At 42.3% G+C, this 144,179-nt stretch overlaps 2 protein-coding genes across 3 annotated transcripts in view; both read left to right on the plus strand.

Annotated features, from left to right (window-relative positions):
* Nucleotides 1-12,639: 12,639 nt before the first annotated feature.
* sp4 (sp4 transcription factor) lies at nt 12,640-73,881 on the plus strand. Of its 2 annotated transcripts, none has more exons than XM_048550522.2 (6): nt 12,640-12,771; nt 13,087-13,169; nt 13,537-15,187; nt 42,563-42,800; nt 48,344-48,543; nt 71,402-73,881. In XM_048550522.2, exons 1-6 carry the CDS (start codon nt 12,765-12,767, stop codon nt 71,650-71,652), a joined length of 2,430 nt encoding a protein of 809 aa, XP_048406479.1. In that variant the 5' UTR covers nt 12,640-12,764; the 3' UTR covers nt 71,653-73,881. The 2 variants fall into 2 exon arrangements, with proteins under 2 accessions (XP_048406479.1, XP_048406488.1); XM_048550531.2 differs by lacking the exon at nt 12,640-12,771 and adding an exon at nt 12,821-12,887.
* A 45,337-nt stretch (nt 73,882-119,218) lies between these two features.
* Nucleotides 119,219-144,179, plus strand: part of LOC125461085 (dynein axonemal heavy chain 11-like) — a 466,228-nt gene continuing 441,267 nt past the window's right edge. Inside the window, exons 1-2 of the mRNA XM_059654665.1 lie at nt 119,219-119,842; nt 133,063-133,206. Coding sequence (XP_059510648.1) covers nt 119,618-119,842; nt 133,063-133,206 — 369 coding nt within the window. The 5' untranslated portion in view covers nt 119,219-119,617. The remainder of the gene's footprint in view (nt 119,843-133,062; nt 133,207-144,179) is intronic.

The raw sequence follows: 144,179 nt of genomic DNA on the forward strand, positions 1-144,179 counted from the left end.
TGTCCTCAAGATACAAGGTTTTAACCTGATTATGGTTATTCAATGTCAATAACTAATAATCATTAGCATCAATGAATATAACAGTTGTCTTTTGGGTTTGCAATGTTGTGATAATTCTTTCTAATTGCCATTCATACTTTCCATTCTTAAGAAACCAAGAAAGCAATTTCTCCAGCCAATTCTAGTTGCAGTCAAATTCCATCTTCTCCTCTCTGTTACTTGTAATTCTTTGAAAAATAAACTGTATTACATCTCCATGTCCGTGTACAAAGTCTTGAAGTGGGTGTTGCATAATTGCAGGTGCTGGTTTTCAGCTCCAATATGTGAAATTTCTCATAAAAGTGGAAACCAAAATAGAAGATCAGGGCTTTTTCATGCCTGGATGGGTTGGTTAGTTTCAATGCCTATTGGTAAAATGTTCATTTCAGTTCAGACTGTTTTGTTTTTTCTCTGATAACACAGTGTAGAGCTGAATGAACACAGCAGGCCAAGCAGCATCAGAGGAGCAGGAAGGCTGGCATTTCAGGTCGAGACCTTTCTTCAGAAGAACAGCTATCTCAGTGTAAATGTACAGCAGAATAGTGGGAGGTGTTCAAAAAGACGATGTGAGTACAGGCCCAACATGTTCCCTTCAGCGTGAAATGTCAGAGCAACACACCCAGACAACCATTGATGTCTAGAAAAATTCAGGACTGGATAAAATGAAAAAGAGGAATGTATAACAGATACAAAGGCAGCAACGCCCAAGAGGAGTACAGAAAATGCAAGGTGTCTCTCAAGGACACAATAAGGGAAACAAAGAGGATTTATGCAAAAATGCTGGTAGACACGATTAGAGAGAACTCCAAGATATTGTGCAAGTATATCAAGGGGGAAGAGAATAGCCAGGGAAAGAGTAGGGCCAATTACATACTAATAGAGCAATTCATACATGAAGGCAGAAGACATTGGTCGAGTTTTAAATGAATACTTCACATCTATCTTTATTGCAGAAAAGCAGAATGCTGGTACAGAGTGTGAGAAAATGGACTGGGCAGATTGAAATCAGAGACTAGGAGGCTCTGGAGGATTTGGCGGATTCAAAAGTGGAAAAAATCCCCAGGACGTTGTGGGAGACAAGGGACAAAATTACCAAGTGACCTGAATCTTCAAATCGGCTCTAGCCACAGGTGAAGTGCCAGAGGACTGGAGGACAGCTTTTGTTGCTATAGAATAGGAAAGCATAAGCCAATGAGTCTAACATCAGAAATAGAGAAACTATTGGAGAAAATAATGAAGGAGTCAGTGAATTGCCATTTAGAAAGGCAAGATTTGATCAGAGATTGTCAGCATGGCTTTGTTAGGAGGTCACGCCTAACAAATTTGGAGAAATTTTTCAAGACGGTGACCAAATACTTGGATGGGGGTGGGGCAGTTGATGTAGTTTATATGGATTTCAGCAGGAGTTCGACAAGGTCCCACATGGGAAACTGATAAAGAAATTAAAAGCTCAAGGGATCCTTAGCAAGCTTGGCTCAGGAAACAGGGGTGGTGGTAGAAGGCTGTTGTTGTGACTGGAGTCTGGTATGCAATGGCATCCCTCATTGTTTGTGATATTCCATAAGACCATAAGACATAGGAGTGGAAGTAAGGCCATTCGGCCCATGAAGTCCACTTCGCCATTTAAATCATGGCTGATGGGCATTTCAACTCCACTTCCCCGCAGTCTCCCCGTAGCCCTTGATTCCTTCTGAGATCAAGAATTTGTCGATCTCTGCCTTGAAGGCATCCAACGTCCCGGCCTCCACTGCACTCCGTGGCAATGAATTCCACAAGCCCACCACTCTCCAGCTGAAGAAATGATGTCTCATTTCAGTTTTAAATTTACCCCCTCTAATTTTAAGGCTGTGCCCATGGGTCCTAGGCTCCCCAGCTAACGGAAACAACTTCCAACACCCCTTCTAAGCCATTCATAAATGATGTAACTAAGAATATGGCAGGGGGGGCATTGATATGTATGTTTGTGGGTGTCACAAAGATCGGATAGATGGTTAATAGTGAGGAGAAAGGTATTAGGTTACAGAAGGAATTAAACAGATCGGTCAGATGTCCAGATGGGGCATTTCTGAAGAAGGGTCGCGACCCAAAACATCAGCTTTCCTGTTCCTCTGATGCTGACCAGCTGTGTTCCTCCAGCTCCACACTGTTATCTCTAACTCAAGCATCGGCAGTTCTTACAATCTCTAGATAATCTCTGTTGTTTTCTTTGGAACAGAGGAGGTTGAGGCATGATCTAACAGAGGTGAGAACTGTCCTCTGTACCAAACTAAGTTGATAAGCAGAGGGGGGAAAGTCAAATGCATTCTTTTGCTCCTTCTGGTCCATGAGGAAGTTACTTTATTGAAAAAAAACTCATCTTTCTGGAACTTATCTAATGATGGCTTGTGCCTTCTGGCAGGTTTTGCCTGGCTGGGTGACACTTTTACTTCTTGATCAATGCTGAGGTTAAAAACCTAGAGTTCAACATCATAATTGGATGTATGTTTAAAAGGGATCCTGTCACATAAGAGTAGATATCCTCATCATTGCAATCCTTTAAAGTAAAGGCAGCCAGTTGGGTCAGAGGTTAGGAATATTTAAGCACCCATTGTATTTTAACCAGCCATCTGCTTTTTTATATCATTTGGGGGCATAGAGCTGGAGGTGAATGCAGGAGTGACAGTGAAATTAAGATAGTATTGAAACAGTAGTCATACCTGAGAATAGTTTCAGATAAATAGTTGAAGTAAATAAGAATAAAAGTAGAGGGAAGCAATCACATGATATTAGGGTTACAACAATTATAAAGACCAGCTGGAACACACAAAAAGCCTTTTTCTACTGTAATTTATATGTAATTCCATGTAAATGTATTTCTGTTCTGTACTTTTAGTTGTGAATTTTGTTTTATATTGGTAGGCACGTTCCTACAAGAATGATATAGACCACATAGATGTACATTGAATGCAGTAAATAAATTCATATATAGGAATTGTTAACCCCCCACCTCGGAACACATTGGTAAGGGCTAAATACTGAAAAGATCCAGTTCACAGATAGATGTGGAAACCTGTATAATGAAATGTGAGGCTGGATGAACACAGCAGGCCCGGCAGCATCTCAGGAGCACAAAAGCTGACGTTCTGGGCCTAGGCCCTTCATCAGAGAGGGGGATGGGGTGAGGGTTCTGGAATAAATAGGGAGAGAGGGGGAGGTGGACCGAAGATGGAGAGAAAAGAAGATAGGTGGAGAGGAGAGTATAGGTGGGGAGGTAGGGAGGGGATAGGTCAGTCCAGGGAAGACGGACAGGTCAAGGAGGTGGGATGAGGTTAGTAGGTAGGAGATGGAGGTGCAGCTTGGGTGGGAGGAAGGGATGGGTGAGAGGAAGAACAGGTTAGGGAAGCAGAGACAGGTTGGACTGGTTTTGGGATGCAGTGGGTGGGGGGTAAGAGCTGGGCTGGTTGTGAGGTGCAGTGGGGGCCACACAACCAGCCCAGCCCAGCTCTTCCCGCCCCACCCACTGCATCCCAAAACCAGTCCAACCTGTCTCTGCCTCCCTAACCTGTTCTTCCTCTCACCCATCCCTTCCTCCCACTCCAAGCCGCACCTCCATCTCCTACCTACTAACCTCATCCCACCTCCTTGGCCTGTCCGTCTTCCCTGGACTGACCTATCCCCTCCCCACCTATACTCTCCTCTCCACCTATCTTCTTTTCTCTCCATCTTCGGTCCGCCTCCCCCTCTCTCCCTATTTATTCCAGTTCCCTCTCCCCATCCCCCTCTCTGATGAAGGGTCTAGGCCCGAAACATCAGCTTTTGTGCTCCTGAGATGCTGCTTGGCCTGCTATGTTCATCCAGCCTCACATTTTGTTACCTTGGATTCTCCAGCATCTGCAGTTCCCATTACCACTGTGGAAACCTGTATGTTTGTTTGAACTGATGTTAACCTTTAATGAGTTGAAACACAGAGATACAAGTGACCAGAATGTGAAATTAAACAAAAACAAAAGTTGCTGGAAAAGCTCAGTGCTCACATTGTCAGGATTTTATTATTGGCGTCCCAAATAGTCAGTGGTAGGAACTGAGATCCTATGCCCCAGAATGTTAAATTGCTAGCCTTGTCCCTCCCTCAACCATCTCTCAGAACTGAGTTCTGAGGAAGGGTCAGCAGACCCTAAATATTAACAGTTTTCTCCTCCACAGATGCTGCCAGACCTGCTGAATATTTCCAGCAACTTTGTTTTTATTCTTCATTTACAGAATCCACAGTTCTGTTGGTTTTTACGTGAAATTAGACATTTTTTTAAAAAAAACTTTTGATATTGGAAACATCAGTTACAGTCAAATGCAGTGTAAAATAAAACTTCAATTCTAACCTTAGAAACCTTAGGGTGGCATGGTGGCTCAACGGTTAGCACTACTGCCTCACAGCCCCAGTGACCAGGTTTCAATTCCACCCTCGGGAGACTATGTACAACTTGCACATTCTCCCTGTGTCTGCGTGGGTTTCCTCTGGGTGCTCCGGTTTCTTCCCACAATCCAAAGATGTGCAGGTCAGGTGATAACAAAGTGTGAAGCTGGATGAACACAGCAGGCCAAGCAGCATCTCAGGAGCACAAAAGCTGACATTTTGGGCCTCTGATGAAGGGTCTAGGCCCGAAACGTCAGTTTTTATGCTCCTGAGATGCTGCTTGGCCTGCTGTGTTCATCCAGCTTCACACTTTGTTATCTTGGATTCTCCAGCATCAGCAGTTCCCATTATTTCTGATGCAGGTTAGGTGAATTGGCCATGCTAAATTGTTCCATACTGCTCAGAGATGTGTGGATTAGGTGACTTATAGGGAGATGGGACTGGGTGGGATGCTCTGAAAGTCAGTCTGGACACGTTGGGCCAAAGGGCCTGTTTCCACACTGTAGGGATTCTATGAAAACGACTCTAGTTTGCTAGAGGAACATTACAATTTTTCACACAACCCTAATTGTGTGATCAGAGAGACCGTGCTAACATAAAGCCATTCTTTGCTGCACATACCATAAAAGGGGTTGACGCAGCCAACACTAATGGACTTACATCCGTCAGGAGAGAATTGTTTAAATGCATCCTTCACTAAGAGATTTTGAATTAAAGCTGCATGTCTGAGGCATTGCCTTACAACATAAATATTAACTACAATGCAATGCCACAAGAACGTACATTTTAAAAATATGAACAGTGCCCAACATACCACCATTCTTACTTTAGTAACAGAAATATACTGACCTATTTTCAATTATGAAAAATGGCAGTTAATGGAAGATCATGAGCAGTGCTGCTTTCATGCGTGAGTGGCTGTCTGTTCTCCCTAATCTTGATCCAATTTGCATATCTGAAAAGAAGCTAATTTAACTCTATTCTATTCAGCTCCTCTCCCAAAGGTAATTGTAGCTCATCTAGCATTAATTTATCTCAAATAGCTACTTCAGCAATGTCCTAGAATCAAACATACAGCTCCTTCAAAAAAAAGTTTCATTTATTTACTGAATAAACTTGTCGAATATTGAGGAGGTAGACAAGGACTAACAAGACAAGGAAACATCACCATCGGCATGTTCTCATTGGGAAGCTTCAGCTCTATAACACTATACCGAAGAGTCAAAAATACTAAACTTTCCAAGGTTTCATGAGTATCAATATAAACATGTTTCCACAGCGACATTTAGTTTTTATTTCATTTTTATTTAGTGAAATTTATCCACCTGTTATTAAATTGAGCAGTGAATTCCCTTGTACATGATTCAGGATTTTTCTTTCAAATACTTATAAGTTGTAGAATCATGGGTCTTATAATTGACACAATGGCATAGAATACATTTAGTAAAGAATCGAAATTATTTTAAAATTTTAGTATAGCTTTACGAAGAACCATGGAATCCCTGCAGTGTAGATAGAAACCATTTGGCCCATTGAGTGTGTGTGAGATAATGGGAACTGCAGATGCTGGAGAATCCGAGATAATGAAATGTGAGGCTGGATGAACACAGCAGGCCCAGCAGCATCTCAGGAGCACAAAAGCTGACGTTTCAGGCCTAGACCCTTCATCAGAGAGGGGGATGGGGTGAGGGTTCTGGAATAAATAGGGAGAGGCAGGGAGGCGGACCGAAGATGGAGAGAAAAGTAGATAGATGGAGAGGAGAGTATAGATGGGGAGGTAGGGAGGGGATAGGTCAGTCCGGGGAAGACGGACAGGTCAAGGAGGTGGGATGAGGTTAGTAGGTAGGAGATGGACGTGCGGCTTGGAGTGGGAGGAAGGGATGGGTGAGAGGAAGAACAGGTTAGGGAGGCAGAGACAGGTTGGACTGGTTTTGGAATGCACTGGGTGGAGGGGAAGAGCTGGGCTGGTTGTGTGGTGCAGTGGATGGAGGGGACGAACTGGGCTGGTTTTGGGATGTGGTGGGGGAAGGGGAGATTTTGAAGCTGGTGAAGTCCACATTGATACCATTGGGCTGCAGGGTTCCCAAGCGGAATATGGGTTGCTGTTCCTGCAACCTTCGGGTGGCATCATTGTGGCACTGCAGGAGGCCCATGATGGACATGTCATCTAAAGAATGGGAGGGGGAGTGGAAATGGTTTGCAACTGGGAGGTGCAGTTGTTTATTGCGAACCAAGCGGAGGTCGCAATAAACAACTGCACCTCCCAGTCGCAAACCATTTCCACTCCCCCTCCCATTCTTTAGATGACATGTCCATCATGGGCCTCCTGCAGTGCCACAATGATGCCACCCGAAGGTTGCAGGAACAGCAACTCATATTCCGCTTGGGAACCCTGCAGCCCAATGGTATCAATGTGGACTTCACCAGCTTCAAAATCTCCCCTTCCCCCACCGCATCCCAAAACCAGCCCAGTTCGTCCCCTCCCCCCACTGCACCACACAACCAGCCCAGCTCTTACTCCCCACCCACTGCATCCCAAAACCAGTCCAATCTGTCTCTGCCTCCCTAACCTGTTCTTCCTCTCACCCATCCCTTCCTCCCACTCCAAGCTGCACCTCCATCTCCTACCTACTAACCTCATCCCACCTCCTTGACCTGTCCGTCTTCCCTGGACTGACCTATCCCCTCCCTACCTCCCCACCTATACTCTCCTCTCCACCTATCTTCTTTTCTCTCCATCTTCGGTCCGCCTCCCCCTCTCTCCCTATTTATTCCAGAATCCTCACTCCATCCCCCTCTCTGATGAAGGGTCTAGGCCCGAAACATCAGCTTTTGTGCTCCTGAGATGCTGCTGGGCCTGCTGTGTTCATCCAGCCTCACATTTCATTATCTTGGCCCATTGAGTGTGCACTGATCCAATGAAGAGCATCCCACTCAAACCCACATTATCTCTATAACCAGTTTCCATGGTTAATCCACCTAGCCTGCACATGCCAGGACACTAAGGGACAACTTAGCATGGCCCATTCACCTAAACTGCATATCTTTGGACTGTGGGAGGAAAGGGAAACACGTGGCAGAAGTGTATACACACGTGGGGAAAACATGCAAACTCTATACAGACAGTCATCTCAGTCTGGAATTGAACCCAAGTCCCTGACACTGTAATACAGCAGTGCTAACCTCTTGTGCCACCCCGATGTACTTATACATTCGCGTGTAGAGGAACTGTGATAGAAACAGAAAATTTTGATTGTTTAGGAAACAGTAATCTGATGTACAATCACTGCAAGTCAAAATTTTATTTATAAATTCACTTTATTAGACAAGATTGTTTATTGTTCCTTAAATATTCAGCAAAATTCTGGTTGGCAACATCTAATAGTGATGCACTACAGCGATCAATGATGGGGCAATTTATACAAATGACTCAAGTGAAGGACTGATTATTATGATTGCTAAATTTGTCAATGACAAAGTTAGATAGGAAAGGAAGCTGTGAAGAGGAATAATGGAGACTACCACGGGAAAGTAGACAGGATAGGTGAGTGATTTGACACAGATCTGGAAAATAGAGAATAATGTGGGAAAATGTGAAATTGCCCATTTTGGGGAGAATTAAAAACAAGCATACCACCAAAATGGAGAAAGATTGCAGAGTTGAGATGCAGAGAGAACCAGAGTCGTAGGGCATACTTTGTCAAAGGTTAGCATGCAAGTGCAGCAAATGATTAAGAAAGCTAATAGGATTCTTTTGTTTATTCAGAACAGATTGAATACAAAAGATCACAGTCATCCTTCAGGTCATGTGATACTACATCTGGAGTACTGTGTATGATATTGGTCTCCTTATTTAAGACATGATGCAAATGCATTGGAAACAATTATTGATACTTGGGAGTGGGTGGGTTATCTTATAACAAATGGTGTGACAAGCTAGGTTTATGTCAGCTGTTTAGACGGGTGAGAGGTGACTTGATGGAAATATACATGATCCCAGGGGGTCTTGACAGGATGCATGCAGGATGTTTCTTTGTGGTAGAATCTAGAACTGGGGTCATTGTATCAACATAAAAGCGTTGTCCATTTAAAACTGCATTAAGGAGAACTTCTTTATTCAAACTGTGATTGAGAGACTTTAAAATTCTTTTCCCAATAAGGTGGTGGCAGCAGAGTCCTTGAATATTTTTAAAGGCAGAGATGGTTTCTTGTTAAGTGAGGGAGTGAAAGGTTAATGGGGGAAAACGCAGGAATGTGAAATTGAGGCCACCCCAGATCAACCATGATTTTTTAAAATGGTAGAGCAGGCTTGAAGGGCAAAGTTTGTTTGAATCATGCAACATTAGCCACATGCTTAACATCCTGCCATATAAATTCTATTACAGAGCTAAACATTTAGCAAATTGCATCATTCCATTTTTGTCAATTATCTTTTCCAAACAACCTGTTCCGAGATAACACCCACACAGATAACTCTTCCAGCATACATACACATATCTGTGGCAAAAAAAAAGGTCTCAGAGGTCCAAATAATCAGGGGCAACTCAGCTGTTGATTTGCACATTCAAGTTTGTGTGCACATGCTTTTTGAGATAAAGAAACAGCCAAGGACAGTGGTTCAGGAGTCACATAGAAGGGAATCCTGGATGCAGGATCAAAGCATCGGTGTCTTTACTGCTAGATCACCTGGCTGCCAAACAATAGGATTTTTTTTGACGATGTTGGTACAGATCAATTCAAAAATTGTGCTTAGTGCCATTCAAAGAAATGATAAGTGAGTTGGCAATGCACACAAACACAACTATGCAGTGGGGCACATATTCCCTCAATAATCTGCTAGTTTTTGAAAATACTCTTTACTGGTCCAATTCCTACATTTGTCACATATTCTACCCTGATCTATTCATGGGCAGTTACTTAGAGTCATACAGCAATCCGTGTCAAACATAATCCCAAACTAGTCCTACCTGCTTCCTCCTAGCCCATATCCCTCCAAACCTTGCCTATTCATGTACTTATCCAAATGTCTTTTAAAATTGTAACTGTACCTACATCCACCACTTCCTCAGGAAATTCATTCCACATGAACTACCCATCGCCATACCCATGACTTGGCACAGATTACTGGTATAGTATTGGAATACTATTCTGAAATAAATCCATTTCCAATTCCATTCTGAAAGATGCAAATTGTAATAACTGACAGTTTGAAGAATGTTAACAACTCTGGCCCAAAGTTTCATCCCAACTGCAAATCAAGTCCAGCCCAACTCTTGCGATTCCAGAAGTTATTTTCAATAAGAACTTTAGTAATGTGACAACTAATGACGTAATATTAGAAATAATTGAATTCATCGTGTTGCCTATCAGTTTCAGCGTGCAATTTTTTTTTTTTACAGCAAATATTCTAAAACCCAACTGTAGAATTCTAAAAGTAAATGCTGCAGTTATTATCAGTAGTCGACATGCCCTACTGGGGAGGTGCTGTAAAATTACGTATGAATAAACATAATATTCATTGCCGATAGAGGTTGAGTTAAATGTGGAACCTACCTAATTAAAGAAAGCACATTATCATCCAGATAGCCAAAAATACATCTAGATGATTTTTGATACTTATTGCAGTATACAATTTTCTATGCTTTAATCCCTTATAACATGAATTAAAATCAGGACTGTGCAGAAATAAGTATAATAAAACAACATGGTCTAAAACTTAGGCAAAGTACAAGATCATCACAGCCACTGGCAATGAAAAGTGTTTGTATTTTCACACAAATTTATTTGCAAAAGCTCCAACCTTCAAAATGCCCTCCACATCATTGGCTGGCTGTTCAGTATTCAATTAAATGGTATTTTCAAATGTATCCGGGTTTTAGACTTGCAATCATTAAAGATTGGATCAAAACAGCATCCCAGCGGCCCAAACTGATTTCCAGGAGTGTAAACATTTATATTTCCTTCAACCTCAGTCAAAACTGCACCTTCACCTTTCGACCTGAGCATAGTACAAAGTTGCATTCCCCTGACATGTATTAATGCCGTTGTCCCATAGACAGACAGACAGACAGACACACACACACACACACACACACACACACACACACACACACAGAATAGGAAAACACGAGGAAAACATCATTCTCACACATTGTATTGTAAAACCATATTCAGCCAATTTCCCCACACATTATTTAGAAACTTCATTCGTTCATCCTTCTCCTTGCATCATAAAATTGGCTCCAGCACCCCACATATGGATTACAAAAATGACTCCGCATCACAAAGGCATCAAATGAATGCCTGTGCTGGCTCTTTGGCAGAGTTCTCCAACTAATTCTTCCATCTCAGCCTTACCCCATTGTCTGGCATAATTTCATACATTTCACCCTTCAAATATTCATATAACACTTTATGAATGTCACTTTTGAATCTATTCCAAAAACCCTTTCAGTGAATGGATTTCAAATCACAGTAGCTTGCAGTGTAATAAATTATTTCCTCATGTTGCCTTTGGTTCATGTGCCTCAATATTAAATCACCTTAAATCTGTGCCCTCTTGATACCAGGCATTTTGCTACTGGAAACTTTTGTTGCTCTACTTGAACTGTTCATTGTTTTGAATACCTCTACTAAATCATACTGTAAAATTTCAATGTGAAGGAAATCAACTTTAGTTTCTCAAAAGAATGGATTCTTCAATCCCAGTACAATTCTAGAAAATCTGACCCACCTGGTCAGCAAGATCTCAATATCCTTCCCAAAATATGGTGACTAAAATTAAATAAAACACCTTATTTGAAAGGTAAACACTGTCTACAAAGATTTACTTAGTTTAACTTCCTTACTTTAGTACCTATCTCTATTAGCAACACCATGGATTCAAAATGCTTTTCTGAAAAAAAAATTTCAACTATCACTTACAAAGGTACGTGCACCACCAAAGACTTTCTGGTCTTAGCTTTGCTAGTAATGATCACATCCAATGAAGGAGTTAATCAAACTTTAAAACTGTATCTTTAAATACCCCTCTTCCTACCAAAATGTCTAATTTCAAATTACTCTGCAGTGCATTCAATCTGCCTTGTGTTTGAAATAAAGTATTTTCATAGTCTATTACTACCACCTTCTTATCTATTTATTATATCCAGAGCTTCCATCTTCAAACCTAAAAATTATGCCCCATAGATCCAGGTACATCTGATCAACATTGTTCCTAACATCAACACCTGGAGAACAACACATTGATCTACAGTAAAGATCTACATCACCACCAGAGATTTCTGTTCTTTAGCCAATTTAGTACTCACACTACTAATATACCTGTAATCATACAAATTTATATTTTAGAAAGAGGGTTATTGTAATGTTTTTGGAAGTGCGCGCGCGCGCGCACACACACACACACTCATTTAAATAACTCAACCAAGTTAACCAAAGACTATTATCCTTTAGCAAATGAATGTTGACTTTTACTTAGTAGCACATACTTTTCCAATCACTCAATGTTATCCAAAAATATTTTCATGGCTGAACTGTAATTAATGGGTTTATCACACAGATATATTTGCAGCCCTTAGGTATCACCAACACAAAATATAACATCCAGAGCCTCTGCAATTTCATTTGCCTACTTTACAAAACTGCAACCACTCTGCACCTGCAATACAAAATTTGCATCCACTTAGTATCTGCAACACAAAACCTCCTGTACCTGCATTACAAAACAACATGTGGCTTCCAATGATCTAAACCAGGATTTAAATGACTCCTAAAAACTTGAGATTGCCATCACAAGCCTGAATCGGAACAAATACAACCCTGACGCTTTAAGTACAGCGCACGAAAAACGCCCACCCACCAAAAGCACACAAAGTGCCGCCTTTGTTCGCTTCCGCCCAGCCTACCCTGATGTAGGGGGAGAGGGAAGGGCAGAACTAGGGCGGGGAACGCGTCAATACATATTGCACCCATCGCACATGCGTGACAGCCTAACCATAGGCGCTAAGCCCTCGGTCCCAGCCACCCAGCGAGTTTATCAGGAGAGAAACTACAACCCCCGGCATGCTCTGCGCACCGCCCCCGCCATTCCAGTCCCACGGCCACAGATCCAATCAGCTTGTGGATCGAGCTCGGAACGTTAAGTCTCCGGGTTCGTTGGTGCTGTCGCCGGGTTCGAGGTTCCGCCTCCAAGCTCCATTTCCGTCAATCAAGAGGAACCTGATTATTCCGTCCTACGCAAACAGCCATTCGTGGAAAGAAAGGGCCAGCCCTGCCTTGTTCTGCCTACATTTTGTATTGGCCTTATTTTTTTTCCCTTCTTAAGCAATGCAGAATGAGTGGTACGTAACCCTCCCTCTATCCCTCCCTCCTTAAAAAAACAAGAGGGAAAAGGTCAATTTACCTTGGTGACAAGCTTTCTCCTAATTGATCAGCCTGACACCAAGAATCTACAGTAGTGAGTTGTCTTGAGACAACCCTCTTTTGGGTGTTACTTTGTATCCACTGGGTCGGGTTTCAAACCACGTTTCTGTTTTTTCCTCCCCTCCCTTCCTGGGGAATTGATGGGTTGATTGAGACAACTATGTTAAAGTAACGTGCAGTTCACAAAAAATGAACTTATTTTATTACGATTATTTGTATTTTTTTGTTCACAGATCAAAAGGAGGAAAGTATGGCCACCCTAACTGAAGGAGGGAAACCTGGTGAATATTTGCAAATCAAAACATCAGGCTCACAGGTAATGGAAACTCCATTTTCAAATGCAGACTTCTAATATATGCTTGTAATAATTTATTTTTACGTGTTCAGATGAAAATGCTTTCTGTGTTACAACTACTGCTGCTCCTGAACTAATGTTGCTAACCACTTGTCTCTGTTGCATTTGTACGTGAAGCCATTTTTCTCCCGCAGATCTCAGCAGCTACTTCCTGATGAAGCAAACTAGAAATGTACGCTTTTTAAATTTGTTATAACGATCGAAATGCAACTGTTTTGTCGTTAATTGCTCTGTACTTCCTGAGTGAAGCCCCTTTTTTGTGCTAATGTAAATTCACACCCACTCTTTCCTTTCTAAACCCGCCCACTGTGTGTGTCTATGTGGGTAGGACACCCAGCCCTCTCCTCTCGCCCTCCTCGCAGCCACTTGCAGCAAGATCGGATCCCCGGGGCCGGCGGAAGGGGCGGCCGTCGCCGCCTCCACCGCGCTCCAGGGCGGTCAGCTCGTTATCGACCAGGGCTCGGGAGCGGTCCAGCAGCAGCAGCAGCAACAACAACTCGAATTGGTCACCGCTCAGCTGTCGGGAAACGGCTGGCAGATCATCGCCGCCGGGCCCTCAACGACGAAAGAAGGCGCGATTCAGCAGCAAGGGGCGTCGGCGGCCACGACCGGCGGCGAAGGAGAAGGTGGCGACGGCGGCGGAGCCGGCAACAGCAGCAGCAACAACAACGACGGAGGCGGCAATAACGGTACCAGCGGACAGGATGTCCCGGCCGGATCGCCCAACCGCATCCGGCCTATCGTGTCGGCGGCCGGTCAGTACAACGTGGTGCCGGTGCAGAGCCTCCCGAACACGGCCATGGTGGTGAGCGCGGGCTCCGGGGCGGTGGTGGCGGCCTCCTCCTCCTCGTCGTCGTCGTCTACCTCGTCTTCCGGCCTCCAGTACCAGGTGATCCCGGCGGCGGGGGCCGAGGGGCAGCAGCAGCAGTCGATCCAGATCGTGTCGGCGGGGAGCCTGCTGGCCCCGCCGAGCCGGAGTTCCCCTCAGACCGGGCCCCTGGCTAACACCGTGCCCATCCAGATCCGAGCGGCCGGTACCGGCAGCGGCGGCGGTGGCCTGTCCATCCCTTTGCAGTTACAGGGTGTTCACATTTCCGGAGCTCAGGCTCAGATGGTCGCCACGCTGCCCATTAATCTGGGAGGCGGCGTGACTTTGGCCGTGCCCATCAACAACATGGCGGCGGCCGGAGGAGGATCCATTCAGTTCGTCCAACCTTCCGGGGATGGCGGCCTCTCCAACGGCGGAGCTCAGGCCTTGTCCACGCCCATCTCCGGCGGAGCCTCGGCGGTGAACAACACGCCCGAATCTCCACCTCCCCAGGCTCCACCGGCCTCTTCTACAGCCAGCACCGCCTCCCCGCTGCCCGGAGGCGCCGCCGCCTCCTTGCTCCAGTCCTCGGACGCCGTCTTCAGCGAGCCGGTGGGACCCGAAGAGGAGCCGCAGGCTGCCGCCGAAGGGGAGGGGGACGCCGCTCAGCCTAACGGCCTGCAGAACCTTCCAGAAGCGGGTCAGCAGCTCCAACTGCCGTCCCCCCTCCAACAGCAGCAGATCGTCCAGGCGCAGATCCCGCAGCAACAGGCCGTCGCCACCATCCAAGGCCAGGCCCTGCAGGCTGTGCAGCCCCAGACCCTTCAGCTGTCCACGCTGCAGAATCCCACTCAGGTCATCATTAGGGCACCGAGCATCACACCGTCTGGGCAGATAAACTGGCAAACCATACAGCTGCAGAACATCCAGAACCTTTCAAATGTACAGATCCAGAACGCTCAACAACTGACTGTGACCCCGGTGTCTTCAAGTAACTCTGGTGAAACAGCGATTGCCCAAATTACCCCTGTAACTGTTACTGGTGGTACCATTAACCTAAGTGCTGCGCAGCTTGCTTCTGTTCCTAACCTTCAAACAGTCAACATTGGCAGCTTGAGTTCAGGAGGACTTCAGGTGCAAGGAATACCAGTGGCCATCGCCAATCTAACAGGTATGACCATACTTGTCAAATATTTTACATTTAAGATTACAGATATGTTTAAATTACTTAAGGTTGGCATGGTTTATATCAAGTATTTTTTAAAAACCAAAATATCTACAAATTAATTGTCAGATATGTTTGCACGTTGTATAAACCAAACTTGGAAGCTTTTGGCTTACAGAAAGAGGAGTGTGGTGGCTGTTGGTAGTTTTGTATGGTGTAGGGGAATTGTGATTTCAAAAAGTGACCTAGTTTGGACAGCTACAATTGTATGTGCAGTTCACATTGAAATATAGGATTAGTTTATTCCTGAAATACTAAAGTTGAATTTCTGTGAAGTCTTTGCTCAGAATTTACATTTTGCAGAAAATCTTTTCTATAATAGATGTTTGCAGAGAGTGTGTGTCAACCTTCGGGGAAGTAAGTTCCAAATAACCTGATCTCTCTTGTTTCTTGCGTAGTGTTATTTTGTTCATTTCAGATTTATACTTTTTAGGCATTTAATTTCACTCTACCTGGTTAAAAAGGAATTGCCTTATCAAAATATGCAGCAAAACCTTTTTTATGGGAACTGGGCTTGCTATACATTTCCTTCTGTTTATATTAAGCCACTGATATGATGCTCTACAATACAACCTATACAAAATTATTTTCCTGACACTTGCACCTTTTTAGAGTTGAATCTTTCTACATCAGTAATATTTTTATTCCTGTGAGCATGGCTGTTTGGATTGTACTTCAGAGATAGCTAGAACTGCAGATGCTGGAGCTGGAGGAAAACAGCAGACCAGGCAGCATCAGAGGAGCAGGAAAGTTGACAGTTTGGGTCAGGACTGAAGAAACGTCCTGACCCGAAATGTCAACTTTTCTGCTGCCTGGCCTGCTGTGTTGCTGCGGCTCTACACTGCATTGTACTTGTTTCTTGGGTAATGGTTTACCAAAATATTGTCAGTGCTAAGCCACAATATTTAGGATCAAGCTATGAATCTAGTGGTGGTTTAAGATTCAGCATCCTGATAATTTGTACCTTTTTGTATAATCTTTTGATAGTAAGAGATATATTACCAAAAATGGCATTTTTAAAGTCTTCTGAGGATCAAAATCTCCAACTAAAAATAATTTTTAAAGGAAGCTTTATAATGGCTTAAGAAAATACTATTTTTAAACTCAAAAACAAAAACGATGCTGGAAAAGCTCAGCAGATCTGGTAGCATCTGTGAAGGAGAGAACAGTTAATGATTTGGGTCAGGTGACCCTTCCATTATTATTTTAATGTTCATCCTTTTTGGTTTTTAAAAGACAAAACTTTTTCAACTTTATCAAAAGGTTTTTGCTTTTAGACAGTAACTGGTTTGATTACTTGAACAGTATCAACTTAAAGGATGTTTGAACAAAAACTCTCATTTTCTGATAGCTTTGTATTTTATGTGTAAGAGGGATTGAACTTTCAACAAACGTTGGATCATGGGTTTGAGAAATCCTGACTTGACTATCACTTTTTTCTTGTCCTTGATCTTGTAGATATTTTTAATGAACCTGTTCAGACATACGATGACACACCTCTGGTGCAGATGGAACTTGAACCCAGGCTTTTTGGCCCAGTGGTAGACACAGCAGCACTGCTCCACAAGAGCCCCCAACCTGCAGCTTGTCTTATGTTTTGAGTTAGCCTAAAATCTTAAGTGGTGTTGTTTTGCTGACATAAATCAAACTTTAATACTATTTCTTCCTGACTCTTCTGCAAATCATTAAGGAGCAAGTCTGTAAGGCAGTTTTCAACTCAATGATTTTTGATAAACAATTCACGACAATTAAATTAATTATTATCCACTTGCTGGATGGGCTACACTGTAAGATTAAATGTTCTAAATCCACATTCTTTAATAGTTAGATTTATTATTCAGTTTTCAAATAGTATATAAATCAGGCTAGAGATTATGTATTAAGTTTGAGTTGATGCTTAGAAGTGTGAGGCAGGTTGGTTCAAATTTAATGTGTGAAAAATGTTTCATATTTCATTAATATGCAGATGTCTTAGAAGATGAATTAAGCTTTTTAAAACTTAAATCACTCAAACAAAATTGTCATACTATTTAACCTTTTGGATGAATGTAGGTTGTAGTATTTCTTCGTTCACTCTGGATTCCACTGAAAGCATTAGGGCTTGGAATAAAGTGAATGGCTTTGTTTCAATGAGCCTTGAACTGACAAAGTTAGTTGACTCTCAAGCCATATGTTTTTAAACAGTTTTATTTATAGCTGTATTCTTTTTGGAGATATTTTCAGCTTTGCAAATATTTGTAGTCAGGTTCCTCAGTTTTATTAAACCTGATTTATGTTCTGTGTACTCAAAGTGGCAATTTCCTCTAAAAGTGCAAGGGAGTGCAAGCATTGCCGACTGTGGCACCAGATCTTACAAGCTGGAAAGACCTCAAGTTTAATTAAAATGTTAATACATTGCATATAATGTGACCACCCTAGTGCTAAATATAATACAAAATTACAGCTGTCAATTATGAATATACTGGTTTCAGGTTCTGTAGAATGCCACATACAAATCAGATATCACTTTACATTCTTCTGTGTCTCTTTCTGGCCCGAATTCTTAATTAAAACATGAGGTTTTGTGCTTAAGAATAACTACCGTTACAGTGATAGTAATGCATTGGAGATAATAGTGTGTGCATTGGAAATGTAGGCTTTTGGAACCTTTTCCATGAATAGCTATGTTGGTTTAGTATCACCTTCAGATACCCTAGCCTTGCTTTAACAAGTCACGGTGTGGCACCAAGTTCTGCTGAGAGAATTGCATAATTGGAATTGAACTACTGTTATAACACAGGCCTATGTATGGAGCATTGGTATAGCAAATCCATATCAGATGTCCTTTACAGATCAGACAGTAACCACCCTTTTGACATTCTCTGGTGTTACCATCACTGAATTCCCCCACTGTCCACAACCCAGACTATTATTGACCAAAAACTCAACTAAACTAGCCAGGTATTTACAGTGGCTGCAAGAGCAGGAATATGGCAGTTAATACCCCCCCACCCCCAGTGGCCTGTCAACTACCATCGACAAGGTGCAAGTCAAGAGAGTGATGAAATATTCCACACTTGCCTGGATGTATGCAGCTCCAACAACACTGTAGAAGCTTGACCCCATCCTGGACAAATCAGCCTGTTTGCAGCATCCACTCCCTCCACCACCAAACTCAGTAGTAGCGGTGCCTACTGTCTTCAAGATGCACTGCAGAAATTCACCAAGGCTGCTAAGGCAGCAGCTTTCAAATGCATGACTTTCACCGAGGGTTCGGGCAACAGTTACATGGAAACACAACCAACTGAAAATTCCCCTCTAATTTGCTCATCGCCTGGACTTGGAAATAGCACTGTTCCTTCACTGCTGGTCAAAAACCTAGAATTCCCTTCTTCATGACATTGTGTGTCTACCTACAACATAAGGCCTGCAGCAGCTCATGAAGGTAGTTCACCACCACCTTCTCAAGGTCAGCAAGGGAAATGCAATAAATGGTAGCCAGCCAGCAATGTGCAATAGAATGAGTGATTTTAAAAATTATAAATCTTAAATTCTGTCTTTTTAGATGTCTCAATACAGTTGTTATGAATGAGCTAAAAAGTTCTGACTTTGGTCCATGATGAGCACTGAGTTTTTTTTTCAGCAAGCAAGCAGTTAGCATATGACTCCTGCTTTGACACTTGGATCAGGAATGGTAAAATTGTCCACACTTGTTTGCTGATTCCTGCTAGAAAGTACATTGCATTGAGCATGGGATTTAGCTAAATGATCTCTTTTTTTGTACAGCTGGAAAAGTGATATTTAAGCATTGTCAGATATCTGTGCATCAAGCACTATACCTCAACAAAAGTAAGCACCTTCAGATGTCAGTGGGTTAAACTTGGAGCATGGAAGTTAGCATTGCAGATGAGAGATAAAACAAGCTGGTTTTCTCCTTGCACAGTATGATTCATACTTTTAGTGCATAATCCATAACTCCCCTTATTAATTCGTAAGCCATTGTTTTTGATTACAAACTTTGAGTATCAAGAAAAGTATGGATTTTCTTGCACTTCGAAATTCCTAGATATCAAGCCCATGATGCCGCAGTCCCCGCGACGTTTTTGTGGCTGCTATTTGAGTCAGTCACCTTTTTGTTTTGATGACTCTGTCCTCAGTAAAAGAATATCTTTCACAACAGTGTCTCATTTCCAATCCCTCAAATTCAGAGCTGCTGACCAGGTGGACAGCTAGTTTTGCATTCATTGTCTGATGTGGCTTGCCTCAACTAAGATCATTTTGGAATGTAAAGAGCTCCCAGTTCTTTTCCACTATAGGCCCTTTTTTCACCAGAAACCTCTTTGACCTGATCATTTCAACCTTTATGCTAATAAATGACTCGGACTTCTTTGGACTCAGTCTGAATCTCAGTCCATGAGATAGACCAATTCAACTTTCTCTGCATCCCTTTCCCAGCCTACAACTTGCATCTTTCTCAAGTTTCTTCCCTTATGTCCTTGCTTTGCTCTTTGGTGTGTGTAAAATGTACATTGCTCTTGTTGAGCTTGCAATTGCACAAGCCGTGTCTAAATTTGCTGTGGTGTAGTTCTCTCAAAGCCTGGATTATTTTATAAAGTTTGTCGATTTAGGTGCCATTCTGCCTATGTTCTACAAAGTGATCTGAGGCTTGTATCATCGGCTGGTTGAGTGCAATTGGCATGTTGCTCACTGAGAAGGGTCGATTTCGACATGTTGTTTTATACGGTGCACCAGTCATTGAACTGTACAGCCTACATACCTGGCATTATACTAGTTCTGAAACATGATCACATTATTTTTGTGTGGAGGCAAATCTTCTTTTTGACTTTACAAAAATACTGTGTAAATATTGGATAAAATTGTGGGCTTACTGCAAGCAGTAGTGAGAGTCTGGAACAAAAACAGAAGTTGCTGTAAAAGTTCAGGTCTGGTAGCATGTGTGAAGGAAAAATCAGTTAGCATTTCGAGTCTGGGTCAACCCTTCCTCAGTTTTGAGAGATTATTGGTTTAATGTGTTCTTGAAATTTTGGAGGTCCCTAGCAGGATGATCTTGACTAGACTGGGCACATGGTCATTGTAGGTTCTTTTAATGAGCTTGACATAGTATATGGCAAGTGATGGTTTGATCAGGTGTAACTTCTAACTCTCATCGTTTTGTCATACCATATCTCAGCATCAGTTCTACAAGATGAAGTGGCTAGCTCTGTATTTGTGAGATTCCAATTTTTTTTTGTATCTTCGGGAACATTCGAAATCTTGTAAGTATACTGACCAGTAAAATAATGCTTTTATTAGATAATATGCAGAACCCATTCAGCAAACTTGTTAACTATTACATCAAGGGGAGGGAGATCTTTGCTCCATTTTATTGGTAAAATTGGGTGCAGGATAGTTTTTGGTTTTTGTTCATTCATGGAGAATGGGTGTTTCATAGCAATAATAATTGCCCATCCCTAGTCCCTTGATGATGTGGGGGAGCATTACTGCCTTGAACTGCAGCAGTTCATTTGGTGTAGGTGGAGCCCCAATGCAGTTAGGGAAGGTGTTCCATGATTTTGTCTTGGTGACATTTAGGGGACAGTGTATTTCTAAGGCAGGATAACGAGTGGGAACTTGCAGGTGGTGGTGTTCCCATGAAATTGCTTCCGTTGCCCTGGATGGTAGTAATAGTTGGGTTTAAAAGGTGATATCTTGGGATCTTTGAATTTCTGTAGCGCTGCTATTTTGATGGAGGGAGTGTTTGTTTATGGATATGGTACCAGTCCAGTGAACTGCTTGAACGTGATGGCACTGATCATGGCAGGTTAGGGATATTCTATAACACTTGATTTATGCTTTGCATCTTCATGTAGTACGTGTTCTTAGTGATGGAAATTAATATTTGTGGACAATCAAGCATACTGCTTTGATTTGGATGGTGTCAAGTTCAACATCACTCACCAGACAAGTGAGGAATATTCGATCATGCTGCTGACTCAAGCCTTGTATTTGGTAAATACTCTTTGGGGAAATCGGGTCGTAAGTTACTTGCTGCAAGATTCTTACCCTGTGATTGGCTCCTGTAGCCACAATATCATATGATTAGTTCAGTTTCCGATCCTTACTAGCCTCCAAGATATTAATTGTGGGGGATTGAATGGAAGGAAGGGATTGACTGAAGGAAGGAACGTCGGTTAGATTTGTTCTTGCTGGAAGTGATCATGATCTGGCACTCTCTCGTGGTGCAAATGATACTTGACACTTGTCAATTCAAGTCATTGCATTTGAAAATTCACTGCTTCAGTACCAGAGGCGTATCTGAACATTTTGCAAGGATCCCCACTACAGCTGCTTCAATGGCCGCCTTCCATTGTAATGTCAGAAGATGTTTAGGCCTAGGACATGACCTTGAACTCCTGCAGAGATGATATGGATTTGAAATGACTGACCTCCAACTGCCATCATCTTTGTGCTAGGCATGACTCCAACCAGAAGAGTTTCCCCTTTGTTTTGGTTGGTCTACTTGATTCAGTGCTCGGTAAAAATATGGCCTTGATGCCAGGGGCAGTCATTCTTCCCTGAGCTCTGCAGTTCAGTCTTTTCTCTATGTGGCAGTGTACTAGAAACCACTATCCTCTAAGTTATCTTTAAGTTTATTTTAACAAATACACAATACTGTTTATTACTAGTAATTAGACTCTAGCAATGGGTATGGAGCTCATAGGACACTAATTTACTTAAACTCCTGTTTAAACATGGATTGTGCAAAGTGGGAAAACCAGGAAAGCAATTAAGTGGGCATTGCTCATAGGATCTGTTGAGATGGTTCTTACACTGATTAGAATGTTGCTTCTCAATTTCCTTTTTTTCTGGATGTTTCCACTGGTTTGCAAGAGGTGTGGAGCGGGTGGTTCACTTTTGGACAGACAGACTTATTAATTAGAAGTCGCTCTATACAGAATCTGCTGAAGGCAAGAGAAACTGGTTCTTTTCCATCTCAAAGATAGTAGGAACCGCAGCTGCTGGAGAATCTGAGATAACAGGTGTAGAGCTGGATGAACACAGCAGGCCAAGCAGCACCAGAGGAGCCGGAAGGCTGACGTTTCGGGCCTAGACCCTTCTGGAGAAATTTTCTTTTTGCAGAAGGGTCTAGGCCCAAAATGTCAGCCTTCCGGCTCTTCTGGTGCTGCTTGGCCTGCTGTGTTCATCCAGCTCTACACCTTGTTATCTCTTTTCCATCTCCAAAGTATCTTTTACTACAGAGGGAGCTGCTAGCCTAGCGGTGGTCCAAAGCCGCCTCTGCATCTTTGGCTCTCACATAGTTGAGAAAATCACATCATTAGCAGGGAGAAGACGGTTTGTTGTTAATAACTTAGTCACTAGTTCGCAAGCCATCTGCCTCCTTTTGCCAACCAAAGTTCTATTTCTACACAACCCTTTGACTCCAATTCATCTGCATCCTCTGTTACAAGCCATAGCTATGCAAACTGTTTGCAATGCATATCAGTTACTAGCTTTTACTCCTGCAACAAACCTTGTAACCCCTGGTTTTAAAACTGTTCCTCCCTGATTTCAGCCCACAAATAAAATGACAATAAAGAGACCATCTTGGCACAAGTGGTGTGTTCAACATGGAATATTGATTTATCAGCCAAGGAACAGTGCGTTTGCGTTCGTGTTCGCTTTCTGCAATGCTTGCAGATACCGACACTTAACAACAGGTGGCGATAGACCCGACCCCACAACTAGAGAACCGAATCACAGCCTTACTCAAAAAACTTCTAAAATCTGGAGAATTAAACAAGAGAGACTTCCAAAAAATGAAACCAGATGGATCCAACACGCCACGCTTTTACGGACTACCAAAAATTCACAAACCAGAAGCCCCCCTCAGGCCCATAGTGTCGCTACCTGGAACACCAACCTACAGATCAGCCAAGGAACTACACCAAAGACTAAAACACCGAGTAGAAGACTCCCACCACTCCATTCGCTCCACCCAAGAATTCCTGAACACCGTCAAAGACACCAAGATAGAAGAGGATGAAATAATGGTCTCCTTTGACGTAACAGCCCTGTTCACATCCATCAACATCAACCTGGCCAAAGAAACACTGACGACACTATTAGAAGAACAGAAGACACATACACCAGACACCACCAACCTCATCAGCAAGGACAACATCATCAAGCTAGTGGACCTATGCCTCACCACCCACTTCACTTTCAATAACAAAACCTACAGACAAACCAATGGTACACCCTTGGGATCTCCGATATCAGGGTTCTTAGCAGAGGCAGTAATGCAGAGACTGGAACAAACAGCTCTGCCAATCGTCCAATGCAAACTTCGGGTCCGCTATGTGGATGACACCTTTGTCATCACTGAACAAAACAAATTAGAGGAAACATTCAAGACCATCAGTAATACCCCTACTGGCATAACATTCACAAAAGAGGAGGAAAACAACAATAAACTGCCATTCCTAGATGTCACAGTAGAGCGAACAGCCAATAGGGAACTTCAAACCAGCGTCTACAGGAAAACAACACATACGGACCAAATACTGAACTACAGGAGCAACCATCCCAACACCCACAAACGAAGCTGCATTAGAACATTATTGCTATGAGCCACCACACACTGCAGCACAAAGGAACTATGCAGAGCAGAGGAAAATCACCTATACAGCGTATTCAAAAAGAATGGGTACCCTATGAACACAGTCCGCCGATTTCCTCAGCAATAAACCCAAACAAACAGACAAAACGGGCTCAGAAACCATAACCACTCTCCCCTACATCAAAGACATTTCCGAAATGACTGCCAGACTACTCGGACCTCTTGGCATCAGGGTAGCCCACAAACCCACCAACACACTAAAACAGCAGCTAATGAACTTAAAAGACCCTATACAGACAACAAATAAAACGAATGTCATCTACAAAATACCTTGCAAGAACTGTGACAAACACTACATTGGACAAACTGGCAGGAAACTAGCCACCAGGATACATGAACATCAACTAGCCACAAAACAACATGACCCACTATCACTCGTATCCTTACGTACAGATAAGGAAGGACACCACTTTGATTGGGACAACACATCCATCCTAGGACAAGCCAAACAGAGACGTGCACGAGAATTCCTAGAAGCATGGCATTCCAACCGGAATTCCATCAACAAACACATTGACTTGGAGCCAATCTACCATCCCCTGAGAAAAAGAACAGGAAATGACTCACCAACCCAAGGAAACCTAACCAGATAAATAGAAAGCGGGACATAACACCAGCGCTTCGTCGGCTCACTGATGATGTTACCTAGAATGGTGATGAAACGTCTGAAAACTAACCTTCCAGCTCAGCGAGCAAACTCATCCAGCTGGTAGTATTCTACTTGTACGGCTGCTGACCAAATTCAAAGTAACGAAATCTGGTATTTGTATATGAAGTTGGCTAGAGGCAACAGATAATGAAGTGGGAGAGGGAAGGATAGTGCTGAGTGGTGGACCCAAGGAAATGCTAGATTCACAAGTTTTAATGTTAGTGACACAACTGGAAAAATTTTGATAGTGATTTGGAGGTAGTTAGCGAGGGGGGAAAATATGAGCCTTGAATCTCCCGCTCTTGTGTGAAAAGTCACATTCTGGGAAATGGCTTTTGACTTTAGGATGACAATAATACCTGCATTGAGAACAACCCTAAAACCCCTCAGCAATGCCTTAAACCGTTTTACACATAAGGAATTGTTTTGAAAATGTCTCACTGAATATATTGATTGTTTGGGTATATTACACAGGCTAACACGAAGCTTGTTATTTATAACTGCATACTTACTTTGAAATTGCTTTTTTGTTTAAAGTGCCACTGGTTTGAAGTTATCTTGGATAGGTGAAATTTTACTTTTTTTGCGCACTGCAGTTATATTCGGGTATTAATAGGCGTTAGCATCTCTGTTTACAATTAATTTCAGCATGACTTTAGAGAGGCATGAAATCAAATTGGATTTTTGCAAGCCAGCATATTTTTATCTCAAGTACATTGTGCGTGATTCTTCTACATGATGCCTACCACAGGTAAATTGTCGAACATTCACAAGCTGCACCAAGGAATGAAAAATGGTCACAAAAATGGAAATTACTGGAAAAGCCATGCAGGTCTGGCAGCATCTATGGAGGGGAAAAAAAAAATCAGTCAACGTTTTGGTCCGATGAGCCTCAGAACAAGAGTTGACCAAAACCCCTCTTTCTCTCGTCAGCCAGCATTTCCCCTCCCCTATTAGCATTGCCTTTTGCCCTAACAGGAACTTACTCTCTCCGGACTCACATTTTAAAGGCTTCCCATTTTCCAGCCTTCCCCTTTAGCTGTGAATATCCACCCCGGTCAATTTTTGAAAGCTCTTGCCTAATACTGGCAAAATTGGCCTTCCTCCAATTTAGAACCTTAAGATTTAGATCCAATCTATCTTAATCTGTCACTATTGTAAAATTAATAGATTTATGGTCACTGGCCAGGAGTTGCTCCTCCACTGACACCTCAGTCACCTGCCCTGCCCTGCCATATCTCCCAAAAGTAGGTCAAGTTTTGCACCTTCTCTAGTAGGTCCATCCACACTTAACTAATTCCTCTTCAACTAAGGACTAAACAATATGGCAGTTCCAGTCTATGTTTGGAAAGTTAGAATCTCTTACCCTAACTACCTGATTATTCTTAAAATCAACTGTGATCTCCTTACAAATTTGCTTCTTGGTTTCTTACTGAAAGTTGTGGGGCCTCATAGTATAATCTCAATAAGGTGACCACCCCTTTCTTATTTCTCAGTTCCACCCAAATAACTTAACTGAACGTATTCCCAGGAATATCCTCCCGAAGTACAGCCGTAATGCTATCCTTAACCAAAAACACACTCCCGTCCACTCTTGGCCCCCTACCCCCTTTTTATTCTTCCTATAGGATCAATACCATGCAGCAATAGGCTGCCAGCCTTGTACATCCCTGAGCCACATCTCTGTAATTACTGAAATCCCATGCCCTGAGTTTATCCGCCTTACCTGTTAGGCATCTTTGCATCAAAATAAATGCAGTTTAACTTTTCAGTCCTACCTCATTTCTTGCTTTGTTCATGCCTACTCTGTTTGACTTGCTCCTTTTTCCCAACTATACCAGTCTCAGGCTGAACTCTGTCATTGCTAACCCCCTGGGTGCCACAAATACCACATGCACACGCACCCGTTCACGTCCTCCCCAGCAGCTCTAGTGAACCTCCCAGCCAGTACCTTCGCCCCCTTCCAATTTAATCTGCCCTGTTTGTACCGGTTACCTCCACTTTTGGAAGAGATTCCAATGATCCAACAAATGTGAATCCTCACCTGCACCAGCTCCTCAGTCATGCATTCATCTGCTCTGTCCTCCCATTCCTACCCTCACTAGCTTGTGCCAGGAATGATCCAGATATTACTATCCCAGAGGACCTACTTTTTAAATTCTTGCCTAGCTTCCTGTATTCTCTCCTTAGAATCTCATCCGTATCGCTTCCTGTGTCGTCAGTTCCAATGTGTACAAACAACCTCCTGCTGGTCCCTCTCCCCTTTTGAGAATATTCTACACCCTCTCCGTTACATCCTTGATCTTGGCACCAGGGCGGCAACACCATTCTGATGTCTCGTTGTCACCTGCAGATATGACTGTCTGTGCCTCTGAATACAGAGTCCTCTATCTCATTTGTTCGCTTGGAACCTGACGTATCCTTTGTTTCATTAGAGCCTGTCTCAGTACCAGAAACCCAGCTGTTGGTGCTACATTCCACTGAGATTGCATTGCCCCCTACATTTCAAACCACAGACCTGTTTGAGATGGCGATAGCCACAGGAGACTCCTGCATTACTGCCTTCCTCTCCTGTCATTCCTGGAGGTAATCCATCTACCTGACTATCTTCGGTTTATCTCCCTTCCAGCAACTGCCATCCACTATGCCCCGTAGCTCCTGTAATTTCTTTATCGCCTCTAACTGGCACACTGACCTGTCCATGCGATCCGAAAGGATTCGTAACCAACCAAACTCACTGCAGACCATAATCATCGGTAACGTGGAAAAAAAATTCCTAATCTCCTACATCCGACAGGAAGAGCACATCACTCTCCTAAGGTCATCTTTGTACCTTTTAACAATCCAGATTCAGAAAATGCAGCTCTGTAGACTCCAGGCTAACTTAGTGGCTATGTTTTTTATATTTTTAAAGTCATTGCGATTTCCTCCTATCTTGCCACGCTCAGTAATCTGAACATAGATACACCCAGGTCTCCGTGCTCCTACATCCCTTTAGAATTGTGCACCCTATCTTCTATTTTCTTTTGAGTTCTTTCTACCAAAGTGCATCACCTCTCACTTCTGACTTGAATGTCATCTGTGTTCTATCCGTACAGTCCACAAATTTGTCGGTGTCCTTTTGGCGTTCCGTTCCACCTTTGTCTCAGTTTGCAACTGTTCTAACTTTAGTGTCATCTGCCAACTTGGGGCTTTTCCCATGTACAGCAAGATCAAGATTAATATATAGCATGAAAACTAAATATCCCAATACAGACCTTGAGGAATTCCACTACAAACCTTCCTCCTGCCCAAAAAAAATCTCTTGACCATAGACCAAAGATGTGAAGGTTAGGTAGATTGGCCAATGGGAATGTAGGGCTACCAGGATAGGGTGGGTTTTGTTCTGGGTGGGACGCTGTTTGGAGTGTCGTTGTGGACTTGATGGACTGAATTGTCTGTTGGTTGAAGCTGCACTTGAATTTGGTGGATGAAGTCATGCTGAATTGTGCATCAACATACAGGTGCAACCAGGTTACACCCTGCCTTCTGTGGCTGGTAGGGCCCTTTGATACACAAAGTTAACACATCACAATTGGAGGGCTTAATGCTATATATTTTTTGTGCTGAAGGAAAATGAGGGAGGAAGACCAAGAATGTTTCCTCTTGCATCATTCATTTGCGTACATTGGTCTCTGCTGTTGCAGCTCCTTGGCCTCCCTTGGTCATTTGGGGGAGCCCATACAATCTGGGAAATTAAATGAGTGGAGACCTAGAATGCCTTTATTCCCAAAGAACTGGTAGTCCCCAAGAACAAGATAATGAGAGAGGCTCCTATTTACATGAATGCTACCAATACAAAATTTTTATTAACAGTTCCATGTTTATTTCAGAAATTAAGGTTTTCACGTGTAGAGCACTCAGTTGTGCTTGGCAGTTTTGGAACCTGCACTGTAGTTTGCTTAGTGATTTTTGGGAAATTGGCCTAACTACTGCATATTTGCAATTCCACTTGTAACTAAAAGGTCTAATTTCTCTCCGTCAGCTTCAGTGAATCAGTATTTTACTAGGTCCTAAATAATCTCTTACTTGAAAATGTTGAGATCTTTTATGGAGAATTGCACTGAGTTTTACCCCTACTTTTTTTTTTGAGCTGCAGAGCTTATTTTTAGCTACAGAGTACTGCTTTCCTAATCTTTCCAATTGGCTAGTGTGTTATTCATGTGTTGATTTGTCGAAGCTTCACTCAGGCTTCAAAGACATGGGTACGTCTAATTTAAATTTGACACTTTACTCACCTATTTGCATTTTCCTATTTGAAACTTAACTAATTAAAATAGTTTGTTAGTAGAGGCACAACCTGGTATATCTATTATGTTTATTAACCCCATTAAATTTTGAGAAGAAAAATTGATAATCTAGGCGAGGCTGCAAGAGTACCTTCGGTTGCTCTTGTGGAGAGATGGTCTGTACACCAGGCCAATAGCCTCCTGTGATGCAACTATTCTGGTAAATCTTCATTAGTCTGTGGTTCTATCAGTGTATAGACCCTACTATTCTCTTCTCTTTTTGCCTTATCTTGTCTAACCAGACTTACTTCCTCCAACATCTCTCTACCATTGCCAAGCTGGGTGGCAGTGAGTTTCCATTCTTTTCATTCAGCCTTGGCCAGGGAATCCCTTGCAGTGGCTTCTTTCTTTTCCTGCACAGTTACCTTGGTTATCCTCCCAAGGATCTATGTTTAGCCTCTCTCTTGTTTCTCATCCACATGCTACCTGTTGCTTACATAACCTGAAAACATCTGTCACCTAGATAATAAAATGTGAGGCTGGATGAACACAGCAGGCCAAGCAGCATCTCAGGAGCACAAAAGCTGACGTTTCGGGCCTAGACCCTTCATCAGAGAGCTCATCCAGCCTCACATTTTATTATCTTGGTCATCCAGCCTCACATTTTATTATCTTGGATCATCCAGCCTCACATTTTATTATCTTGGAATCTCCAGCATCTGCAGTTCCCATTATCTCTGATACTATTTTAACATCTGTCACCTTTCAGGATGTACATTGAATTTTATCTCGCTACTATTTTTAACTACTGCACAATTCCTGACTTGTCACAGCGATCATCTAATGTTGGATGATTGGAAAGTTCCTCCGACTCTGAAGCTATTCTCAGCGATCCACCTGTAAATGCTCACTGATTTCATCTGACGTTTTCCCAAGGCTGATTCAGTTTTTTTTTTGAAAATTTTAATGTTTCTGATGTCATGCTCATGCCATCAGAACAGCATCTGTACATCAGTCTATAACAGCTCACAATTCTAACCTACTTTGCCTAGTCTGCCACAGAAACAAACTCCATTGCCTTTGTTACCTATAGACTAGACTAACTGCTGCAACATGATGTTGGCTTGTAATCTTCAATCCTTTGTAATAGTGAAGTCAATCAAAATTCTGTTGCTCAAGTCCCAATTCTCATCAACCCATCAGTGTTTGCTGACTTAGATTGAATGCCAGTTGTTGAATGCCTCAATTAGTCTTTTGAAAAATCTTAGCCATGTTTATAAACAATTCCATGGCCCAACCTTCATCTAATCTCTAAACTTTTCCAGCTCTACAGCCAGTATTCCTTCTAAGTTTTGTAAGTGTGCTTCCATTAGCAAGCAGAACGTGATGTGCAGGGAACAAACAGGCTGCACGATTGTATATATCTCATAAAGGGACCATACTCCTCTTTAAGCCAGTTTTTTTTAAGATAGTTAATAAGCTGAGGATGTATATTTATTGAATTCTGGCCTTTTGGTGGCCATGCCTTCAACTGTCTGGACTCCAAGCTCAGGAATTTCCCACCTAACCATCATTGCTTCTGTATATGCCTCCTCCTAAAATACTCCTTTTAAAACCTACTCTTGACTATGGTTGTCTGCTGTAATTTTATTTTGTGGTTTGTTAGTAAAACATCACAAGCATTACAAAACAAAAACTGTTAAAGGTACTATATAAATATTGTTCTTGTTCTTATAAGGTCGTGTCTCACAAACCTCATTGATTTTTTTGAGAAGGTGACCAAGCATGTGGATGAGGGTAGGGCAATTGAAGTGGTGTACATGGACTTCAGCAAAGCCTTTGATAAGGTTCCACATGGTAGGCTATTGGAGAAAATACAGAGGCACGGGATTGAGGGAGATTTAGCAGTTTGGATTAGAAACTGGCTTTCTGTAAGAAGACAACGAGTGGTGGTTGATGGAAAATATTCAGCCTGGAGTCTGGTTACTAGTGACGTGCCTCAAGGATCTGTTTTGGGACCACTGCTGCTTGTCATTTTTATAAATGACTTGGACGCAGGCATTGGTGGATAGGTTAGTAAGTTTGCAGATGACACTAAAGTCGGTGGAGTGGTGGACAGTGTGGAAGAATGTTGCAGGGAGACTTGGATAAACTGCAGAATTGGGCTCAAAGGTGGCAAATGGAGTTTAATACGGATAAATTTGAGGTGATTCACTTTGGGAGGAATAATAGGAAGGCAGAATACCAAGTCAATGGAAAGATTCTTGGTAGTGTAGATGGATCTTGGTGTCCATGTACATAGATCCCTGAAAGTTGCCACCCAGGTTGATACTGCTGTTAAGAAGGCCTTACGGGTTTTAGGTCTTGTTGGCAGAGAGATTGAGTTCAGGAGCCATGATGTCATGCTGCAACTGTACAACATGCTAATGCGGCCTCATTTGGAATATTGCGTGCAGTTCGGGTCGCCCCGTTACAGGAAGGATATGAAAACATTGGAAAAGGTGCAGATGAGATTTACCAGGATGTTGCCTGGTCTGGAGCGCAGGCCCTATGAAGAAAGGCTGAGGGACTTGCGTAAGTTCTCATTGGAGAGACAGATGCTAAGAAGGGATTTAATAGAGACATACAAGATGATCAGAGGATTAGATAGGGTGGACAGTGAGAGTCCTTTTCCCAGGATGATGACTTCAGCTTGTACAAGGGGGCATAGCTTCAAATTGAGGGGTGATAGATTTAAGACAGATGTCAGAGGCAGGTTCTTTACTCAGTGTTAAGGGTGTGGAGCAGCCTGCCTGCCAAGGTGGTTAACTCAGCCACGTTTGGGGCATTTTAAACAGTCCTTGGATAAACATATGGATAATGATGGGACAGTGTAGAGGGATGGGCTTAGATTAGTTCACAGGTCGACGCAACATCGAGGGCCAAAGGGACTGTTCTGCGCTGTATTGTTCTATGTTCTATGAATCTATCTTATTTCTTTGTGCTTTAATAACTACTTGGTATGCTGCATACACAGTATCAGCAATGTTTTGAGTTCATTGAATTGTGATGCACTCAATAGTTAAAAATTTGACTTAGTAACATGACACTTGCACCAAAACTTCAAAGAACATGGCCCAGATCTTGCATTAGCAGCACAGGCAGGATTTGCATGACCCAATCATGTGGAATTCTAATGCAGCTGACATTGCAGGAATTGCCTGGGAATTGGAAATTTTTCATGAAAATAGTCTGTGTCTGGTACCCTTAAGAAAACATCCTAGCTCTGAATTAGACTCTGAGACTCTGGATGCTTCTGGCTGGCTTACGTGAATAGGTAACTCGCAAATGTTAAAGAAGTTAAGTCTGCTCTTAACTCCTGGATAACTATATAAATCTGACTCCTGACACGAACTAAACCCAAACGGCAAATAGCCACCTGCTGGAGCCAGTCTTCTTCTCCAGGCCCAGCTGAACAGTCCTCTTGGCACCGACTTCTCCAAACTTCTCTTGTTCAATGTCTCTTGGTTTTGTTCCTGCCTCCCCTATGCCCGTGCACCACCTAGTCTGTCTTGGCCAAGGCTGATGATGGCAAAAGGGAGATTTTGAGGCTCTTAAGGGTTTTTGCAGTACTGCTCCCTCTCACTTCTACATCCTATTATGTGTTCCATTTTAATTATTGCTTATTCCTTTTAAGTTTGGCTTTTTTTAAGTTTTGTTCAAAGTTATACTGGTGAAATGTTCACAAAATTGGCTTTAGACTCAAAACAGAAGTAACTAGTTTATATAATGCCAGTAGTCAATCTGCCAGTAATAACAGTAAAAGAGGGAGATCATAAATTGACGTTGGGCACCAGAATCACAAGTTGAGGTCTCTGATGCATTTGCCTACCAAATAACAAATCAAATTTTCTCATTCTTTCTAGGGTCAGATATTTGAAAATCACCAGTACATAGAGTTAATATGCTAACTGTATCCCTGCATGAAAGTAAGATTTAATACTACAGAGTTACAAAGTTGGGTTATAACTTAAATTTAGCTGCTTAATAAGATAGATGAGCTCAGGGCTTAGATTGATGCATGGAGCATTGGCATCATAGATATGTCATTGAAGGACAGACTGGACTGGCGACTGGACATTCCAGAATATAGGACCTTCAGGCAATGTTGGTGGGGCGTGGGGGCAGTGGTATTAAATAAGGTAGTCTTATATTGTGTTGTGTTATTTAGTTAAGGAAATAACTACTGCAGTGCGATGGCGCAGTAACGTGGAATGAGACTTTGTGTGGAGTTTAGGAAGAAAAATGTGGCAGTCACATTGCTGGGTGTAGACAGACAATAGGAAAGCAGATAGACAATTTGACAATTCACTGAGGGGTGGTGGTAGTGATAGATCATGGACCATAACATTTCTAACATTAATTGGGATAGCCACAATCAAAGGGTCTAAAGGAAGCCAATTTCTTGAAATGGATTCCAGAGAGTGTTTTAACATCAATGCCTAGAAGGTCCAACAGGAACAACAGTGCTTGACCTAATTCTGGGGAATGAACCAAGTGGATGCAAAAAGTGATAGTGGGGATCTGTTTTAGTGATAACGACCCAACATTGTGAAGTTTGTTTATTATGGAAAATGAAGAAAGTGATTCGGGAAAGCTCAGTTTTGGATTGGGGGAAGCCAGATTTTATTAAAATAAAGCAGGATTGGGCCAAAGTGGACTGGGAACAGCTACTTGTGGGAAAATCTATAATGGAATATTAGGATCAGGTGGAGGCATTAAAAAGGAAATGAAGGTTGTAGAAATCTGGAATGCACTACTATGTACTAGAAGCAATGAGTAACCTCAACCTTCTGGAAGGTACTAAGATGAGCATGTGCAGTGTCGTAACATTCAAGGCCATGGGCCAAGTGGCAGAAAGTGGGACCTGTGGTAGATAGGTCTGTGTGGACTGAATAAGAGGAAAGATGGTTTCTGAACTATTTGACTTTAATAATAGAGCAGTGTATTTCACCACCATGAAACTGGATAACACTGGCATTTACCACATTTCTAATCTTTACAAAGGTTAGAACTATATAGAGTTTAAGCATTGCTTAATATTCAATTAAACTAGACTACAACAATCCCTTTTATTATTGGGTGCAATCACTTTTTTTGTGTCAAAAATGGTATAGTGACATTTCAATGGTGTAAGGATAAAGCAAAATGTCGTCTTATTTTCAGTAATAGCAGATCATGCTTGGCAAAGCTGCTGGTTGTTTATATATAAATGTTTTGTGACCAAACTAAAATGTTAATTATTTACTTTTGTGGTATTGGTGCTGCTGGCCAGATTATGTTTCTTTGTTAAAAGAGTCAACCATATCCTGTGGCAATGGAGTCATAGTGCACGGAGATGCTAGTGACAAATACTACTTTGCCTACTCCTTACTTTCAGATGAGGAATGATTGTACTTCATTTTACCTTTCTTTCTGTGCATAATTTGCTTTTAAGAAAAGACTTAAACGTTGAGAAAGACCACAAGAATAGCAGGGCTTGATTTATAGCGTACTGCCAAGCTGGATGATAACAAAGTTTGGCAGGTCTTGGTCCAGGATTCAAAGTGGATTGGATTTGGATTGGAACTAGAAGCAGCAAGGATTTGCAAGTGGTGGAGGGAAGACACCAGGCGTTGTACTGCGTTAAGGCATGGTGTTGGAAACAGCAAAGGATTTCCTGCAGGTGGTAGATTTATTGCTGACAGTCTTAAAGGAAGCTTCAAAATCAAAGATGATTAGTTTGACAGGTAATCTGGAGATAGCATTACCTGACAGAGTTTAAAGTGTGAGCTAATTGACGTTCTAGTACGGCACTTCTGTTTTGAGGACAACAGTGTGTCAAGTACGTCAGGCATTGAAATGGCCGGAATTCGGTGACGTGCTGTTATCGTTGAAATAGCTAAAGGGTGAGGAGTGGGTGGCAGAAAAAGATCAAGAAAGGGAGATGCACTTAAGAAAGCATGAAATGGAAATGAAAATACCATTATTAGAAATATGAAGGAAGGGAGAAGAGAGAACATGAATATTAAGCTTAAAAAAAAAGGTGCAGTTGAATCTTGAGATGCAAGATCCTAATGCAGGCACTAGTGGTGAGCATGAGTCACAATTTGAGATCCAGTAAGGAAATGTTTAAGTTTGCCCAGTATTATGGAAACTTAAAGAAAAGGATATGGAAGCAGTCTTCTAGACAGTTGAGAAAATGACTGGGCAAAGAGGGTTGGACACTGTTTATACATTGTCGATTGTGCAATTTTCCTCCCAAAGTGGTCTGTTTTCTTGCGATTATGATGCATTTAAGACGATGTTGGCTGCATACAAGTTAGTGCCTGAGGCATACAAGCAAAGGTTTAAGGAAGCAGGTTGGGCATACCTACATTTAAAACTGCTTGCTTAACTTTTTCAAATTTCAGAGGTTAATACGAACATTGGAAGGTGAAATCATATATGAAACTGACTTTTTAAATCTCCAAGAGAATAACCTGCCTTCTGTATAAAATTCATTTGAGATTAGAATTGTACCCGAGATCGGCTGCAATACTGGCTGACGTTTGTATGTTAACCCATAAAATCCTTTTTCTATCATCCTTGTGATTCCAAAAGGGGCAAAACATGGGACAGTAGAAGGAAGACAAGTTGCTAAATAGGCATTTGATAGCTCGGCATGTCCCCAGATTACCATCTCTGATCCGAAAGTGAAGTCTGAGGTTGGGGGTAAAAACTGGAAACCGAGATGTTTCCATTCTAACAAGGTGTGATACGTTTGTTCACATGCTGAAAGTTGAAATGGAAATCTTTGAACTTACTGAAGTTCTTAAGGATGAGTGAAAAGGCCATGGATCTGATGTGTAGCTTTTAAGTACAGTTCAGAGACTGAAGGTAGACAATTCTGAGTGTAAAAATAATACATAGATGAGAAACTTTTGAAGGCTTTTTGTCTAAAGGGAAGATAATCAATTTTTCAAAATAAGAATCCAAACTCATAACTCTTCTAATGGGTGCAGGTGTTACCCAAACACACTTGCTGGAAAAAGGTTTTTTCCCCTTCCATAGGGTTTGTCTGAAACGCAAAATGTTGATAAATGGGATCGGTGAAGAATATTCCCAGTTCCATTGTACAAAGTATAATTGGACTGTAAATTGCCTGTATGATTTCTCAGGAGTGAGTGCTGTAGTTTCACCTATTATCACAGAAACTTTAGTTGAGGATAAACAAATGAAACAGTTGGAAGAACAGGACTTGGCACTTGTTCCGTGGTGTGTCCTGACCAAAGCAGTGGCAAAACAAAGTCCACCGTTGAAGTTGACAGTAATGCTGCAAGCAGATATTAGGGTTGCTGGAACTTTATTTAAGAATGAGAGTAGTTAAAAGGAGGTATTTGTCATGTCTTAGTTGAGGCTCAGGAATCAGAGTTAAGTAAATTAGCAAAGACAGCTTACACTGAAGCCAAGACAGCAAGAAATCCAGAGTGCAGTTTATTAAAACTTAAGTTTTGATGAAGGGGAGACATCTCTTAGACCTGCAAACAAAAAATGCACAGTTGTTCGTTGTTAGTGGTACTGCTCTGATGCCACAAGAGATTTCGAGTAGCGTACAAAGTTTCTGTGGCAGGGCACACAGGAATACGGAAAATGCAGACATCGAGAAACAGATATTTTACATGGCAGGCAAATGTAATACATTGAATGAGGTAAGATGAATTGAACAGTGTTTGTTTTAATGCAAGAAGCCTGACATTGTAATGCAAATTAACTTGGGAAAGAAAAAGCAAATTACAACACAGGAAGAGGCCCTTCGGCCCTCCAAGCCTGTGCCGATCCAGATCCTCTACCTAAATCTGTCACCTATTTTCCAAGGATATGTATCTCTCTGCTCCCTGCCCATTTGTGTATTTGTCTAGATACATCTTAAATGATGCGATCGTGCCTGCCTCTACCACCCCTGCTGGCAGTGTTCCAGGCACCCATGTAAAGGACTTTCCACGCATATCTCCCTTAAACTTTTCTCTCAATTGTGACCCCTGGTAATTGAGTCCTCCAGTCTGGAGAGCAAGAAGCTTTTTTCCCCCACACTGTCTATGCCTCATGATTTTGTAGACTTCAATCAGGCCCCCATCATCCTCCGGCCTTCTAATCAAAATAATCCTAATCTACTCAACCTCTCTTCATAGCTAGTGCCTTCTGTACCAGGCAACATCCTGGTTAACCTCCTCTGCACCCTCTCCAAAGTATCCACGTATTTTGGTGATGTGGTAACCAGAACTGTACACAGTATTCCAAATCTGGTCGGTCCAAAGTCCTATACAACTACAACATGACCTGAGATAAGTGTTAAGCTGGATGAGCACAGCAGGCCGAGCAGGAAAGTTTGATGTTCCACGTTGAGACCCTTCTTCAGAAATGGGAGAGGGGAAGGGGATTCTGCAATAAATAGGGAGACAGGGGAAGGCAGACAGAAGATGGATAAAGGAGAAGTTAGGGTGAGAGGAGACACAGGTCAAAGAGGTGGTGTTAGAGTCAGTGAAGGTGAATGTAGGTGGGGAGTTGGGTGGGGATAGATCGGTCCAGGGAGGACGGACAGGTCAAGGAGGCAGGATGAGGTAAATGGATAGGAGATGGGGGTGAGGTTAAGGTGGGAGGAATTGTTAGGGAAGTGGGGACTAGCTGGGCTGGTTTTGGGATGTGGTCAGGGGAGGGGAGATTTTGAAGCTTGTGAAGAACTCATTGATACCCTTGGACTGCAGGGTTCCCACGCAAAATATGAGATGCTGTGCCTGCATTTTTCGGGTGGCATCATCGTGGCAATGCAGGAGGCCCAGGACGGACATGTCATCCGAGGAGTGGGGGGAGGAGTTGAAATGGTTTGCGACTGGGAGGTGTAGTTGTTTGTTGTGAACTGAGTGTAGGCATTCTGCAAAGCAGCCCCCAAGCATCTCCTCATATTTCGCTTGGGAACCTCATCCCGCCTCTTTGACCTGTCTGCCTCCTCTTTATCCATCGTCTGCCTCCTCTTTATCCATCGTCTGCCTCCTCTTTATCCATCGTCTGCCTCCTCTTTATCCATCGTCTGCCTCCTCTTTATCCATCGTCTGCCTCCTCTTTATCCATCGTCTGCCTCCTCTTTATCCATCGTCTGCCTCCTCTTTATCCATCGTCTGCCTCCTCTTTATCCATCGTCTGCCTCCTCTTTATCCATCGTCTGCCTCCTCTTTATCCATCGTCTCCCAATTTATTTCAGAATCCCCTTTTTCTCATTCATTTCTGAAGAAGGGTCTCGACCCGGAACGTCAAACTTTCCTGTTCCTCTGCTGCTTGGCCTGCTGTGTTCATCCAGCTTCGGCAGTTCCTACTGTCTATACAACATGACCTGCCAACTGTTGTACTCGATAACCCATATGAGTGAACAAAAGCATGCCATATGCCTCCTTGACCACTCTATTGACCTGCCTTGTCGCCCTCCAGGTGCAATGGACCTAAACACCCAGATCTTCCTGTGCATCAGTTTTCCCCAGGGCTTTGGCTTTTCCTTTTGCCGTATAGTTTGCTTTTGAATCGGATCATCCAAAATGCATCACCTCGCATTTGCCTGGATTGAACTCCATTTGCCATTTCTCTGTCCAACTCACCAGTCTGTGTTCTGCTGCACTCTCCAACAGTCCCCTTCACCATCTGCTACTCCACTGATCTTAGTGTCATCTGCAAATTTGCTAATTAGACTATCTATACCTTCCTGCAGATCATTTATGTATATCACAAACAACAGTGGTCCCAACACTGATCCTTGTGGAACACTACTGGCCACAGTTCTCTGTTCTGAGAAACTCACTCCCACTACAACTCTGTGCCTCCTGTTGCCCAGCCAGTTCTCTATCCATCTAGCTAGTACATCCTGGACCCCATGTGATGTCACTTTCTCCATCAGCCTACCATGTGGAACCTCATCAAACACCTGGTCCATGTCGTCCATGTATATGGCATCAACAGCCCTTCCCTCACCTATCAACTTTGCCACTTCCTCAAAGAATTCTATCAAGTTGGTAAGACGTGACCTTCCCTGCACAAAACTATGCTGCCTATCACCTAATAAGCCCATTTTCTTCCAGGTGTAAACAGATTCTATCCCTCAGTATCTTCTCCAGCATCTTCCCACCATTGACATCAGGCTCACTGGTCCATAATTACCTGGATTATCCTTGCTACCCTTCTTAAACAAGGGGACAATATTAGCAATTCTCCAGTGCTCCGGGACATCACCCGTGCTCAAGGATGCTGCAAAGATATAATCTGTTAAGGCCCCAGCTATTTCCTCTCTCTGGAACCTGAGATAGATCCCATCTGGACCTGGGGACTTGTCCACTCTCATGCTTTTTAGAATTGCCAACATGCTTTCCTTCCCCCATCGCGCCCCCCCCCCCCCATGCTGACTTAACCTCAAGTAATCAAACATCTATCCCTAACCACAACGTGAATACCAATGCAAAGTACTCATTAAGAATCTTGCTTATTTTCTCTGACTCCTCGCATAACTTCCCTCCTTTGTCCTTGAGTGGGCCAACCCTTTCTCTAGTTACCCTCTTGCTACTTATGTACGAATAAAAGGCTTTGGGATTTTCCTTAACCCTGCTTGATTAAAGATGTTTCATTACCCTTTTTAGCCCTCTTAATTCCTCGTTTCAGATTGGCCCTACTTTCCTGATATTCTCCCAAAGCTTAGTCTGTTTTCAGTCGCCTAGACCTTATGTATACTTCCTTTTTCCTCTTTACTAGTCTCTCAATTTCACCTGTCATCCATGGTTTCTTAATCTTGCCCATTTTATCCCTCATTTTCACAGGAACCTGTCTGTCAAATCTAATCAAGCTCTTTTAAAAACCTCCCACACATCAAATGTGAATTTACACTCAAAATAGCTGCTCCCAATCCACATGCCCCAGCTCCTGCCAAATTTTGCTTTAGTTGGCCTGCTCCCAATTTAGCACTCTTCCTTTAGGACCACTTTCGACTTTAACCATGAGTAATGTAAAACTTACGAAATTGTGATCACTATTCCCAAAGCAATCCCGTACTGAAACTTCAACCACCTGGCCTGTTTTTGCGCGTCTCCTCCCCCCCCCCCCCCCCCCCCCAATGCCAGGTCCAGTATGGCTCCTTCCCGAGTTGGACTATTTATGTACTGCTCTATAAAACCCTCCTGGATGCTGCTTACAAATTCTGCTCCATCTAAACCCTAACACAAAGTGAATCCCAGCCCGTGTTGGGAAAATTTTGAAATCTCCCATCACCACCGCCGTGTTGCTCCTACATCTTTCCATAATCTGTCTACATTCTTGTACCTCTATCTCTCATTTGCTATTTGAGGCCTGTAGTACAGCCCAACATTGTTACCGCACCCTTCCTATTTGAGTTCTGCCCATATTGCCTCAGTGCTTGACTCCTCCACAGTGCCCTCCTTCAGCACAGCTGTGATATTCTCTTTGACCAGTAATGCAAGTCCATCCCTTTCCATCCCTTTCACCTCCCTCTCTATCCTGCCTGGAGCATCTATATCCTGGGATATTTAGTTGCCAATTTTGCCCTTCCCTCAACCAAGTCTCAGTAACAGCAATAACCTCATACTCCCAGGTACTAACCCAAGCCCTAAGTTCATCTGCCTTACCTACTACACTTCTCACATTAAAACAAATACACCTCAGACCACCTGCCCCTTTTGCGTTCATCATCTGCTCTCTGCCCACTCTTCCCCTTGGTCTCAGTGACTTCATGATCTCATTCCTTAGGGATGTGGTTATGGACACCTGACTGGGATATCACAGCAATTGCAGAAAAGTGATTCCTGGATGGGCCAGACTGGTGGCTTAGTGTTCCTTGATATAGATGTTACAGGAATGGTAGGGGGGGCAGCAGGGTTCAGTAGAGGAGGGGGAATGGCATTTTCAGTTAACAATAACATTACAGCTGCTCTTAAGTAGAACGTTCTTGGAAGAACGTCCAGTGAAGTTATTTGGGGGAACTAAGGAATAAGATAGGATAATCACCTTTATTGAGATTGTACTATTACACAGACACACACACAGACATTCACCCCAGGAGTCAGTGGGAAATTAAGAAACAAATTTCTAAGGAGATCTTGTATTTGTCAGAATGATAAGGCATTTTAACATTCCAAACATAGACTGGGACTGCCATAGTGTTAGGGCTTGGCCGGCAAGCAATTTGTGTGTACGAGAAAATTTTCTTATTCAGTATATGGATGAGCCCACTAGAAAAAGGGTAAAACTTTTCCTTCTCTTGGGAAATGAAGCATTGCACGTGACTGAGGTGTCGGTGGAGGAGCATTTTGGGGTCAGTGACCATAATTCTATTAGTTTTAAAATAGTCATGGAAAAGGATAGACTGGATGTGAAAGTTAAAGTTCAGAATCAGAGATTATTCAGCAAGAACTTTGAAAAGTTGATTTGGAGCAGCTTTTCGCACGTAAAGGGGTAGTTGGAAAGAGGGAAGCTTTGAAAATTGAGATAACGAGAGTCCAGCGGCAGTATGTTCCTATTAATGTGAATGGCAAGGCTGGTAGAGATAGGGAATGCTGGATGGCTGGAGAAATTGAGGATCTGCTTAAGAAACAGGAGGACTAAATGGCATGTATAGACAGCTGGGATTGAGTGAATCCCTTTGATTATAAGGGCATTAGGAGAATGATTTATTTGTGAATTATAGGAGGAATGATTAAGTTTGCAGATGACACCAAATTTGGTTATGTGGTGGACAGTGCAGAAAGTTGATTGCAGTGGGACCTTGATCAGATGGGCAGAGGTATGGCAGATGGAGTTTAATTAGATGAATGTGTGGTGTTACGTTTTAGTAAGGCAAATTTGGGTAGGACTTAACTGTAATGTTAGGCTCCTGGGAAGTGTTCCTGAGCAGAGTCCTTGGGTGCTGTTTTGCAGCTCCTAAAAAGTGGAGTCTCAGGTAGACGGGTCAATGAAGAAGGCATTTGGTACACTCTCTCCTTTTATTGGTCAGTACTTTGCATAAAGGAGGTAGGATGTCATGTGGATATTGTTTAGATCACTTTTGGAATACTGCGCTCAGTCGTGGTCTCGCTGCTGTAGGAAAGCTGTTGTTAAGCACGAAAGGGTGCAGAAAAAGTTTACACGCGTTTTGCAGGGATCAGAGACTTTGAACTTTAAGGAGAGGCTAGGGCTGAGGAGTAACCTTTATAAATCATGAATGGCATGGATAAGGTGAATAGCCAAGGTCTTTATCCCAATGTAGGGAAAGTCCAAAACTAGAGGGTATAGGTTTAAGGTGATGGGGAAAATCTGGGCCTGTTACCCTTTTTTAAAAAAAACTATTGGCAAATTGTAATTTGTTGATGCTAAGATTATTTGCTCCTTGTGTCATTGTAGTATTTGGAGATGTGAGATAAATGAAACTGAGGTACATTTCATTGTGGATCTTTTTTTAAAGAAAAAGATTGAGGTGCTGAATGACCACCTCTCTCTCCCAGGTGTTTATTTCTACAAATTTGTAGAAATATTCATTGTCATAAGTCCATTTTTGAGAACTGAATAGTATCAAAGACTGTGTGTTAATTTGCTCAACTTAATGAGGAGGAATAAGTCGGCAAGACCGGAGCTGTTTTAGGTTAACTTGGATGCTTTAACCACTTTTTAAATGTACAGATCAAATATGAAGAATACGTAACTTTACATGTAATACTCTTCCATAGGTCAACAGCAGACCCAGGATGGTGGTGATACAAAATGGCATATGAAATTGCAGCCTGCAACTGTAACTCCTGTTACAGTAGCTGTTGGCAACATTGCCAATGCTACACTGGGCACTGTTAGCCCTAACAGCATCACGCAAGTACAGCTCCAACCAGCTAGTGACCAGGATGTTCAGCCTGGGAAAAGGCTAAGGAGAGTTGCATGTTCATGCCCTAACTGCAGAGATGGAGAAGGGAGGTGAGTGAAGAAATGAAAATTCTACCTTTTTAACTTTCCTTTATTTTTTAACGTTGAATTTCTAAAGGATATATTAATGAAGTTATTTGTACATGGTGAATGTTCTGTAAAATATGATACCAAAGCTCATTTTTGGCATAGAGTGCGAAAGAATGTTTTTAAATGCTGTGTTTTCAGTACTCATTAAAACGCAGTTCCAAAACCACCATTACAGTTTACTTCCCATTTTGTGCAGTCCTTATCACAACACTAAAACCACTGTATCTCCCTTAAAAATAATTCCGAAGTATGCATGCTCTGTAACCTCATGTCTGTACAATCAGATGAGATATGATCTTAAATTGGGAACCTCCTTTTATTGTATTTGTAAATGGCTGCAAATATAAATCTGTATTAAATGTAACACAGGTGGGAATCATCCCTTTTTTTTCCAGGAGGTATAAGGAAGAATGGGTAAAGTTGGAAAACTATTTCAATCTTCCAGATCCAAAGATCCTAATATTGAAGACTCATTGCTCAGAATCTGAACCATTTCAGAGTGGTGAATGAATCTAAATAATTTGGCTTCTACCAAAATGTTGAGGTTTACAGAGATGAGGACTGGCAAGACCATAGAAAAATATAAACAAAGCTTATCATTTTTCATTGTGTGGGGTTGGGAGAGAATGTAAAGCAGTGAGAGTGAAGTTCAGGGCTAGATTTTCAAGTTTAAGATGAGCTGCCAGTGCCATAGGAGTTTTAGAAAATGTAAGATGAGCATGTTGCATCATTGCTGAGCAGCAGTCAACACACTGAACAAAAAACTAAACACCACAACCAAGCATCAGGTACAAGTCAGAAGGTATTCTGCACGAACTGGCCAGAGTGCGCAGTCATACAGTACAGAAACAGACTCTTTGGTCCAACTCGTCTGCGCTGACTAGACAAGACAATCTGACCAAGTACCATTTTCCACCACCTGGCTCATATTCCTCTTACCTTTCCTATTTATGTACTCATCCAGATGTCTTTTACATGTTGTAATTCTATTCACCTCCACCATTTTCCTCTGGCATCTCATCCCATACACACGCACACCACCCTCTGCATGAAAAGGTGATCACTGATCCATGGAAAGCTTTCAAATCCTGGAGGCAGTGAAAAATAGATCCATAAGTCAAGAAAGCCAGTTTTGTGTCAGACTGGAGAAGTGTGGATATTTTGGCCCAAACAAACTGAGGTGATCTCAAAAGATATATTGGAGAATGTAAAAATTAAAGTTTAGACTTTTGAGAGTCAGTCACTGAAATAGCATTGTGTCGTATAATAGAAGCTAAAAACCCTGGATTTGTTGAAATTTATGATTGGAGCCCATAGTCTCTTCAATCGATTTTATATTGAGCAAAGAAAGGACTTAATTGTACTTGTATTATAGTGTACGTAGGTAGAAGCCCAATCACTAACTCCTACCGCTCTGAAATGTTTCCGATGCTGAGCAATGAGCTTTTAAATTTGTACATATGTAATAGTTGTACCAGAATTGGATGAGATTAGATTAAACGAGTTGAAAGTAAAAGTGTGGACTTCATGTGACAAGTGTGGCTGTAGGAAATAATACTGATGTATTTAAGGGGAAATTAAGTGTGAGCCTAGGAAAATAGGTTTTGTTGCTTGTTAGATGGGCACTGACGGGAGGATGCTTGAGTGGAACGTGAATGTCAACATGGATTGTTTGGGACAAATGACCTGATTTTCTGTACTGTATACTCTATTTAATTGAATATAAATTCAGTTCAGAAGAGTTAATCTAAAACAAGCAAATAAGCTTCTAACAATTGCATGCCCTGTTTATATATAGGGGCATTTAAACAGTCCTTGGACAAGCATATAGATGATTATGGGATAGTGTAGGGGGATGGGCTTAGATTAGCTCACAGGTCGGCGCAACATCAAGGGCCGAAGGGCCTATTCTGCATCGTATTGTTCTATGCTCTATGCAAGCTCATGTACTGTGGGCCCTCCTTCCTTCTGGCTCCTTCAGTCTAAATGCTATTAGTACATGTTTACAGGTCTTCCATGCTAGAAATTATTTTCCCTGCAACCGCAGGAAGTGCTACACCTGCCCCCACAACTCCTCCCCCACCCCCATCCCAGGCCCCAAGAAGACTTTCTACATCAAGCAAATGTTCACCTGAACATCTGCTAATGTGGTATACTGTATCCATTGTACCCATTGTGGCCTTCCCTACATCACGGAAACCAAGCGGAGGCTTGGGGACGGCTTTGCAGAACACGTACGCTTGGTTCGCAATAAACAACTGCACCTCCCAGTCGAGAACCACTTCAAACCAATCCCCCCCCCGCTCCATTCCTCAGACAACATGTCCATCCTGGGCCTCCTGCAGTGCCACATCGATGCCACCCAAAGGCTGCAGGAACAGCAACTCATATTCCACTTGGGAACCCTGCAGCCCAATGGTATCAATGTGGACTTCACAAGCTTCAAAATCTTCCCTCCCCCAACCGCATCCCAAAACCCACCCCAGCTCAACCCCACCTCCCTAACCTTTTTCTTCCTCTCACCTAACACCGCCTCCCATCTCAAGCCGTACCCCCATTTCCTACCTACTAACTTCATCCCACCCCCTTGACCTGTCTGTGCTGCCTGGACTGACCTACCTCCCTCCCTCCCCACCTACACTCACACTCACACTCACCTTTTACTGGCTCCATCCCCGCCTCTTTTGACTTTGACTTTGTCTCCCCTCCACCTATCATCTTCTCTATCCATCTTCAATCTGCCACCCCTTCCCCCCTCCCCCGCCCATCTCCTATTTATTTCACAACTGCCTTCCCTTCCCCCATTTCTGAAGAAGGGTCTAGGCCCGAAACGTCAGCCTTCCTGCTCCCCTGATGCTGCTTGGTCTGCTGTGTTCATCCAGCTCTACACCTTGTTTTCTCTATCTATAGTGAAAAGCTTGATGCTGGAAGCCATAGTCTGTAGACTGATTATTGGGATCTAGCTTTTTTGAAGTGGGTTATGCTATTTAATCAAGTGATTGATGTCTGGCTTATTTTCTTGGCAACTATTTTCAGCATAATCCAGAAGTTTCTTTCATTTGTCATCAATTATTTAAAATATTTTCTTGAACCTGTTGGCACTACCTCAGATTGTCCACAATAAACTTTTGGAATGAAAAATAGCCTATTCAGCTGTATTGAGCCTGCTTGGCCGATGTTAGATTATCCATCCCATGCATCTCAATTCCATTTATCTCCCTTTACTTCAAATCCCTAGACAACTGTGCCTAACAAAAATCCACCTCTATAAGGAAAATGCCAATTATCTTAACATTCACTGCCTTTGGGAGAGATTTTCAAGGATATCAAAAATCTGGGATATGCAATTTGTTCCTTTTTTATATTAAATATAAAAATGAATACGTTTGTCAACTGACATGAAACCAGATTTGAATCTGTCATGCCAGCACATAACTTTGTTTTTGTTACTTGGTATCTTTTAAGAAACGTTATAAATGTATGTGGACTGAATGGGAATTGTATATTGCATTAAAGCATGAGGCTTTGCTAAATGTCACAAATACTGCTTTCTGGCACTCTGATATGTAGCTGTTTATCTGCGGTGCTTTGAACTATAACTGAGGATAATTATTTAAAAAATGATAATGCAGTCTAGTAGCAACATACTAAATGCTGAGGAGATGACTTGCATTTTTGCTGGGGAGACCAGAGCTCAAACAAAGTCTGAAATAACACAGTGTGAGGCTGGATGAACACAGCAGGCCAAGCAGCGTCAGAGGAGCAGGAAAGCTTGATGTTTTGCTGTGTTCATCCAGCCTCTCACTGTGTTATCTCAGATTCTCCAGCATCGGCAGTCCCTACTATCTCTATTTCAAATAAAGTCTGGACTGGTTCCTATAGGGGGCAGATTTTGTCATTGATTGAATAAATATGCCGTCTGGTGTCTTTTCTGGATACATGGTTGAAGTATATCTTTGAATAGGTTCTTGGCGGTGTTCCTGATTTAAAGCCAAAAATGCCACCTGTACATAGACGTGTATTTGAAACAAAGTTGAGAGAATATTTCAGGTGGAATTGTTTCGCAACATATGTGTGCAATGAACTTTACGGCTTTAATACCTCAGAATTAACTAGATGTGAAGAGGATTCACTTTCAGGAAATGATTTTTAAAAAACCCAAAATATAAACTGAACATGGAAGTCAGAGATAATGGGAACTGCAGATGCTGGAGAATTCCAAGATAATAAAATGTGAGGCTGGATGAACACAGCAGGCCAAGCAGCATCTCAGGAGCACAAAAGCTGACGTTCCGGGCCTAGACCCTTCATCAGAGAGGAAGTGGTTTTGTTATGAAAGGATTGTAATTGCAGTCATAAATAGATTAGATTCCCTACAGTGTGGAAACAGGCCCCCTGGCCCAACAAGCCCACACTGCCTGTTGCAGCATCCCATCCCCCTATAACCCACACACCCCTGAACGCGACGGGCAATTTAGCATGGCCAATCCACCTAGCCCGCACATCTTTGGACTGTGGGAGGAAATCGGAGCACCCGGAGGAAACCCACGCAGAGACGGGGAGAACGTGCAAACTCTGCACAGACAGTTACCCGAGGCTGGAATCGAACCCGGGTCCCTGGCGCTGTGAGCCACCGTGCCGCATGATTCTTCTGATGTTTATCTGTTCTTTGAATTTAGATTTTCATCAACTGCTGCTAGAAATCCCCTTGTCCTGCAAATATTCTGTTTTGAATATATTCAGTAGTTATTAGGAAGCAGTTGATTTATTAAACGGCTGGTCCATTAAAAATCCACACTGAGCAGCTTGATTATCACGTGATGTTTTTATAGAATCCCAACAGTGTGCAGACAGCCCATTTGGTCAATCAAGTCCACACCAACCCTCCAAAGAGCATCCGACCCAGATACGGCGCCCCCTTAGCACATCCCTGTAACCCTGCATTTTTGCATGGTTAATTCACCAGTATTTCCCACAGCCATCTCCCCTAGGCTGCGTATCACTAGCCACTATGTGGGGAATTTAGCACGGTCAGTCCACCTAACCTGCACATCACGGGACTGTGGGAGGAAACCCATGGACACTGGCAGAAGGTGAGGCTAGAATCAAACCTGGTGCTGTGTTGTGTACCACTTTTTTATAACGGTTTGTTACCACCAACCTGAAATGAGTGGAAATTTTGCCCTTTTCGAGGCAGAGCAAGCACGAGACTCATTAATCAGTGTTTCCAGGTCCCAACTAAAACTAGCAGTGGTTCCTGGGGTTCCCCACTGAATATGAGACAAATTTTCTGGAGAACTGAACAGCTTTGAGTGCTGTAAAAATCTTAATTTCACCTTTTTGGAATCACATTTTCTTCTAATGCTTCAGCAATCTATTGAGAAATAAACTTTATTTATACTTGGGTACTGCATTATTTTCTCAAAGGGTGACTAACTTACAGCAAATGTTGGTACGCTTTAATTTTTCTTCTGGAATCTCCCAATTGTGATTTGTTTAAATAGGAGTTCATCTGAACCGGGGAAGAAGAAACAGCACATTTGCCACATGGAGGGTTGTGGAAAAGTCTATGGGAAAACCTCCCACTTACGGGCACATCTTCGCTGGCACACTGGTGAGAGGCCATTTGTGTGCAACTGGCTGTTCTGTGGCAAACGTTTCACCCGAAGTGATGAATTACAGAGGCATAGAAGAACTCATACAGGTTAGTATCACAGGCGTGGAACAGTGAAGAACATTATTTTGGTCCAGGCTCTTTAAATGAGCACTATTACACGCTGTTGATCTTCTCCTTTTCGCCCCAAACCCTTAAACGTCCGTATTATCGTCCAGTGCCCTCGTGAATGCTTCAGTTGAACAACCACACACTGTAGGCAGTGCGTTCCATAACTTGACACTTTGCTCTGTGAAAAGGATTTCTTCCCTCTTATTTGCTGCTTCTGCACAAACTTCAAGTCTGTGCTGTCTGGCTCTCAATCCATTTAAGAGCAGCAACAATTTCTCTGTCCAGTCCACTGGTAATGATGCTGGAAATGACTATCAGATCACGTCTTAGCTTTTTCCTTTGCCTAACCTTTTTAAATCTGTTCTCATAACTGAAATTTTTCATCCTGACACTATTCTTGGACTATTGCTTCTGTAGTTTCTCCAATTTGTTGACAACCCTTTTGATTAAGTGGACCCAGAATTGGACATAATATTCCAGCTGAAGTCTGACAAATAACTTGTCCAAATTCAATACCACCTCCTTGAAAACAAAGAATAGGAAGAATCTTTTAGTTGCCATTCAAGACCTGGATGTTTTCATCAGTGAATATCACTACAGATAACAGAAACAAAATTGCTGGAGAGGCTCAGCAAATCTGGCAACATCTGAGAAAGAAAAAACAGAGTTAACGTTTCGAGTCTGGTGATCCTTCCTCAGAATTCCAGTTAACGAAATGTTAACTCTGTTTTTTCCTTCACAGATGCTGCCTGATCTGCTGAGCCTCTCCAGCAATTTTGTTTTTGTTCCTGATTTACAGCATTCTCGGTTCTTTCAGGTTTTATTTATTACCACAGATAATCTAGCATTCAGCTCTATACTCCCTTTCTCTTTGGCTAATTCATTCTTCATCCTGTCTGGGGAAAAGGTACCTTGAAGTTGTTATTAAGCTGGCTTTCACTAACATTACCTGACAATATCCCACTAGGAGGTGTGATTAAAGTGCCAGGGACTTTGTTACAGCACGTCTTGTCATCAAAATAAAATAATACGTTCCCAGGGCGCTGCTGGGAGCTCATGAGCATTCCAGCACAAACTTTAACAATGAAATTCTGGGGTTAATTTATTTTTTTAAAAGACTTAATTGTCTTCACTGCTTTAGTCCAGGTTAAAGCTAAATCAGATACAGCATTCTAATGCATACTATGCAGCAATCTCTTTCGTCTTAACTTTTTAATCCGATTGCATTATATGAGTTCCTTCTGTGGATTTCATTCAGAAGCATCAGTAAGTGTCTTTGGAGTCTAATTTTTCAGTAAATTGGGGTGTTTTCTGTTTTGATTAAACTTTTGATTGACTACGCAGCAATAGCAAAATAACTACCTGTATTTGAAGTTACTTGCAATGTTCCTGAAATGTGTTTGCATGGTAGTTGAATGTCCAGATTAGACCAGTGTCTGAAAATGTGTGCAGATTTGTCTAGACCAGAGGAGCATTACCATCAAACAAAGCCACTTCACCATTGTCATTGGATAACAACTGAAGAATGTTTAGTTTTGAGAAATGTTGGAAACTAATGGCACTTATACTGTCAAGTTTTATAATGTTGAATGTCAGCATGAAGGCCCTTGATGCTCTGTTTTCCCTAATAAAATAAACAATCTGTTTGATACTCATGGGTTGAACTGAAAGGTGTATGTTTTGTTGTATAAATGTATTTTACAGTAATAATATTGAATTTTTAATCCATGTATCTGTCATCTTGAAGATGTACAACTAGTGAGTGTCAATTTTCCGAATGTATGCTGTCGGCATTCCAGTAGATTCTCCAAACATGGATCAGTGAGCATTTAAACAGGCAGGTTCATGAACAGAATTTTAACTGCTATTTTTATTCACTTTAGTTTAAGTTATTACATCAAGCCATATAAGGATATAAGTGACCAAGTGCAAATTGGGTCACAGGCAGCAAGTTTCCAAGGTTTAGAATGAGAGACATGAGCCAGGAGTACATTGGAATACTCTAAAAGAAATGAGTTATCAGTGAGGATTTCAGCATGCATATGTACTGTAGTCTTACACAGTAGGAAGTTCAGTTTTAGGTATGCCAAGTGCCCCTAGTAGCTTTGAAATATTCCTCATTGAACCAATGTTGGTTCACTGGCTTGATTTGTAATGAAAAATGTTGATGAAGTGCTTAGATAGGTGTAGTTGGGTCATGTCACGAGGATGGAAATAAGATATTTCCACCTTGGCATAAACATGAAGTTGGGAGCTTATGGAGTCCTGGAGTGTGGTAATAGACCCTTTTTGGTCCAGCAAGTCCATGCTGAATAATATCCCAAACTAAACTAGTCCTACTGCCCATATCTTGCCCCCCCCCCCAAATCTTTCCTAATCATGTAGCTACCCAAATATCTTTTAAACGTTTTAATTGTACTCCCATCCACCACTGCCTCAGGAAGTTCATCTCACATGCAGACCACCTTCTTTTTAAAATCACTCATGTTTGGGTTCCATGTGACATCAAGGTTGTGAACTGATTTGAAACCTAATATTTTAGGTTCACGTTGTATAATTAAATAGGTAATTTAGATTTTGGAACATTTGCACTGCAATTTTATCAGTTTTGTCAAAGAATGGTTAAAGTATTTAACTATAAAAATGAACAATTGCTCGAATAGTGCCACTATCAGCTCCTAATCTGAAAAGGCTCTGAAGACATAACAATCAAATTTGTTTAGTTTAGTGAAAACCTGTGGGATCAAACGTGTCCTTGACTATTGCCTTTGAGACAATATGTCACTCTTTCATGTCTTAAACTGCTTGTAAATGTCTACTTACTGAAGGCTAGCTTTGAAGGAATTATTCGATTATGAATTATGTTATGCAAAACAGGTTTTGGTTCCAAATTATTTTATAAGGGCATCAGAAATTTAAAAAGTGATGGTTTCTGCTTTATTATATGACAATACTGCAAAATTTTCACAGCCTATTTTGATCAGCATTCTAGTGCTGGTATTGAAATGTTGATTTAAAAACCTTTTAAATTGACTTTGAGATATTTGCTTTTAAGTGTAATCTGAAGCATCCCTTCTCTGTTATAGATAAACACCTTGTGCTTTGAAAGGAGTAGCTGGCATCAGTTAACACTGATCCTGTCACTAAAAGATAGAGATTGACTATTCTGCATTATAACATGGACAAAAGCATACTCTTACACTCAATGATTTCCTTGTGTAGTCTTACACTTGTTCAAATTGTAGGAAACCACCTTCACAAGATGATTCCAAATTATCACTAATCCTGACTCTTGTTTTCACAGTTTGTATGGATCTACAATTCTGCTAACAATATGATTCTATTGTTGTCCACATCTCTAAAATGATTTTTTTTTTCAAAAATGGCAGTGATAGTGTGCACAGGTAACTCGAACGGCCATTACCAGAAGTGAGCACCACATGGATTTAGCAAAGACAAAATACCCTTTTTCCATAATGAATTTTTGTGGAACTATCACTGTAGGTGAATAGATTGAAAGCAAATTCACCAACTCGAAATGGGGCATTTGTAAGGGGCTTAGGATTGGAAGCAGAATTGTATTTCACTACAAACTGTAGCATCAAACCCTAAAATTTCTCATTACAGTCGAGCCATTGAACCAACTTTGGCTCAATGAGGAATATTCCAAAGCTATTAGGAGCACTTGGCATACCTAAAACTGAACTTCCTACTGTGTAAGACTACAGTACATATGCATGCTAAGTAGTGAAAGGAGCCCAGAACTAAGTGATCCCACAGCACCAGATCAGATGAAAGCTGTGCAGTTTCACCACATCATTCACGAATGGTGGGTGGGCAATTAACAAACCAGAAAAGAAGGCTGACTTGTGGCAGAGTATGTGAATACAGAAGTAAGAAGCTGAAGCATTTGCAATCATAGTCAGCCAGAAGTGCTCAGAATTACCCATTACTGCCTCGCATATGCAGTGTTGCTGTACAAAATGTGAGATGAGATTGATTGATTGCCTCTAACATCAAAGTGGTATTTGTGACTAAATGTGAAAGTAAAGGGCCCTATCAGATTTGAAGTCGATTGGAATCTGGGTAGGGTAGGGTTTGATGATACTGACCGCTGTTTGGAGACACATCTGCACAAAGGATCGGTGTGGTTGTAGCAGGCCTGATCATCTCAACCTAAGCTGCTTATTGCAGGCATGAGCCACCTTCGTTCCGTCATGTTAGAAGGAAGGCTGTTCACTGACGAATGCTGAGTGTTCAGTTCCATATGCAACTCATCATAATAAAACAGTGTGTCTGCATGCAGCAGAATCGGAACGACTTCTGTGATTAGGCTGATAAATGGCAAGAAATATTTGGACCATACAAATGCTAGGCAGCAAGCAACTCCACCAGCAGAGAATTCTGATCATCTCCCCTCTGACCTTCAATTGCATTACCATCACTGAATTCTCCAACTGTCAAAGGCATGCATACTGTCACTGAAAGGACAGGTCAGAGTCAGGGAATTGTGACGGGTACCTCTCTATCTGACTTTTCCCCAAAGCCTTCCAACATCTGAAAGTTAGAAGTCAGGTATGTGATGCGGTGCTTTGTTTTTGTTTTGTTCCGACGAGGGCAGCTCTGACAACACTTGACTTCCTGAGCAGGAAAAACCAGCTCACTTGATTGGCACTGCATCCAGCACCTTCATTGTTCATACCCTCCACCATTGTGTATAATCTACAAAATGCATTACTGGTAACTTACAAGACGTCTTCAACATTTCCCAATCCTGTAATTTGTACTGCCTGGAGTGCACAGGGGCAGCAGGCATATGAGAACAAGACCACTCCAGGTTTTCTGAAATTCACACACCAGTCTGGCATGGAAAGGTGTCACAATATCTTCATGTCACTTGGTCAGAATCCGGAAACAACCTTAACAAGTCTTTGTATTTATCTCTACCCTGTAGAAGAATTGTTCAAGAAGGTTACTCAGAAGATGGATAATAAAAGCTTCACTAGCCATGTTAACTCTCATTCCCATAAACAAATTTAAAATAAAACCAGTGACTTCAGGAGAATATGCAGGTTATTTGATAAATGTTCAGTGAAAATCAGTAAGAATTTAGGAAGCATCCCGTTTGCAGAAGCATTCTTGTGATGCAAGTGGAAAAAAAAATTTAAATGAGACACAAATGAAGGGAGCATTATTTATAAATTTTGACTGGAATTTTTCCCTAATGATGATGCCACTGAAATTGTTGCAATAGTTTTAGCTGAAATTATTTTGTTGTTTAAACGTAGAAATAGAGAAGTAATTCATTCAACAGATGTACTACTGAAGTGTCTACAAGTGGGAATTTGAAATTATTGAAGTGATGTGAGATTCCTGTTTTGCAGTAACAATCTTAAAGACTCTGAAAAGGCTGTGCATTCTTCCTGTGGAAGTAGGAGAGTACTTGCCTGGGTGTTTAGCAGTGTACTACATCATAACTTCTGAAAAACATTTTTGACTTTGTAAAATTAATTTTTTAATTATGCAGTGTCAAATTATTCCATAATGGCACTTAGATTTTAATATCTTCGTTTCAATTTCTACCTGAAACGCTCAAACTTTATTTCACTCTTAAAGTTTGTAAAAAGTGAAGGATATTTAGTGTGCACTACTTTTTATGTTTGCAAGAATTCCTCAGCTTAGTGCTTCCCTGCTTGTTGACATCAATAACACTAGATAGCTGGAGATTTCCTTAATTTTGTGCCAGATTCAAATTGATGCTGAGGAAAACTGAAATTTATGCCACAGAAATTGGGTCACTCTTTCTCAAACAAGATTTAATTCCATAAATTTAAAAAAAAAACCCAACCTGCCCCTCAGACTGGATTTTAAAAACTGCATGGATCCCAGTTGGAGGTGGGCATGCAGCTTGGCATTCCCAGCCTCTGCCAGTCTGCTGCTGTGGTCTCTGCTGTGCTTGAATGAGAATGCCTTGGGATTGAATCATCTGCCTACCAGGAATCATTGGGCCACCAATCAAGGTTTATTACTGTTGAAGCCCTGATCCTCCTCAAGCTGAAATCTCTGCCTGGGCGGCCCTGGAACTTTGCACGTCACTAACAAAGCCTGGGAAATAGTTGCACCTGCTATGTTGCCTCTCGAAGATTCTGGCAATGCAGTTGTAGCATTTTGAGGATCTGCCCATACTCATCCCTTGTAGTCTATATCTGAATTGCCAGCTTCCACTTCTGCCAGAGTAGTGTTACGAAAGTGACACAATATTTTTCAACTGCCATCATTTGCCTTTTGTTACTTTTGACTTTTCATGAAGAAACCTCTTTGTAAAACAAGCATTGACTTAAGATAACCGTACAGTCACCTTGTCACATTGAGCCAAGCATATGAAGTTGATGCAGTGAAATGTGAAGAAGCCTTTGTCTCCTATTTTTAATTTGCATATTTCTCACATTGGAAGGAACATTGCTGCAGAATGCAGAGCTTGAGAAAATACTGATTCCTACATGAGAATGTGCAAATGAGCTGCATTTCAGGCAAACAGCTTTGGGCAGAGCTGAGAAGGATTTGTAACACAACTGGAAAACCTTATTTCACCCTCTTTCTGTCTTTCTCTTCCTGCATGTGCCCTTGGCCTTTCTGTCTTCACACCCTACCTCCACCAGCTGGAGAAGCGGCACCCAAAGATAAAGCTAATTAGAGAAAAGTCTATTCACAGTCAATTAGACAATATTTACAGATTTTGCCACTCTTGAGATTATGCTGTCTGTTAAGCAATTATAGTCTCAGCTTGCACCCAATACCTCCAAGAACTAAAGGATTCTTTTAAATGCATACGGAGTCTCTTTTTTGTATTTGATGCACCCCATTTTAAACTTTATACGTAAATTTGTGCTTGACATTGCAGTTTATTTTTTTTCCCGTCTCTGGATCAACTGGCAATAAAATTTCCCTTTCAAGTAAACCTGGTAATTCACTTTTTTTATTTTTGATCCAGTGAAGTACTTTTGAATTGGAAACATGTAAAATTTGTAAAACACTTGTGTTCAACCAAGTGCATGTAAAAAGGGAGCCAATTCACCTCCCTTCATTTGACCAGATCAATAGTGGAGTGCATCTCTTCAGGCTTCTACCAGGGAAGTAGCCAGCCATCCCCAATTGTACGGACGGCTGGCTTACTTCCTGGAGTTTAGTTGAAAACTTTGAAAATGTCCGTTGTGGGGTTCACCTTTAATCATGCTGTGCTGGATCAGGACCTGTTTCTGCCTCCCGTTCCTGAACCCTGATTGAAATTCCCCCTTCTCTGTTTTGATGTGCTGTGATTTAGATGTATCTTGGTGCATTTGTTACGGCTGTGTTTTGCAGTTGTGTTGATAAACAAACATTTCATTGAAAGATTATTTCATCTGAATAAATCATCGTTGAGTTATTTTTGCTTGTGAACATTTTGTGTGGCAAGGACTTCTACTGCTTATCTGGAAAGAAATTCTAGAATTTAAATGTATTGTAGGCATGGTATTCCTCAGTATTTTAAATTATTTTCGGAGTAAGTGATATTACTGTTGGAGGCTGTTGTAAAAAGTGTCATATTAGGAGTTGTACTGGTTTGTTGACCAAAATGAATTAAAACATGTACAATACGATAATCTATTTTAGAAATTTAGTTTTGCGGGGTGGCGGGGGGTTGTGCTGGGGAAAAAACAATAACTTTGTTAACCATCTGCTGTTCTTCAATATTCAAAGTTATTTATCTGTGAACCAATTAGTCAATAACATTTTTATCCAGTGAGCTATGGAATTTATTTTAGGCATGGGGCTCTGGATTATTTGTTAAGGTCTAATAATTATGAATAGCACAGACTCCATAATTTAAAGAAGTATTGCTTATATTAATAAATGGTGCATTGTCAGACTTGAACTTACTACCAACTTTCTCTATAAACATAACTATCCTAATTTTAGTCTAGTCTTTGATACAAAAAAACTCACTCACTTTGGAAAAAATATCTTGCTGTTTTATAGTACTCTTTTAAAACAATGAAACTAAGCTTTAGCTTTCTTTGAAAGGATTGGCTCTTGCATTACAAGGCCTTATTTCTAGCCTTTTTGAAACCACATCAATGTTGAATAATTCTCTACAGATTACATTGATCTGAATTGCATAGATTTTGATTTGGATCTTTTGTGCATGTGTTGTACAAGAATAAAATTATCAAGTAAGTGTAAACCTAAAAGTTAAAAGACGTCTTTTAAAGTAGAGGATATTGGTTGGCCAATAAAGCATAATTTGTCAGTAATTCAAATGAAGCTTGTGTGGTTTGTTTGTGAAATGAAATAGGATTGCAAATTCTCCAGGTAATTTACTATCTGTTATATCGAATGTCATTTTCTCCCTGTGGAATAAAAAATTGTGTAGCTGGCATTTAAACAAAACTAAGTGTATATCACAGCTGGAGCAGCAGGTAATTAAGTTTTACTGCACCTGGGTTGCAGTGGAATGACAACAAGTTGAACATTCTGACAGCAAACTAGTGACCCCTACTGGAAGCCTGCAAGTAGGAATTTAGTGGTGATGATATTGAGCTGAAGCTGTGTCAGCTTTAATTCATAGGGCTCCAAGGCTTGAAAAGAAAAATAAATACTGACTAGTGTGGCATTGAGGAAGTGTTGCACTGTTGGAGGTGCAATCTTTTGGATGAGTTTAATGTTGAATGGGTGTCAAATCAGTTGGGGGGGTGGGGGGGGGGGGGAGAAATCAAAAAGGAAGTGATTTTTCTACAGAAATTTTGTTTAGAAAATCCAACAAATAAAGCCTACAGAATTAGATTTCGCATTGTAATAATAAGTAACTTCCATTTCCAGAAATATTAATTAGTAATCATACTTATACATTAGATAAGACTTCACTTTCTATACAGTTTCATTATGGTTCCCATGTTGTGCTGTCTGTGAGCTTGAGCTTATTGGAACATGTTGATCTACGGTGGCCCCAAGTTAAACTGCTCAATTTCAACTTGCCCTTATTTTCAGATCCAACCGTCATCTAACCTGACTTCATCTCTTTCACCCACTCCTGCAACCATACTGCACAACCTTCCAATATAGTTAGATTGTTCCAATTCTGGCCTTGTGAGCATCCTGCATGTTTTATTTCTCTGCCATCAATAGCTCTAAGATCTGGGATTCCTTGCACGTATTAATCCGGTAAACTTTTGACACACACTCTCTTTTCAAGGTGTTATGTCAAACCACCACTTTAACCAAGCAGCTGACCTGGTGTCACATTTTGTCTGGCAGTGCTCTTGTGAAGTGTCTTATGTTTTTATCATTTTAAGTGATATATAATGAAAGTTTATAATTCATTATTAACAGCAACTTTCCATCAACCAGTACATTTTCACTGGTGAGTTTGAACAGAAAGATGCCAATTTTGAGAATCTAATGGCAGTGGTGCATCTTTGAATCAATAATAGGTGACTTCAATTAGCGCCTCGTTACTTCTGCAAGAAAATCTGAGCCAACACACCCCACTGCAGTTTTAAGATATTTGAGATAATATCAACAAGGGAATAACTTGCGCTGTAGTTAGCCTGAGAGTAATCTGAAGACTGTTAGAAGATTGAATGTTTATTGTGAATGTGTAGTATTATTTCTGATTTAGATTAGGATCAATATTTATTGTTTGCTTCACTCGAGACAGTTGATTTGCAATTCTACCATAGTGAATCAGAGAACATCTGAGTTACACTCTGATTTGGTTGTGCTGACATATGTAACTTTTTGATAGTACACAATATTGACTTGATTCAACCTGGCTAGAAATAGGCAGTCATTGTCTGTGGTATTTTGGCCAAAATTCTTTGTGTCAGAAGTAATGAAGCAAGGTAAATTATTATTCTGTTTTCAGAGCATTTATATTCTAAATGCAGCTGTATTTTAATTGGCTGGAGTTAGCTGACAGTTAGTCCTGTTGGTAATGATGCAATAGTAACTTTGTTAATGTGTCTCCAAATAATAGTGTTGCACAACAGAACTCAGTTGTCATAGCATTTAGATTTAATCTTTAAATTAGAATTTTGTTTCCCAGTAATCAAATATGTATAAAGCAAAATTAATTAGAATGAATGACTTGGTAAAAGGTTTCACATACGAATTAAAAATAATTTACTGCAGGTTGGCAGAGAGCCAAACAATTGCAATTATTTTAATCTTATCTGTTTGGACATGTTTTTACACACCTCTGTTGCAGGTGAGACTTGAATCCAAACCTGCTGTCCGAGGGATAAGACATTACTGCTACACACAAACGATTTTGCAAAGGTTTCATTTGTGGATCTATGATTTTAGTGTGCATACTGGTTTCTACTTTTTTTTTCCCTTTTATCCAAGAGCTAATCTCCCTGTTATGAGTTAAAATCCCATATCTTCGTAGAATCCCTGCGTTGTGGAAACAGGCCCTTCAGCCCAACAAGTCCACAGCAGCCCTCAGAGCATCCCACTCAGACCTATTCCCCTATAATCCCCCTAATTTACACATCACTATGGGCAGTTTAGCATGGTCAGTCCACCTAATCTGCACATCTTTGGACTTTGGGAGGAAACTGGAGCACTCCAAGGAAATGGGGAGAATGTGCAAACTTGTCACAGACGGTTCCCCTGAGGGTGGAATCTCACCCAGGTCCCTGGCGCTGAGAGTCAGCTGTGCTAACCATTGAGCCACTGTGCTACTATTAAACCATTCAGATATATTACGACACATCTTTGGTACAGCTAGAACAATTTTTGGTGTCACAATGAATTGCTTTTGAAATTGATTTTATTGAAATAATTGGATTTCTGTGTACATTAACTAAAGGTGATTTGGTTAAATGAACAAGTTTATTTGCCACCTTGTACATGAACCCTGTTTCAGTTCAAGTACTGTACGTGTCAAAAGGCATCCAGTTTTTTTCCTTTAAAAGAAAGGACTCATTATCTCAGCTAAATAAAATATGCATCGTAATATTTTCTTTGTCACAAACAGAAGTTTCTGGAAAAGCTGAGCAGGTCTAGCAGCATCTGTGAAAAGAAATCAGTTAACCTCTTTGGCCTGGTGACCCTTCCTCAGAACTGGCTGAGCCTTTCAAGTAAATTCTGTTTTTGCTTCTAATTCAGAGTTCATTTTCATTTTTATATAATATTTTCTTTCTTTTGGTGAGTGCAGTAAAGATCTAAACATGAATAGATGACTTTTTTTAAAACTGCTTCAGATAGAACTGAATCAGTGATAATGGGAACTGCAGATGCTGGAGAATCCAAGATAATGAAATGAGGCTGGATGAACACAGCAGGCCCAGCAGCATCTCAGGAGCACAAAAGCTGACGTTTCGGGCCTAGACCCTTCATCAGAGAGGGGGATTGGGTGAGGGTTCTGGAATAAATAGGGAGAGAGGGGGAGGCGGACCGAAGATGGAGAGGAGAGTATAGGTGGGGGGGGTAGGGAGGGGATAGGGCAGTCCAGGGAAGACGGACAGGTCGAGGAGGTGGGATGAGGTTAGTAGGTAGGAGATGGAGGTGTGGCTTGGGGTTGGAGGAAGGGATGGGTGAGAGGAAGAACAGGTTAGGGAGACAGAGACAGGTTGGACTGGTTTTGGGATGCAGTGGGTGGAGGGCAAGAGCTGGGCTGGTTGTGTGGAGCAGTGGGGGGAGGGGACGGGCTGGGCTGGTTGTGTGGTGCAGTGGGGGGAGGGGACGAGCTGGGCTGGTTTTGGATGCGGTGGGGGAAGGGGAGATCTTGAAGCTGGTGAAGTCCACATTGATACCATTGGGCTGCAGGGTTCCCAAGCGGAATATGAGTTGCTGTTCCTGCAACCTTCGGGTGGCATCATTGTGGCACTGCAGGAGGCCCATGATGGATATGCCATCTAAAGAATGGGAGGGGGAGTGGAAATGGTTTGCGACTGGGAGGTGCAGTTGTTTGTTGCAAACCGAGCAGAGGTGTTCTGCAAAGCGGTCCCCAAGCCTCCGCTTAGTTTCCCCAATGTAGAGGAAGCCACACCGGGTACAGTGGATGCAGTATACCACATTGGCAGATGTGCAGGTGAACCTCTGCTTAATGTGGAAAGTCATCTTGGGGCCTGGGATATGGGTGAGGGAGGAGGTGTGGGGGCAAGTGTCGCATTTCCTGCGGTTGCAGGGGAAGGTGCCGGGTGTGGTGGGGTTGGAGGGCAGTGTGGAGCGAACAAGGGAGTCACAGAGAGAGTGGTCTCTCCGGAAAGCAGACAGGGGTGGGGATGGAAAAATGTCTTGGGTGGTGGGGTGGGATTGTAGATGGCCGAAGTGTCGTAGGATGATGCGTTGAATCCGGAGGTTGGTAGGGTGGTGTGTGAGAACGAGGGGGATCCTCTTTGGGTGGTTGTGGCGGGGGCAGGGTGTGAGGGATGTGTTGCGGGAAATGCGGGAGACGCGGTCAAGGGCGTTCTCGACCACTGTGGGGGGAAAGTTGCGGTCCTTGAAGAACTTGGACATCTGGGATGTGCGGGAGTGGACTGCCTCATTCTGGGAGCAGATGCGGCAGAGGTGGCTGAATTGGGAATAGGGGATGGAATTTTTGCAGGAGGGTGGGTGGGAGGAGGTGTATTGTAGGTAGCTGTGGGAGTCGGTGGGCTTGAAATGGACATCAGTTACAAACTGGTTGCCTGAGATGGAGACTGAGAGATCCAGGAAGGTGAGGGATGTGCTGGGGATGGCCCAGGTGAACTGAAGGTTGGGCTGGAAGGTGTTGGTGAAGTGGATGAACTGTTCAAGCTCAGCTTCCTTCCCAAAATCCACAAACCCTCCTGCCCTGGTCGACCCATCGTCTCAGCCTGCTCCTGCCCCACCGAACTCATCTCCATCTATCTGGACTCCATTTTCTCTCCTTTGGTCCAGGAACTCCCTACCTACGTCTGTGACACCACCCACGCCCTCCACCTCCTCCAGGACTTCCAATTCCCTGGCCCCCAACACCTCATTTTCACCATGGACATCCAGTCCCTATACACCTGCATTCCGCATGCAGATGGCCTCAAGGCCCTCCGCTTCTTCCTGTCCCGCAGGCCCGACCAGTCCCCCTCCACCGACACCCTCATCCGCCTAGCCGAACTCATCCTTACCCTCGCAACTTCTCTTTCGATTCCTCCCTCTTCCTACAGACTCAGGGGGTGGCCATGTGCACCCGCGTGGGCCCCAGCTATGCCTGCCTCTTTGTAGGTTATGTGGAACGGTCCCTCTTCCGCACCTACACAGGCCCCAAACCCCACCTCTTCCTCCGTTACATTGATGACTGTATCGGCGCTGCCTCTTGCTCCCCAGAGGAGCTCGAACAGTTCATCCACTTCACCAACACCTTCCAGCCCAACCTTCAGTTCACCTGGGCCATCCCCAGCAGATCCCTCACCTTCCTGGATCTCTCAGTCTCCATCTCAGGCAACCAGCTTGTAACTGATGTCCATTTCAAGCCCACCGACTCCTTCAGCTACGTACAATACACCTCCTCCCACCCACCCTCCTGCAAAAATTCCATCCCCTATTCCCAATTCCTCCGCCTCTGCCGCATCTGCTCCCACGTGAGGCATTCCACTCCCGCACATCCCAGATGTGCAAGTTCTTCAAGGACCACAACTTTCCCCCCACAGTGGTCGAGAACGCCCTTGACCGCGTCTCCCGCATTTCACGCAACACATCCCTCACACCCCGCCCCCGCCACAACCGCCCAAAGAGGATCCCCCTGGTTCTCACACACCACCCCACCAACCTCCGGATACAACGCAACATCCTCCGACACTTCTGCCATTTACAATCCGACCCCACCACCCAAGACATTTTTCCATCCCCACCCCTGCCTGCTTTCTGGAGAGACCACTCTCTCCGTGACTCCCTTGTTCGCTCCACACTGCCCTCCAACCCCACCATACCCGGCACCTTCCCCTGCAACCACAGGAAGTGCTACATTTGCCCCCACACCACCTCCGTCACCCCTATCCCAGGCCCCAAGATGACTTTCCACATTAAGCAGAGGTTCACCTGCACATCTGCCAATGTGGTATACTGCATCCACTGCACCCGGTGTGGCTTCCTCTACATTGGGGAAACCAAGCGGAGGCTTGGAGCTTTGCAGAACACCTGCGCTTGGTTCGCAATAAACAAATGCACCTCCCAGTCGCAAACCATTTCCACTCCCCCTCCCATTCTTTAGATGGCATATCCATCATGGGCCTCCTACAGTGCCACAATGATGCCACCCGAAGGTTGCAGGAACAGCAACTCATTCTGCTTGGGAACCCTGCAGCCCAATCGTATCAATGTGGACTTCACCAGCTTCAAAATCTCCCCTTCCCCCACCGCATCCCAAAACCAGCCCAGTTCGTCCCCTCCCCCCACTGCACCACACAACCAGCCCAGCTCTTGCCCTCCACCCACTGCATCCCAAAACCAGTCCAACCTGTCTCTGCCTCCCTAACCTGTTCTTCCTCTCACCCATCCCTTCCTCCCACTCCAAGCTGCACGTCCATCTCCTACCTACTAACCTCATCCCACCTCCTTGACCTGTCCGTCTTCCCTGGACTGCCCTATCCCCTCCCTACCTCCCCACCTATACTCTCCTCTCCACGTATCTTCTTTTCTTTCCATCTTCGGTCCGCCTCCCCCTCTCTCCCTATTTATTCCAGAACCCTCACCCAATCCCCCTCTCTGATGAAGGGTCTAGGCCCGAAACGTCAGCTTTTGTGCTCCTGAGATGCTGCTGGGCCTGCTGTGTTCATCCAGCCTCACATTTCATTATCTTGAGATAGAACTGATCAATTTATAGCATGACCCAAATTGAGTGGAAGTTCAGGTTGTGAGCTAAGCATTTTGATTTTATCTGGAAGGATAGTGAATAAATGCATTTCGGAAAGCACTGGTACTAATTTGGTACTAAATATTCTTTTGTTTGCTTGAAGTCTCTAAAGTACTTCCTTTGGTTTTTTTTATTATCTATGGTTGGGAATGCCAATGTTCGGAGTTAATGTAAAAGGAATGCGGTGTAAAAATTGGGACATTTGAGTCTTGAACTGAAATTTTATTTAATATTTTGCAATTAACTTTAAGTTTCTCCAGGTTTTATTTAGTGATTGACAGTTTGTTTCCTGTAGGTGATTTCTTGAATAGCTGTTAATTACTTTGAGCAGAAAACTGAGTCAGCAGTTGAAATGCATCTGCTCTGAGTCTGATAGCCATTGAGCAAGATTGAGAGGTTTGGTATCTTGATTAGTTTGCTCCATCTCCATTGCACTATTCTGGGAGGTATAGGTTCAGAATTGGCCTGTTGGACAATTATGGTATAGTAAGGGAAATCCCAGAGAAACTGATCCTGTACAACAGGTACAGTGTTCTTGCTACTTGTGAGGAGAAATACAAAAACTAGTGGAAGGACAGTAGAATGCAGACTCTAGTATCTGGAAGAAGGAAACTGAAGAGAAACATTTTAATGTGATAGTTGGAGGGAATTGGCAAGATTGACTGACTCTTTTTATTCGCGGGTTCAGGAGTCCTACATAGTATGAAAAGAAAACGTTGGAAACACTCAGCTGGTCAGGCAACATGTGGCAAGAGAGATATTTTAGTGTGTGAAGTAGATTATCTTTTCTTAAAATTACAAAAGGTTAGAAATTTAAAGCTTTAAGCTGAAAAGGGTGTGTGCAATAGGTAAGTTATGAAAAAGCAGAAGACAGGGAAAAAACACACGATTTGGGACTGCTGCACCAAATCGAAAGATGTGTCCGAAGGGGGCATGAATGGCAGAATGATGTCTGCAAACAAAACCACATCAAATAAAATCTGCAAAGTGAAAGAGAATACAAAAGAAGTGGATGTAGATAGGGAAGGAGGTAATGGTTGGAATTTTGCAACTGTTTAAGTGCAGAAAGCTGTAAAATCAAAAATTATAAGATGCTGTTCCTTTTTCGCTTATGTTGCTCTTCATCAGCTCAGCATAGCAAGTTGCATATTGAGGTACAGACTGTGATTGCTCTGAATGTTGAAACAGGCTTTTGAGAACCTCTGTTGCTACTCTTGTTCTCAACTCAATGTGCCAGAATTCTTTTGTTTTAATAACTTATTTGAAAACAGCACCATCTGCGTAAGCTCCAAAGGTATTTGAGGAGTTATCTTAGCTAACACACTTTCCTGTGCATGGTATGTATTTCTTTATTGATTTCTGTGTTATGCTGATCCACAGGATCCCACTGAAGATCAGCTATAATCTACAGAAACTCTGGGCATGATAGGACCATTAAAGCATGCAAATAAAAACACAGACGTTGCCTGAGAAATAATAGGAAAGAAATTCATGATGTTCAAGATTGAAGTTTTTATTTTAGCTTCCACGTTATTTGCCTTCTCTTCTAAAGGTAGTGACTCTTGTAGAGTCATAGAGCACAGAAACAAGCCCTTTGGTCCAATTCATCCATACTGACTAGATATCCTAAATAAATCTAGTCCCGTTTGTCAGCATGTGGCCCATAACCCCCTCGATCCTTCCTATTCATCTACCTATCTAGATGCTTTCTGAATGTTGAAATTGTGCCAGCCTACTCCACTTCTGGCAGCTTATTCTATAAAGTCACTGCCCTCCGCGTGAAAAAGTTGCCCTTTTTTTAGGTTCCTTTTTAAATCTTTCCCCTCTGACGTTAAATCCCTGCCCTCTAGTTTTGGGTTCCCCACCCTGGGGAAAGGACCATGCCTATTTACCCTATCCATGCCCTCATGATTTTATGAACCTCTATAAGGCCTCCCCTCGGCCTCCGACACTCCAGGGAAAATAGCCCCAGCCGATTCAGCCTGTCCCTCTAGGTCAAATCCTCCAAATCTGGTAATATCCTTACATCTTTTTTGAGCCCTTTCAAGTTTTATAACATCCATCCTATAGCATTTTGGAAATCCCTTGATGACTGTGCTGTAGTTCAGCCAGTATCTAGCGGCGACCTTTACTTGGAACAATCGCTCTTGCTCTCCATAATAATATGCCGTCCTCTATTTTGATCAGGTCTTTGTTCCAGAAAGGTTTCAACTCTGGTTGTGATGGCCCTCTTGATTTCCCCCATTGCTACCAACTGTTTGATTTGCCAGGACGGGGTCTTTTTTGCTTCCACATTTGATGTTAGTGGTGACCGGACGGGCTTCCCAAGAAGGTTAAGACTGGAATGGACACTTCAAGTGGCAGTGTCACTGGTGATTTATTTGACATTGGGAGGTGCTTGAAGATATCCACGTTGACCACTTGGTCTCCCAGATGGTGTTTCAACTCTTAATTGTACGCACGCTGAATAAAAGCCTACTGCCGAATTCGACCTGAAGCTGAGTAGCAGAGCTCCGTCCTCTTTAAGTAGCCCCAGTAGGAGTTTGCGATCCAGTGCTATCAGTCAAAGTCCGGGATGCATACGCTATCAGGCCTTCCTCTGATACAAAATGGAGAGGCATGGCACATCACCTCAACATCTCATCTGTGATTGTTATGTGCCAACGACTTAGATGGCAATAGATACTGCTTCGCTTTCCGACAAGCTACATCTTGGCCTCAAGACCATTTCCAAAGCTGACCCCTTTTCAATAGCAAGTGTAATGGTGCCAGGATAGAGGCCAGATTATGTTATGAATATTCTGTATTAATTCACCAATCCAAGGAAAGACCTAAGCTCCGGTAAAGACGTTGGAACTGGGTACGTTTTGATCACCCTCACTTTATCTTCCTGCAGGTGTAACCTGGTCTTGTCAACTCTCCACCCCAAGTAGGTGACTTGGGGTACTTGGAACGCATACTTTTGTTCCTGAAGGGTACCCCGGCCTTAGAGAAAAGTTTAAGCACTATGTCCAAGTTCTCTAAATGGTCTTTTATTGATCTTCCTGGTTGTTAGCATGTCATTTGGATAAATGGCCATGTTCTTCATCTGCTGGAAAATGGAACATGATGCAACCCTAAAAGGCAGTTTCGTATATTAGTACAAACCTTCATGGGTATTAATTGTAGCAAGCCTCTGGGAATCCTCTTCTAACCACAGTTGCAGGTACACGTGGCTTGTCCACAGCTTCACAAAAGATAGAACTCCCATCCTGCCAGTTTTGTGTACAAGTCCTCTGTGTGAGGGTTTGGATATTTATCCAGCTGCGAGAAGTGGTTCACCATTCCTTCGAAATTCCCACAAAGGTGAACTGACTCATTGGCCTATAAGAGTTGGTATAACTGCTGCTGCCCATTCCACAATCTGGACTGGTTTGATGATTCCTTCGCTTTCCAACCTCTTGATTTCTGCCTCTACTTGTGTATGCAAGGCTGATGGCACTGGGCAGGCCTCATAGAATCATGGACTTGCTTCTTGGCCCCTTTTTTGTTAGTTCCTACAATTCCCTGGAAAAACCTCCAGGCATTTAGTTAGGACTTCACTCGGGCAGCTATTTTCTAATCAAAAAATGTTGAGCCAATCAACACGAATCTTTCTTGACCAATTTTGCCCCATTAAACTTTGGCACAAACCTTTTCCTACGATCAGCGGTAACTGAACTAGCTGTTCTCATGAGATACCAGAACTTAAGTTATACTGTTAATCTGTAGGGGCATCTCAGTATAGTTTCTCAGCCTGGCCAAGATCATTCACAAACTTAAGAGCTGGAGTCCAAAGCAAAATTTGGTAAAGACTGGTTCTGTGATCAATGTTACAGCTGTGCCAGTATTGCCTTCCATTAGAACTGGATGTTTATTTTGATTTGGTTCTGATTTGGATGTTGCTAAGCAATTTTAATTACTCCAAACCAGCTGTAGTTCAACTTTGCAGGGTGTGTGCTACCCAAGATACCAGCCTGAGTTCCCTTACTCACCTTCAGGCCTGGTGGGAATCTTTTGCTGCCTCCAGTCCAACACCAGCAGGAACTGCAATGGGTTGTCGGCCTGGATCCTTGAGAAAGTTTTTAATCCATTTGGCTGAGACTTAGCTTTAGGTATTAGCTGTGGACTGACCCTAGGGTCCCTCTCTCCAGGATATGCCATGAGTGAGGCTATGCAATTGCCTGCACTCGAGTGGTGTTCCCCAAGCTCTGTCAGACTGGCGAGGATGTCTATTTCCATCGGCATCCCTGTAACTCCTAAGATCCACTTGCTGTATTTCCTAACGACAAAGCCGGTTCTAGTGCCTGTTTGAAGTCCAATTGCTCTTCAGCGAGTAGGCAATTTTTGCATGGTCACATCATTAATCCCACATACCAAATTACTACTTCTCCGTATCTCACTGAGGGTTAAATCCAAATTGCATGCATCTGCCAGTCATCTTAACCTTTGTCAAAAATCCCAATAGGGATTCCTTTGGGTTTCAAACTGTCGAGTAAAACTGATTGCATCCCAGAACTAGAAGAAGATTGGTGTTTGTAATATTCCTTAGCTAAATCCTTTAACTCTTGAAAGGTTTTGGCATACATTTCCTCCCAGGACAGTTCGGCTCCCAATGACCAAGGAAGTTGCAGGTCCACCGTTGTCAGGAGAACGACTTGCTTTTCGTCTTCCCCGATTGTCATTTGCTTGGAAAAAATAATGCATACTTTTCTACATACTTCACCCAGTCTTCAATGGCAGGATCAAACAAGTGAAGCTTCCCAAATATTTGCATGATGTCAGCAATGTTTACCCTAATTCCAAAGATGACTGAGAGTGGATCACTTTAGGGGCATGTTTTCCTCTTGTTGTCATGATATGATTCCTCAAAGGCCAATATCCCGTTAGCAAGTCTCCTTTTTACACGTACACAGTACATGATACTAACCCAGCTAGCACAGAGCCAGCTCCTAGAGTGAGGAGAACCCCTGACACTCCCTGACTGAAGCTGTTAAACTCTTCCCTGATTGGAGGTTCCCTGATTGGAACTCATTCTGAGAGATCCACCTGGCTGACATCATGACCACTACTATAGTAGTGAAGATTTATGCTCCCATTCTAGCTCGCTCTTGATTCAAGCTATTCCAGTACAGTTTATAAAGTTAACAGTACAGACATTTATTCAGGTATGCCCCATCAACAAAAAGCAGGACAAATCTCTTCCCTCAATCAACAACAATGATGAAAGGTGTCGCATAGCTATTTATTCATTAATCTGCTTCAATATGCTCAGTTTGGGCTCTGCCAGAGTACCATGAGTTGTAAATGTACAGGCAGCCCACCTGTACCACACTGAAACAATCCTTGTAAAGCTCAATCCAGAGGATCAGGCTATTGTACAATAAGATATACCCTTGTGACCCATATGTATATGTTTGCCTGGATCTGATGCTGAACTTTCAATGCCCTGTTTCCGACCCCTCAGACCAGGTGGTAGGCAAGTAAAGTTAAATGGTGTGTTGGGAGAACAGTAGTGCCTTCCTGGTTTCTCATGTATTTGACCAGGAGCTGGTGGGTGCCAGATGGTTTGCATGTCTTTGGACCAATTGAGGTCCTTTAATGGGTAATTGGTGGCCAACTGATATTGTTAGTACTTGTGCCTACACTAGATGGTGAAACTATGATGGCTAGCACCTCCAAGACCTTGCCTCCCATGGAAGCAGAAGCAACAACGACAGACAAATAATTACATGTCAACCATAAAATTCTTTGTATTTCCAAGGTCAATGGAGTCCAGTTTACCTTGATTTTCCAGTTGGTGCGGCCTTTATATGAAAGTAAACATTGTTTGCACTGTCTGGGGATTGAACTTTGGACTTGTTTATGGTAGTAACAAAATTGAATGTTTAGTAGATCCTATCTTGGCGTAATTATTGGTCACTCCTCTATGCAGTTTAAGTGTCTTAGCTTTTGTAGGAGATGACTTGCACTGCCTAGATTTGTCTTTATCATTAGTGTGAGTCAAAAGTGGAACGAAATGGCTGTTTTCTACCTAAAGTTGAATTTTTTTCTCTCCTAAGTTTTTACTCTGAAGGTGAGAAAACAAACATTTCTGAGACAGCCTTGAGTCATTGTACTGTGTGAAAATTTTAGCGCAGTGAATGTAATAGCTAATATGCATCAACTGAATTACACAACTAGTCAAGTTGATTTGCATATGATGCTTAGTCATGCAGCATGGAAACAGACCCTTCGGTCCAACCAGTCAATGCTGAACATAATCCCAAGCTAAACCATTCCCACCTGCTTGCTTCTGGCCCATATCCCTCCCAAAACTTCCCTATTCAAATATCCAACCAATGTCTTTTAAATGTTGTTTAAATGTTGGAATAGTACCCGCACCCACCACTTCCTCCAGGAAGTTCATTCCTCCAAAAATTCACCCTTTGTGTTTAAAAAAAAATTGCCCATGTCTTTTGTAATCTCTCCTCACATCTTAAAAATGTCCTCCTTAGTCCGAAATTCCCCTTCTTAGGGAAAAGACAGTTGCCATTAATACTCTATATGTCTCATTAATTTATAAACTTATATTAGGTCACCTGTCAACCTCCTACACTCTAGTCAAAAAAGCTCCAGCCTATCCTTGTGTTGGCCCATATTAGTAGCCATTGTATTTGACTACTTTTAAATAAAACTCAAAAATATTCTCTAGTACTTCGAACATTTTAGACATAGCCTGAGTTCTCTCAGCTTTTTATTTGATAACCCTAACTCTGCTCACAGTTATCCAATTTCCAAAAGAGAGTTTCTGAAGAAGGGTGCCAACCTGAAACATCAACATTCCTGCTCCTCTGATAGTGCCTGGCCTGCTGCATTCTTCCAGCTCCATGCTGTGTTATCTCCAAAAGAAAGTTGCTGTCTTCCTTGCACCCTCTCCGTGCCTCTAGTCACAGACTTTTTGGCACCATGGTTTAATTGCTTTTAAATGCCTCAACAAAACTAACAAATTGCATCTGGCTAAGTTTATTTCCTTTTGGAATATTAACCAGTTATCTAGATGCTTTTTTTAAAGCAGAAGTTAGCCTCCATTTTTCCTCAAATACATCATCAGAAGCGTCTCTAATTCTGCGGTTTGTTTCTAACATTTTATTTTTATTTTTTAAAATCTTTTCTCTGTGACTACCTGGCAAGAGAAATTCTGAAATGGCTGATTACTATCCAGTGCAGTTTTCTGATAAGCTGCCTGCAAAGACTAGGAAATAAGTTTTTTTTTGATAAACTTCTTTTCCCTTGCTTTATATTTAGTAGCCATACCTGGGAGTGTGGAGGTATATTTTAGGGTGTTTGTATTTATTTGAAAAGTTTGCTATTGACATGCTATGTGCATTGGTTTCACCATTTCTTATTGGTGTAATGTTGCTCCTAAATCCTTTCAGCCCTTTTTGAACCTGCTCTGCAATAAGGTTATGGTAATGGCTGCTCTGATTGTGGTCCCACTTCCATTTTCCTGAATGCCCCACCTGGCAGCTTTCAATTTCAATATACCATGGAAAACAGTCAGCATTGTGAAATGTCCCCCAGAATGCCTTGTTCTCACACTGCAATCCAATGGGAATAACCATGGATTGACAGAATATAATCCCAAAAATTCCACATCAGTGTAAAACCAAAAGTAACTTCATTTGCGCCAACCATTAGAAACCTGTGGCCTTGCTTAGAAATAATTGAGTAGTTTAGAATCATAGAATCAACCTGTTTTTGCAAAAAGCAGTTATTCAGTATAGTGCAAAATGGAGCTGAGCCTTAATATTGTCAAATCTTTAAAAGTGAAAACGAAGAATCCAAGAAGTGAAACATTAACAAACCTATATGGTTGAAATTTAAATACTTTGTATTCTATTACACCATATTCTGAACAAGACTTGTATATAGAGTATTTTTTGAAAACCAGCTATTCACTTTCTTTTCTATCTATGTTGCTTTCAGGTGAAAAGAAATTCTCCTGCCCAGAGTGCTCAAAGCGGTTTATGCGGAGTGATCATCTTTCAAAGCATGTCAAAACCCACCAGAACAAGAAGGGTGCTGCTGTTGTCCAAAGTGTTGGGAGCGCCTCACCAGACATGGAGGCATCTGTGGCAGAAGTTCTCGTCTCTCCCAGAATAGTTGCCATAACAACTGCCTCCCAGGATTCCAATCCAACAATGCCAACCATGGCAAATAGCATAGATGAATATTGATACCTTTAACATGCAGCAGTCTAGATACAGCACTTATCAATTTATTTCAAAGATGTAGAATCAATATTAAAAATCTAGAAGAGCGTTGGGGGGGGTGGAAACAACAATTAGATTGCAATTCAAAACCTGTTACATTGATTTGGATCTAACATTTTAACTGAATTAAGTAGCAATATGCCCAATAGTTGTTGAGCACCAGCCGTTTATTAAATTTGCATATTGAGTATGAAATTTAACAATCTGTAAAAGTTTACCACTTTATTAAAAATGCCATTAAGATAATCCCTCTTGGAAACAGAATTGCTTGTTTGACACTATCCAAAATAAGTCTGTCAATTATGCTTTTTGTTTTTAATTGTGCAATCTTAAACAACAGACTTCTATTAATTATATCTCTATAAAGAGACTTCCATTTAAAAACAATGAAGATCTCCACTAAACTTGCTTTATAACATAACCTCGGCCAGATCATTTCTAATGGTCACAGTTTAGTAACCATGTTGATTGTTCAAAAATTACTGATTTTTTTTGGGGGGGGGGGGGCTTTTAAAAAAAATCAGTTTTTCAACTCCATCTCCTCAGTGGATGACAATCGAAATTTTAAAATAATTGTATACTAGAACCATTTGCTTTAACAGGTAACCAAATTTACAATGAATATATGTGAAATAAGTGGAACCAGTACGTTGGTAAGTGACTGCAATAATGGAGAGGCTTAAGGTGATCCTAGTTTGATTAAATCTCTCTGTAAGGAGGAAGATTTTATTCCAAGTTTTATTCACATGTGGAATAGATCTCAACTTGTTAACATTTAATTGTGATGAATGTTTTTGTAGAAATCTGTCTGCAGCTGTTTAGTTAATGGAATAGCTTTCTAGGATCCTAATTATTGAAAGCTGTCAGCTAAGGGGAATATTTGGTTACAGGGTGGCAATTACAAGTCCTTTGGATGTCTAAAAAGAAAACTACTATTTTTCTTTTCTTGTGTAAAATACTTGTTTTACAAATATTTTCAATTAAACTTATGCATGTTTTTTTATTCCTATACTGACTTTTCTCATTGTTTAGACATAAATTTGTTTCTTAAAACATTTTCATGGACCAGTTAGTTACTGTCAGCCCAGTGAGAGAGAGATTTTGTCTGACCTTTACATATTTGGCTTTTATGTGTGTATATGTCTGTTTTGTTTCTTTTTTTGTTTTGCTCCTTGTTCAATCTTTTAGGAATCATAAATTTATATAGAATCTCCTTTTCATAACGCTATCCTTGCTAGAGCTGTCTTCTGGAGATAAACTAGGTACTGATTTGATCCAGTGCCTTAGTAAATCTCTTAACTGTTTTCAGTGCTCATTCCTTTTTGTACAAATATGTTTATACCACCGAGTTATTCGTGTATTTTGTTGGTCTTAATCCTTGGTACAGCTATATAAGATTATGACATATGTATAGTTCTATAAATGGTCAATGTTGCCATTAGTAATACTTGCAGGTCTTTTCCCCCAGTGAGTTGGTGTCTTGTTGCAAGTGGACATGGCTGTAGAAGATTACAGTTCTGAAATTTGCATCTTGATTATTATTTATCACAAGTATTATTTACTTGCATACTATGTGCAAGGCCAGAAATGAATGACATGTATTTGTAGGTGCAAGTAAATTTGTCCTTTTGGGAAGCAGTAAAATATAAAATTATATATATATAGATTTTCATCAATATAGTCATTAACTGCCGTATTGTGATTATAGTTTGTTTCTGGCCTTGCAAAGTACTTTTACTTTAACTTATGTCTGATTCCATTTGCGCTTATAATCATGCATGTAATGATTAAAAAGAAATAATTGCCCATCAAACTAAATTCTAAATAACTTACAGATGTTTAAGAGTTAAAAAGTACACAATTAATATGTGTAAAAATATTAAGAGGGAATATTGTTGATGGTAGCGTTTAGGGAAAAAATAAATTTTGGTTTTGAATATCAGACTTTCTACAACAAAATTATTAACCTGAATATTTTGTTACAATAATTCACTTGTAAATCTTTTTTTAAAATGTGTTTTCCTGGCATCATAAACTTTTAATATTGGATTCTGCCAGAATGGCCTTAAAAGGCATGATTTGTTCACATTTTTATAATGCAGATTTGTATAAAAGAGTGCATTTTGTGGTGAAAGTGTTTTTTCACCTGCAGCAGAAAACTGAACTTGTCCATTAAAATATCCTTTAAGTTGAGATGCTTGTGCTTGTTATTTATTATTTAAACATTCTAATTAGTTGTTTTATTATAGGATAAGGAATTTAGTAAAACCTTTCTGATTTTGTTGACATCTTGATTTATCTTTTCAGTTACACTACAAAAAGGTCATTTATTTTCAACAGACAGACAAAACCTGTTTCTTAAGTAGAAAACTCTTTTGCTCGCCTCAGCAGTAAGGCCTGCAGTACAAAATATCATAGAGGGTAACTCTGACTATTGAAATAAAATAATAGAATGGAAACGATTCAAAACACACATTCTACTCATGATCAGTCTGTTGATTCAGTAACACTTTGAAGTTCCTGAAATGGTTTTTCTTGGTCAGTATGACATTTGTAAGTGAGATTTGAGTAAAGTTACCTTTTAATTCTGCAGTTATCACTATCTCTATTTGACTGTAATTTAAGGGCGAATTGAGTATGTTTTCTAATTCCCACCAATGCTTTGTGTGACTGGATATAGTCAAGGCAATAATGTCCTCAGATTTCTCCTCCCACCAATACCCTCTTCTGACAATTCATCATTCATTCTGCTCATTGCAGACTGACCGCTTCTGAATTTGAATCAGAGTCCTTCTCCATAGTATTGTGACTGATCATGGCATCTTTTTTGCTTTTTGTTTCTCTCATGGAGTGTGGTTGAGTTTTTTGTTTGAAGTGCAGCTTCTCTTTCAGAACAATCTGTGGACATTATCTGATTTTGCAATATTATGTAGCTTGGTAAAAATTTAAAATTTTCTTGTATTAAAATTGCCTTTTAGATCATTGCAATGTTCAGGTGTAGCACCTGTAACCCCAGCATTAAAATTTAGTTTAATTTGATATTTGAGTGAGTTGTCATTTTATAAATTCTGAAGATACTTACTTAGAGCATACAGCGTACAAACCAGAAATACCTAATTTTAGGTTCTACATCAACTTACTCCATACATACTTTGCCCAACCCATGCAATGTTTTTAAAACTACAATCCTTTCTGAAGGAGGAAAAGAACCCAACATAGCAATATTTTCCAATAATCCCTCACTTCTGGTACTATCTTTAATTTTTTTTGGTATTTTATCTGGTGTTGCTATGTCCTTCTAATAGATTAGAAATAAAAATGTCGACACGATCTGTAGGCTTACCACGATCCTGTACAAATTCAAAATAGTCACTTTTAAATGTTATGTCTCAAAAAACAGATGCAAGTACTCTAGTGCCACTTTCTCCAATGTATTGGTGAACTGAGATGCTGTTTTGTACTCTTCATTTAGTTTCCTAATATCAGTTACAATGGAAGTTGCAAAATGTAGCTTGTCTACTGTGCTTGGGTAGTTCTCTTCTAAATCTGCAGTCCTCTTCCCAATCCTCAAAAGAACCAATCCTTGATCCCTTCCATCCGTACAAACCACCACTATATCTCCCAACTTTCCTCAAAAGACCTTGAATGCATTGTTGCCTCCCAAATCTATGCCTTTTTTTTCTGGGGCTCTGCGTTTGAATCTGTCCATTCGGATTACACTCCGAACTACTAAAAAGGGTTTTATAGGATGTCAACTAGGACTCTGATGTGACTGTGATAAACTATTCCCTCTTGTCCTCTCAACCTGTCTGCAGCTTTTGACGTGGTCAAGCACACCATCCCCTTCACCTCTCCGCCACCCTCTATAATAGGTAAGATTGGACCCAATTGGGAGCAGTCTCATCTGTCCAGCTTAGCCAGAGTATCACTTGCAATGACTTCTCTTTCTGTATCTACATTGCTGCTGGTATCACCTGTGAATCTATTCTTGATTACTTTGGCTATATATGTTCCAAAGACAACACATTTTTTGCCACATGTCAGCTGATGGTACCCATATCTCACTACCATCTTTTCCCCTCAAAGGCCTCTAACTTGACAGCTCATCAGAGATCCAGCACTGGATGAAGAAAAGTTTCCTCCTAAGAGGAGACATCGAAAGCCATTGGTTTCAGTCCCAATCATCTCCATTCCGTAATAATGAACTTCATCCTTTTCTCTTGTATCCAAAGTCCAGCTTTAAAACAATTGTGAATTTAGTGTCATTCTGAAATGACCTTCCAATTGCATATTTGTACCATCACACAGACTACTTAATTCCATTCTCATTAATCAATTCTACATTGCTTCAGCTAAAAGGTCATTATTAGGCATTAATGTCTGTTTAGTGCAATTCTGTACACTGCTGCAAGTCTCCCCCTCTGTCCAGCCTCTGAAGTCAACCCACCTAGCTTTCCCTGACCTGGCTTGTTTTTGGTTTTTTTAATGTTTCATCCAGTGTGAATAGCAGAAGACTCCAGCAAATCTTAAAAATTATTCTGCATAATATCTTATAAGTTACCCTAGCTTTTTTCTATTACCTCATCAGAATATTTCAGCTTGACTTTAATCTTTTGGAATCATTACTGTTGGAATATTTTCTGTTTGTTTTTACGTATTGATGTAATCATTGAGAATTTGAATTTGTTTCCCATAGTTGAGTTCCACTCTGGTCGTCTTATTCTGACTGTTTTCAGCATTAACTCTTACATTACAATCAGTAGGATGCTTGGTCTGAGTGAAAGAGACGCTGCTGGAATGAGACTGAGAAAGTCACTGGCATTTGGGTTGACGTGGAAATTTAGGGCAGAGTGAAAGAGATGCTTTAAGGTTTATTCCAAGAAACAGTCTCAAATGAGAGGTGGGTAGGAAAGAAAATGAGGTACAAATAGGGAGGCCTGACAGCAATGAAGGCCAGCAGTCAGTCTCTATCTATCTTTCTCTACCTGTGTTCTCGCTCTCTCTTTCTATTGTCCCCTTGCTCTCAGACACCAAAAGCTGCTTTGAGTTTTTGACAAGTTGACTGATCTGAAGTGCCAAGTGGAGAGTACATGCTGCATAGGAACTGACATGGACCTACCCATGTGCTCCAAAGATCTCTGCAGGAAGTGTCACAAGCTGTGTGGGCTTGAGTTTGAGGTTTCAGAACTTGAGAAGCAGCTGAAGCTACTGTTGTGTATCCATGAGAACGACAGAAGCTAATTTGAATATTTATATATAGGGATCTGATCAGACCAGATTAGAAGTGTAGAAGCAGAAGGAGAAAAGTTAGCTACCAAGCAAGCAGTATGGGAATCCCTAGTTTTGACTCTTGCTATATGGTCATCCATTTTGTAAGCTTGAGAATGATGGTTTCTTGGGGCTTTCAGCCAGACCTAAGCCTATTGTTATGGCATGAAAACAGACAACCAAATTGCATCAGCCTCCCTATCCCTGTATTCACAACACAGCAAAATTGAAATAACCTGTGACCCTCAGTTGACCAAAATGGTTACTAATGAGGCTTTTCAAATAACCAGTACCAAACTTTGAAAGCTGACACCAGACCACCACCCCCTACCCAGTTTATAACCTACACAAAATAATTAATGATTTATTAGTTTAGTAGCTTTAGTACAGTAAAGCAACAAGGTAATCATTAATGTCTAGCTGCCACTCACTGACAGATAAATAGATATTGATAAGAAAAATCAAAATGAGATGTCAAAGTGTGAAGTTGGATGAACACAGCAGGCCAAGTAGCATCTCGGGAGCACAAAAGCTGACATTTCGGGCCTAGACCCTTCATCAGATAGGTGGGGAAGGGATAGGTCAGTCCGGGGAGGATGGACAGGTCGAGGAGGCGGGATGAGGTTAGTAGGTAGGAAATGGAGGTGCGGCTTGAGGTGGGAGGAGGGGATAGGTGAGAGGAAGAACAGGTTAGGGAGGCGGGGATGAGCTGGGCTGGTGTTGGGATGCGGTAGGGGGAGGGGGAGATTTTGAAGCTTGTGAAGTCCACATTGATACCATTGGGCTGCAGGGTTCCCAAGCAGAATATGAGTTGCTGTTCCTGCAACCTTCAGGTGGCATCATTGTGACACTGCAGGAGGCCCATGATGGACATGTCGTCTAAGGAATGGGAGGGGGGTGTTAAAATGGTCACGACTGGGAGGTGCAGTTTATTGCGAACCGAGCGGAGGTGTTCTGAAAAGCGGTCCCCAAGCCTCCGCTTGGTTTCCACACTGTAGAGGAACCCACAATGGATACAGTGGATACAGTATACTACATTAAGCAGATGTCCACCTGCACATCTGCCAATATGGAAAGTCATCTTGGGGCCTGGGATGGGGGTGAGGGAGGAGGTGTGGGGGCAGGTGTAGCACTTCCTGCGGTTGCAGGGGAAGGTGCCGGGTCTGGTGGGGTTGGAGGGGAGTGTGGAGCGGACAAGGGAGCCATGGAGAGAGTGGTCTCTCTGGAAGGCAGACGAGGGTGGGGATGGAAAAATGTCTTGGGGGTGGGGTCGGATTGTAGATGGCAGAAGTGTTGGCGTTCTTCAAGGACCGCACCTCTCCTGCCCCCCCCGCAGTGGTCGAGAACGCCCTTGACTCTGTCTCCTGCATTTCCCGTAACACATCCCTCACACCCCACCCCGCAATAACCGCCCTAAGAGAATCCCCCTCGTCCTCTCATACCACCCCACCAACCTCTGGATACAACATATTCCATATTAAGTAGATGTTCACCTGCACATCTGCCAATGTAGTATAATGTATCCACTGTACCCGGTCTGGGTTCCTCTACTTTGGGGAAACCATGCGGAGTCTTGGGGACCGCTTTGCAGAACACCTCCGCTTGGTTCGCAATAAACAACTGCACCTCCCAGTGGCGAACCATTTTAACACCCCCTCCCATTCCTTAGACAACACGTCCATCATGGGCCTCCTGCAGTGCCACAATGATGCCGCCTGAAGGTTGCAGGAACAGCAACTCCTATTCCGCTTGGGAACCCTGCAGCCCAATGGTATCAATGTGGACTTCACAAGCTTCAGAATCTCCCCCTCCCCCTACCGCATCCCAAAACGAGCCCAGCTCATCCCCGCCTCCCTAACCTGTTCTTCCTCTCACCTATCCCCTCCTCCCACCTCAAACCGCACCTCCATTTCCCTCCTACCAACCTCATCCCGCCTCCTTGACCCGACCGTCCTCCCCACATATACTCTCCACCTATCTTCTCCTCTATCCATCTGCATTCCACCTCTCCCTCTCTCCCTATTTATTTCAGAACCCCCTCCCTATCCCCCTCTGATGAAGGGTCTGTGCCTGAAACGTCAGCTTTTGTGCTCCTGAGATGCTGCTTGGCCTGCTGTGTTCATCCAGCTTCACACTTTTTGTTATCTTGAATTCTCCAGCATCTGCAGTTCCCATTATCTCAGATCAAAATGAGATGTAACTGGCCAGCTCACTTAAACAGTCCCAATGATCTGTAGTATCACATGCACAGGAGATGATACCTTTCTTAGGTTCTAAAAGCATTAGTTAAATGCAATTGGCTTCCATTATGCTGAGGCATTTTCACTTGGCACTTACAGCTGAGATGATACTATTCAAACCTTTAATAAGTTGATGATGGGGAGATAACTGAGGTGAAACCAAACCCCTCTCTTGTAGCTTAGACAGCCGCAATTCTCCTGACAAGAAATGTACAGTTCAAAACTAGTGGCAAACTTCCTTTTTTTTGGCATTTTCTTAGTTGGACTGATTGGTACAGAACTCTTTTTTTTAACATTCAAACATCTGCCATCTATTTGAACATAATGACTCTTTAGAGCTGAATGGTGAGAATACTTTTGAGCAAAAATCGAACTGCAATTAACTTCCAGGCCTAGCTTTATAAGAAAATATCAGTTCCATTTTCTTTTAAGAAAATCTGCAGCTCACTGTTCAATAAAGGTGACCTTCAGCTCTCCGTTCACAGCTCAAAACCAAAAATAAGAATGGTCTCAACACTCACCATGGGTGACTCAGCTATGAGGAAGAGTGGGGGTGAGGGGAGGATAAGGACAGATTTTGGAGGGAGGGAATTATAAAGCAGGACCTCCAGCAGTAATCTCACAATTTCTCCCAGTGCAATGTGCTGGTGAGCATAAGAACAATAGGATTGCTGAATTGGATGTGTGGCAGGAGAAATGGTGGGGTGAGGATGTTGGATTTTTAGCTGAATTGGGACAGATTTGGAGGCAGCTGTAATATGTATAAGTTGGAAAGGTTATTTGTTAATGGACAGATCCTCACAGAGATTGGTCTTGGGATTGATTTAAACTAGTTTGTCAGAGCAATGCTAACCTGAGGAGTAATCTAAACTGGAACAAGTATATTTGACATCAGGAAGTCAAAAAAGATGGGAGGGAGACTGGAAGAAAGAAAACTGGGCATCATACGCACTTGGACAGCGCAATGATGTGAAACTGACAAAATTAAGGGCATTTTATTTGAATGTATGTAGTGTTCACACAAGGTACTAAGTGATCCATGGGCACGATATAACTGCCATTTCAGAAGTATAGTTGCAGGGTAACCAGGACTCAGACCTGAATATTCAAAGGTATTTGGCATTTTAAGAAAGAAATGAAAGTAGAGTTTCATTGATATGAATGGATGGGATCAATATGTTAGTAAGGAAGGATATCAGATTGGAAGTACAATATTTGGAATCTGGGTTGAACAAATAAACAGCAAGGGGAGCAGACATTGAATCATTTATAGGCTACCAAATAGTAGTGGTAGGGTGGGCCATGGTATTAATCAGGAGATGAGCAAAACTCTACTGCCTGTGCTACAGGTTGTCATTGATGATTTTAAACTGCATGTAGACTGGTAAACCTATAGAGTATTAAAGCTGGAGCAGACAGATTGCTGGAGCTAGGGATGGTTTTGTATGGCAATATGTAGAGGGTAGAGGCCATGGTAATTTCTATTTCTTTTCATAATGAAAAAGTGCTGATTACGAACCTTGCAAAATAATCTTTAGTGATAAATTACTATAATATGGAATTTTACATTACGTGTGAAAGTGAAATAGTTTGTTCTAAAGAAATGGTGTTAAATTTGAAAAAGGCAAATTGCGAAAGCATAAGACACAAATTGACTGAGCTAGAGTGAAAAATGCATTAAAATGCATAATTGTATACAGGCAAATGTTTGTTTTTAAAGTTTTATTCCATGACATCCAGCAAGAATACATTCCTTCAAGGTGTTAAAAACTCAAAACAATGTCAGCTAATAGTCGCTAACAAAGGGCATTTGGAATTGTACAAGATTAAAAGAAAAAATTCTTAAATTGTCAGAAATATAAGTAATTCTGATGATCAGCAGACTAACTGAATAGAAGAATATCAAGATGATGAGTGAGAATAGAATATGAAAGCAAATAGGCAAAATCACAATTTAAAAGCTTCTACATGTACATAAAGGAATAGGTTTCTCAAATGTATGAGGGTCCATTAAAAGGAGAATCAGAATAATTTATTTTGGGGAATAGAGAAATGGCAGAGGTGTTAAATTATTTTGTCTGTTTTTGCTGAGGAAGAAACCAGAAATCTCCCTGAAGTAGCTAGGAGAATGAGGAATTAAAGGAAATTAACATCGGTAAGGTAGTGTGAGGGAAATTAATGAGGCAAAATGGGGATGAATCCATAGGACCTGATTGTCTACATCCCCATGTTGAAAGAAGTAGTTATAGAAATAGTTGATGCAATGTAAACATCTTCCAAAATTCTATAGATTCCGGAATGGTTCCTGTGGATCAGAATGTAGCATATGTTGTAAGAACTATGTCTTTTCATGTTTGTGTCTTTTCATGTTTGTATCTTTAGATGGACTCATGAAGAAAGAACTTATTAAAGAAAAACAAGGATATACCAGATGCCTGAATAACTTCACAGTAATGAATTTGAATCTGATTGCAGGAACTCACAAAAAACAGATGTCGATGTTTGATGATGAGGAATTGTTTACAAGTGAAGCTGACTGGTACTCGGCTAACTGTGCAGGTTGGAATTGGAAACAGAGACACTGGCACACAGAGGGTAAGAGACAGATGGGAGCACTAGTACTCATCCCAGCAGAAGCTGCCTATTCTTTGTAGTAAAAGAAAACTCAGTTCAAAGTTGGAAAAAGTCTGCAGTTACTGTGAGCTGTGCCTTTTTTAAATTGATAAATCAGAGACATTTTCCAAGTGAATTGATTGCTCTGTACTAACAAACCAGTAGCTACTTCTGGAGAAAGGTAATTGAATACTGAAGGGCCAGCTAGCCAAAGAAGCATTATCACAGTATCAGAATTGGGAAACAAAAACCATAATTAATTTAATAAAATGTGAGGCTGGATGAACACAGCAGGCCAAGCAGCATCTCAGGAGCACAAAAGCTGACGTTTCGGGCCTAGACCCTTCATCAGAGAGGGGGATGGGGGGAGGGAACTGGAATAAATAGGGAGAGAGGGGGAGGCGGACCGAAGATGGAGAGTAAAGAAGATAGGTGGAGAGGGTGTAGGTGGGGAGGTAGGGAGGGGATAGGTCAGTCCAGGGAAGACGGACAGGTCAAGGAGGTGGGATGAGGTTAGTAGGTAGCTGGGGGTGCGGCTTGGGGTGGGAGGAAGGGATGGGTGAGAGGAAGAACCGGTTAGGGAGGCAGAGACAGGTTGGACTGGTTTTGGGATGCAGTGGGTGGGGGGGAAGAGCTGGGCTGGTTGTGTGGTGCAGTGGGGGGAGGGGATGAACTGGGCTGGTTGAGGGATGCAGTGGGGGAAGGGGAGATTTTGAAACTGGTGAAGTCCACATTGATACCATATGGCTGCAGGGTTCCCAGGCGGAATATGAGTTGCTGTTCCTGCAACCTTCGGGTGGCATCATTGTGGCAGTGCAGGAGGCCCATGATGGACATGTCATCAAGAGAATGGGAGGGGGAGTGGAAATGGTTTGCGACTGGGAGGTGCAGTTGTTTGTTGCGAACTGAGCGGAGGTGTTCTGCAAAGCGGTCCCCAAGCCTCCGCTTGGTTTCCCCAATGTAGAGAAAGCCGCACCGGGTACAGTGGATGCAGTATACCACATTGGCAGATGTGCAGGTGAACCTCTGCTTAATGTGGAATGTCATCTTGGGGCCTGGGATGGGGGTGAGGGAGGAGGTGTGGGGACAAGTGTAGCATTTCCTGCGGTTGCAGGGGAAGGTGCCGGGTGTGGTGGGGTTGGAGGGCAGTGTGGAGCGAACAAGGGAGTCACGGAGAGAGTGGTCTCTCCGGAAAGCAGACAGGGGTGGGGATGGAAAAATGTCTTGGGTGGTGGGGTCGGATTGTAAATGGCGGAAGTGTCGGAGGATAATGCGTTGTATCCGGAGGTTGGTAGGGTGGTGTGTGAGAACGAGGGGGATCCTCTTGGGGCGGTTGTGGCGGGGGCGGGGTGTGAGGGATGTGTCGCGGGAAATGCGGGAGACGCGGTCAAGGGCGTTCTCAATCACCGTGGGGGGGAAGTTGCGGTCCTTAAAGAACTTGGACATCTGGGATGTGCGGGAGTGGAATGTCTTATCGTGGGAGCAGATGCGGCGGAGGCGGAGGAATTGGGAATAGGGGATGGAATTTTTGCAGGAGGGTGGGTGGGAGGAGGTGTATTCTAGGTAGCTGTGGGAGTCGGTGGGCTTGTAATGGACATCAGTTACAAGCTGGTTGCCTGAGATGGAGACTGAGAGGTCCAGGAAGGTGAGGGATGTGCTGGAGATGGCCCAGGTGAACTGAAGGTTGGGGTGGAAGGTGTTGGTGAAGTGGATGAACTGTTCGAGCTCCTCTGGGGAGCAAGAGGCGGCGCCGATACAGTCATCAATGTACCGGAGGAAGAGGTGGGGTTTGGGGCCTGTGTAGGTGCGGAAGATGGACTGTTCCACGTAACCTACAAAGAGGCAGGCATAGCTGGGGCCCATGCGGGTGCCCATGGCCACCCCCTTAGTCTGTAGGAAGTGGGAGGAGTCAAAAGAGAAGTTGTTGAGTGTGAGGACGAGTTCCGCTAGGCGGATGAGAGTGTCGGTGGAGGGGGCCTGGTCGGGCCTGCGGGACAGGAAGAAGCGGAGGGCCTTGAGGCCATCTCCATGCGGAATGCAGGTGTACAGGGACTGGACGTCCATGGTGAATATGAGGTGTTGGGGGCCAGGGAATTGGAAGTCCTGGAGGAGGTGGAGGGCGTGGGTGGTGTCACGGACATAGGTGGGGAGTTTCTGGACCAAAGGGGAGAAAATGGAGTCCAGATAGGTGGAGATGAGTTCGGTGGGGCAGGAGCAGGCTGAGACGATGGGTCGACCAGGGCAGGCAGGTTTGTGGATTTTGGGAAGGAGATAGAAACGGGCCGTGCGGGGTTGGGGAACAATGAGGTTGGAGTCGGACATAGAGCAGTTTTTCCGCCGTCTTCGCCTGCATGCCTACTTCTTCAACCGGGAACCCAACCCTCCTTCCACTGACCCCTTCACCCGCTTCCAACACAAGTCCTCCTCCTGGAAACTCCAACCTCATTGTTCCCCAACCCCGCACGGCCCGTTTCTATCTCCTTCCCAAAATCCACAAACCTGCCTGCCCTGGTCGACCCATCGTCTCAGCCTGCTCCTGCCCCACCGAACTCATCTCCACCTATCTGGACTCCATTTTCTCCCCTTTGGTCCAGAAACTCCCCACCTATGTCCGTGACACCACCCACGCCCTCCACCTCCTCCAGGACTTCCAATTCCCTGGCCCCCAACACCTCATATTCACCATGGACGTCCAGTCCCTGTACACCTGCATTCCGCATGGAGATGGCCTCAAGGCCCTCCGCTTCTTCCTGTCCCGCAGGCCCGACCAGGCCCCCTCCACCGACACTCTCATCCGCCTAGCGGAACTCGTCCTCACACTCAACAACTTCTCTTTTGACTCCTCCCACTTCCTACAGACTAAGGGGGTGGCCATGGGCACCCGCATGGGCCCCAGCTATGCCTGCCTCTTTGTAGGTTACGTGGAACAGTCCATCTTCCGCACCTACACAGGCCCCAAACCCCACCTCTTCCTCCGGTACATTGATGACTGTATCGGCGCCGCCTCTTGCTCCCCAGAGGAGCTCGAACAGTTCATCCACTTCACCAACACCTTCCACCCCAACCTTCAGTTCACCTGGGCCATCTCCAGCACATCCCTCACCTTCCTGGACCTCTCAGTCTCCATCTCAGGCAACCAGCTTGTAACTGATGTCCATTACAAGCCCACCGACTCCCACAGCTACCTAGAATACACCTCCTCCCACCCACCCTCCTGCAAAAATTCCATCCCCTATTCCCAATTCCTCCGCCTCCGCCGCATCTGCTCCCACGATAAGACATTCCACTCCCGCACATCCCAGATGTCCAAGTTCTTTAAGGACCGCAACTTCCCCCCCACGGTGATTGAGAACGCCCTTGACCGCGTCTCCCGCATTTCCCGCGACACATCCCTCACACCCCGCCCCCGCCACAACCGCCCCAAGAGGATCCCCCTCGTTCTCACACACCACCCTACCAACCTCCGGATACAACGCATTATCCTCCGACACTTCCGCCATTTACAATCCGACCCCACCACCCAAGACATTTTTCCATCCCCACCCCTGTCTGCTTTCCGGAGAGACCACTCTCTCCGTGACTCCCTTGTTCGCTCCACACTGCCCTCCAACCCCACCACACCCGGCACCTTCCCCTGCAACCGCAGGAAATGCTACACTTGTCCCCACACCTCCTCCCTCACCCCCATCCCAGGCCCCAAGATGACATTCCACATTAAGCAGAGGTTCACCTGCACATCTGCCAATGTGGTATACTGCATCCACTGTACCCGGTGCGGCTTTCTCTACATTGGGGAAACCAAGCGGAGGCTTGGGGACCGCTTTGCAGAACACCTCCGCTCAGTTCGCAACAAACAACTGCACCTCCCAGTCGCAAACCATTTCCACTCCCCCTCCCATTCTCTTGATGACATGTCCATCATGGGCCTCCTGCACTGCCACAATGATGCCACCCGAAGGTTGCAGGAACAGCAACTCATATTCCGCCTGGGAACCCTGCAGCCATATGGTATCAATGTGGACTTCACCAGTTTCAAAATCTCCCCTTCCCCCACTGCATCCCTCAACCAGCCCAGTTCATCCCCTCCCCCCACTGCACCACACAACCAGCCCAGCTCTTCCCCCCCACCCACTGCATCCCAAAACCAGTCCAACCTGTCTCTGCCTCCCTAACCGGTTCTTCCTCTCACCCATCCCTTCCTCCCACCCCAAGCCGCACCCCCAGCTACCTACTAACCTCATCCCACCTCCTTGACCTGTCCGTCTTCCCTGGACTGACCTATCCCCTCCCTACCTCCCCACCTACACCCTCTCCACCTATCTTCTTTACTCTCCATCTTCGGTCCGCCTCCCCCTCTCTCCCTATTTATTCCAGTTCCCTCCCCCCATCCCCCTCTCTGATGAAGGGTCTAGGCCCGAAACGTCAGCTTTTGTGCTCCTGAGATGCTGCTTGGCCTGCTGTGTTCATCCAGCCTCACATTTTATTATCTTGGAATCTCCAGCATCTGCAGTTCCCATTATCTCTGAAAGCATAATTAATTTTCCAGGTTTTTCTGCCTCTGCCAGTAAACACTCTTTTTCTGTCTGTGTGGTAAGTAAGGGACCGCTAATAAGGGAATTTGGGTTTTCATTTGTAGGATGGTACGCTAATGTATTATAATCTGCTTATGTGTAGGTCTAGTAAGATTACTTGTAATAAATAGTAATTCTTAGTATAGAAGCCTGGTTCATGATTTACATAGAACATAGAACATTACAGCACAGTACAGGCCCTTCAGCCCTCAATGTTGTGCCAACCTGTCGTACCGATCTCAAGCCCATCTAACCTATACTATTCCATGTACTTCCATATGCTTATCAACTTTGATCCGAAAGTCAGATAAGTTCGGTGGAGGGGTGTACTGTGTGCCGTCTTTTTACTCGGAAGATTGGCAGGAGTGGGTTTACAGTGCACTACCCTAGTGGGTTGTAGGAATATCGTCCCATTTGAGAAGTGCGCAAGAAAGAAAGCAGTGAACTACAGAACTGTTGGCTTTGTATCAGACCCTTTGTCAGAGTGCATTTTGAAATTTGTGAGCTGTTTTGGACCCCATTGTTAAGGAGGCTAGTTAGAAAGATGAAAGCAAATAGGAAAAAAGATAATGTAGTGATATCAATTAATGGTTAGCTAACAGACAGAAAACAGAGGATAGGAATAAATTGACCATTCTTAAGTTGGCCGGTTGTGACTGGTTGGGCACCACAGGATCAATATTTGAACCCTAGCTACTCACAATATATGGTTTGGAGTTATTTAATTATCGTTTAGAGTTAAGGATGATTTGTGATACTTCCAAATTTACAGATGACATGAAGCTAAATGGGAATGTATTTCATAACGATTATGGTTTCAGGAGGCTAGGACAATGACTTTGAATGGGCAAAAATGTAGTTGGAATACTACGTATACAATTGTGAAGTTATCCACTTAGGTTGGATCAACATGTGCTGTGTATTTTTTAATTGTAAAGAGTTTGGAAAGTGTAGATGTACAAAAGCAACCTAGATGTCCTTGTTGAAATATCCCTGTAAGGCGATTGTGCGGGTGGAGCAAGATCCAAGGAAAGCTAATGGAATGCTCAGTTTTATCGCGGGGGAACTTAAGTACAAGAGTAGTGAATTCTGGCTTCAATTGTTTAGGAGCTCAATTAGACCACACTTGAACACTGTAGTCTTGGTCTCTTTATCTCATCAAAGATATTACCACTGTAGAAGGAGTGCAATGAAGGCTCACTAGAATTGCATCCAGGATGGTAAAACTGTCTGACGAAGAGAGATTGAGCAAATTTTATGCTCTCAAGTTTTGAAGAATGAAGTAATCTAATTGAAATCAGAAAAGCACTTAACAGTAAATGCAAATAAGATGCTTCCCCTGGTTGGGCAGGCTAGAACCAGATGGCACACTTTAGAAATAAATAATTTAGAAATAAGGGGGAATGCCACTCCAGTCGAAGATGAGGAGTAATGATTTTATTCAGGAGGTTGTGAATCTTTTAGAATTCTTGACTACAGCAGGCTGTGGCAGGTCAGTTTTTGAGCAGTTTTAAGGTAGTGATTGTTTTCTAATTTCCAGTGGTGCACAGGGGGTTATGAGGATATGACCAGAAGACGTAGGAGCCGAATTAGGCCATTCGGTTGTGGCTAATAAATTTCTCAACCCCATTCTCCTGCCTTCTCCCCGTAACCCTTGAGCTCCTTTTAATGATCAAGAATCTATATCTCATCTTAACTACACCAGTGACTTGGCCTTCACAACCTTCTGCAGCAATGGGTTCTACAGATTCACCATCCTCTGACTGTATAAACTACCCCTCATCTCAGTACTAAAGGGCTGTCACTGTACCCTGAGGCTTTGCCCTCATGTCCTAGTCTCTCCTACTAGTAGAAACATTTTCTCCACATCCACTGTATCCAGGTGTCTCAGTAAGTTTCAATGAGATCCCCCCTTGTCCTCCATTGTTTACAGATATGGCGTCAACTTTTCCTCCTATGACAAGCCATTCATCCTCAGGATCATTCCTGTAAACCTCCTCTGGATCCTCTCCAAGGCCAGCACATCCTTCCCTAGATACAGGGCCCAAAACTGCTCATAATATTCCAAATGCCATCTGACCAGAACCTTGTACAGCCTCAGTAGTACATCTTTGCACTTGCATTCTGACCCTCACCAAATGAATGCTGCCATTGAATTTGTCTTCCTAATTGTCGTGAACCTGCATGTTAACCTTAACAGAATCCTGAACTAGGACTTCTAAGTCTCTTTGTGCTTCAGATTTCCAAAGCCTTCCCAATCTAAAAAATGGTTTGTGCTCCATTCTTCCTACTAAAATGCATAACCCCACATTTTATTTCACCGTCCACTTCGTTTCCCACTCTCCTAGCCTGTCCAAAGTCCTTCTGTAGTCTCCTCATTTCCTCAACACTATCTGTCCATCCACCTATCTTTAAGCCATCTGCAAAATTAGCAACAACGCCCTCATTTCGTTCATCCAGATCATTAATGTATAGCATGAATAATTGGGCTTCCATTACTGACACCTGTGGAACTCCACTAGTCTGCCATCTTGAATTAGACCCCTTTATCCGTACTTTCTGTTTCAGCTCATCAGCCAATCCAGTAACGATGCCAGTACCTTGCCCCTAATACCATGGACTCTTATTTTTGTGGTGGGAAAGAGGCATTGAGATATTCAATCAGTTGTGATTTTATTGAATGGCATTGCAGACTTGACTAGCTGAAAGTCCTCCTCCTGTTCCTGTGTTCTTAATATGTGTCATACACATGGGTTCAGGGGAGGAAATTTTATTGTGTCTTCAATAACAATTCAGAGCTACAAAAGGAGACTGCTACAGAAATTGAACACTCTACAGAGGTGAAATACGGTGTTGCGTGTGTGACTCATTCAGAGTAATAGAGCTGAACAGCATGGAAACAGACCCTTTGGTCCAACTTATCCATGCTGATCAGATATCATAAATTAACCCAGCCCCATTTGCCAGCATTTGGCCTATTTCCCTTCAAATCCTCCTTATTCATGTAACCATGCAACTGCCTTTTAAATGTTGTAATTGTACCAGCCTTCACCACTTTGTCTGGTAGTGCATCCCATGTATGCACCACCATCTGCGTGGAAAAAGCTGCCCCTTAGGTCCTATTGAAAACTTTCCCCTCTCGCCTTAAATCTATGCCCTTTAATTTTGGACTCCCCTACCCTCCGAGAAATACCTTGACTATTCACCTTAATCATTTCCCCCTCATGGTTTTATAAACCTCCACAAGGTCACCCCTCAGCCTTTTTTATTTTACTTTCTACTTGCACTGGCCAAACATTGCCACTGTTATAAATTCTCTGTAGATCCTAAACCAAAATAATCAAATGAACCCCAAATGAAGAACTAACCAACAAGATATTGTGTTTTATATCTTTAACTTTTATAGCAGTTCTGATTTGTGTTCATTAACAGACAAATTATGATTGGTGTGAACTATAAATTACACATAGTCTTTGTGCTTTCTATCCGGTTTCATATAATTACAAGCTTTTGTATTGCTCCTGGAAAAATGTGGCAATACGTGCAATCTGTCTTTCTAACTAGACCTCTGTAATGTTGGATGATTCAATGGTTTTTACTCAAATCCTTCGGTCCTCACATTGCCTGTAATGGTCCCTTCAGTACGAGCGCCTTGGACCCAGATTCGATTCCACCCTTGCATGTTCTCCTGGTGTCTACATGGGTTTCCGCTGGATGCTCAGGTTTCTTCCCACATTACAAAGATAAGCAAGTTAGGTTATTTGGCCATGTTTGATTGTAGATAGTCAACATGAATTTGTCAAGGGCACGTCGTGTCTCACAAACCTCATTGAGTTTTTTGAGAAGATGACCAAGCATGTGGATGAAGGTAGGGCAGTTGACGTGGTGTACATGGACTTCAGTAAAGCCTTTGATAAGGTTCCCAATGGTAGGCTATTGGAGAAAATGCGGAGGCATGGGATTGAGGGAGATTTAGCAGTTTGGACTAGAAACTGGCTTTCTGTAAGAAGGCAACGAGTGGTGGTTGATGGAAAATATTCAGCCTGGAGTCCGGTTACTAGTGGTGTGCCACAAGAACCTGTTTTGGGACCACTGCTGTTTGTCATTTTTATAAATGACTTGGACGCAGGCATAGGTGGATGGGTCAGTAAGTTTGAGAGACACTAAAGCCTGTATGAGTGGTGGACAGTGTGGAAGAATGTTGCAGGTTGGAGGGAGACTTGGATAAACTGCAGAATTGGGCTGAAAGGTGGCAAATGGAGTTCAATGCAGATAAATGTGAGGTGATTCACTTTGGGAGGAATAATAGGAAGGCAGAATACTGGGTCAATGAAAAGATTCTTGGTAGTGTGGCCTTTCAGAGGGATCTTGGTGTCCATGTACATAGATCCCGGAAAGTTTGCACCCAGGTTGATAGTGCTGTTAAGAAGGCTTATGGTGTGTTAGGTTTTATTGGTAGAGGGATTGAGTTCTGGAGCCGTGATGTCATGCTGCAACTGTACAAAATGCTAGTGTGGCCTCACTTGGAATATTGTGTGCAGTTCTGGTTGCCTCATTACAGGAAGGATATGGAAGTATTAGAAAAGGTGCAGAGGAGATTTGCCAGGATGTTGCCTGGTCTGGAGCAAAGGTCTTATGAGGAAGGGCTGAGGGACTTGTGTCAGTTGGAGAGAAGAAGGCTAAGAGGGGATTTAATAGAGACATACAAGATGATCAGAGGATTAGACAGGGTGGACAGTGAGGAAAAGGACAGTCTTTTTCCTAGGATGATGATGTTGGCTTGTACGAAGGGGGCATAGCTGCAAAATGGAGGGGTGATAGATTTAAGACAGATGCCAGAGGCAGGTTCTTTACTCAGAGAGTGGTAAGGGCGTGGAATGCCCTGCCTGCCAATGTAGTGAACTCAGCCACATTAGGGGCATTTAAACAGTCCTTGGATAAGCATATGGATGATGGTGGAATAGTGTAGGGGGATGGGCTTAGATTAGTTCACAGGTCGACGCAACATCGAGGGCTGAAGGGCCTGTTCTAAGCTGTATTGTTCTTTGTTCTATATTCTATGCTCTATGTTAAAATTACCCGTAGTGTTCAGGGGTGTGTAGGTTAGGTGTGTTAGCTATGGGAAATTCAGAGTTATAGGGTCAGGGTTTGAGTGAGATGCTCTTCAAAGGATCAGTGTGGACTCAGGTCAAATGGCCTGTTTCCACACTAGGAATTCTATTCTATTCTAACTCTTCTGAAATGCCTGGAAATAGTCAACGTGAAAATGGCACATTCTTACAGAATCTCCTTAGTTAGGCTTATGATGATCTTAATGGCACAGGTTGTCCAAGGCATCTTTAGTAAACTTTTTTTCACTAAAAGCTTTGTAGCATTGAACTTGTCAAGTTTGAAACCCTGACTCTGTTCCCTGTCTTCAGTTTTCTAAACATTTTAACTGTATCAAATGCATTTTGCATAATTGTGCCTTCTCTGTCTTTTAGCTCGTGCAGTTTCTTTGTCTGCAGAAACATGACATCTGTATCTCTAACTTCCGTTCTATCGGTACAACTTCTAGGTAAAGCGTTGCCAGGTCACATGGAGCAATATTTCTTCATAGCCAAGAAAATTACAACAGATCCTTCTATAATTCATGCAAACTGTAAACATTTAAGGACAGTTGCATACTTGCTGTACATTTTACAGAAGTAAAAAAAAACTTGGTGCACTGTTTCTGGGCCAAAAGTCATCACACCACCAGTTGTCAAAGTCACTACCACCTTCAACTTCTTTACTTCTGGATACTTCCAGGTATTCATGTCAGAATTTCCAGGATATCTCAGTAATATTCTGTCACAAATATTCTGTCTGGCAATGTTTTCTTCCTTGGTCCAAGGCAAAGTGAATGAAGAAGTGGTTATCATATTAAGTTGGCTTAAAAAATGGCAGGTAATGGGCAAATATACTTAGAGCAAGTCTATTTATTTACTTTAAGTAGATAAGTGAATAGTTCTGAATGGAATGCATCCGAGGAAGGGGGCAGCAGAAGGCTGCATAATTAAAAATTAGCCTCTTTATGATAAGAAGTTGCAAGGATACTTCCAAAAACCGGCCAAGCCAAATCTGAAGAAGGATCCCAACCCGAAACGTTAACTTTCCTCCTCCTCTAATGCTGCCTGGCTTGCTGTGTTTCTCCAGCTCCACACTGTGTCACCCCTGACTTCAGCATCTGCAGCTCTTACTACCTCTCTTAAACCATGGTAAAGATGTGTTTTAGACACAATAATACAAGAAAATGTAGAAGTATGGATTAATTAAGGAAACCAAATTATCTGCATTTTTAACCAGCTAATAAAGAAGTTTGATGAAGGTAATGCAATTGATCTGATTTAAACGAGCTTCCAAAAGCTTTAGTAAAATACCGTATAGTAAGTTTGTCGGTAAAGTTGGAATCCATGGAATAAAAAATAAATATTGCAATGCGAATGTGAGATCAGTTTTAGGACGAGAAATGGAGATTGGTAGTAAACACTTGTTATGCAAACTAGAAGAGAAATACAATAGTGCTGTTGAGGAGCTGTCCAGCATGACCACTTTTCCAGATGTATACTAATATCTACAATGTCAAAATTTTCAGATGACACAAAATTTGGAAATATTGTGAAGTACGAGGAAGGAAGTGGTAAACTTAAAGAGGAAATTCACAGGCTGATGGAATGGACGGACAGCAGATGAAATTCATTCAGAGCAGTATGACGTGAACCATTTTGGTAGAAAGACTGAGAAGGGGTAATATAAAATCCAGAGTTTAATTCTGAAGGGATGCAGAAAAAGAGAGGACCAGCATATATGTATAGAAATCATTGAAGAGGGCAAGACAGATTGAGAAAAGCCATATAAACTCAGTGTTGTTATATAATATACAAAAATAAGTAATTTGTGAGCCTTTGCAATGTTTTGGCTTTAATTGGAATAATGTCTGATTCTAGGCACTGCACTTTAGGAAAAGGTATGAAGGCAAAGAGAAAATTTACATGTATGGTTCGAAGGATGGGAGAATGCAGTTATGCAGAGAGATTTGAGAAGTTGGGACTATCCTTCTTTAAAACAAGGTTAAGAGGAGATTTACTAAAGGCATTCAATATCATGAGGGGGCCAGGAAAATATCTAGAAACAATTCATATTAGCAGAAGAGTTGAGAGCCAGAGGGCACTAATTTAAAGTGACTAGCAAAAGAAACAAAGGCAACATGAGAAAAAACCTTCCACGCAGCAAGTGTTTATGAATTCTCTGTTAGTATGCCAGAAAGGTAAATTCAATATTTCTGGGGCAAAGACAGAGATGTAGGCTAACTAGATTGCTCTCTGCAAGAACAGAATGGGCTCGATGGGTTGAAGCGCCTCCTTCTGTAACCGTTCTGTGATCATATGAAATCCATTGGGTACACGACTGATGCCAAGAGCAGACAGTTATGTGCTGTTTTGTGCAACATTGCCTGTCAGACTGCTCAGATGTACTGCTCTAACTGCCTTCCCATAAGTGTGAGCAGTAATAGGCTGAACACATGTTTCAATCTCAGAAAATTTGGAGTATCTATCAGCCATGACAACTTCCACTTATTAACATTCGCTTTCCATGAACATGCTACTGACGTGCAACAATAAAATGATGTTTACACAGAAGCATGTAAAATCCTATGCAGTTGTAATGTTGCTTTCTTCCCACAACATTTAAATCCACTGATCTGTTTCGATCTGAAAGCAGACTTGAGGAATAGTTGCTAGGCAACAAGGAATAGCTACTGCAAACTTGGCTCTACGCATCTGTCAAAAACCCCAGCATCGAAGCCCAACAGCACTGTAACAAATAGTACATCACAAGCAGGTATGTGTTTGAACTGACCATTAAAAGGCCAGGATCTCCACAATGATCATGGCTAACTGTGTTCTGCACAACAAGGCTGGGACTGTGGAAGAGTATGTTGTGAACCTCAGATCTCAATTCATTCTTCAAATAGGGAGGGCGATAATAGAGATGAATTTTGTATAGCAAAAAGAAATTCATCACCCACCCAACTGAAATAAAATGACAAACAACAAAGTCCTGTCAAAACAATACGCAAATCAGAATACATAATTTTGTGTCGTTACAAATTTTGCAAAACTACAAATTCTTCATTTTGGAAATTCAAATTTGAATGCAGAATACAGGGTTAATGACAGGATTCTTGACAGTGTGGAGGAACAGAGGGATCGTGGGGTCCACATCCCTACATCCCTTAAAGTTGGTACCCAAGTTGTTAGGGTTGTTAAGAAGGCGTATTGTATGTTGGCTTTCATTGTTAGGGGCATTGAGTTTAAGAGCTGCTAGGCTAAGCTGCAGCTCTATAAAATCCTGGCTAGACCACACTTGGAATATTGTGTTCAGTTCTGGTCACCTCATTATAGGAAGGATGTTAAAGCTTTGGAGAGGGTGTAGAGAAAATTTACCAGGTACTGCCTAGACTGGAGGGCAGGTCTTATGAGGAAAATTTGAGGGAGCTAGGGCTTTTCTCATTGGAGTGAAAAAGGATGAGAGGTGACTTGATAGACCATAAGACATAGGAGTGGAAGTAAGGCCATTCAGCCCATCGAGTCCACTCCACCATTTAATCATGTCTGATGGGCATTTCAACTCCACTTAACCGCACTCTCCTCGTAGCCCTTAATTCCTTGCGAGATCAAGAATTTATCAATCTCTGCCTTGAAGACATTTAACGTCCCGGCTTCCACTGCGCTCCGTGGCAATGGGGCCCACCACTCTCTGGCTGAAGAAATGTCTCCTCATTTCCGTTTTAAATTGACCCCCTCTAATTCTAAGGCTGGGCCCACGGGTCCTAGTCTCCCCGCCTAACGGAAACAACTTCCCAGCGTCCACCCTTTCTAAGCCATAGATGTGTACAAGATGATGAGGGGCATAGATAGAGTGGATAGGCAGAGACTTTTTCCAAGGGTAGAAATGTCTATTACGATAGGGCATAATTTTAAGGTGTTGCAGGAAGGTATAGGGGAAACATCAGAGGTAGTCTCTTTACACAGAGAGTGGTGGGTGTGTGGAATGCACCGCTGGCTGTGGTAGTAGAGTCAGGGACATTTAAGTGACTCTTGGACAGGCACACGGATGTCAGTAAAAGGAAGGGTATGAAGATTAGTTTGATCTTAGAGTAGCACAAAATAGTTGGCTGAAGGGCCTGTATTGTGCTGCACTGTTCTACATTCTAATGCTGGTCAAACCCACAAAACTGGCCACAGTCTGATCTCAATATAAAGAGGAAGCTTAACTTTTGCCAATTGAGCCCTATTGTCATCATTCAAAGACAGTCTTCAAATTAATCAGCTACATTAGGGACAAATAAGCAACTCTGAATAGGGACATGGATGATAGTAAAATGTAGGGTATGCAGGGTAGTTTGATCTTAGAGTGAGATAATAGGTCAGCACAACATCATGGGCCGAAGGGGCAGGCGGGGCAGTGCTGTATCTTTTTCTGCCAAGTTAAATAGTTTATTTATACCCTGTCTAGACCAATCATAATTTTAATGGTTCAATTAAATTTCCCAACTAGCTGTGGCTCAGTTAGTACTGCTTTTAAGTCCGAGTTAGGTTCAATTATTACCCCAGAACATTAGAGTGCAAATCTAGAATGATACTCAAGTGCAGTACTGAGGGAGTGAGAGATGTTGAACAAAATCTCATCTTCCTTCTCAAGTAGACATGCAAGAGCCTATGACTGTATTTTTCAGAACAGAAGTTATTCTAGTGTCCAAGTCGATATTTATCCTGCAATTAACATCACAAACAGCTTTTCTGATTGTTCCCACATTTTTGTGTGCAAGATCCCATAAAGGTCAAGAAGAAACAGATGCTGGGATGGGTTTAATAAAAGGCTGACTATTGGGTGACCCGGATGCAATGAGAGTTCAAAGACGTTGGCTGGAACCTAGAGTTCTGGAGATCTAGGAACCTGGAGCTTTCTTCGTACAATTGGGAGACAAGGCATACCTATGTCTGGTGGTGGTGCCTTTCACTATTAACATTAACAACAATGTCAACAACTAATGGTTAAGGGAGTTAAACTCAATAAAATCAGAGTCCCATGAGCCAATTTGTGTTTCCCAGTAACTCGTGCTACCAATTAGGCCTCAGAAAAAGTGCAGATTGACAATCTCGTCAAATAATCTTTAGCGATGAATGACTATAGTATGTTGGAATTTTACACAATGCTTGAAAGTGAGCTACTTCATTCTGAAACACAAATTGGCTGAGATAGGGTGAGAGACTGCATTAAAAGACATAACTATAGATAAGCAACTTTTAATTTTTGGAGAACTATTATATGACTTTCAGCAGGAATAGATTCTTTCCAGGTGCAAAAACTCAAAAAGCTCAGTCAACTTTAACTAACAAAGAAAGTTCAGGATTATATAAGATTAAAAGGAAAGGCTTATAAATTTGCTAGAAATAGCAGTAATTCAGAAGATCAGGAGATTTATAGAATATAACAAAGGAGGAGAAAGAAACTGATAATGAAAGGGGAAATGGTGCGTGAATTCAATCTACCAACAAAAAAAGATACAAAAGCAAACTGTAAAAGCTTCTAAAGGGATTGAAAAAGAAAACATTGCCTTTAATGGAACTACATTTTAGTTGGAGTTTGGAGAATTTAAAATTGGCACGCAGAGTAGCTAAATGATTATTTCACTGAGGAAGATACCTAAAATCTCCCAGAACCAAAGATGCAAGTGGTTAGGCAGAATGAGGAGGTGAAGGAAATTAGCATCTGTAAAAATAATAAAGACACCATAGTCCTGTTCTCTTATCAGAGAAAGAGACAACTGGTGGTATTTTAACCTGAGAGTCATCATATCATAGGCAAGGGGTGAATTTAAGGAGATAATGGGAACTGCAGATGCTGGAGAATCCAAGATAACAAAGTGTGAAGCTAGACGAACAGAGTGGGCCAAGCAGCATCTCAGGAGCACAAAAGCTGACGTTTCGGGCCTAGAACCTTCATCAGAGAGGGGGATGGGGAGAGCGTTCTGAAATAAATCGGGAGAAAGGGGGAGGCGGACCAAAGATGGATAGAGGAGAAGATAGGTGGGGAGGGAATAGGTCAGTCTAGGGAGGACGGACAGGTCATGGAGGCGGGATGAGGTTGGTTGGTGCGAGGAGGGGATAGGTGAGAGGAAGAACAGGTTAGGGAGGTGGGGACGAGCTGGGCTGCTTTTGGGATGCAGTGGGGGAGGGTGAGATTTTGAAGCTTGTGAAGTCCACATTGATACCATTGGACTGCAGGGTTCCCAAGAGGAATATGAGTTGCTGTTCCTGCAAAAATGATGGAAAAATGTCTTGGGTGGTGGGGTCGGATTGTAGATGGCGGAAGTGTCGGAGGATGATGCGTTGTATCCAGAGGTTGGTGGGGTGGTATGTGAGGATGAAGGGGATTCTCTTCGGGCGGTTGTGGCGGGGGCAGGGTGTGAGGGATGTGTTACAGGAAATGCGGGAGACACGGTCAACGGCGTTCTCGACCACTCCAGGGGGGAAGTTGTGGTCCTTGAAGAACACAGACATCTGGGATGTACAGGAGTGGAATGCCTCATCCTGGGAGCAAATGCGGCAGAGGCGAAGGAATTGGGAATAGGGATTGAATTTTTGCAGGGGACTGGGTGGGAGGAGGTGTGTTCTAGGTAGCTGTGGGAGTCGGTCGGCTTGAAGTGGACTTCAGTTTCTAGCTGGTTGTTTGAGATGGAGACAGAGAGGTCCAGGAAGGGGAGGGATGTATTGGAGATGGCCCAGGTGAACTTGAGGTTGGGGTGGAAAGTGTTGGTAAAGTGAATGAACTGTTCGAGCTCCTCTTGGGAGCAAGAGGCGGTGCTGATACAGTCATCAATGTAATGGAGGAAGAGGTGGGGTTTGGGGCCAGTGTAGGTGCAGAAGAGGGACTGTTCCACGTAACCTACAAAGAGGCAGACATAGCTTGGGCCCATGCGGGGTACTCATGGCCACCCCCTTAGTCTGTAGGAAGTGGGAGGAATCGAAAGAGAAGTTGTTGAGGGTGAGGACGAGGTCAGCTAGGCGGATGAGGGTGTCGGTGGAGGGGGACTGGTCGGGCCTGCGGGACAGGAAGAAACGGAGAGCCAAGCCTTAAGGCCATCTGCATGAGGAATGCAGGTGTATAGGGACTGGATGCCCATGGTGAAAATGAGGTGTTGGGGGTCAGGGAATTGGAAGTTCTGGAGGAGGTGGAGGGCATGGGTGAATTTAAGGAGACTCCTTCATGGCAATGTCAGTGATGCAGGAACTGAACCCACACTATTAGCTTTGCATCACAAACTAGCTGCTTCGTCAACTGACCTAAACCGACTCCTCCATCTGTAAGTGCATTTTACTGGAGAGTTTAATGTTGATAAGTCACTAGGACCTGATGGACTACGTCCCAAAGTAATGAAAGAAGTAGGCTATAGAGATATGCAATGTGTTGGAAATCATCTTCCAAAATTCTATAGATTCTGGAATGATTCTTGTGATTTGGAAGAAGGCAAATGTCTCCCCAATATTTAAGAAGGGAGTGAGAGATAAAATTGGGAACTACAGACCTGTTAGTTTTACGTCAGGATTAGGCAAATGCTAGAACCTATTATAAAGGATAAGGTAAATTGACACCTGGTTGGTAATCTGATCGGGCATAGTCAGTGTGGAATTGCTAACGTGAAATTGTGTTTGATGATCTTGTTGGGAGTTTTTCCAAAAATGTTAATAACAAAATAGATAAGGGAGAGCCAAGTGATATGATATACTTAGATTTTCAGAAGGCTTTTGATTAAATTTCCTAACTGGAGGCTGGTTATAGGATCAACACAAATGGGATAGAAGGTAATGTACTGGCATGGTTTAACGATTGATCCCTAACCTGTTTTCTGTATGTTAGCCAATGAGTTATTCCTCTGTTAGCAGGTTATGGCCAGTAGGACACCATAAGGCTCAATTCTTGGGCCCCATCTTTTCACAACGTTTATCAATGATTTGGAGTTGGGATAAATGTCATATATCCAAATTTACAGGTGACACAAACCTAAATGGGAAGTCTGTTGAGAGGTTAATATAAAGCTTTTTCAGATGGAATTGAACAGACATAGTGAATTGACAAGAACATAACAGATGGAATATAATGTGAAAAATGTGAGGTTATCCACTTTGTTGGAGTAATGATGTGCAAAATAATTTTTAAATGGCATAAGGTTTGAAAGTGTAAATGTGAAAAGGACTTCGATTTTCTGTTTTAGGGTGCCATGGTGGCTCAGTGGTTGGGACTGCTGCTGCACATCACCAGGGATGTTGGTTCAATTTCAGCCTTTGGTGAATGTCTGTGGAGTTTGCACATTGTCCCCATGTCTGCGTGGGTTTCCTCACAGCTTCCCCCCACAGTCCAAAGATGTGCAAGTTAGATGGATTGGCTATGCTAAATTATCAGTAGTGTTCAGAGATGTGCAGGCTGGGTGGATCAAACCTGGGAATTGCAGGGTTGTGGATATAGCGTGAGATACTCTTCATCAGGTCAGTATGGACTCAATATACCAAATGGCCTATTTCTGCACTGTAGGGTTGCCATGAGTCTATGACTTGGGTGGTGCTGTTGATAATTAATGAAAGACTAACATGCAGGTGCGGCAAGTATTAGGTAGGCAAATAGAAAGTTAGAAGTTCTTGTGGTATCTTGCAGTGACAGTAGTAGTACACTACCTTTAAGCCAGGAGACCTAGATTCATGTCCCACCTAAGCTGGATGTACAGTTTTACTTGTCTGAACAGATTGATTAAAATAACTGGAATGCTAACCTTTATTACAAGGTGTTGTGAAACCTGGCTTCAATTGGATGGGAGTTTGATTAGACTGCCCCTCAAGTACTTTGTGCAATTTTGGTCTCCTTATTCTCCAGAAAGATATTATTACCATTGAAAGAGTAGAGTGAATGTTCACCAGACCTTTCTTTTAATTCATTAAAAAGAGAGCATTGCTGGCCAGGCAGCATTTATGCCCATCCCTAATTGATCAGAGGGCAGTTTAGGGTCAACCACATTGCCTGGGCCTGGAGTCACACGTAGGCCAGACCAGGTAAGGATGGCAGTTTCCTTCCCTAAAGGATATTAGTGAACCAGATGAGTTTTTCCTCACAAACTGCAGTGGATTTGTGGTAATGATGGTCAGCCCAAGGCTAAACATTATCCATAACTTCTTGCATTTTAACAGTGACTGCTTCAGTATCTGAGGAGTTTTTTAAATGCTATTTGTGTGGCTAGTGCAGTTCAGTTTCTGGCCAATGACAACCTGCAGGATGTTGATAATGATGGTGGTGTGGATTCATCACTAGATTCTTAATTTCAGATATTTTTATTGAATTCAAACTCCACCACCTGCTGTGGTAGGATTCGAACCTAGGTCCCCAGAATGTTATCTGGGTCTCTGGATTAACAGTGCAGCAATAATGCCATTAGGCCATCACCTCCCCTTATCTTCCTAGGATGTCTAGAATGTCCTGTAAAGAGTGGCTGGGCAATCTGGGCCTGCATTATCTGGAGTTTCAAAGAATGAGAGGTCATCACGTTGAAGCTATTAAAGGGATAGAGAGGATAGATGCATGTAACTTATTCCCTTGGCTAGGGAGACTAGAGCCAGAGGACACAATTTAAAAATAATTATTACTTAGTATGCTACTTAGGTGCAGGAGGAGCAGAAAATATTGTACTCAGAGGATTGTAATCCTTTAGAAATTTCTACCCAGGGGGTTAAAGCCTGAGGAAGCTGTCTCTGGGTATTTTTAAAATAGAGATTGATAGATTTCTGATTACCAATATTGTACATCTTATGAGCGTGGGTGAGTAAAAAGAATTAAATGTTTGCTCAGTTATGATCATGTTGAATGGTGTGTCAGGCTCAATGACCTGAATGGCCGACACCTTTATAGAAACAAAGAAACCAAGAGCAGCAAAAGACCTTAAGGCAGTTTTTGAGTCTGCTTTGCCATTTAAAATGACCATGGCTGACCCTTAATCTTTATAACATATTTCTGCTTTCTCCCCAGACCACTTGATGCCTTTAAATCTAAAAATTTACCCATCTCTTTCTTAAATCTATTCAGTGACCTGGGCTCCACAGTCTTCTGAGGTAGAGATTAATAGAGTTATAGAGATGTACAGAATGGAAACAGCCCCATTGGTCCAACTCATCCATGCAGGCCAGATAATCCAATACAAAAACAGAAATTGCAGGAAAGTTCAGCTGGCTAGGCAGCAGAGAATTCCAAAGGTTCACTATGCATTGAGTAATGAAATCTTTCCTCACCTCTGTCCTAAATGGTCTACCCCATTTCCTGTGCATGTGATCTCTGGTTCTCAACTCCCCAGCCAGTGAAAACATCTTACCTGCTTCTAATCTGTCCAGCCCTGTTAGAATTTTATATATTTTAATCAGGTTCCCTCTATTGTTCTGAACGCTGGTGAATAGGCCTAATGTTCCTATTTTCCTATCAATGAAGCTTGGAAATCACTAAATTTGTTATCTATAAAGCAGCATAAGCATGAGTTAGTAAAGTGGAGACAAGAACCAATTTAAGGCCCACTTGACTAATAGGACATATAATGTCATTGATACAAAAACTGTTTAAATATTGCATAACATAAAATGAACAGCTAAAACACTGCACAATCTATAAGTAATCAAAGACAGAGAGTTAGTGTGCAAATAAACACTAGTTCAATTTATATTAAGAAATGTAAACAGCTGTGAACAAAGGGATCAACGTGATTCTTAGCCGTTTGTCCAAGTTCCCCTCTGAAGTTGGCAGATGGTGACGTACTCATTGATAGATGCCCCACTAGTCTGAGCACTACTGTAGACTGTACACCTGTGAGTCAGACACTTTTCCAGTCATAGAATCCCTACAGTGTGGAAACAGGCCTTTCAGCCCAAAAAGACAACAGTGACCCTCAGAGTTTCCCGTCCATACCCATCCCCCGAATTTACACATCCCTAAACACTATGGCCAATTTTGCCAACCCGCCTAGCCTGCACATCTTTAAACTGTGGGAGGAAACCTGTGCAGGTAGAGGGAAAATATGCAAACTCCACACAAACAGTCACTCAAGGGTGGAATTGAACCTAGGTTCATGGCGCTGTGAGGCAGCAGGGCTTACCACTGAGCCACCATGCCATCTTTTGTCTAATAGTCACTGGCAGCTTCCTATTAAATGTACTATATAATTCTATGATTCACCTTTGCTAGGTTCCCTCTTGTTTGCTAGACCCTCTATTGTCACCTCAACCTCAAGTGACGAGGTGGTCACTTGAGGTTGAGGTGACAATAGAGGGTCTAGCAAACAAGAGGGAACCTAGCAAAGGTGAATCATGGAATTATATAGTACAGAAGAGGCCCTTTTGGCTATTGAGTCTATACTGACAAAACACTCATCTACATTACACCCATTTTCCAGCACTTTGCCCATCTCCTTGAATGTTATGACATTTCAACTACTCATGCATGTACTTCTTAAATATTCTGAGGCTTCCTGCCTCAACTATCCTTTCCGGCAGACCATTCCAGATTCACACTATCCTCTGGGTGAAATTCTTTTTCTCTCAAGTCCTCTTATGTATGTTGTTATTGGCCCTTTAAATGTGGGGAACAGCGGCTTCCTATCCAACCTCTCCATGCCCCCCTCATATTATACACCTCAAGGAATCCCAGATGAACTACTCAAGCCTACAAAGCCTCATCTATTTCCTCACTATTAACAACTTTCTTTTTCTCTGCTGGTAGGTGGGCTTCATCTCACAAGAGATGACTGGCACCAAGTTCATCACATTCTACACAGGCAACAGGGGAGACTGTAAGAATTTTGATTAAATTCACTCATGGGATGTGGGCATCACTGGCTGGCCAGCAATTTTATTGCCAGTCCTCATTTGCCCTTGAGAATGTGTTGTTGAGCTACCTCCTTGAAAAGCTGCAGTCCATGTGCTGTAGGTTGACCCACATTGACCTAAGGGAGGGAATTTCAGGGTTTTGACCCAGCAACAGTGAAGGAATGGTGATATATTTCCATGTCAGGATAGTGAGTGTCTTCGAGGGGAACCTGCAGGTGGTAATGTCTCCATGTATCTGCTGCCTTTGTCCTTCTGGACAGAAGGGGTCTTGGGTTTGGAAGGTGCTGTTTAACTATCTTTGGTGAATTTCTGCAGTGCATCTTGTTGATATTTTATGCTGCTGTTATTTTGCAATGGTGGCGGAGGTGATGGATGCTTGTAGATGTGTTGCCAACCAAACAGGCTGCTTTGTCCTGGGTGGTGTCAAGTTTCTTGAGTCTTGTTGGAACTGTAGCCATCCAGAAACATGGGGAGTATTATATTACACTTCTGACTTGTGCCTTGTGGACAGGCTTTGGGGAGGCTAGCGATGAGTTACTCGCTGCGGTATTCTTAGCCTCTGACCTCCTCTTGTAGCTACTGTGTTTATGTGGTGAGGTGGTTGAGTTTCTGGTCAATGGTAACTACAAGGATGCTGATAGTGAGGGATTTATTGATGGTAACATCATTGAGTTTCAAGGCACGGTGGAAATGATTATTATTGGAGAAGGTCATTGTCTGATATTTGTGCGGCACAAATACACTTGTCAGCCCAAGGCTGGATATTATCCAGAGCTTCTTGCATTTTAACATTGACTGCTTCAGTGTCTGAGGAGTTTTTTTAATGCTATTTGTGTGGCTAGTGTGGTTCAGTTTCTGGTCAATGGTAACCTGCAGGACGTTGATAATGATTTCTTTTGCCTTCTATGCTTAATAGTGATTTAAGCAATTTCAGAGTTTTGTTGATTTATGTACTTAGATACTCCCACAAGAAACATGTGAAGATGACTAGTGGATCTTGGGAAGCTGTTCAGAATGTCAGAGTTCAAGTTATGCACGCAATGATTCCCATCAAACTTTTCCAAGTAAACCTCATAATCTTCTGGGAGAGGCAAATAAACCTTATAGTAATTTAGGATTTAAGCTTGTGGAAATTCCTCATATCTAAAATTTTCCAGCAGGCTTCTGAGATGGGGTGATCCATCCGCAATACCTGCCTATCTTCTATATGTAGTTATGTTGGCTGCACTTAGAAATTCATCCAATTCTGTACTCACTGTGTGGGTTGATAATTTGTTCTCTGGATTGGTGGAATAACTTGCAACATCAAAGTAATAACTGCCAGGCATCTAACTTTGTTCTGTGCTTAAATAATTCGTACTGCTGTCCCATGGTTCTCCCCAACACATTAATATGGAGTTAAGTTTAATTATTTTATTATTTTAAAAACCTCAATTGATCTTCTTGAGGTTTAAATCAATGAAAATTTTACACCTCTATGGGGACCAACATTATGGACAGTGTTCAATAGGCTACTAGTGGGAAAGATACAGAAGAACAAATTTGCAGGGAGATTAGAATGGTGCATAGACTATTAAGCAGCAATAAAGTGGGATTATCCTACTATAATGATCCTAACACAATTCATATTGCAATTGCGTAAAGCACAGAGAATGGGAAGAAGCTTCTGAAGAGTGTTTAGGAGAATTTTCTGAAGATATTTTTGGTTCAATGGGAAAAGAAACATTGCCAATATAGTTGTCTGGAATGAGGTGGGTCATGTGGATCAAGTGTCAGCTGGAGAACATTTACAGGATGGTAAGCATAAGGTTTAATCCTTTTTAACTCTAAACAGGATACAAAGCAATCTAATGTATGCTTTGTTTCAGAGGTAGTAGGAACTGCAGATGCTGGAGAATCTGAGATAACAAGGTGTAGAGCTGGATGAACGCACCAGGCCAAGCAGCATCAGAGGAGCAGGAAAGCTGACGTTTCAGGCCTAGGCCCTTCTTCAGAAATGGGGGACGGGAAGTGGGTTCTGAAATAAATAGAGAGAGAGGGGGAAGCAGATAGAAGATGGATAGAGGAGAAGATAGGTGGAGAGGAGACAGACCACCAAAGAGGCGGGGATGGAGCCAGTAAAGGTGAGTGTAGGTGGGGAGTTAGGGAGCGGATAGGTCAGTCCAGGGAGGGCAGACGGGTCAAGAGGGCAGGATAAGTGTAGTAGGTCGGAGATGGGGTTGGGGCTTGAGGTGGGAGGAGGGGATAAGTGGGAAGAAGGACAGGTTAGGGAGGCGGGGACAAGCTGGGCTGGCTTTGGGATGCGGTAAGGGGAGGGGAGATTTTGAAGCTTGTGAAGTTCACGTTGATACCATTGGGCTGCAGGGTTCCCAAACGGCATATGAGTTGCTGTTCCTGCAACCTTCCGGTTTCCTCAGCTTCCTGCTCCTCTGGTGCTGCTTGGCCTGCTGTATTCATCCAGCTCTACACCTTGTTATCTCTAATGTAAAAATATTTAATTGGAGGTAGACCAATCTCAATAGTTGGGCACAAATATGTCCCAGGTAAATTGGAATTAAAGTTTAGAAGTTTTAAAAGCGTCGGATTGGGTACAGTTGAGGTACATTCCATGAAAGATAAAAATATAGCAATAAAAATCAGGCGTCCTTGGAGAGAGTGAGGTCAAACAAAAAGCATACGATATTAGCTTGACTGAATATCGAAATTTTGAAGATACATGAAAATAACATAAGAAAAGCAAAGACATAGCATGAGAAGAGATTGACAACGAACATAGAAGGAATCCACATGGTCTTCCATCAGCATTTAAATAGTAAACAGATGGTAAGAAAGGAATGGGACTGATTGAAGAGCAAAAGGGAGGCATGCATGAAGGCAGAGAACATGGCTGAGGTACTAAATGAATAATCCATCTTTATCAAAGAAATACACATTCCCAAAGACAAAGTGAAAAAAAAGCTGTTTCACAACAGCTTCCTGTATTTGAATTTGGTAAGTCACCGACATACATTGCATCCAAGGGCGCTGAGAGAAGTAAGCGTAGAAATTGTTGAGGTACGCCATAACCTTCTGATTCCCGTTAGATATTGGAGTGGTGCTAGAGAACCAGAGAACTGCAAAAGATACATTCTTACTCGAGAGGGTTCTTTTACCTCGGTGGTAATGTCCCTGCCTCCAGGTGAGAAGGTCTAGATTCAATCCCATCTGATACAGATGTGCATTATAACAGGCCTGAATAGGTTGACTAAAAATATCTACACTCTTATTCAAAACAAAGACATAGGGATAAACACAGCAACTACAAACTAATCTGTTTAACCTTGTGTTGACATAACTTATTAGAAACAATGGTCTGAAAGAAAATTAACAGTCGCTTGAACACAAGAATTATGAACCATTTGTCAGTATTGAACAAACTTGATTAAGCGTTTTGATGAGATAACAGTGACAATTGATATAACATGGTTAGTGTGATATATATGAACTTCTAAAAGGCCAGGTATAAACCTTGTAAACCAGGTTAGAGCCCATTGAATGAAGAATAAAGCAGCAGCATTGGTACAGGCTTGGCTAAACAACAGGAAGCAATGAGAAGTGAAGGTTTTTTTGTAAAACTAGCGGAAGGCATATTAGAGGTTCCCGGGGATTGGTACAAAGGAACACTGTTTCTCTTCATATATATTAATGACTTCGACTTTGATGCATAGGGCATCATTTCAAAATGGCACAAAGCTTAGAAACATGAACTGAGAAGAATAGTGATAATCTTCAAGAGGACAAAGCTAGATGGTGGAATGAGCAGACATCCATCAACAAAATTTAAAGCAAGGCTGTTCAAAGTGATACATTTCAGTAGGAAGTATAAGGAATGGAAATATATTCTAAAGGTAACAATTATAATGGGGTGCAGGCACAAAAAGACCCACAGCATTTGTGCACAAAATTTTTGAGGGTACAGTGCAAGTCATAGAATAATAAAGGTTTACAGTAAGGAAATAGACCCTTTGGCTCAATGTATGATATCGTCATCATAGAATCCCTATAGTGTGGAAACAGGCCCTTCAGTCCAACAGGTCCACACCGACCCTCAGACATCCCACCCAGACCCATCCCCCTATAACCCATCTAATCTACACATCCTTGAACATCATGGACAATGTAGCATGGCCAATCATCTTGCCTGGACATCTTTGGACTGTGGGAGGAAACCAGAGCACCCGAAGGAAACCCATGCAAACACAGGGATAATGTGCAAACTCCACACAACAGTTGCCTGAGGGTGGAATTAAACCTGGATTCCTGGTGCTGTGAGGCACTACTGAGTCACTGTGCCACCCAATTTTCCCAATTAATCTATTCTCTTTGCTTGTGTTTGGTCCATATTCCTCCAGACCTACCCCATCCATGTACCTGTCCAACTGTTTCTTAAATGATAAAATTGTACTTGCCTCCACCACTCCATCTGACAGCCTGTTCCAGACACTCACCACCTCTGTAGGAAAAAAAATTGCTCCCCCGGGACCATCTTGTATCTTCCCCCTTTCACCTTAAACCCACGCCCTCTAGTTTTAGGCTTCCGTACAATGGGAAAAAGCTGTTAGCTATCTACCTTATCTATGCCTCTCATGATTTTATAATCCAATATAAGGTCACCCTTCTGTCTCCAATGCCTCAGGGGAAATATCACAGCCTATCCAGCCTCTCCTTATAACTCAAATGTTCCAGTCCAGCTAGCATCCTAGTGAACCCCCTCTGCACACTCTCTAGTTTAATTATATCCTTTCTATAGTTGGGTGACTGGAACTGCATGTATTAGCGTAAATGTGGTCTTATCAATTTCTTGTACAGCTGTAACAAGATTTCCCAACTCCTATACTCAAAGGCAAATGGAATCTGGGCTTTGTACATGGAGACACAGTGAACAAAAGCAAGAAAGATAAGATGAACCTTTGTAAATCTGTATTTCAGTGTATCCTACGGTATTGTGGTCAATGCTGATTGTATAATTTAGGAAGGATGAGAAGGTTTTAGGGAGGGTTTGCAAGATAAGTTTTATAAAAATTATTCCATGAAAGGGGAATTCAGTCATGAAGATAGATCGAAGAATCTGGGTTTTTCTCTTACAAAAGGTTGAGAGGATATTTCATAGAGATATTCAAAATTAAAGGATATGAACAGGTTAGATAGAGATACATTTCTCCCATTGGTGCAAGCAAAACTTCATCAAAATCATTGAAATCCATCCCTAAGAGCATTTTGAGTGCACCCACATAAAATATGCTGTAGCTGTTTAAGAAGGCAGATCACCATTACCTTCTCAAGGGCGTTTAGGAATCAGCAATAAATGCTGGCCCAGTCACTGAAGTTCACATCCCTGAATAAATAATGTGTCAAGAACAAGAGGATAGATATTTGAGATGATTAGCAGAAGAATAAAAGGCCACATGAGAATTAACTATTTTATGCAGTGACCACATGGTTATGCAGTATCTGAGATAGTGATGGAGTAACATTAACTCTGCTTTCTCCTTACAGATGCTGCCAGACCTGCTGAGTTTTGAGCGCAATTTCTGTTTTATTCTGGATAACCACATGATGGGAAATAAATTGTAGTGTCCTTGGTACAGACGAATGGAAAATCACTAAATTAGTTTTCTAGAGGCACAGAATGACTTATTTTTGTGCTGTAACCATTCAATGTTTCTTTGAAGTAATCTCAATGCACATAGCACACATTAGCTTCTGCTATTTACATTCTTTCTTTGGAGTTATATTTAGATTCATCCCCCATATTTGTCTAAGATGCTGCTTGGCCTGCTGTGTTCATTCGGCTCTACACCTTGTTATCTCTTTGACTAAATATCTATGTTTCTTATGTACTGTATTGCCATTCTCATCCCAGCATGTTGCAATTGGCTATTGGGTCATAAAATATATATCTATTTGTGAATTCTTGATCTCTTGTTCTTTCCACCACTCTTTGTTTCCTTAGACATGTGTTGACATGTTCTAGCCAGTGCTCACTAAAAGAAAATCTCTACCGTGAACTTGCCAATTCTAAATAGGCACTGATGCCAGGAAAGCTGGTTGGTCACAGAATTATTTTGTCTTGGTTGTATGAAGTGTTGTACAAGGGGTTAGGTCTGACTGTGATATGTAAATGAAGTCACAGGAAGTGATGTGATGCCACATGATCTTGCTACCCCGACAGTCAGGTGAAATTACTGTAAAACACTTCTTAAAAGAGAGATAATGTTTTCCTTGCCCCAGCAAACTCTCTGAATATATTTTAGCAACTTAGTAAGACTTTAAGTTGATGGTGGATGAAAAGAATAGCACTTACATTATCTGGTGACATGAGACTATAGGGGCAATCTAAGTGAACGTTGCATTAATTAGGGCACTTTGGGTTGCAGTTCAAAATTCATCACTTTCCGCATGTGAAACAGCCAAGGAAAATCTGAGCTCTTCACACTTGCTGTTCCTGCCTTACTATTGCACAATATAGTAAACCAAGACTATTACTGGAGACCCTGGCATGGTCAGTTCAATCACACATTTTGCTAGACATACATGATTCAGTGCAAAGATGTTGGGGATTGATGTTGGAATTTCTGACAGGTACTAGAAGCAAAAATTACAGTAGCTATTCCTTGTTGCCTAGCAATCATTCCCTAAGGCTGCTTTCAGATCTGAACAGGGAAATGATGAAAGCAACCTGACAATTGCCCAGGAATCTTGTGTACACATGACTAAACATTTTATACAAACCAAAAGAACTGTGGATGCTGTAAATCAGGAATGAAAACAGTGGTTGCAAGAAAAACTCAGCAAGTCTGGCAGCATCTGTGAAGATAAATATCAGTTAATCTTGTGGGTCTGGCGACCCTCTCTCAGAGATCACGGAACCTGAAACGTTAACTCTGTTTTTACCTTCACAGACATGCTGAGCATTTCCTAAACATTCTGTTATTGTTGTATGTTAGAATGAGTCTGATTTTTCTGGAGTATCCAAGCACAGAATGGTTACAACCTGGAAGGAGGCCCTTCAACCCATCAGATTCGTGTGGGCTCTCTGCTAGTGCAATCTAGGTAGTCCTACTTCCCTTTCATTTTCACAAAGGCAGGATATAATCTGCTCTCCAACAGAGTTCTCTCTAATTTTAGAGATAATGGGAACTGCAGATGCTGGAGAATCTGAGATAACAAAGTGTAGAGCTGGATGAACACAGCAGGCCAAGCAGCACCTTAGGAGCTAAGGTCTAGGACTAAAACGTCAGCTTTTGTGCTCCTAAAATGCTGCTTGGCTGCTGTATTCATCCAGCTCTACATTTTGTTATCTCTCTAATTTTAGTTGTTGCATCATGGACATTAAAAAAAATAGAAATTGCTGGAAAAACTCAACAGATCTAGCATCATCTATGGAGAGAAATCAAAGTTAACGTTTCAGGTCCAATAATTCTTCCTCAGAACTGTTGGAAACAGTTGAAAGTAGGAAAATGGTAGCTTTGGTATATAAAATAGGGTGGGAGAGGAGCGAAGGAGTAAATGATAGTGAAGAAAAAACCCAAAGAGAGAGGACAATTGGACAGACTGTGAGTGAATAACAACCAGGCCAGGAGAATGAAGAGCTACTAATTGGGACTGCTCGTGGTCAACAATGGATTGTGTAAAAGAGCAGACTATGTGGGTCTTGGGGTAATAGCATGGGAAAAACTCAAGCCCTAAAGTTGGTGAACTTGATATAAAGTCCAGAAGGCTGTACTGTTCCCAAGCAGAAAATGAGATGCTGTTCTTCTAGGAGCAAAAACAAAGTTGCTGGGAAAGCTCAGCAGGTCCGGCAGCATCTGTGAAGGCAAAAACATAGTTAACATCTTGGGTCCAGTGACGCTTCCTCAGAACTGATGGTTGCTGGGAAAACGTCAGTCCATGTGCAGAAAAAAGGGGAGGTCGGGAGTAAATGATAGGATAGAGCCTAAAGAGAGAGAAAAGCAGTTGGAAGGACAAAGAGTTGATCACAATCAGGTTGGGAGGGTGAATAGTTGTTAATGGGGACTATTTAGACTAATAACAGGTAGAGTGTAATGGCAGGTTATGTGGTAACAAGAGATAATGGTAACTGCAGATGCTGGAGAATCCAAGATAACAAAGTGTGAAGCTGAACGAACACAGCAGGCCAAGCATCATTTCAGGAGCACAAAAGCTGACATTTCAGGCCTAAACCCTTCATCAGAGAGGGGGATGGGGAGAGGGCTCTGAAATAAATAGGGAGAGGGGGGAGGCGGACCAAAGATGGATAGAGGAGAAGATTGGTGGAGGGTAAAGTATAGGTGGGGAGGTAGGGAGGGGATAGGTCAGCCCAGGGAGGATGGACAGGTCAAGGAGGCGGGATGAGGTTGGTAGGTGGGAAATGGAGGTGCAGCTTGAGGTGGGAAGAGGGGATAGGTGAGAGGAAGAGCAGGTTAGGGAGGCAGGGATGAGCTGGGCTGGTTTTGGGATGCAGTGGGAGGAGGGGACGAGCTGGACTGGTTTTGGGATGCAGTGGGGTAGGGGAGATTTTGAAGCTTGTGAAGTCCACATTGATACCATTGGGCTGCAGGGTTCCCAAGCGGAATATGAGTTGCTGTTCCTGCAACCCTCGGGTGGCATCACTGTGGCACTGCAGGAGGCCCATGATGGACATGTCATCTAAAGAATGGGAGGGGAGTGGAAATGGTTTGCAACTGGGAGGTGCAGTTGTTTATTGTGAACCCAGCGGAGGTGTTCTGCAAAGCAGTCCCCAAGCCTCCGCTTGGTTTCCCCAGTGCAGAGGAAGCCACAACGGGTACAGTGCATACAGTACACCACATTGGCAGATGTGCAGGTGAACATCTGCTTGATATGGAAAGTCATCTTGGGGCCTGGGATAGGGGTGAGGGAGGAGGTGTGGGGGCAAGTGTAGCACTTCCTGCGGTTGCAGGGGAAGGTGCCAGGTGTGGTGGGGTAGGAGGGGAGTGTGGAGCGGACAAGGGAGTCCCAGAGAGAGTGGTCTCTCCAGAAGGCAGACAAGGGTGGGGATGGAAAAATGTCTTGGGTGGTGGGATCGGATTGTAGATGGCGGAAGTGTCAGGGGATGATGCATTGTATCTGGAGGTTGGTGGGGTGGTATGTGAGGACAAGGGGGATTCTCTTAATAAGGCCCGGTGTGTGAGGTAGAGGGCTGGAACATGGGAGAGTTTAGGCCTGAAAACTATTGAACGTAATGTTGGTTCCTAAGAGCTGCCGGGTCCCCAAGTGGAAACTGAGGTGTTGTTTTTCCAGCTTGTGTTGAGCTTTGCTAGAACATTGCAGCAAGCCAGAGACAGACATGTTGGACAGGGAACAGGGTGGTGCATTAAAGTGGCAGGCAACGGGTAGTTCAGGGTCTTTGTTGCGAGCAGAACATAGATGTTCTGTGAAGCAGTCACCTAGTCTATCCTTGATAATAAAATGTGAGGCTGGATGAACACAGCAGGCCCAGCAGCATCTCAGGAGCACAAAAGCTGACGTTTCGGGCCTAGACCCTTCATCAGAGAGCTCTCTGATGAAGGGTCTAGGCCCGAAACGTCAGCTTTTGTGCTCCTGAGATGCTGCTTGGCCTGCTGTGTTCATCCAGCCTCACATTTTATTATCTTGGATTCTCTAGCATCTGCAGGTCCCATTATCACCTAGTCTATCCTTCATTTCCCTGATGTAAAGGAGACCACGTTGTGAACAGCGAATATAGTAGACTAGATTCTGGAAAGTGCAGGTGAAGTGTTGCTTCACCTGGAAGGTATGTTCGGATACTACGGAGGGAAGAAGTAAATGGACACAACTAGGGCCCATGTGGGTACTCGTGGCCATCCCTTTTACCTAAAAACAACAGATGAGTTCAAAGAGAAGTTGTTGAGTGTGACGGCAAGCAGAGTACCCGCCTGGGCTCTAGTTATGCCTGTCTCTTCATAGGATATGTGGAACATTCCTTGTTCCAGTCCTATTCCAGACCCCACCCACAACTCTGTCTCCGATACATTGACAATATCATTGGTGCTGCTTCCCTCTCTCATCTGGAATTGGAAAAGTTCACCAATTTTGCCTTTAATTTCCACCCAGCCCTCACTTTCACCTGGTCTATCTCTGACTCCTCCATCCGCTTCAATGACATTTCAGTTTCCATTTCTGGGGATAGACTGGCCACTAATATCCACTACAAACCCACCGACTCCCACAGCTACCTCGACTATACATCCTCAGACCCTACTTCCTGTAAAGACTCCATCCAATTCTCTCAGTTCCTCGGTCTCTGCCATATATGTACAGATGAGGCCAAGTTCGACAAGGGAGCCACCGAAATGTCCACCTTCTTCCTCAACCGAGGATTCTCCAGCTCCATTGTTGACAAAGCCCTCAACCAGGTCCGACCCATCTCCGCATTTCCACCCTCACGCTGTCACTTCCCTCCCACAACGGTGACCGGGTTCCCCTTGTCTTTGCCTACCATCCAACCAGCATCCACATTCATAAGATCATCATGTGCCATTTCTACCACCTCCAGCGAGATGCTACCACCAGACACATATTCCCTTCCACTCCCTTGTCTGCATCCTACAGGGACACCCTGGTCTACACTTCCTTCACTCCCAGAATACCCCACAGTCATAAGACCATAAGACATATGAGCATAAATTAGGCCATTTGGCCCATTGAGTCTGTTCCACCATTCAATCATGGCTGATAAGTTCCTCAACCCCATTCTCCCACTTCCTCCCCCTAACCCTTCATCCCCTTGATAATCAAGAACCTATATATTTCAGTCTTAAATGTACTCAATGACCCGGCCTCCACAGCCTTCTGTGGCAGTGAATTCCATAGATTCACCACTCTCTGGCCGAAGACGTTTCTCCTTATCTCTGTTCTAAAAGGTCTTCCCTTTACTCTAAGGCTGTGCCCTCGGGTCCTAGTCTCACCTACCAGTGGAAACATCTTCCCAAAATCCACTCAATCCAGGCCATTCAGTATTCTATAAGTTTCAATTAGTTCCCCTCCTCATCCTTCCAATCTCCAATGAGTACAGTCTCAGAGTCCTCAAATGTTAAGCTTTCCATTCCTGGGATAATTCTCATGAACCTGCTCCAGGGCCAGTACATCCCTCCTCAGACATGGGGCCCAAAACTGCACACAATACTCTAAATGTGGCCTGACCAGAGCCTTATAAAGCCTCAGTAGTACATCCCTGTTTTAATTTTCAAGTCCTCTCAAAATAAATGCCAACATTGCATTTGCCTTCCTGGCCACTGACTCAACCTGCAAGTTTACCTTGAGAGAATCCTGGACTAGAACTCTCAAGTCTCTTTGCACTTGAGACTTCTGAATTTTCTCCCCATTTAGAAAATAGTTCATGCTTTTATTCTTCTTACCAAAGTGCATGACCTCATACTTTCCCACGTTGTACTCCATCTGTCACTTCTTTGCCCACTCTCCTAACCTGTCCAAATCCTTCTGCAGCCTCCCCACATCCTCAATACTACCTGTCCCTCCACCTATCTTTGTATTGTTTGCAAACTCAGCCGGAATGCCCACAGTTCCTTCAACTAGATCATTAATGTATAAAGTGAAAAGTTGTGGTTCCAACACGGACCCTAGCGGAACACCACTTGTCACCAGCTGCCATCCTGAGAAAGACCCTTTTATCCCCACTCTCTGCTTCCTACCAGACGGCCAATCTTCTATCCATGCTAGCACCTTGCCTCAAACACCATGGGTCCTTATCTTACTCAGCAGCCTCCAGTGCAGCACCTTGTCAAAGGCCTTCTTGAAGTTCAGGTAGATAAACATCTATTGGGTCTCTTTGGTCTAACCTGCTCATTATTTCCTCAAAGAATTCTCAAAGATTTGTCAGGCATGATGTTTCCTTGATGAAGCCATGCCGATTTTGCCCTATGTTACCATACATATCCAAATGGTCAGAAATCTTATCCTTCGCAATGGACTCCAAAATCTTACCCATGACCGAGGTTAGGCTAATCGGCCGGTAATTTTCCATTTTGTGCCTTACTCCCTTTTTAAACAGGGGTGTCATGTTAGTGATTTTCCAGTCCTCTGGGACCCTTCCTGACTCTAGCGATTCCTGAAAGATCACCACTAATGCTTCCACTATCTCTTCAGCTATCTCCTTTAGAACTCTGCGGTGTAGTCCATCTGCTCCAGGTGATTTATCTACCTTCATGCCAATCAGGTTTACTAGCACCTTTTCCTTGGTGATGACCACCATACTCAGCTCTGCTCCCTGACTCTCTTGAATTTTTGGGATATTACTTGTGTCTTCCACCATGAAGACTGATGTGAAGTAATTATTCAGTTCCTCAGCCATTTCCTTTTTCCCGAACAACTATCTCTCCAGCATCATTTTCCAATAGTCCAATGTCCACTTTTGCCCCTCTTTTACCTTACAAATACTTAAAGAAACTCTTACAGTCTTCATTTATATTACTGGCTAGCTTACCCTCATATTTAACCTTCTCCCAACATTTTTTTGTTGCCCTCCGTTGGTCTTTGTAAGCTTCTCAATCTTCTGATGTCCCACTGCCCTTACCACATTGTAAGCTTTCTCTTTTGCTTTTATGTCTTCCCTGACTTCCTTAGTCAGCCATAGTTGCTTCACCCTCCCCGTACCATGCTTCTTTCCCCTTGGGATGAATTTTTACTGTGTCTCCTGAATTACTCCCAGAAACTCCTGACATTGCTATTCCACTGTCTTTCCTGCTGGGCTCCTCTTCCAGTCAATTCTGCCTGCTCCTCCCTCATACCTCTGTAATTACCTTTATTCAGCTATAATACTGTTACCTCTGATTCTACCTTTTCCCTCTCAAATTGCAGAGTAAATTCTATCATATTATGATCACTGCATTCTAAGGGTTCCTTCACCTTAAGCTCCCTTATCAAGTCTGCCTCATTGCACAACACTAAATGTAGTACTGCCTGTTCCCTTCTGGGCTTCACCATAAGCAACTCCATAAAGCAGCTTTTGTAGACTTTCCACAGATTTCTTTCCTTGCAATCCACTACCAACATGATTTTCCCAGTCCACCTGCATATTGTAATCACCTATGATCACTATGGCTTTGCCTTTCTCGCTCCCCTTTTCTATCTCCTGGTGTATCTTGCGCCCTAGCTCCTGACTACTGTTTGGAGGCCTGTACACAACTCCAACCAGGGTGTTTTTTTAAGCTTTGCAGTTCCTCAATTCTACTCGCACAGATTCTGCACCACCTGACCCTACTTCGTTTCTTCTAATTGATTTAATTTCATTTCTTACAAATAAGGCAACCCCATCACCCTCGGCCCACCTGCCTACCTTTTCAATAGTATATATATCCTTGGATATTCAGTTTCCAATCCTGATTTCCTTGCAGCCATGTCTCTGTGATGCCCACCACATCATATCTGCCAATTTTGATCTATGCCTCAAGCTCATTTACCTTATTCCTTGTACTGTGTGCATTCAGATATAACACTTTCAGTCCTGTATTAACTGTCATTGACATTCGTTTATCCTGTGTGTTTCAAGTTTGATTGCTATCACCTTCCAAACACTCTGTCTTCTTTATGTCTGTGCTGGAGACTTTGATAACCCCTCCTGACTTCTCCTTCCCCGTCATTTCTTTCATATTTTTCCACGTATTTGAATCCACCACTACAGATGTTAACCTGCCGCTTGGTTTCGCACTGGGGAAAGTTTCACCATTCCCCCCCCCCCCACTTTTGATTTTAAAGTCCTGCTGACCAGCCTATTTATCCTTTTTTGCCAGAACATTCGTCCCTGCAGCACCTTCCCCTGTAACCAGTGAAGGTGTAACGCCTGCCCATTTACCCCCTCCCTCTCCAGTCTCCAAGGGCCCAAACCTACTTTCCAGGTGAAGCAACAATTCACCTGCACTTCCCAGAATCCAATCTGTTGCATTCGCTGCTCACAATGTGGTCTACTCTACATTGTGGAAACGAAGCATAGATTGGATGACTGCTTCTTAGAACATCTATGTTCTGTTTGCAGAAAAGGTCCTGAACGACCCGTTGCCTGCCACTTTAATGCACCACCCGTTCCCCGGCCAACATGGCTGTGTCTGGCTTGCTGGAGTGTTTTAGCGAATCTCAACACTGGAAGAACAACACCTCATTTTCCTCTTGGGAACCCTGCAGACCTTCGGACTCATTATCGAGTTCAATGATTTTAGGGCCTCAACTCTCCCAAGTTCCAGTCCCCTACCCCACACAGCAGGCCTTGTTACCACATAGCCTGTCATTACACATTACGTGTTATTAGTCGCTAATAGTCCCCATTAACAACAATTCACCCTCCCAGCCTGGTTGTTATTTACTCTTTGTCTGTCCAACTGTCTCTCTCTTTAGGCTCTATCCTATCATTTACTCCCTACCCCATCCATCTCCCCTTTTTTCTCCATATAAACCGATGTTTTCCCAGCCACCATCAGTTCTGAGGAAGGGTCACCATTTCCGAAATGTTAACTGTCTTTTTCCTTTAGAAATGCTGTTCTTCCAAGCTTGCATTGAGCTTTGACGGAGAATGGCAGCAAGCCTGACAGAGAGGCGTTGGCCAGGGAACTAAATGATCTGTTGAACTGGTAGGCAACTGGAGGCTCAGGGTCTGTTTTGCAGACAGAATGTAGGTGTTCTGTGAAGTGGTCACCCAGCCTATGCTTTGTTTCCCCAATGTAGAGGAGACTGTATTGTGAGCAGCAAGTGTAGTGGACTAGATTGAGTGAAATGCAGGTAAAGTGCTGCTTCACTTGGACTTTTGAATTTTGTGTGTACTATATTTAAACCAGATTTGAAGTATTACAGTTGAAGATGATGGAGAGTGTGTGGGGTTCATAGCTGATGTGAAGCCCCACAGGTTACAGAAACCATTGCTCTCCACTATTCTCTCAGGCAATGCATTCTTGATCATAACTGTTCACTGCATTCTGCTAGCCTGTCTGTGTCCTCCTATACCTGACCAAATTTCCTTTTGCAACCATAAAACCTTTTATAACCCAACATGTGGGTTACCTTTGGTTTCACATCTCAAGATTGGAAATGGATATTTTACAAAATCCTTGCTTCACTTTTGGTGGCTTATACCATTTGATTACACCAAATGTGCAAAGTTAATTTTCATTGTAAATAATTGAAACACAAAACCATCCCTGAACTTTTCCACTTACCAAATTCCCATATCAGTAGTGGAATTCTGCAATTATAAATGAACTAGAATTATGACAAGCCACTGTCCACAAGATCCCTTAGGGTTTTTGTCTTTTTTCCTCAACTCCAATTAGTCATGCTTTGTGTAGGATAGCTAGTTAGGAAACTCCTCCATTCTTATCCGCTAAATAGATAACCAACTTGATTGGCGACTTTACACGAACGTACACCTTCGACAGACTCGAACTCAGAGCTTTACAGCTCGCCGAGAAGGATGCCACCGCTGCGCTACAAACCTCCTACCCACTGGCAGCGACTTTGAGGCACCCTATGAAGTTTTGTTAGAAATGTACAAGTTTGCTTCTGCAGATCTGGCATGTAATATTTTGTTTATTAGATAACTTTGCAACAGTTGAAAATACACTGCATTTTTAAAAAGACCATTTTTCTTCCTTCTGTAGCGCTAACGTGTGTTGAGTATTCGAGGAAAACGATCCAAATCCACGCGTCAACACTCCATCCCGGCTCAAGGTTGTCCTGATAAACGAGAATCTTGTCAATAAACCTTGGCTATAGTCCACAAAACATTCTGGGGTTTTATACATTGCTTTGTTTGTTATTTCTGATGGCTCGCTGCTTATTTCAATTTGACAACACATTTGTCCCGATTTTGTTGATGACTAACGTTGTTTCTCCGGTTAATTATGCATGTATTCTTGTCGCATTGACATACACGCATTTTTCATTGACTGTTTACATTGACACAACTGCAGCTGAAACAATTGCAACGCTTCATACCAGCAGCCACCCCCTCTGCGTATGGTTTGTTCCCGAGGAGACGCTGCATAAAGAAGGCATCGCCTTGAAGTGGACCTGTTCACTCCGGAAGAGGGGAAGAGGCTAGTGATGGGAAGGTTGCATGTTCATTTCTATTCCCAAGGAAACCAGTTCGTAGCAGAGAGTCCAACTCGTAGGGGCACGAGCGCTAGCGAAATGTGCAGCTGTGAGTTGGAAACGCAGTGAAAATAAACAAGGCTCGATTTGACTGAAAACTAAATTGTTGCAAGTAGTCAGGCCAAAAAAAAAATCAGTGGAGGAAATGGCTGAAGATGGTGAAGAAAACCACGATAAAAGTTTCGGAGAAGACGAGAGGGTGCAGTATATCGCGGGTTGGATCATCTACTCATTGAGACTCCGAACTGACAAATGGGTCAAATTCATTGCGAGCAAAGAGAACCAAAAACTCTTGTCGGAGTTTCTCGAAAGAGAGTATTTTCTGGTGTGGTTTCTCAGCGACACGGGGCTCCTGGCAGCCTCCAGGGAGGTAAGAACAATCCGGATTTTCACTCTCCATTTAATCTGGATCATTTAATGAAGAATAAATGTCGCAACAGGTTGCGGTTTTATCATCACTTCCCCTGAACGCGTAGAACCGTTTTCAAAGGGAATCTTTTCGGAACCAGGTATTTATTTTCTGTGGGTTAACAGCAAAATAAAGTTGTAGGTTTTCTAAAATAATCCGAGAAACGTACTTTTTTCCTGTAGAATCAAGCAACGTAAAATAAAGCTATGAAGTGTATTTTGCCGAGCATTTCGTTTGGCAAATACAAAAGATGAAATTATTCATTTTAAAAACGATTTAATATGAAATGATTTTGACTGTTCAAATAATATTTGATGAAAATTGGTCTTGCGTATTAAACTTCTTTAAAACTTTAAATTGAGAATTCGGATATTGCTGATGTGGTATTTTGTGTTGTCTACAGCACAAAATCGGGCCATTGGACCCTTAAACTGTTAATACTCCGCACCAGCATCTTTATTCAGTTAACCCTCATTACCATATTACTTTTTCTTTGTCATTCAGTTCTCCTTTGTATTATGCTGTGCTGTCTCTCATGCCATTATCTAGCTTCACTTTCAATGGCATCAACTCTATTTATCTTCACCACTTGAATTGTAGTAGGCTGTGAAATTCAATAGGATCATGACTGATCTGAAATTCTTCAAGTCCACTTTCCTGCCCATTCCCTGTAACCATTGATTCCCTTACTGATCAAGAGACTCTGTCTCTATCTCAGCCTTAAATGTACACAAGAACTCTGCTCCCCACAGCCCTCTGTGACACGGAGTTCCAAAAACTCGCAACACTCTATGAACTTCCCCCTCATCTCAATCTTAAATTGGCAGCCCCCTGTATTCTGAGACTAGCCCCAGATTCTCTCAGTATAAATCCTGTCAAGCCCCTTGAGATTCTGATTGTGTATTAACAAATACAAAAGATTGAATTATTCATTTTAAAAATGATCCAACATGAAATGATTTTGAGTTTGTTTCAATGAGATCCCTACTCATTCTTCTAAATTCCAGTAAGTAGAGTTCCAACCTGTTCAACCTCTGCTCATAAGACAATTCCCTAGTGGTATTGTTTTTGGACTATTAGTCCAGAGAAACAGGGAATGTTCTGGAGACCCCACCACCCAAGACGTTTTTCCATCCCCACCCTTGTCTGCTTTCCGGAGAGACCACTCTCTCCGTGACACCTTTGTTCGCTCCACACTGCCCTCCAACCCCACCACACCCGGCACCTTCCCCTGCAACCGCAGGAAATGCTACACTTGCCCCAACACCTCCTCCCTCATACCTATCCCAGGCCCCAAGATGATTTTCCATATTAAGCAGAGGTTCACCTGCACATCTGCCAATGTGGTATACTGCATCCACTGTACCCGTTGTGGCTTCCTCTACATTGGGGAAACCAAGCGGAGGCTTGGGGACCGCTTTGCAGAACACCTGCGCTCGGTTCGCAATAAACAACTGCACCTCCCAGTCGCAAACCATTTCCACTCCCCCTCCCATTCTTTAGATGACATGTCCATCATAGGCCTCCTGCAGTGCCACAATGATGCCACCCGAATGTTGCAGGAACAGCAACTCATATTCCACTTGGGAACCCAGCAGCCCAATGGTATCAATGTGGACTTCACCAACTTCAAAATCTCCCCTTCCCCCACCGCATCCCAAAACCAGCCCAGTTCGTCCCCTCCCCCCACTGCACCACACAACCAGCCCATCTCTTCCCCTCCACCCATTGCATCCCAAAACCAGTCCAACCTGTCTCTGCCTCCCTAACCTGTTCTCCCTCTCACCCATTCCTTCCTCCCACCCCAAGCCGCACCTCCATCTCCTACCCACTAACCTCATCCCACCTCCTTGACCTGTCCGTCTTCCCTGGACTGACCTATCCCCTCCCTACCTCCCCACCTATACTCTCCTCTCCACCCATCTTCTTTTCTCTCCATCTTCGGTCCGCCTCCCCCTCTCTCCCTATTTATTCCAGAACCCTCACTGATGAAGGGTCTAGGCCCGAAACGTCAGCTTTTGTGCTCCTGAGATGCTGCTGGGCCTGCTGTGTTCATCCAGCCTCACATTTTATTATCTCGGATTCTCCAGCATCTGCAGTTCCCGTTATCAATGTTCTGGAGACCTGGGTTCGAATCCCATCATGGCAGATGGTGAAATTTGAATTCAGTAAAAATATGGGATTAAGAGTCAAATGATGACCATGAATTCATTGGTGATTGTTGTGGGGAAAACCCAAACTGGTTCAATGATGGCGTTTGGGAAAGAAAGTGTCATTCTTACCTGGTCTGGAGTACATATGTCTCCACAGCCAATGTGGTTGATTCTTAATTGCCTATGGGCAACTAGGGGTAGGCACTAATTGCTGGGCTAGCCAGTAATGCTCAGATCCTGTGAATGAATTTAAAAAAAGGTATCATCCTGGTGAATCTTCTCTGAACTGCGTGCAATGAAATATCTTGCTTTAAATAAAGGGACCGAAATTTATCATAGTACTCCAGATGAGATCTCACCAAAGCCTTGTACAGTCCCAGTAATGATGTGCAGGTGTTGGTGTTGGACTGGGGTGGATGAGATCAGAAATCACACAACATCAGATTATAGTCTCAGAGATAATGGGAACTGCAGATGCTGGAGAATTCCAAGATAATAAAATGTGAGGCTGGATGAACACAGCAGGCCAAGCAGCATCTCAGGAGCACAAAAGCTGACGTTTCGGGCCTAGACCCTTTATCAGAGAGGGGGATGGGGAGAGGGAACTGGAATAAATAGGGAGAGAGGGGGAGGCGGACCGAAGATGGAGAGTAAAGAAGATAGGTGGAGAGAGTATAGGTGGGGAGGTAGGGAGGGGATAGGTCAGTCCAGGGAAGACGGACAGGTCAAGGAGGTGGGATGAGGTTAGTAGGTAGCTGGGGGTGCGGGTTGGGGTGGGAGGAAGGGATGGGTGAGAGGAAGAACCGGTTAGGGACCTGTCTCTGCCTCCCTAACCGGTTCTTCCTCTCACCCATCCCTTCCTCCCACCCCAAGCTGCACCCCCAGCTACCTACTAACCTCATCCACCTCCTTGACCTGTCCGTCTTCCCTGGACTGCCCTATCCCCTCCCTACCTCCCCACCCATACTCTCTCCACCTATCTTCTTTACTCTCCATCTTCGGTCCGCCTCCCCCTCTCTCCCTATTTATTCCAGTTCCCTCTCCCCATCCCCCTCTCTGATGAAGGGTCTAGGCCCAAAATGTCAGCTTTTGTGCTCCTGAGATGCTGCTTGGCCTGCTGTGTTCATCCAGCCTCACATTTTATTATCTTGTTTCAGATTTAGACCCTTCTTCAGAAATGGGGGAGGGGAAGTGGATTCTGAAATAAACAGGGAGGGAGGGAGAGGGAGGGAGGAAGGGGGAGGCGGACAGAAGATGGATATCCTCCTTTATCCATCTTCAAACCGCCTCCCCCCTCTCCCTATTTATTTCAGAATCCCTTTCCCCTCCCTCATGTCTGAAGCAGGGTCTAGATCCTAAACATCAGCTTTCCTGCTCCTCTGATGCTTGGTCTGCTGTGTCCATCCAGCTCAAACCTTGTTATCTCAGATTCTCCAGCATCTGCAGTTCCTACTGTCTCTGATTTCAAATAAGCCTGTTGGACTATAACCTGGATTCATGTGACTTCTGAGTAGTTCCAGTAGGACTTTCTTGCCTTTATACTCCAGTACCCTTGAAATATTCCATTAAACTTCTTGATTGCCTGCTACACCAGTGTGCTAGCTTTCTGTGTTTTTTGCACAAATACCCTCCAAGCTCCTTTTTATGTTGGAACTTTAAGCAGGTTTTCTCCATTCAAATAATACTTGTTCTTTGGATATTCCTTCCAAAATGAACTTCATATTTTCCCACATTATACTCCATGCAGTAAGGCATCCCTGTTATTTCTCTCTATCCCCCTTAGGGAATCAAGTTGTACAATCTAACAACACTTTGACTAAAGAGTTTTCTTATCCGTGAATTTCTGGTTGCATTTATCAGTGCCAAAATCTCTCACTGTACCCTTCAAACTCTTTCATAATCTAACATTTCTCAGGCTATTTTTCTAGAGAAAAGAGCTGAACCTGGTGATTTTGGTTATATCCTTTGGCTACTTTTATTCTGGTGTATCTAGTTTGCACTTCCTCCAATACCTCTGTATTGCTTTCCTTTCATAATATAGGGACTATTCACAGTTTTGTAAGTGTAGTCCAATCAACATTCTGGACAAGTTTAACATTTCTGCTTTTCAATTCTGTCACTCTGGAAATATGAATGGTTTTATTAGCTTGTCCTGCAGTTTCAGTGACATGTTTATCAGTTGTTAATTGGATAATAACAGTTTAATTTAGAAACTAAGAACTGTTTTGAAGAAGAGTCACTGGACCTGAAACATTAACTCTGACTTTTTATTCACAGATGCTGCCAGTCCTGCTGAGCTTTTCCAACAACTTTTGTTTCTCCTGATTTATAGCATCTGCAGTTCTTTTATTTTTTAACAGTTTAACAGGTGCTGGAAATTAACTGGCGTTTGATTTGAGTTTCTACGTTTGGATGACAACAGACTAAAACTGTGGTTATTGGGTTGGGAGGTAAATTTTTGTAGTATGTACCTTTAAATAAACATCAAGTTGTGTAAAAAAAAGATTACAGTTCTGTGCTTCAGTTTGTTTTCTGCATCATAACAAAATATCTGCTGATACCCCCAAAAATGCTTTCAGAGTACCTGTGCAAGACAAGCATGTATAATGTCCCTGCCAATACTGCCATTGACATCACTCCATCATCCTCTTCATGCATATTCGTTATGCATGTTTGGGTGCTGTCATGTATTTTTTTACTGCCATGCTGTTTCACAAAGCATGCATATGTGAAATTTTCTGCATGCACAATTTGAGCCTTTGGGTCTGTCAGGTGACATAGTTGTATTATAACAGCTGTACCCAAATCGTCTGTTTCTCCACACCTCCTCTCACCCTGTATCCTGCAAAATCTCCATCCCACTTTTCCAACTCCGCCATCTCTGTTGCATCTGCTCTGACAAGGAAGCATTCCACTCTCAAGCATCCCAGATCTCTGCCTTTTTCAAACAATGCTGTTTGTCCCCACTGCCATCCAGACAGCCCTCCACCGTGTCTACTCCATTCCCCGCTCCACAGCTCTTAACCATCTCTCCCTGCTCCAAACGTAATATGGATTGTGCCCCTCTTGCCCTCACTTTCCACTCCAATAGTCTCCACATCCAACATATCATCCTCAACACTTCTGCCAACTCCAAATAGACCCCACCACAGGGAACATCTTCGACTTCCCACCCTTCTCTGCATTCTGCAAGGACCATTCCCTTCGCTATTCCTTAGCTCACGCCACACTCCCCAACAACCACTCCGACCCACCCGATACCTTCCCCTGTAACCATAAAAAATGCAACACCTGCCCACACACCACCTCCCTCACCTCCATTCAAGGCCGTAAACAGGCCTTCCAGGTGAGGCAGCACTACACCTGCATCTCTTCCAACCCAGTCTACTGCATCTGACGCTCCTGAAGTTGTCTTCTGTACGTCGGTGGGACCAAACGTAGACTACGTGACCATTTTGCTGAGCATCTTCACCTGGCCCATAATAGCCAACCTCACCTAACCTTCTGGTCACCACCCATTTCAACCAGCTGCCCCCACTACCCCTCTGACTTGTCCATCCTTGGAATCCTTCAGTGTCATAGCAAATCAGAATGCAAATTTGAAGAACAGCACCTTCTTCTGGCTTACAGCCCAGAGGACTCAACAATTGAGTTCTTCAATTTCAAATAACCTTCCCATCCATTCCACCCCTCCCATTCCATTCAAACTTCTGACCCACCCTTCCAGCTATCAACCAGATACATCCCTCCCATCGACCAATCAGGCCATGCTTCCTATCAGTGTCGACCTATCACCACCATTCTGCCTCCACTCCTCCTCTGCCTTTCTTTATTTGCAGCTCCCGCTATCTCCACATCCAGTCCTGATGTAGGGTTATACCTGAAACATTGACTGCTCCTTTCCTCCAGATGCTGCCTGGCTTGCTGTGTTCTTTAGCCACCTGTTTGTCTACCCTCTATTACTCTGCCCTAATCAGACACTTATTTACCAAACAGTATGTAGTTTTTTTATTCTTCCCACCAAAATATTCTACTGTGCCTCACACTCATGTACATTTGACCATTTTGTGATATTTTTGCAGGTATTGTAATATCTTTGTGCATTTAGCCTGCCACTGCAGTAACTGCACCACATTATTTGGTGTCAGATTTTGAAGCTACTTTCTGTTCCCAAATCTAGATGGTTTGTGTCAATCATGAGGAAGAGTGATCTCAGCACTGATCCTTTGCAGAATAATACCAGTCACGTTTAGTCCCTACTCTCTGCTTTTTGTTTTGTACCCAGCTTGCTATCCATTCTGTACTTTGTTATCTGACATCATATATTCTGATCTTATTCAGGAGTCCTTTGTGTATTTTCTAAGGCCTTTATGAAATCCAGTTATATCAATTATATCTACTACTTTGCCCTGAACTACTTTTTTCTGTTAGTTTTGCAAAAAAAAACCCACAACCAAAGAACTGTGGATGCTAGAAATCAGAAACAGAAACAGAAATTGCAGGAAAAGCTCAAGACATTTGGCACCACCTGTGGAGAGAAATCAGAGTTAATGTTTTGTGTCCAGTGACCATTCCTCAGAATTGATGGGAGTTAGAAAAATGTTTGTATTTTTGCAGATGATAGGATGAGGATATGAGTAAGGAGTAAGTGACTGGTGTAGAGAGAGTCTAAAGAGAGACAAGACCTGTTGGACAGACAAAGAAGCAGATAATGGTCAGCCGAGGAGAATGAATAGCTACTAACGGGGACAGTTAGTGGCTGACAATGATTTGTGTGTCACGGCAAACCAGGATTGGCTGTCTGACAGAAGGCAGAGAGTCGGGATGAAAGGCTATTTTTTGGAATGGCAACCATGACAAGTGGTGTCCCGCAGGATTCAGTGTTGGGGCCGCAGCTGTTCACTTTATATATTAATGACCTGGAAGAAGCGTCTGGGGGCATTCTGGTGAAGTTTGCCGATGATAGGAAGACAGCTGGACAGGCAGGTAGTACTGAGGAGGTGGGGAAGCTGCAGAAAGATTTAGACAATTTAGGAGAGTGGTCCAGGAAATGGCTGATGAAATTCAATGTGAGCAAATGCGAGGTATTGCACTTTGGAAAAAAGAATACAGGCATGGACTATTTTCTAAACGGTGAGAAAATTCAAATAGCAGAAGTACAAAGGGATCTGGGAGTGTTGGTCCAGGATTCGCTAAAGGTTAACTTGCAGGTAGAGTCCGTAATTAAGAAAGCGAATGTAATGTTGTTGTTTATCTCAAGAGGGTTGGAATATAAAAGCAGTGATGTGCTTCTGAGACTTTATAAAGCTCTAGTTAGGCCCCACTTAGAATACTGTGTCCAATTTTGGGCCCCACACCTCAGGAAGGACATACTAGGACTGGACCGTGTCCAGCGGAGATTCACACGGATTATCCCTGGAATGGTAGGTTTAACGTACGATGAATGGCTGAGGATCCTGGGATTGTATTCATTAGAGCTTAGAAGGTTGAGGGGAGATCTAATAGAAACTTACAAGATACCTTATGGCTTAGAAAGGGTGGACGCTGGGAAGTTGTTTCTGTTAGGCGGGGAGACTAGGACCTGTGAGCACAGCCTTAGAATTAGAGGGGGTAAATTTAAAACGGAAGTGAGGAGACATTTCTTCAGCCAGAGAGTGATGGGCCTGTGGAATTCATTGCCATGGAGCGCAGTGGAGGCCGGGACATTAAATGCCTTCTAGGCAGAGATTGATAAATTCTTGATCTCACAAGAAATTAAGGGCTACAAGGAGAGTGCAGGTAAGTGGAGTTGAAATGGCCATCAGCCATGATTAAATGACGGAGTAGACTCGATGGGCTGAATGGCCTTCTACTCCTATGTCTTATGGCCTTATATAATAATGAGACCTGGTGTTTGGGAGTTGGGGTAGGAACATAGGAGAAGGTGCCTAACACCCTGAAATTGCTGAACGGAGTGTCGAGTGCAGAAAGCTGTGGAGTTCCCGAGCAGAAACTGAGGTGCTGTACTGAACAGCCTTATTATCATATGGTCTGCTCTTACACACAGCCCATTGTTAGCCACTTAACTGTTCTTATTAGCGGTTATTTAATTCTCCTATGCTGACCCTGGAAATTTGAAATTAAAACAGAATTTGCTGGAGAAACTCAGTCTTAGCAATTTTAGCAACAGTTGTGGAGAGAGAAACAGAGTTAATGTTTTGAGTCCGATATATCATCTTCAGAACTTCAGTATTCAGCATTGTCAGTCAAACATGACCTCTTTTGAAACCCATGCTACCTCTCTTTATTGCTTTGTTCAGTTTCTAAATGTTTTTCTATTATATATTTGAATAATGAGTCCATTATTTTTCCTACTGCTGACATTAAGTTAATTGGTCTACAGAGCCCTGAATTGTTCAGTCCTTTTTGAATGTAGGGATCACTTTAACACTTAATCCTCCTGCAGTATTTGCTTTTAGAGTGGCATTTCCTTTTATATGTAATTATGTCTCTACTATTTTTCTTTAACTTATGTCAATGTGTATGGGTTCACAGATTATTTTAGTCCCAATGCCATTTGATACATTTGGGTATAAATAGCAAATGTTACTATTTCAACTGTTATATCAATGTGCATTTTTGTAAATCAATTTTGTCAGGTATGTCAACCTGTTAGGGAAAGAGAGAAGGTTAAGCAGGGGGACTGTAATTCAGTTGACCAAACTTCAGTGTGTAAATGAGCAAAGAAATCTAGGTATTCAAATTCATAGGTGACTGTTGCCATCCTTGCATTTCAACAGTAACCACAGTGCGAAAGTACTTAATCGATTTTAAAGCACTTTGATTTATATAGCATCTTTCAGGATGTCCGACAGAATCTATGACTCTGTAATTACAGAATCATTACAGTTCAGAAAGAGGCCATTCAGCCTATTGAGTCCATACTGGCTCCAGGAACAAGCATAATACTTATTGCCATTCTCCTTCAGTTTTTCCATAATATCAACATTGTTTTCAAATAACAGTCAACTTCTGCTTTGAATGCCTTGATTGAACTTGCTTCCACCATGCTGTTATTGCATTCCAGACCACTATTCACTATTCGTTTTCTCTTACTGTTATTGATTCTGTTTGACCATTTCTTTAAAGTTGTGCCCTTTAATTTTTAATCTATTCATAAATGGGCGCAACTTTCATTCATTTACTCTCCTCTGACCCCTCACAACTTTAAAAATCTCAATAAAATCTCCCCTTTGCATTATTTTCTTCAAGGAAAATAGTCCTGGATTCTCCTTTTAAAAGATAATTCTTGAAGGTATGGGTAAGGTGGACAGAGCCTTAAAAAATGGGAGTGTGGATTTTATAAGTGGGGCCACAGAGTACAAGAGTAAAGGAGTAATAATAACTTTACACAAAATATTGATTAAGACATAATTTGGATCCTATCTGTAGCAGTTGGTATTCCATTATAGATGTTCTCAACATTCGTCTAGAAATTTTGGCATACCTGATTATAAATACAGAAAGACCACAGACTTATTCCCATTTCTTAATGGTGAGGTTTAAAGTGTCTCTGGTTTAATAGAGCTTGCAGTTGTGGGCTTTGGGGTTGAGGGAGTGGGAATGTGGGAGATCATGGGTTGGAAGTACAAGGGAGGTCACAGGCTTGGGACTGGGAACATGGCATGCAGGTTTTGGAAGATGAAGCTTTTATGGTTTTCTGGTGGGCGGGATAGTTGGTGGAGGTGTGTGTGCGCTCACCCATGTCTGTGTGTGTGTTTGTGTGTGTGTGTGTGTGTGTGTGTGTGTGTGTGTGTGTGTGTGTGTGTGTGTGTGTGTGTGTGTGTGTGTGTTTGTGTGTGTGTCGGGGTCACTGTAATCAGATTGTCACATTGTTTTCCACATTCTGATGTTTGTTTCCCTGTGTACAGCTCAAAATACCATTTGCTCCAGCGACACGTGAGGAAGACAGTGGGGTTATCTTTGGATTTTTAAAGCCAAGAGTAGGTTGAAAACATAGTGAAATACGTGGCCTCTTCCATTGATGTAAACTTTCAGTGTCCTAAAAAAAATTAAAATCTAAGCAACTTTAGAAGATCAGACAAAACCATAAAAATTTGATAGCTGTAAAATGTTCCTGAGTATAACTATTGCTTGTACTTTGAAAATAAGTACATAGGCTCGCACTTGTTGTAAGTTACACTGCAAGTATTTTTAACATCTTGTGATTTATAAATGGAGAACTATTGGCAAAATATATGGATATCTTTTATTTCTTGAGAAATTGTCGTCCTTTGTAGGTATTTGTTGGTATTCTTCTGATTTGTTACAACTGTTTATACAGTTGATATAATGACAATTTTATCCCTACCTTTAGGTTCTTGCATTGGAACAATTTCCCCTATTTACTCTCCCCTTGCCCCTCTTCATCAGACTTGTTTATATTGCTATTCATGCAGTTCCCTCATCTCCCTTATTTTATGTTCATGTTTTCTGCTGTTCCAACTCACTGGGGTATTGCGTTGGAAATCAAGCTGCATTATTTCCCAGCCTTAACAGATGCGAAAATATATAATCAAACCATCCAAAATCTCCAATTTACCTGACTGATGAACCCAGGTTAAAAGAAAATACTCACCAGGTTTCTCTGTGTAACAAGAAAACAGTTGTTTATTGCAATCAAAACAGATCTAATTAATGGCCTGAAAGAAACATGAATTGCTAATGTGTCAGTCTATAACTTAAACTCTTTCCTTTTTAAAACACAAATTTCATACACAAACAAATGGACACATGAATCAAGACAAGACACAAATATTATGGGTTGGGAAGGAACCAAAAATACTGAAGCACAGTTCTGGCATCAGTCTGGATTATAGATCTTAATGAGATGTTTTCCTTTAGTTCACTTCTGGGATTTTCTTGGCTCTTTGATGAGAATGCAAGCTTAAGGTCACATTATATTTCACTCTTCAGTTTCCTGGTTGAAGATTTGCCATTGTTTTCCTTTTGAGAAGGAAATTTGCAGAGAGAGTTGCCAGCTGTTCAGAATTTTGTTTTACTTCTCCACTCACAGAAGGGAGAAAGAGAGACAGAGAGAAAGAGAGTGATTTGTGTGCTTTCCTGTTCCCACGCTGCATATTTCTGCAGCATTAACCAACCACAAAGCTGTAGGCTGCCTTCAAGGAACCAATCAAGAAGTTGTCATCATGCTGACCACTCCTGTACACACCTTGTCCTCGTTGAAAAACCATTCCAAAGTCTACCACGAAGCAAAAACTGCCCTGTACACATTATTACGGTGCTAATGGGTCGAGTATTGTCTCCTACTGTTTGAATAAAACAGCACTGACAATGCAATGCAGACAGAATTCTAATAATTTTTTTTTAACTCTGGCATTTTCTTCCACAATCCATTCATTTAAAGCAGTATCTTTTCCCCATTTCTTTTTAGTTCACAGTCCAAAAAATAGGAGTGGACCTACATCACCCTCTCCTTTATGCAGACAGTGGTCCTTGCATCTCATCACTTCGCGTTGGCATTCTTTCCTGTTCGTTTTCACTTCAAACATGTGCTCATCACCCCAATCTAACCACCCAGTGCCTATCCTACTGAGTGGTTCTCTCCATCCTCATTCAGTTTGACACAATTCTTGCTGATATTATTATATCTGTATTTGCTATCCCAAAGCAACCCATCAACTTCTAACTGCCATTCCTTTTCATTCCTTATTCCCCTGCCATTCCCTTTTTACCTCGGCACGGCTCCCAGCTCTCTGCCGAAGCTGCTCAAGAGGATAGATTGGTGGTATGTATTATGCTGTCAAATAGGGTACTGTCAAGTGATCAGCATTTATTTCCCAAACTCTGCCATTGAGACCAAAAGAGACCAAAAAGGCCAAAATGGGTTGTGGATTGTCTTGAACTGCTGCAGTCCTTGTGCCAATAGTATCAACAATGATGTTAAGCAGGGAATTCCTTGGTTTTGACAAGGAATCAGTGAAGCAGCTACTCTGTGTGTTCCGGTGTGTCTGTAATGGTTGTCAAAGTTGATGGTTATCATCTTGACATCACACAGCTGTTTCTAAATGAAATAATCACAGGTTTGAGAAGTTGTCCTCAGAAGTTACACCCGAACCTTGTACAGGAGTAGCCACTAAAGCTCTAATGTGCAACAGTGTTGCAGGGAGTAGTTGCTTAAACCGTGGATGGATCACTGGTGAGGTATTTAAAGTTATTGTATATTGAAAAAAGATAGCCATGCATTACAACATGATTTTAAAGGAAATAATGATTGGGAGGTGAATGACACATCACAAAATACTCAGCCACTAACCTCCTTTAATTGATACCACATGTAACTGGCTGTGTCAGGTTTCAGATCAGTGGTGCCCCTCAGAATGTTGATGGTGAGGAATTCATTGATAGTAATGTCACTGAATCTCATGGAGGAGTGGCTACACCCTCCGATTATGAATATTGCCGAACTGCTGTGTGGTGTACATGTTACTTACTATTTATCAGCCTCAGACTGCATGTTGTCTTGCTGTTTGTGGATAACAGACAGTTTCATTACCTGAGCAATTGAGAGTGGAATTTAACACTGTGCAAGAACAAACAGCTTTTGTATCTAAAGCATAATATGGTATGTGATAGAGTGAGGTGAAATCACATCATCTCAGAAGGTATTTTAATGCAGTGGTGAGGGTTTTGAAGCCAGTTCACTGAGGCATGAGGAACAAGTGCAAACATGCTTGAAAGATGAGGAATGATGAGAGTGTGAAACTTGTGGTGATGATAGATGATCAAAGCATTGTGTATAAATTTTAATTTTGTGACAACCAGCAAGAGAATATTCGACTGCCAAGCCTAAATGTAGAAATGTGTTAGGTTCTCATCAGCACCAAGGGAAACAAAAATTGCAGAGCTTAAGATGCTGTTGTGTATACAAATTGAAGCACCTTGAACATTACAATGCTTATGTTCATCAACTAATATGTAATTAGTAAACATAATTGATTTTCAAATCACATTTTAATTTATTTTCAGCTACCTTCAAACTTAAAAAGTAAAGTTGTTTATGTAATCAAGAAAATTAGTGGTCCTGTTCTAAAAGAGAATTACAGAAGAGTCCTACTGTTTGGGCACTTGTCTGCATCTCCACTACATCAAATAACTACATTGGTCGAAGAGGTGAGTGCTTTTTTTTTCCCAGATAGATTGAAACCACATTTTGAAAAGTTACAAGCTGGATGAGCAAAATAACATGCTTTAATTTTGCATTCTTTTTAAAGTATGAGTTTATTTTTATGTTTATTTTGTTTTTAATGTATATTTTAGTGTTTCATTTTTATTATTGCTTTACCAAATGTATATAGATGTCTTACAGCCAAATGATAAGTTATAGGATGTCTCCCCTTTCTTTCTTCAAGGAAGGGAAGGTAAACCAAGTCATTTGAGCATCCAAAAGAAAGTCAATCATATAGAGATCTTGTAGGTTTAACATTGTAAGGTTTCAGGCTGTGTTTAGTGATTTATTTTTCCTTGATTTTTCACAGAGAGATTTAAAGTCTTGGCAGATAATTTCTGTCTTTCCTTCTGAAGTCAGCAGCTATTTGCATTATGTTGAAGATATTGCCTGTAATATTTTGGCTGGTTAGACACAGGCAGGTCACATGTTTGCAGAATTACTGGAGAGAAACTGGGTAGATGGGGGCCACAAATTCTCTCTCTTCTCAGATTAACCACTGTGGTCTGTCTGACTGTGGGAAAGCAGTGTCTTTATTGGCATAATCTTGACCTCCATTCAAAAAGACTAGTAACAATATTTTTATGTAACCTCCATTCACAAATTAATCAGTTGCCTGGGTTTGTTTTACCTGCAAACTTGTAAATTTGGTTCCACATCCAAATATAAATTGTAAATAGCTAGGATCTAGTTACTGATTCTTGAGGTATCCTACTAGTCACAGCCTGTCAATCTGAGAACAACCAGCCCAGCTCTTCCCCCCCACCCACTGCATCCCAAAACTAGTCCAACCTGTCTCTGCCTCCCTAACCGGTTCTTCCTCTCACCCATTCCTTCCTCCCACCCCAAGCCGCACCCCCATCTACCTACTAACCTCATCCCACCTCCTTGACCTGTCCATCTTCCCTGGACTGACCTATCCCCTCCCTACCTCCCCACCTATACTCTCCTCTCCACCTATCTTCTTTACTCTCCATCTTTGGTCCGCTTCCCCCTCTCTCCCTATTTATCCCAGTTCCCTCTCCCCATCCCCCTCTCTGATGAAGGGTCTAGGCCCGAAACGTCAGCTTTTGTGCTCCTGAGATGCTGCTTGGCCTGCTGTGTTCATCCAGCCTCACATTTTATTATCTTGGAATTCTCCAGCATCTGCTGTTCCCATTATCTCTGAGAATTCTTACCCTCTCTTTTCTGCCTGTTTATCAACTTTCAACCAATATCAGTTTGTACCCTGGTCTCAAGGTTTAGTTTTGTTCACTAATCTTATTGAAAGCCTTCTAAAAGTCTAAATATACCACATCCACTGATTCACCCTTCATCCATTCTCCCAGTTACGTCCATCAAAAAAAACCTCCAAACAGATTTGCCAGACACGATTGATAAGTTTAAACGGATTGTCCTGGTGGTCTAGTTCCACAGAGCAAAGCTCATTTGTAATAACTTTATCTTGCCAGTTACAAAGTTATGTGATTATCTGGCCATTTTGAGAACTGCTGTTTATGCTACTTAAAAATATTGTTCAACCTGTTTAAGTAATATTTTTGGTACAAATATGATTTTGTAACAAATTTAGAATTGCTTAAAAATATTTAATTCTACATTTTTTAGTGATTTCTTAAATATACAGGCAAATAGTAAGCATTCTGGGTAGGGAAATCAAATGCTTTTCGGGTATGAAACTGTAATTAAAGATTTTAATTTCATTGCTTGCTTCAAGTTTTAGAAGCATTTTACTTCTAACACCTTCAGGCCATGTTTGCTGGTGTCTTTATCTGAGTCAATTCACATTTTCCTTTTTAGCTAGGGGAAGTGATTCATGCTGGTATATATTTCTAAAGAATACAACAAATCTCTGTACCTCAGTCAAGGTTTAGTCCTTTTGCTGTAAGGCTGGATGTTGAGTGTTAGTGTGTAAGTACAATATGGAGTCAGACTCTGATGTTTGTTCCTTCATATGCTTCTGTACAAAACTGAACTGCTTTAGTGACTATGTGTGTATGTAAAGGTATTTTTCATGAATGAAGTATATCGTTGAAATTTTAAAAAAAGTTGTGTTAGCAGGTTATTCAGTTTGGTGGGTTGTGGGGAGCATAGAAGCAAAACCTGATCCCCGTTTTCAACTGCTAACCTAGTTGTATACCTCCGAAGGAGTTCTTCCTTGGCCTGACACTTCCAGCTGTGACACTTGCATTGCTGTTCCCAGAATTCAACTCAGCATAGATCTGAGGTTGAACACTCCTTTATAGTGAAATATAAAAGTAAAGTCACTATAATCAAAGAGAGCTTCTCTCTTACAAAAGGAGACTAGAGAGGTGTATGTATCCTGAACAACATCATGCTTTAGGCAAAGAGTGAGGTTAAGAAGGCAGGATCTTCATGATGACCTCAGCTGGTATGGGACTTGAACCTACACTGTTGTCATCTCTGTGCATCACAAAGCAGCCGCCCAGTTAATTAAACTAACTGATCCCCATTATCTATCAGCCAGTGCAGTACCCATTTATAATTGGAGCAATATGTCCCTTATTTTAACCTTTCATGTTATGAGTAACTAATCAGGTGAGACAGAGAGCACATTACCATTTACAGATATCTTTAGTTTCAGCTTTTTTATAGCCATATAGCCAATAAAAAGTGTGAGTTTCATGGAATGACTCACTCATGCAATTCCCAGCTCTGCTCCTTCCTCTCCGGAGACGCTGCTGACAGTATCATTAAAATAATCCAGTACACAATTTCAGCCCATTTTTTAAAATCCATCCATAGGATATGGGTATCATTGGCAAAGCCAGCCTTTATTGTCCATTCTGAATTGCTTTTGAATAGGTGGGAGGTGAGCTGCAGCCTTGAACTGCTGCAGTACTTAGTGGATAGTTACTCGCACAGTGCTGTGAGAAAGGAGTTCCACAATTTCCAGTGGCAGCAAAGGAATGGTGATATAGTTCCCAGTCACAATTTTGTGTGTCTTGGAGGCGATCTTGTAGATGGTGGTACTACCATGCATCTGCAGCCTTTCTCCTCCAAGCTGGCAGTGGTTATGTGTTTGGCAGCTGTTTTTGAAGGAGACATGGTAGTTTGTGCAGTGCATCTTATAGATGGTACATGCTGGTGACATTGTGTGTTGGTGCTGATGAAAATTAATGTTGAAGGTGAGTAATCAGGTGTCCATCAACCAGGGCTGCTTTGTCTTGGTTGGTATTAAGTTTCTTGAGTTTTGGTGGAGCTGCGCATATCACATAGATGGAGAATATTCCATCACACACCTGACTTGCACCTTGGAGAATTGGAGAGTGAGTTACTCATCACAGAATTCCTAGCCTCTGACCTGTTCTTATAGTGACGGCTATTTGTATGGCTGATTCTGTTCAATATTTCATCAGTGGTAAATCCCAGGATGTTGAATGATTATAATGCCATTGAATGTGAAGTGGAGATGTTCAGATTCTCTCTTGTTGGAGATTGTCATTGCCTGTCTGCTTTTTGACATCTAATGGAGTAAATCAAATTGGTTGAAAGCTCAAATCTGTGACACTTGGGTACTTGGGAAGAGGCTGAGACATATCATCCACTCAGCACTTATTACTTATGGCTGAAGATGATTCAAATCCTTCAGCCTTGTTTTTTGGTCCTAATATCCTGGACTCCTCCATTGCTGTGGATGGGCATTTTTATGGAGCTGTCTCTTCCTGTTAATTGTTTTATCATCCACCGACATTCATAGCTAGATATGGCAGGACTGCAAACCTCATATCTGATTTGTTGGCTGTGGAATCGTTTAGCTTTGTCTGTTGTGTATTGCTTCTGTTGCCTGGCATGCAGATGTTGTATCTCCACCAGGTTGCATGAAAAGTAGTCATATTTCTGTAGTTGCTAGACTAGGACAAAAATATAAAATAAAAACAGGAAGTGTTGGAGAAACTCAGCAGCAGCTGTGGAGAATAAACAGTTAATGTTTCAAGTGTGGTATTGGAAGAAGAGTCATTATGGACTGAGTATGAATTATTTCTCTCGACAAATGCTGACAGCTCCTTTTCTTTTATTTCAGGTTTCCACTACCCACAGTATTTTGCTTTTATATGACAGACATGTATATAGATAACATTTCTTATTAAAAATCTATGTCTGATTGTATTCACAAAATATATTTTATTGCGTACATATTTTAAGTGGTATATGTATTTAGCTGGTGAAATTTTATTGAGGTGCTTTACATGTTAGTAGGCCCACAGGTTTCTGAAGGGAAGACAGCATTTGAGAATGAGACTACTAAACAGCCATTCAAATAGCCCTCAATTTACTGCATTTGAAGTGTTCTATATCATCCAGAGTATTGTGAGCAGTTTTGGTTCCCTTATTTAAGGAAAGATAGTATTTCTTTGCAGGTATTTCAGAGAAAGTTCACTCACATAATCCCCAGTATGGAAGGATTGTCTTATGAGCAAAGATTAAACAGATTGAGACTCTACTCAATGCAATTTAGAAGAAAGAGAGGTGATCTCATTGAAAGATATAACATTGAAAACGGGCTTGACAGGATAAATGCTGAGGGAATGTTTCCCCTCATGGGAGAGTCTTGGACCAGAGACCATAGTCTCAGAATAAATTTGAGATTGGGACAAGGAAATATTTATTTTTTGAAGTTTGGAAGTTTTGTGGAATGCCTTACCACAGAGAGTTGCGGGGGCAGAATCCTTGTGTATATTTAAGGCTGAGATTAAGTAGATTCTTGTACCATAGGGGAATCCAGGGTTACAGGGAAAGGGCAGCAAAGTAGGCATGAGGAGTGTCAGAAAAGCCATGAACCTAATAAATGGTAGAGCAGATTCAAGGAGCCAAAGTACCCGCTCCTGCTGCTATTTCTCATGGTCTTAAATAGCAGAATGGCTGTTATACACATGCAAATTTTCTTAAAAGTTTGCCCCATAAATACACACATACACACCCACCTTGGCTGCCACTGCTAGTTTACAGAATAAATGCCACTGCTTGCAGGCAGCCACCTTGTATAAAACTGCATCCTGCTCCCTATAACTGTTTGTTTGGTTGTCATTAGTCACTGAAGAAATCTGTGGAAGGTGTAGACTGAGGATGTTGACATAGACGATTCTGCTTCAACCAGGTTTGGATACTTAAGGGTAAATGTTGACTTTGTTGTTTTCGATAAGATAATTATGCTTTAGTGAACAAGACTTGAGCAATTTCAGATGTATGCCTTGTGATTTTCCATACATTTGATTTAAGCTTAACTAATGTAGGGTGCAGTAAAAATTGAGGCCTTGTGTTTGCGCTGCAAGAATTCAAGCCAAGCAGTGTCAGTTCTTACACAGGGAAAATGTGTTTATATTATGTGCAAACCTTTGACTTTCAGTTCACAGTTTGCATTTAGAAGCCAAGATTAACTGGGTTTGCAAAGACCAAACATTTATGTGGACTCGAGGCACTTCTTAAAGTGCTAAAAAAGAGCATTTTGTATTTTTAAAATGTCTTTAACATTTTTTATATGATTATTCATTTCATTTGCTACCTTTTCCTCAGTGTATTAATTCAAATTGCTTTCATTTATTGATTGCAGGACCTTGTTCTTGCTAGTAGTTTTCTGAGAATACTATTTGTACATGAAACATAATTTGCATCAAATGAGACAAAGTGGGAATCCCTGAGATTCTGATGACATCACATCATTTAAACAATGAAGATAAATTTATCACTGACAGTCCTAGACAGATGTTTAACTCCTGATGCATCAGATCAGTGTTGGCTGTTAGTGAGAGATTGCCTAAGAGAACAGACCTGTCTGCATTGGGGAACTTTCACGAGTTAAGCCATCTGCTTCAGGTTGATCTGGAGATCAACTTTTCCATCAAAGGTTGCTCGCCTGGTATTTGTGCAGATCATTGCTGTGCTTTCATGATGTAGCCTTCTTGCAAGACAGTGTGGAAGATGTCTGTGAAATCAGTCGCTCATTGTCAGTAGACACACCCAGCAATAACATCTGCAACACTTGCTCTGTGGAAAGTAGGAAGTAAGTGAAAGTCACTTGGAGCTGTTATTATGTGGCTGGATCTCCACAGATTAGGAAATTATACTTGACATTAGTAGCAGTTGAAATTCTTAGAACTTTGCAGTCCTGGGTGTCACTGGCTAGAACAGCATTTATTTGATTTTGATTTGATTTGTCATCATGTGCACTTAAGTACAGTGAAATGCTTTGTTTGTGAGCAGTACAGACCATTCATAGTAATCAAGGACATACAGATCATAGGGTGAAAAAAACTTGGACAGACTAAGGCTTTCAGGTTACACAGCACAGGACGTATGCGAGGCAAGATCAGCATTATTTGAAGTTAGAAAGTTCATTTATTTGTCTAATAATGGCAGGAACGAAGCTGTTCTTGAACCTGCTGGTGCGTCTGTTCAAGCTTCTGTATCTTCTGCCTGATGGAAGAGCTTGTAGGAGAGCATTGCCAGGATGGAATGGATCTTTGATGATGTTGGCAGCCTTTCTGCGAGAATGAGAAGTGTAAATGGAGTTCATGGATGGATGGTTGGCTTCCATGATGATCTGGGCTGTGCACACTACCTTCTGTGGTTTCTTATAGTCCTGGGCAGAGCAGCTGTCATACCAGTCCATCATACACCCAGACATAATGTGGTGCTTTTGTAAAAGTTCATGAGGGTCCTTATGGACTTGCCAAATTTCCTGAGCATCCTGAGGAAGAAGAGGCATTGTTGCATTATTGACTATCCCTAATTGCCCAGAGGAGCAGTTCAGCTGCATTGCTGTGGGCCTGGAGTCACTAGTAGGCCACACCAGGTAACATGGCAGATTTCCTTCCCTACAGGGCATCAGTGAAGCAGAAGTGTTTTCATAGCAATTGACATGGTTACATGTTCACCACAAAGCTAGGTATTTTCTGCTGAATTCAAATTTCGCCATCAGTGATGATCAAAGGGATTCAACCCCATGTTCCTAAAAGATTTGAATCCTAGCCTAAGTGTCTTCGCTGCTATACCACTCCCTCACCTTTCAATAAATGGGAACAAACTGAATTGATATTTAGAAAAACATGGACTACCAAATGAAAGCCAGCATGCATTTTTTTTAAAGAAATGATTCTTTTAAGCATCTGCTTCATCCATAATTCATTGGAGAGTGTCGATGAGACTAATGTGGTTCCCATTTAGGAAAGGCTGTGTTCCAGTCACTGGGAAGTATTTATCCTGCACTTGGCTTTCAACTGCTTCTACTCTGCTCCCAGGTATTAATGGCTGCTTAATGGTGTCCTTCTGTGATACTAAATGCTGATTTCCCCCATCCCAGTCTGAAGAGCTTCTCAAATTATAAGAGGATGTATCTACTTTCTGTTCATTCCAAAAAAGGTATCAAAAATGTTGTAAGCTATAAATAATTCCTTCATGTGCCTGGATTTACAGTGCTATGGGTGCAGCTCCTTGCTTAAACTAGAATGCACTGTATCTGTTGAGATGTGTGCTGAATGCCATTCTAGATGAGAATCAAAAGGAGACGTCCTTTAACCACAGCAGAAGCTGGAGTCAGGTATTCATTTCACTGCCTAAAATGGTAGGAAAGGTACGAGCCCTCAATACATCATATTTGAAGTGCTGTAAGCTACAGATGAAGTGCTGGAACGTAGGCCTGGGTTTGAAAGCTCTTTATGAGTCAGAATGGAAATGATGGGCCAAGTAGCCATGGTCTATAAGTGGCCAAATGCTTGCTGCTTCCCCCATTTCTCTTGGCATCTTAAGCGAGAAAACAATTGTGTCAGCTGGCTTCAGGAAATCCCAGTGCTAAGCAACATGGAATTGAACGGGCATGTTTACTACACAGCCTGGTGCTGCTGTCGCTCGTCCAGAGATCCCAGAGCTGATCCTGAATTTGACCTCCAGGCCTCCACTTTAATCACTTAGCCACGCCCCCATCCCTGAACTCTGCATATTGACATTGCACAACAAGACTACAGACTGCAGTGATTTCACCTAGTCATTTATGTGCACATTAACGAAATCATACTTGTTCAGCACAACAGAAAGATCTAAGATCCAAAATCCCAGGCCGGTCCCATTTGCATGGAGTTGGCTAGCATTCTGTGGGCAAGACACCCAAAGATGCTTGCAGTTAAATTCTAGACTTGAATCATTCAGAGAAATGCAGAAGATGAGGAGATGAAACCTGAGATGCTTGAGGAGAGGATAATTGAAAGTGCCTGTGCAAATAAATTATGGAGAGAAGAGTTACAGACCTGGGAGACAAAAGGAAAGAGCATCCAGCAAATAAAACTATCAAAGAAGCAATGTACGTCCCCTTGATGTTCCCCTCCTCATTACACTAGCTATTTTTGGCACAGCTTACTCATGAAACTGCAGAATATCCTATATCACAATTGTTTAATCCTAGTAATGCATGTAATAAATTCATACTTGATGGTGCATTGCAATAAAACAGGTTTGCGCTTTGGTGATACAAGATGTTGTTTCAACATGTCACTTTTCCTGTGTAATCAGTTCTTACTGGTGACATGTTTACACATAAATAGATAATGTAATTGCAGATTCAATTGATTACAGCACAAAGACTAAAATTTCGTCATGTTTCTTTTTATTGAAAAAATGTTAAGGAGCCCCCCCACCATCACCAACTATTTGGAATAAGCCATCAGAAATTCAATGCCTATGTGTTCCCTATTTTGTTTAATTAGGCTGGTATGTATGGGAGGTGTGGGGGCGGGGGGTAAACTGAAATTGCATTCTCCTACACTAAACATGATTGTAATATGTTGTTTCTTTACTCAGGGCCAGATTGAGCTATTGGCTAGCTATATACAATACACAGCAAAGACTCTGTACCACTTGCTTTGTTTTATGCATTTGTATCCATGGAGTTGACGAGTGACCGGTACAATCACAGCGAAACTGTTTCACGGTGAATTGTTTGTACTCGCAATAAAATGTAATGGCAAAGACTTGTATAAACAAAGATAAGATCTATGTGTTTGATAACTTAAAACCTCACAGTGCTCATGATTGAGATGTCATTTGCAATAGCAGGACTTGATAGATATTTGTATGCTGTGACAATGCAGTTGCAAAATCAATAGGTTTTTATATCTACACTAGATGTAATTTTCTAAGGAGTTAACTCCTGGTGAGATTTCTTTGTGTGCCAAACAAAGTGAGTCTTGTTCCTCTCTTTACCATCTATGAAACAGCTAGGTGATAATGGCAATCTACTATTATTTACAGCCTACTATTCTTTCAAGTTTCCTTAGTGGTTCTTGGTCCCACCACGGGGCCGTTTAACTAAAAACTGCTGTGATTGTTTTGAGCAGTTCTGACAAAGGGTCACTGGATCCGAAATGTTAAAATCTGAATTCTGTCCGCAGAGGTGCACCTGCTGAGGTGTTCCAGCAATTTCTGTTTTTGATTGTTTTGAGCCGCTGTCTTGCCCTGTTAAGGATCTGTTTCCTTTCCTGTGCCTACATTCCTTTAAATCGTATTCAAGACTCACAGGAAATCCCTCAATGACACTCCAAATGCAAGGCTCGAATGAAGTTGGCTTCTCATAACTTTTTCTCAACTTGAGAAACACATGGACTTATTGGATGGCACATGAGATATTGCTTGATTTTCTGCAACTGAGTGGCTTCATTGGAAATTGATGCAGGGAGGTGGGGCCAAATTGATAACATTACTGTAACGTGGGCTACTTGGCCCATAATTTCCACGCTGACTGTCAAAGAGCTATCAAACCTAGGCCTACATTCCAGCTCTTCATCCGTAGTTTATAGCACTTCAAATATGATGTATTGAGGGCTCTTATCTTTACCACCTTTTCAGGCAGTAAAATCAATTATCTAACGCCAGGCTGATGTTCTGGAGATGTGGATTTGAAAAAAAAAATGGTGGAATATAATTCAATAAAAATCTGGAGTGAAAAGCTAGTCTAATCACGACAGTGTTGCTGTCAATTGTTACAAAAACTCATCTGATTCACTTCACCTTGAGTGAGGGGAATCTACCATCCTTACCTCACCTGGCCTACAGACCCACAGCGATGCCTTTAACTCTCAACTGTGCTCTAAGCAATAAGAGATACTCAGTCCTGGGGAATAAAATGGGTCAGATGGAATATGCCTCAGTGACACAGCACTTTCAGAATAGTTATCTTAATATCAAGTTTAGAATAGCTATGGAGAGGGATGAGCAAAAGTCTAGAAAAAAAAAATTGGGTTTCAAATAAAGAGTCATATTGGCCTGAAAATATTAAATCTGTTTCTCTCCTCACAGATGCTACTGGATATGATTTTTTTTATTAGTGTTTTCTGTTTTTATTTCAGATTTCCAGCATTTACAGTGTTTTAATTTGTGAAGAACTGATTTCAGAAAATTGGGAGGAATCTGGCCCAAATACATTGGAGTCAAAAACTGGCAGGCAGAAATTTCCTTTCATGACCACTGGATGCTTCACAGTGCTTTATAGTCAATGAAGCCGAGCCCTTATGAAGAGTAGCCACTGTACAGTAGGAAACATGATGAGTAAATTGCACACAGCGGCCTCTCAAAAAAAATAATGCGTTAACGATCATTCGTTTATTATGATGTTGATCAGAGGAGAAATATTGGCAAGAATACTAGGGACACCACCTCTGCCTGTATACAAAATATTGATTTTCACGTCCACCTGAGATACTAATACGGTATCTCAGTCTAGCACTCCCTCAGTACTTTGGTGAACGCAGCCTAGATTTTTTTTTGCTTCAGCATCTGCAATGGGACCTGGTTCCACATGTGTATGATTCAGAGGCTACTTTACTACAACTGAGCCAAGGCTCTCAAATGCATATAGGTGAGGGCTTCAGGAGCAGATAAACTGACACAAAGACAAAATCAGGTGTGGACATGG

This window comes from Stegostoma tigrinum, chromosome 2 (genome assembly GCF_030684315.1).
Source record: "Stegostoma tigrinum isolate sSteTig4 chromosome 2, sSteTig4.hap1, whole genome shotgun sequence".
Classification (NCBI taxonomy): domain Eukaryota; kingdom Metazoa; phylum Chordata; class Chondrichthyes; order Orectolobiformes; family Stegostomatidae; genus Stegostoma; species Stegostoma tigrinum.

Excerpts from the sequence above, each read along its gene's own strand:
- sp4 (XM_048550522.2), top strand. Across the intron at positions 42,801-48,343 it reads TGCAGAGATGGAGAAGGGAG|GAGTTCATCTGAACCGGGGA; the intron begins GTGAGTGAAGAA and ends TTGTTTAAATAG. Across the intron at positions 48,544-71,401 it reads GCATAGAAGAACTCATACAG|GTGAAAAGAAATTCTCCTGC; the intron begins GTTAGTATCACA and ends TGTTGCTTTCAG.